The sequence below is a fragment of the Genypterus blacodes genome, unplaced genomic scaffold, assembly GCF_046128005.1.
Source record: "Genypterus blacodes isolate CSIRO-AG114 ecotype Tasmania unplaced genomic scaffold, CSIRO-AGI_Gbla_v1 ptg000044l_1, whole genome shotgun sequence".
In the NCBI taxonomy this organism is placed as follows: Eukaryota; Metazoa; Chordata; class Actinopteri; order Ophidiiformes; family Ophidiidae; genus Genypterus; species Genypterus blacodes.
In genome coordinates, this window is record NW_027466857.1 from 5,423,287 (window position 1) to 5,567,465 (window position 144,179).

Below are 144,179 nucleotides of genomic sequence, written 5' to 3' on the forward strand. Positions count from 1 at the left end.
ATATTGACAGAGGAAGTTTTTAGTACCATTTGCTGTTGCTGCAGCCAATCAGGACGACGCAAGAGGAAGTCAGGCTTTCTATTTATTTTTGCACATCACTCAATCTTTCACTCTGTCACATCACAGAATGTGTACAACTTCTGTTATAGGTGGTTAGTCTTGTTGCAGCCACCTCCTTGTCCATATGTTCCTTGGAAACATGACGAGTGACAGCAGAGAGAATGAGTGATTCAGGCGATACTACCATGTGCTGCTGTCGTGCTGATGTCAGCGCACTGAATGCATTTATGTGTCACCCTAAATGCATGTGACCCCACATTTTGAACCTTGTGTTTCTTTTTGTGTCCATCTCTTTATTTGTACTTCCAGATTCACCTGGGTCACTCTTAAACCTGTCTAAAACGAGGCCAGTAGGGCAAAGCAATGACCTAATATCTTGTCCCCATGGTAACAGTGGCCATTGACCCAACAAAAACAAACCCTGCTTTTTTTGTTTACAGGCTGTCCAGCTCATTGGGTTAACATATGGTGACCCCTCTGTGGCCTTCAGAGATGTGCCTATAAAGAGTCCAGCTTCTTCCTCTTTCTTAACGGTTCAATAATGTTACTTGGCAACAAAACCAACTCCGGCTCATGAACTACTTTTGGAGAGCATATCTTAGCAATGAAAGTTGTTGCCTGCACATAAAAAGATTGAATCAGCAGAATCTTAAAATACTGCAATTCCCTATCCCTGTGTTTCACAACCGTAGTTCATAGGATGCCTGCTGAACATTCAAGCAGATCCTTAAGCAGCAATCTATGAGACAAATATTAGTGCGTTTGCTTATTCAATTCAAATTGAAATTGTGTAGTCAGCAGTTTCGGCATTCCCTTTTGTTGCACAGGTGATTCCTATCGGTCAGTTCAGGGTGAGAGCTGGGGTTAACTTCCCATGTCTTATGCCCATCATTCATCCAGTTTGCTTCCAAACGTAGAAAATAAATATCTGTGATTTAAGAAGCACAAGGTCTCAGATCAGAATGAATAATAATAAATTTAGGCCCCTGAAGACAGACGCAAAGTATAAGTAGGAGGTTGAAGTATAAGGTCTAATGTATAAGAACTTCTTCCTTTAAAGATTTATTCTACACACATATCATCATTATTACCACTGAAATATATAGGACGTTGACAGCACACTTTTCCACTGCAACACGTGCCCACAACCTCAACTTCTTCAACAATACTGTTACGGCAAACACGTGCACGACTCTCCTTTTGGCACTGGGCCCTTTTTCTGTTTTCTGACCTATATGCTGGTAGACTTTCCTCCCCTGTGAACATTTATAGCTCCCTCTTAAACAACGTATGACTGGACCCTTTGCCAGGTTAAATCACTTTTCCCTACATATGCTGAAAACATAAAGAAAAACTAGGCCAGCGTAACACCTGTGAAGTTCTTTCAACACTACAGCGACCTGAGAAGCAAAACAACAAAAACACAAAACCTGTAATGAGGACATGGGCAGTAGATGGGTGATTTTGACTCTAGCGGGGATAACATGTGATAACCAAAGACATCCATGATATAAAAACTAAGTAATCTAAGTAATGATGCCTCTGGGGCATTATTTAAAAAAAAAAGCTACCCCTCGAAAAGTCATTAAATCCCTGCCTACCACTTCCAATCATAACAATGAGGTACTTCATCGATCTTCACAGTCCAACTTGTTTCTCAAGGGAGGGTCAAAGGTCAGATGTCACTCTTGAGAGGCAGCCGATAGGGATTCAGGTACTGTGTCCCAGTTCCATACCCCATGCACAATGTTCGAACTTTATCTTCCAATTTATAATGAGAAAACTTCCCAAACTTTCGTTTGTTGAAAAATAATGTCTTTGCCCTCTGAGCAATTACATGACTGCCCCACATTTTCCAGTACTGAGTAGCTGCTTTACTCCCGGTTTGCACTGCATTGTGGGACAAACATGTCCATCAGCATCAGTCAAGGCTCCATTATTGTTAGTAGTGCAGCTATTTTTACGTCTACATTTGTCAGTCTGTCATCGTGACACTGACGAAGGACAAACAGAGTGAAGATTACCACCCATATTAGCCATATTACCCATATTGATGACTGACAGTGAGGAAAATCTGTTAAATGATAAAACTACAAAATACACAAATACAGCAAAAATGATATTTAAAGTGATGTGGGGAAATAAACATGAAACTTTGGCCGATAGAACATTGGTCATCCCCTTGTGTTCTGCGTGGCCACACTGGCTGGGTTCCATAGAGTATACTTGCTGTCTATAACAACATGGCTTTAAATTCAATTCATGCATTAGGCTGCTGGTGTTTAATCCTGCGCCTCAGGTATGCAAATATTCATACTTTTCGTGAACAGAAAGCCAGCAACACTGAACCGGTCATGGAAACCACAAATTAAATCATGCTTCCCCTTCCCCTTGTCCTACTACCCCCAATAAAACGGAATACAATGCAGCTCTGTTAAGTGTGCAGGAGTTACGAGGTCTGATGAATTTATTTTTCCTTTGCAAATGTCAAAGATGGAATGGGCTGGGCTCAATAATCCAAACAATAAAGCTTGGCAAATGAGAGCTGCAGAAAGAGGGCAACTGGTTCGTGTGTGGGTGTTGTTGGGTTAGTGTTTTTGAGAGAAACGTGACCAGATGGAAATCATTAGATGGGGGCTGATTCAGCATGACGTTGTATTTGTGTGTTTGCACGTGAGTGTCTGGAGTGTTTTCTGCCACCACACCGCACCACACCCCTCACTCCACATAAATGCACCATCGAGAGGTTGGCTTGGAGACCCAAATACAATCAACACAGGAGCCAAAAGAAAATCGCAGCTGTTATACAGTAGAGGTTTCCAATATGGGTGGTGCTTACACTAAACACACTGTAAAATACTGCAGATAGACAGTGAGTCGTGTGTCTACATGCAGTCTAAACCCACAACTGTGACCCTTCATGTTTATTTTCATGAAGCGCTTTGCAGCATTTCCTGTTTTTAGAGGTGGAAACTGTGTGAGGAGAGATGACAATTAGAGCTCAAGTAACAAGGATGACATGTTTCTTTGATAACTGTTTGAATTGACTAATTATGCCATTACCACGGCAAAACCTTTAATATGAATATTTTGTGAGCCTTTTTACGCTTATGAGATTTAAACCATCGCACAAAAGTACCCCATACAGAGGAATTAAGATATTCCAGATTCCAGACACCCAAGCTCAATCAGGTGCTTGTATTTACCTTTACAAGATTCTTATCAATGCAAATCTGACAAAATGTCACTGTTGATATAGATTACATACCTCATGTAATCTTCCATTCTGCAAGGTGATTTTATTACGATATACCGAGAAAGAAATGCTGCCAAAAAGGTGTGAAATCTATCGATGTTGCAGGCTTGGGATTTTCAATTTATATGGGACTTTAAATTTCATGGGATGCAACATTGAAACCATGCTTTGTTGTGTTTTGAAGTTCAAGGTTCATTTCAAAAACAGCTGAGAACATGTCTGAGGGGTTATGACTGTGACAGGCAATGTGATGAATTTGATTTACACAAAAGGTAAAAAGCATCAGTGAGTTTGGATCTAGCAGAAAAGCTGATAGAGACACATCTACAGGATTCTTGAAAAACAATATATGTGTCATTTGTCATATTTGTGGGTTGTAGAACACAGTGATTTGACGCTATTTACCTAGGGACCCCTGGCTGTGCATCTTTATCGGCTGAACACATTAGTCTGTCAATGGGCTACTAATGAAGAGACTGAGGGGGTGTCTGTGGGGGAAACCACATTCAAAGGGCATGAGGGGGGCAGGGAAGTCACTGAGAAGCTAGTGATAGTGATAGTGAGTCTGAGACCAAGTTGAAGAGGGGAGTGGAGAAAGAAGAGGAAGGGGGAGAGTAAGGGTGGAGGAGGGAAAGAGGGAGAGGAGCAAGAGGGGTGAGACTCCTAGAAGGCATAAATAGGGCAAAAGAGGACTTGGAGCCTTGCAGTCACTCTTCCTGACAGCCACAGCCACTGAGCTTCTCTCTCCCTCTCCTCACCTCCAGCCCTCCTCTCCACTCTTCTGCAATCCTCCATTCATCTGGACTCCTGAGCAAAAGCAGTGAGTAGTTTGTCTTACACATGTTCATCCTCTGTCTACACTTAAGTACAAAGGCGCTTTTGGAATGACTCTGCATTAGCCAATCAATGCACAAATTAATGTAAATGACAAGTGTATATCAGGAGGCTGCAAAGCATGAACGTGTCATTGTATGCAAATGTGGATAGGATAAGAAAACAATGTTTGTATCAATGAAGTCAAAAGTTTGAGGCAAAGTGTAGTATTTACCATGGCAATATTACTTTGTCTGTGAATGAATTCCTAATCTATGAATGCATTTAACATATTATGATGTATCGGCGTTGATTAATTCATGCATAAAACATGCATTATACAGCTGGATGCATATCTAGCTACACACACAATGAACATATACATAAAGGCTGGCCCTATCCATGCATCATCATATTTATGGCACAGCAACAAAATATTCTTAATGCACATAAAAGTGGGCTGTAATTTTGTTGAATGTTTCAATAAAATATATGTTTAAAGGTAAAGGACTTATAACAGATACTGTGAGATGTAAGGACAGTCAGGAAAATCAGTTGGGATGAAGTTATTGTATTAAGAGTGGGGATTGAAATGGCCCGACTCTTGGCCATTCCAATTATTAAACCAAGTAATTAGTTACTGTTCAACTAAGTTTACAAGTTACACCTGAAAAACAATGCAAAATGTTTGACAGAAACTGTTTTCCTGTGACTCAGACACCCACTTGTTATATCCCAAACTGATGTTGTAGCCTGGCACTTTGCCCATTTCAAATTCTTCTTGTCATGACCATGTTCTGACAGGTAAACACTAAAATACTAAAAGACAGGTTAACCATAAATAAAGATATACGAGTTGATAATGTCACTGCAAAGCACAGCTTTTAAATGTTGGAGAGGAGAGGACTGAATGTCTAAAAATGGAAAGAGACTATGTATGGCCTGGTGTCAATCCACCTTATGAGCCACTGCAGAAGGTCAGACAGCAGATTGAAGAGTCTACTGTGCAGTGGTTGCACATTTGTTGAATGCTATGAAAGTTCATACAAACTTTTCTCTCTCCCTCCCCTTTTCTACTCTCCTCCTCCTCCATTCAGCCCTTAGAATCATGGCCACTACAAGGAACATCCTATCCATCTCTGAGGCACTCCACCATCTCATTGTCAGGGGTTTGGCACTGACCTTGAGCTTCTTGGGTGCCGTTCATTCGATGCCCGTTCCTACAGACGTCCCTATGTGCACAGCCTCCGAACCTGCACAGTACAGACTAACGTTTAGTGGCAAGTGGAGCCAGGCAGCTTTCCCTAAGCAATATCCTATCTACCGCCCCCCTGCTCAGTGGTCAAATCTTATTGGTAAGAGAGGTGAAGTTGGTGTGGAACAGTATTGTTATTGGTCCAAACACACAAAGCCAGTTTGAGTTGTTATTGATCAGAGTATTGCAATAGTATTGGAATAGGTGTTGTGATTGTTGTTGTTAATTGACAGAATATTAAGTCAAAAAATGTGTGTAGAAAAATGACCATGATTGAGAGTTTATGGGAACCTAATGACAATATTGATATCCCTCTACAATCTCAATTTCCATTTAAGTAAAGAGTGCAAATGTAGAGAGTGTATACTAAATGGTGTGTATACAGCAGGTGCCTCTGATTGCTTCAAGGCAAAGTACTGTACATGGTGAATCTTCTTTATAAACTTCCTATGTCCCATTTTTTTAGATCAAAATTGTAAAATCTAATTACACATGCCAATCCTAATTGCAAAAATGAACTCCTCTCCTTTTCAAGGGGTGACCCACAGCTCAGACTACCATATGTGGCATCGTAATGACTTTGCCAGCAACGGAGTGAGGGAGTTTGCAGAGAAAGGCGAGGCCTGGACACTCATGAAGGAAGTCGAGGAGGCCGGCGAACGCATCCAGAGCGTTTATGGGATCCTCTCCGCTCCCGCTGTTGTGGGAGGCACAGGCCAGATGAACGCAGAGTTTGAGGTTTTCGCCAGGCACTCCTATGTAAGTCACTTTAACACCTGGTTTTCTTGAGGCAGGGTCAGGATATGAAATACGTCTGAGAGATTCTTTTCATGGGTCAACAAAAATAGAACTAGGTTGGTGTGAAACTTTCCTTAACCTGGGCCAGAGGAATAAAGGATTTGTGTAAGAATCACATTTTAGGTCACCGAGTACACTTAAGCTCCAAAAGCTGCTATGCCAAGAATAAGTATTGTGTTAGTCTATGAATGAAAGAAGAACCATGGTGTTATTTTGATACTTTTGGCCATTCATTCCCACTATATCTATTATTTTCTATCTTAACATGTTATACAACCTCTTATTTAGAAAAAGGAAACAACGGTTCAAACTGTCTAGATAATACTTGAAAAAAACGTATTTTCTTTTGGATAAACTGGTTCAACTTTGACCTACTATACTGTACTTACTGTAGCTGAGCACACAATCACTTTTGCACAATGCAGTGGGAATGATCATGTCATTTCACTATAGCTGGTTTAGATAATTGGGCTAAACTGAATCTATTTAAAATGTGTGTAATACAAAGCAGGAGCCCGACTTCTTCATATTTGCTGAATTGGTTCATGGACAGCTGGATGCACGCTGAAGAAGATTGGCTAATTTTACTATAAAAACAGCTACAGGCTTTTTCTTCCATATGCTGCATCCTGAAGTGAGCCTCTGAAATGTAGTAAATCTAATTTATGTCTGGAGGAATAACATAAAACTCTGCAGGAGTTTGGCAACCCTGTATCCATGTCAGTCATGAAGATATAAGAGGATAAAATGAACACATAATAGTAAAGCAGAATACATGTCAACAGTAGGCTGCTTGTTTTAACATAACAATAAGGATTTTAGGATGTGCTCTATTTAAAGGGTTTAATCTCACTTTTATCCTCTTCTTATCCTCTTTTCCCTGTATATTTCTTCTCCGTACACTTTCCCTCTATCTCCATCTCTCACTCTGTCACACCCCATCTCCTCCCTCTTCCTTCCTCTCAATTGTCCCCCTCAATCTGCAGCTGTCGTTAATCGTGCGAATCGTTCCTAGCCCAGACTGGTTTGTGGGCGTGGATGGTTTTGATCTGTGCGAGGGTGACCAGTGGAAAGACAACGTATCGCTGGAGCTGTTCCCATACGATGCAGGAACTGACAGTGGTTTCACCTTCTCCTCTCCTAACTTTGAGACCGTCCCACAGGACGAAATCACACAGGTGAGGCCGATCTGCAACATCCATCAACCCCGAAAACTGATCAAAACTAATGTTCTCCCTCCCATCATTTAAAACCAAAAAAGTGGTTTCTGCTAATGTAAGGCAGAACTGTATCATGTTGCATGCAAGTTTCTTACATACTTGTTGTACCGCTGCTTCAACTCTTACTGAATTACAAGGAAAACGTTTAATTCTAATGCAGAACAGATGCAAGTTGAGAATCACTTTACAATAGTACCACTGTCTGCCCAATATTCACAGTTGTAGCCCAATTAATCATCGTTATCTATATTTGACATTACTTACACGGAAAAAGACTGGTATGATCCCATTAATGTCATAGACGCTTACATTATGAACATAAGTCACAAGTCAGAGACAAACATTAAGGGATTCCTTTGGCAGTAGCCATTAATTGTGTATTGTGATGCACACCATCTCTACAATCTCCATGTATTAACTGTTATTCCTTCATTTGCTTTTTCCATAGATTACCTCCTCCTTCCCCAGCCACCCTGCAAACTCCTTCTTCTACCCCCGGCTAAAGCACCTCCCGCCTATCGCCAAAGTAACGCTGAGCAGAGTAAAGAAGACCAATCAGATCATCAGTCTACTTCTGGAACCTACCCAGTCTAACCAACTGCCAACAGACAATGAGATTGAAGAGAACATCATAAGTAAGTCTAAGTAGTACATACATGTTCAGCTCATATAAATACAATGCAAGGAACTTATTTTACTAGTGTCTTATTTAAAAGTGCTTGGGAACTATTTAAGGCCACACACCAACTCAATTACTTCCAACCAGAAACCAGACATTGCAACTGAGTGTAGCATGTCAGAGAATGGCAGGGGCACATCTGGCATCGGGTTGGAACAGCCTCTAGATCGGTGACTGTAAAAGATCGTTTTAGGAAAACACAGTGGAAATGATGTACAGCAGGCACGTATGTTTTAACAAGACCTTCATCCTGAGGTGAAGCTGGATTTATTTAATGTTGATTCCCAGACTGTTAAATTTTAAGACTCCATATTGTGCAGAGTAGTGTTAACAGCATAAATGCGCGACTGCAAGGAGGGCTGCATGACAGAGAAATGTCATGGAAAAGTTTAGATTGAGAGTATGTCAATCTACAAGTGAAGTCAACATTGCCATGATCAAACAACCTGTCTGGGTGACTGATGCTCTTAAGGGAGCAACAAAATACCTTTAATGAAAACACAATCCTCCACAGAAAGTCTAAATCGATGAGCTGACAAGGAAAATGTTTGGAGGAAAAAAGAACAGATAGCGTGTCAACCGTATATTAAAGCTGACAGCGGTGTAATCAGATTCACTGCTCAGGGTAATGGTAGAGGTTCAACTCAGCATCACAGACTCAAAGTCTGTTCCCTTGACTACACAACAACAAACAACAGAAAGGCCAAAAAACTGGAGGGGTTTCCTGTCCTGCTTCCTATGCTCCAAACCCAAAACCACCACTCCATCTGTTTATCCTTCCCTCTCTTCATTAATCTCTCCATCTTTGCATGCCTCCTCTCTGTTGCTGGAAAGGTGATTTTCATTACAGATCAAAGAAGACCAGTTCAAACTGTAGCTATGAAACAATAAACATGAAAACTGGACAAATTCAATGACCTGGTGACTTATCGGCCAATATTGCTTCTAAGTCTTTCACTCTTTCTCTCATTCCTCCTGTCCTCTGTCCTCATTTGTAATTGACACATAAGGTGAAGGCAGAATCCAAATCGGCCTCGCCTTGACTTCCACGTTCAACTCCATCCGTTCATCTGTCCATCTAGCTTCCGCACCTCCTCTCATCCTTCTGCTTTTCTACTCTTAAACCCACCAACTAAGTCTGTGATACATATCAGCTGTTTGCAAGCTTACAACGGGGGTTGGCTGAAGGAGCTGGACACATAGACTGCCTTGGAAAAGGAGAGCTCCAACAGTTGTCTTATATTATTCAACAGAGTAACCGAATGAGATGCAGGAAAAAGGCATTCCAATTTCCATGTGGTAAATTTGAAGTGCTTTTGAGCAAGGTGCTTAATCCTCATCTTCTGCTTTAGCAGAGTCATTAAGCGGGAGTACAGCTCAATTCCTGCATTATGTATAAACTTGTATAATGACTGTGAAGCAGTGCAATGCTGAATCAGAGTGTGTATGTCAGCAAATATTCACGTGTATGGTCAGCAAATATTAATTCAACAAATGAAAGCTTAATAAGTAAGCAGATTTCCTTCAGCAGAGCCTGGGCCAAGAACTTATAACAAGATGCTATGGGTCCATAAACATCTGCACACACAGCATGTTGCTATTTATTTGAATCTCCTTTTATCTATTTATTCATGTCTTGGTGTCATTATTGTCACAAATTTGCCTGGTATAATGGGGGGAAGTTAGGGAGAAATCAATGTTTCTTTCCCATATTTTGTTCTTTCCTTTACACTCAGAGAAAGCCGACCTACAACAAAGTATTTAGATAAACCACATTTTAAGAACTTCTAGAGAGTAACACGTTTTGCCCTCTCTCTGTTCAGATACCCCGCTGGACTGTGAGGTGTCGGCCTGGTCCCCGTGGGGTTTGTGCAAAGGCAAGTGTGGTGACTCAGGTGTGCGGCACCGAACTCGCTACGTCCTCATGCACCCGTCAAACACTGGAACAGTCTGCCCCCCACTGGAGGAGGAGAGGAAGTGCTTCCCTGACAACTGCTTATGACTAGACCAGGAAAGGCGGGGGAAGAAAGAGAGGAAGGAGAGGAGAGAGAAAAAGGAGAGGAAAGCCAGGAGAGGAAGGAAAGGGCGAAGACTGAGGAATAACCATAAAAGGTCTGCAATGTATTCGCATGAGCCATAAAGAACTTGAATTGCACTCCAGGCTTTCCTCTCTGGCTATGACCTCTTCCGTTGTTGATAAGATTTTGTGGTGGGCTGTCAAACTGATCAAATAGGCAATCAGAGATGGACTCAAAAAAAGGATTGCCCTCAAATGCCACCTATAAACCCATCTCCTCCTCAGTTCCTATTTGTAGATCTGAAAGTATTACAAAGGTGTAGTTTGGCAAAGCAGCTAGTAGACACCAATATAGTTTTCTCAGGTTTTCCAGAAATGGCTGGGGATCATTTTACCTTGTGTCAAAAAATACAGGTTTAAACCCAAGCTATCGCTGAAAACACATTTTTACAAAGCAGTTGGATTTGGGTTGACAATTGTGACGATCACAGCCATCTGTTTACCCACAGCACAATACAGCTCTTAATGTCTCTTACGCCACATGACATGCAAAAACGTATTAACTCAATCTGGAATCCTGATTACTTCTTACTGCAGAAAATCCAAATAATATTGAACGAGGGACTTTGGGAATTGTGGATCACTAAACAGACATATGACATGACTATAATGTATTCTTCCTCCAAATTGTTCAGTAACTTAAATGTTGTGTTTACAGAGGCTTTGTAGTTGTTTTTCTGAAGGCAAAGGATATATTTATTGACAGGATTTTTACCTGTATTGTACAGTATATAAAATCTAACAGAAATATCCAATATTCCTTTATGCTATTGGGACATTAGTTTAATATGGGAAATTCATTTTTGTAACAAAAATCATTTTTGGTAAAAAAAAACAAAAAAACAAAAAAAACATAAAATTCCAAACTCAAAACTGAACAAAATAAGTACCTGATTGTATTGTTTGATGTGTGTATGTTCTCTATATGGTCAATAAAGTGTAAATACAAAGATATTGTGAGGTTGTGTGGAAGTTTTTCAGTTTTAAAAAGTAAGGTTAAAACATATGCAGTCTTGTTATGGAATTTGCATATTCTATATGTTATATTATCATAAAGCATATTTGTGTGAGGAAAACTGCATGCCCTTTATTCATATACTGTATAATATGATTATCTTTGATGACATCTATTTCCTCTAAATGGTGCAATGAATGGCCTTGAAACACAAACCACAGATTTGGGCTTATATTTAGATTCCTGAGATATTATGACTAATACTGTGGCTGCAAGCTCAGTCAGAGTGTAGAGTGAACCCTTTTAAACTGTATGACCTGTAATGAAACCCCAGTACTGGCAAAAACTCGGCCTGATTAAGTGTTGGTCATAACAAGGGTAAAGGTGTCCACCTGCTATTTATTCAAAGTGAATAAAATGGTCCAACAAGCCTTATATAAGATCTGGAAGACATTTCACAGAGCTCACACACAGGTTTCACATGCAGGCGACACTATGAGTCACAGAACCATCTGATGGTTTCAACAGACAGTAGATGGACAGTAAGTGATTTCATTCTCAGAAAAGCTTTTCTGGGCAGGATGATCTCAACACAGTTTCAAACAGGTTGAAAATTGGCTCTGTGCTTCGTCAACACTGAGAACGAATATATAATACAGATAAAATCACTTACTCCCTTACTCCCCACACAACATAGAGCCCATAATGTAAGCGACAGACTGAATAGCAATAAGAACCAAACATCTGGGTGTATTATGGACTTCCTTTAGTTTTGAACAAGTGAGGGGGAAACTACTGATTGAAATTGAGGAGAAACAGATGAGGACAGCTGATTTGTGGCTTTCCGGCTATCAGCTAAATCTGAGAGGCACTGCACTATGTTCTTCTCAAGGTCATATATTGTATACCGAATAACATGTAGCCTTTTTAATCCTCACAACTCCTCATAAACAGAATTCCTAATCATCTACTATGTAGAAGCTGAAGTGACACTGGAAGAAAAGCTGTATGACTTGAATGTATACAGGGCAGTAGGGTAGTAGTTTTTTTTTTTTTTCAAAGATACCACATGCAGATAATGTAGTACAATGTAGGATCCTAATTTGTAGCTGCCATGAAAGAGAAGTTGCAATAGGTAGCCTATATCGAGTCTACGTTTTGAAGGTTAGGTATGGTAAACACCAGCTTGGTGTTCACAAATTCCATAAAACCACACAAGTGTGGGAGGTGAAAGAGATCTGATTCTCTGCTTACTTTGAGGGATGACAACTTTTGCAGATGCTTGACACTAGAGGGGTTCATTCAAGTCAAGCGTGGGGGTTTGCTTTAGAAATGACCTCAGGTAAGGTAAGCATGTGGTAAGCATCTATTAGTTTGTGTTGAGTTTGCCACAAGAAACGTGAGAAACAGCTTGGCAGTACTGTTGAAGTGATTAATAGTTCAAGTTCATGTTTTATATGCAGGCACACAAAAACGTATCACTCAGAAACAAGAATTATTCAGCAGGCTGTTTTACTTTGTTGGTATTATATTGTAAGTGCTGAATTTGCCTTGTTTGTCTAATTTGAAGTAATATGAGACTACATAATATTATTACTAACATTCTTAATACATGACCAAACCCTCTTCTCATGACATACTAATTATTAGCCTATTTTGAGTGTAAAATTGTGTATACCAGCTATGTCACAATGCTGTACGTACCTTAATATTGGTGTAACTTACACATTATACGTTAGAGCACAGCGAGCATGTGTTGTATCACATGAAGTGGTTTGCTTCAGTTAATGTCTACCTTTATCACATTTCTATTGGCTCCCAGGTTAACCAGTCACAAAACCAGCAGAATGACTCGTCACTCAAAGTAGCACCTGGGAGTTTCTCACACCCAAACTTTGTCCCTAGCAGTCTTACACACAGGCTAATTGAGAATAGGACCCATGTATTTGGTCATGATCAGTGAAAAATAACCCAATTTTGAATTGGATTGAACAATCACAGGCTGAACAACAAGTGTTTTGTACTTTGACATGGTAGGCTGTCATCTCTAACAGAATCTTGAAGGAAGATTTAGTCATTTTCAAGACCACTCCACTGCATGGTGTTGATTTTAAAAGAATAATGGGTTTGCGAGGCATTAGCTGCCTCCTTCAGTGTTACCTGATGCTGGCAGCAGCCATGTATTTTGATCTTGGAGAGCAGGAGGAGAAATGTATCATTGAGGAGATTCCTGAAGACATGCTGGTGAACGGTGAGTCCTGGAGAGAGAATAAACTTTTAGTGTCATTAAACTTCTCAACAGCAATGTTATATATCATTATATATCATTTTGAGATACTGAATGGAGAACCAGTATATATCATATAATTGGACTATATGCTAGACTCCTGATTTGAGTGTGTGTATGCATGCACATGTATGTACTCACACATTGTCTTTTCCTCAGGCTATTTCTTGTTGGAGCCATGGGATAAGAAGGCAAGGACCAACTCCCCTCACCTTGGCGTCACTGTGCAAGTCAGAGACCCAAATCATGAGGTATCTGACACACAAGAGAGATTTATCACCAAGATAGAATTAATCAAATAAATGTCTGCAATGATACACTGAAACAAGACTGCAATGAATTGAAAAAACGTATTATTAAAGACTGGCATGTTACTCATCACTTTGTCACTGTGTTGCAGGTGGTAATGTCAAGCCTTTGAAATCATACTGTTATACCAAAAGTGAATAGACTCTGTAAAATTCGGCTGACTGTATCCATTTCTCTGTTAGAGGTCTAAAGTCAAATAATGGCATCATTTCCTCTTCCTCTCCTTATATGTGCTGTTAGTGTAGATGTGTATTTCCATCATAACGTGTCTTAAAATGTTGACGCAACAGTCCCTTGTTTTCTGCCCTGTAGATTTTGATGTCCAAGCGTTACGGTAAATTTGGTAAATTCACCTTCACCTCTCATGCCTCCGGTCAGCACTTCCTTTGCTTCCAAACCAACTCCACCAAGTTCTCCGTGTTTGCTGAGGAGAGGCTGGTGAGACCTGTGGATGCACACATGATCATTTCACTCTGATATACACATGTGATGTTGACTTCTGACCTGAGAGAGAAACTGGTTTCCCTTCATTTTGCTGTTACAGAAGCTACATTTAGATGTGCAGATGGGAGAGCACACAATCGATCACAACACTGGGAACACCAAAGACAACCTGCAAACTTTGGAGTACAGCCTGCGCCACCTTATAGACCAGATGGTGTACATCACCAGACAGCAGGACTACCAGAGGGTAAATAAGCTGTACTTTTATGGCACTGACTGCAAATGTGATGATCGATGTAGCAGAGAAATATTTCATATAATTTGATTTGGTTTGGTTTGAATCTAATGTAACATCAGTGATTTTGCCATTACAGTCATTCAAATCTGACAAAAATATACATTTGATGTCTATGATGGCGATCATTGGCTACCTCTGGAAAATCAAAGCCCTGCATCTTCTCTTCTCTTCTCTTCTGTCCACTGTGCTCACTCAGGAGAAAGAAGAGACATTTCGCCAGATTAGCGAGGGCGCCAACGACAAAGTGCTGTGGTGGGCTGTGGTGCAGACCTCCGTTCTGCTCTTTGTTGGTTTCTGGCAGATGAAACGACTGAAAGACTTCTTCATCGCCAAAAAACTTGTCTGATGATGACCTCTGACCTTTTCACACTGATGTCCTGCTCCAGCCTGTTCTAAATGTCCCACTGCATGTTCTGTAGGCTGCAATTAAGATGTTTTATGCCTAGATAAAGTTCCAGACATATCTTATTGTTAGTCTTTTGAGATGTAGAGGAAAAACAATGTTAACCTTATGATGTTCAACAGAAAAAGTTTAAAATACTTGACTGTGTATTACACTTACGTCATAATAGCAAAAATTGAAGGCACACTATTACGATGTAAAGTGTGCTAATAAAAATGTTGACTTGATGAATTCATTAAGCACAAATGTACACAATGTTTACCAAGCCTGAATACAGAATGAAAAACTACATCATTGTTGTTATATGATTATTCCCCCCTCTAAAGAATATTTTAGAGAAGATAAGGACACTTTCTGAATTAACATTTCAATATTTCACCATACAGCTTTGAAAGTGTTGAATTAAACCGTATAATTTACGAATAAACTGGAAATACACAGTCTAAGTACAAATGGCCGAAATACGCCGAGAAAGCCATTTTTACCTGTATGCTGGAAAAACAACCGTCGTCACATGATGCAGTCATTGCAAAACCTAAGAAAGTACTCATTTATAGCTCAGTATTAAACGTTTTAACTACCAGCTCGGTGTTACTTATGGCCATTAATATCCAACTAAATAAACAAATAGCTAAATAGCTGCGCAGTTTCCGGGTAAATGAGGAGAATTGTCAAACAGGTAACGTTACTACTTTACTATTCTTTCATAGCTAATTTAGGCCTTTTAGTATTTTAATTTCATAACTATGAAGTAATTTAAGGGAACCTTTGGTTACTTCAATTCACCTGTAACTGTAACACCTAATTTGAAAGAGAGAGCAGAGTTAACTACTTCACTTCACTACTTTAGCATGAATTTAGCTCGGATTAGCTGAGTCAACGAGCTAACTTCTGCTACTTTAAGCTAAACCTCGTGTTTCTGCAGGTCAACTGAACTCTTCTCTTCCACAAACATGTCGCACTGGATCTGCTGTAACTCTTGCTTCCACTCTCCCACTGCTGAACGCAAACTGGCAGTGACGAGCTGCGGCCATGTCATCTGTAACGTCTGCTATCAAAGAGGTACAAATGCTACTGTTAGGATTTGTTAAGGTTATTATAGTTAATATTGCTGTTAAAGTTATATTGACGCAAAATCCAAAGCAATGCAGCATTTTGTCTTCAGCAGCCCTGGTAGATGGAAGTATGGAGAGACAGGGACATCTTTTGGACTTTATGTGATACTGCAAATGACTTAAATCACTTTTACACACTCAAATAAACAAAGACTAGAACCTGCATTTAATACCTTTCTCAGTATTCTTATTATATTTTCAAAAGAGACAATAGAGAATTTACACCATTCCCCAGGGTCACAGGATCCCATTGTCATTATGTTTCTGAGACATAGGAGTATGATTAGTTTGCCTCTGGGCTGCAGGTTAGACTTGATTCGTTCTCTGTCATCCTTGTTTGTACTGTATATAATGACGACTTCTCTTTCAGGCAAGCAAGGGGCATGTTTGATTTGCAACTCCAAATGCCAAATATCTCCGCTCTCTGCCAATGTAAGCATCTTTTCTGTCTCATCTTCAGGGTTGTGTGTGTGAGAAGCGTGTTACAGCAATCACGTTAACCCTAACAATTACTAAAGTGACTCAAAAGTTGTTGTCCTACCATTGTTATACTGTGAGCTGTCTTTGTTTCAGAGCAGCTCAGAGGTGAAGGCCCTGTTCTCTGACGTCAGTGCCATGGCAACCAAACATTTCACAGAAATCAGCAAAGTAAGTCCATTTATCGCATTGTTAATGAGTTTTTGATGATGCATGATGGTTCATATCATTTTGTTAATGAAGTGAAGTGATATTGTAATTACTTCAATAACCAAAGTCAGATTTTGCCGTTATTTCTTAGAGATTTCACTGCAGTGTTTCCTTGTTGTCCTCAGGTTATAACATTTCAAAAAAGGCACCAAAGGAGGCTGTTGAGTCAATACCAACAGAAGGTTTGTGACTTACTGTATGCGATGTTTGTGGGTTGTGTATGTCTCTATTTCCTTCATTTTGAGCCATTTTTTTGATCATCAAAACCTTTAAAAAATGTAAAAGTACAGGATAAAATATTGTATATGTTCATCACCACTTACCATCAATCACAGAGTGAGAAACTAGAAGAAGTGTTAAAGAAGATGAAACAAGAAATGCAGCAGATGACAAAGTAAGTTGAACTCCAAAGTTTGTTATGGATTTTTAAACATGTTTATGTAAACTGGATTTTGACAAAAGACCCCTGGGTTAATTGATAGTGTTTTTCTTTATTAAAAGGAAAATGAATGAGCAGAGCGCTTACATCGCCAAGCTGGAAAATTCTCTTCAGCAGAGGTATGGTAGCTGGCAGATTGTGTGTGTGTGTGTGTGTGTGTGTGTGTGTGTGTGTGTGTGTGTGTGTGTGTGTGTGTGTGTGTGTGTGTGTGTGTGTGTGTGTGTGTTATTACCATCCACCAAGATTTAAGCAATTCTTAAACAAAAAAACTAATCAAAGTCAATGTGTTACCAGCTTGTGAATTCTGTGTTTGTGTACTTTCCAATTAAATAGTCCATCTTTCAGGCTTTCATTATTCTGAAAACCTAAAATGATGATAGATGTAACACAAAACATATTTATGTGGCTGTATGTAGGGGTGTTGAAGTTATTCACCACTAGATGGCTGCTGTACACCTCCGTGGTCACTAGGTGGCACTCCTGGCACATCTAATGACCGCTATTCACACTCAGGACTGAATGAGTTCGACTGCAATAAATGGAGAAAGTTTATTAGACTTATATTCACCAGTTTATCATAAACAAAAACATGTATTGAATAACACATTCACTCTACTGTCTCAAACTAACATTTACATCAGTTACAAGAACAATTCTCTTCATCTTCCATCTGTGCTGCATGAGTACTGCAGTCAATACTCACTAAATATTGCACAAGATACTGCTAATTGTAGAAATATTTCCCAAATGTTACATCTGTCACGTATTATGATTGATACAACTTATTTACCCCTGTTCTCATTTAGGACCAATGTTTCATCAGCGTCTCAGAGCAGCCACATCTCTAATATGTCAGGTAAACAACAATCCCATCAATAAATGTCATGAATCAATTAGAGCCTGTGCCACATTTTTATCAGCTGGTAAGTAATTTGCTTTTAAAGGTTTTTAGCCGTCAGAATCTGTTAGGTTTTAAAATGCAGTGATGAATGTGTGATTAGGAAGCACTTATCTTTATAGCAGACAATGGGGATCCAGGATGATGATGAATATTTAAGGATAATATAAAAGAATATAAATGCATCCATATAAGAGTATTGCACAATCTATAGATCACTAAGCTCATGACGTTATGTGTACAACTGTAACCTAGTGTCAGAATCTAGCTTTCTCTCCTGGTGGCACAGGTGAAACTAATATAACTAATTGCGGCTCAGTTCCATTTCGTGGAGGCACCAAGCCAGGTCAGTGTGCAGGCATGCATGGCCCTCATACTGGAATGCAGCCATCAAAATGTACACAGCGAGAAAGGTGGAGATCAAACTTAACAGGTTCATCTAACGCCAGAAATGGTTTGACAGTGGTCAAGTTTGGCCCACCGACTTGTTCGACAGTCGGCCAAAGTGTGTGCTGCCGCGTCACTGAAGTGTGTTCAACCTCTCTTCACCCCTTGTGTCTCTTTGTTATTGTTTCCTGTCCACTCACAGTCCTACAGATCCCGTACAACTCTCCAGTGCTGCTCTCACGGCACTCGTCCTCCTCTAATCTGTAAGTGCCGCTGTCTGTTTCTGTCATCATCGTCTGCCACCAGCGCTCGCTCTCTCTCTCTCTCTCCTTCCTGACTCCCAGCTCGGTCCGTCTCAACCTCTCACTTAGCCCTCAGACCTCCTTAGAGGGAGAGAGACACAGAGAAAGAGGCAGAGAGAGAGAGAATGTAGGAGGTATTTCACTGTGCAAACAAGCTATATCCTAGGTGCAGCCCCAATGTCTTATAATAGCTTTAGCTGCTTTAGCTTTGCCCTGCCCTGCGGCTAGGTATACACACAGACACACACACACACACACAAAAAACACACACACACCTGAATAAGCTCTGTATTATTTTAGCTTAGGTTCAGCCAGGAATCCCTACTGGGTTTCTTAGGAACATTTGACACAGGATTAATTGGACGCCTGGATTTATTAGTGCAAATGTTATTTTATCCAGAGATTCCACTGAGTGAAAACAGACAGATCCAGGCAGCAACACCTATATCACCAGCAGTGTTACTACCATTCAAATGGGATGGGGTTTGTGAAGTAAAAACTCAATCAAACTGTTGGCGTTTTGCAAAGGCGTCATCACTTTAAAATGAATCTCCTGAAATTAAAACTGTGATGGACGGAAGCAGACTTTTCTCTAGTCTAACCATTTAAAATATAAGCTTTTAAGACATCATATCTGTTAAATTTGACCTTTTTTTGCACTTGTGGATTGAGCTCAGGTGTAGTTTGAGATAAGGTAATCTATCTATCGTGCTTTATCTCTACCACAAATAGCCGCAAACCAATACTATACTGGACTCATACACAGAAATGAATAACTATAAATGAGTGTATCTTTCACAGTGGATGTATGAAATATTTGTTTAATAAATTCAGTTCTGAGGCGACTAACGAGCTTATCTCTCTCCCTGCAGTGGTGAAATCATGGATATGGATGAAAGAAGTCTGTTCAGGAAAGTGAGTCACTTCATCCAGCACATCCTGACTTTCACGTTACGACTTTGTCACTGGAATAATAAGCCCAATAAAAATCACCAAATCCTGACGTTGGTCTCTTGGTCTCCGCCTTTTAAGCCTGACACCGTCCCCAGACTGACACTAATCAGGCCTCAGCTGGACGGACGAGCAGGTATGCACTGTGCCGCTCCAGGTTTTATTTTTGGTACTATGACTTAACGCAGTGACCATAGACCTCGCAGCATTCTGCCTATAATAGATCAGCTTAGGCTGTGTGTGTGTGTGTGTGTGTGTGTGTGTGTGATGGCACGTCTGCACTAATCTTATCGACGTGAGTGATATGACTCCAACTAAATATGTATCTGAATTTGAACATTATATTATACTAACCGTATAGTGTGTGTGTGTGATGTCGTGTTAGGCGCCGTCACTCACAGGTCGGCCAGTCAGAAGACGACGGCCAGCCACTCCGCGTGCTCGGCCTCAGTCAGGTGAGCCAAGTTCATAACCCGAATCCATTCCGATGACCTCATTGTAACGTGTTAGGTTCTGTTAAGGTTTCAAGTAAAAGCAAAGAGGGCGATTCTGAATAGCGGTCATGAACTTTTGGATTTTTTTTGGGACGAGCAAAGGGGGGAATTACTGTAGTGTTGACAAAACAAAAACATACTCGTAGAGAAACAAGGATGAAAAGAAATGTGATATTCCGTCTGGCACTCGATGGATAATTTACATTCAGCTGCGGCGAATTGTGAGCTTCCCTACTTCTGTCTCTCAGTTGTATAAGATTCCTGGATCACTCTCTTCTCTGTGCCGTAACATTTTCCATTTCAGTTGATGGCTAAAACACACCTGCAACGTTTCAAACGTTAACACTGCTTTGTTTGGATGCCGACACGTTTATTCATAAATAATGTTTAATCTTCTTTTCCAGCCGTTTCCTAGGAGCTCCATTAACTCCGGATATTTCATTTGGCCAGAGTTCTGGGTTGGCGTCCCCCATCTTCAAACCTCTGTCTGCCTTCAGACACTCCTCTATGTCCTCCCTGGTCTTCCCCCCTCCTTAACACACACACACACACACACAGCCACACACGGACACACACAGCCTCATAAAGCCTACTGCAAATATAATGATGAGCCTGCCATAACTTTGGATTTGTATTTGAAAAGCCAAATACATTTATGTGCAAAATACCAAGATACTTTTATGAATAGTGTTGTGATTCTGTATTGTTGAAATTTAAGTTTGTCAAACCTGAATTAAATTGATATAACCACAGGCTTTGTTGCCTTTGAGTGATTCATGCTTTATAATCCTAAAGTCTTTGCAACTTTGTCTTTGCTATTTTGAGGTCTGAAATGTGGACGTAGGTGTGTGTAGCTCCTGTAACTGTCTCAGGTTCATCAGAGGATTTGAATTAGCAAACACAAATACAGACACAACAGAAGATGCACATTAAACTAGAGGTAGGAGGCAGGAAAAGGCTGAGACAGTGAGTGAAACACAAGCTGTAGATCCTCAGTAACTGCCTGATTCCTGCAGGAAGAACTGTCACCACATCAGAGCGCTCGCTTCCCGACCACAATTACTTTGGGAAAAATGTATTTTGCATGCCATTGTGAAAATAAACAAAGCAAGATGAAAAAATACCTTCCTCCTGTACTGCACAGATGTAAGGAAATAATAAAACACATTTTTTTAAAGCCTTAATAAGCCTTAAGTCATTAAATGAAACATTTGCTTTAGTATTGTATATTTGAAAATAATTCAACATATTTCCAATATTATATAATTGATTTATGATATATTTTATACAATTCATATTAATTATAATTGATTAATTAATATTGTTTTATTATATTATATTGACTACATTTTATGTTATTCAATGGCACAACTACCATCAGACAGAGATATAAGAGAGAACATAATTCCACGTATGCCAAATCGGCACCAATCAGGTTTGTATGGTGAACAGTAAAAACAAGTCAATCGTCCAGATATGAGTGACGTAGCAGCAATTATGAGATCAATGAGATCAAATCAAACCCTTCACCCTGCCAGCAAACAGCTTGACAGGGACAAACCGAGGGGACTGGATTCTGTCTGTGTGATCGGTATGCAGTCACAGGTATTTAGCAGAGTGAAAGTAAATGACTTCAGAGTAATCCTACAGAGGGAAGCCTGCAGGCCGTAACCATAGCACCTCACAAGCCTGCGGCACAATCGCACATGACATTCGCAATGCTACACCAGCACCTGTTCAATTTAACAAGCTAAAACTGGGATTATGCTCCCTAAAAGAAAATATACACCCACTGGTTGGAGAAGAGAGGCTTATGAAATGAGACCCACGCTGCGGTAAAATGAGGAAACGTAGGAAACTACATGCATCACTGGATGTAACTTCAGTGACATTAACCCCCGAAAATCTGCCCCAACAAAACTTCTGCAAGTGAAGGCAGCAATACGTGCGGCCATATAGAAACATGATATCACCCTGAAGTCATCGCGGTAAGGAGAGGTTGATGCAGAGAAGCGGGTGGCAAAGAGACGGCGCGGCGATGTGTTCAGACAGGCAGATTCTCCCTCTGTGGACCTGCGTGCTTCCCTCCATTGTCCCCGCTTGTCAGTGTGGTGAATGCCGTCTATTGAAGAGGGCTCAGGTGTGACTACCTGCTGTTTGTGTGACTGCGTGTTTGTGTATGAGTGGTCCGGGTGCTATGTTCAGGTATTAGTGGTTGCCAACGTGTATCTACAAATGTGTGTGTGTGTGTGTGTGTGTGTAGTGGAGTGGGGGGTCTTGTTCAGAGGCAGCAGGCCTGATCCTCCTCTGCGCTCCAGTGGGATTTGAGGTCGTTTCCTGTTTTTTAAGGTCCACTTAGACAGAAATGGTTCCCTGAGGCGGACTAAGCTGTCATTGTGTCACACTCTGACAGGGAGAAGACTAAATCAGAATAATCTGTCTCTCGTGCGTGCGCGCGCACACACGCACACACACACACACACACACACACACACACACACACACAGTAATCACTTCTGAGCAACACTCACGTACAGTTACAATAACACTCCTGTATGCTTTTTGTACTTTTCTTACACACATTCTGTCTAATCTACGCACACAGACACACACACACACACACACACACACACACACACACACACACACACACACACACACACAGCTCTGTATGGCTCGGGGCTGTACAAATGAGCTCTGCCACTTCAGAGAGCTAAAGAAAACTATTCTGATGTCAGTGGTGATTATTCAGCAGCGTGTTCCCACAGCTTGTCCACCCTTCTTTCAGCCGCTCCCTCTCTCTCTCTCTCTCTCTCTCTCTCTCTCTCTCTCTCTCTTTCTGCAAGAGAAGCTTCTGATTTAATCTGATCCAGATTTCACACTTTGTCACTCAGTATTTCAGTCTATCTTTGTTGCTTGCAAGTGTAATCCCCTCTGGGCAAGACACAACATGAGCTAAATGATTTCACACCGGAGCTATTCATCTTCCTGATCCGCACAAAAAGTTGTTCGCCGTGCTGCACCACAGAACACAATCTTTGACCTTTATGGCAACTTTCAGTCTTTACATTAAAGATATGATCATAAAATGACTGATAAAGACTTCCCTGGTTGACATGTACTAATTAAGTCGCTTGGCAGCCTTTCAGAATGTCTGTGTTTCTTCTTTTCCCACAACCGTCTCTTCTCCAATTTCTCAGCCATAATGAGATTGTTATCCTCTGCCCTTTATTAAATCATTCACAAATTCCTGCGGTTTACGTGTTATTTTTACTCTAAATTATTAACTTTGAAACCGTTTAATGCTCCGGCAAGGTAAACCAAATGTGCTTTGTGTAATTGAGTTCTTCTAATGGTGTGTGACACCCTGGGGATTCAATTAGAATCCGACGTTAACCATTTCTTCATCCCGTCTCTGTTGTTATCCTACACAGCAAAGTTCACCTCCAAAGGTCTTTGGCATTTATGAAACAAATTACAATGATTCAATGTTAAAGAAAATTTTCAAATTAATCTCATTTGTTCTATACATTATTAATTCATCTTAACTATCTTTAACATTAGTTCATTAATGTACCAAACATCAATCAATCATTTCTTTCATGTTATGGAGTCCCAGAGGTCTAATTTTCCCAAATCAAGTGAAATAATAGAATCCTTTATTTGTATATGTGAGTGCTCACATTAAAGCCTGAAGTCTGATTCTTTATTTCTCATTCATTACTGGTTTAAAGGGCAGGTGGAGTTTTGCTATAGAAATTCTTTTTAAACTTCACACAAGAACATTTTAATAGATTATACAATATTCTGCTTTTTGTCCAGTAAATATAACTTACTGACACAAAGTCCAGCAAAGTGATGTTGTTGTTTTACCCATTTTGTCTGACTGTGTGAAGGGAATAGGGAATTCAAGGTAATCAGTTGGAGTCGTCACACACGTACACGCACGCGCACGCACGCACGCACGCACGCACGCACGCACGCACACACGCACACACGCACGCACGCACGCACACTGACCCTTGACATTAAAGCCACAGACCTGTAGGGGGCACTATAGTCAATCATAGTCTTGTGTGTGTGTGTGCGTGTGTGTCATCACTGCCTATGCATTCCTCTGTAGTGTGTTGAGGCCTTTGGACCACAGCTGCCATTGATCCAAATCTACAGGATGAGGAAGAGACAGAGGACACACACACACACACACACACACAGACACACACACACACACACACACTGCTGTATTCATCTGCTGATTTTGAAGGGGATGAAAAGGATGAGATTGAGGAATTGTTACATATACACAAACCCACACACGCGCACACACACACAGAGAAACACACACATAATTGTGTGTTGCATTTTAGAGAAAGAGAGCTATATGTGTGTGGTTTATAAGCCAAAGTGGAACAGGTGAGGATGGTCAGTGGGACCTCTCGTGTTGCCTTTAATAGGCCTTCACACATGCTTGCGTGCACACCTACACACACACACACAGACACACACACATGTACCACATGTGAAGTCGGGCTTTTGCCTTTGAAGGCGCCTGGCCTTCTACAACTGTCCCATGCATGCTTGAGTGATGTCAGCGCGGCTGTGGAAAGATTCCTTTCCTGACATATACAGACACAGACACCACACACACACACACACACACACACACACACACACACAGCGTCTTTGTCACACACACAGGCAATCTCTTTTCACGGAAACACGTGTTGCGATTCACTTTGCCATTTTTATGACTTTCTCAAACAAATACAACACACCGACAAACACTTTTGCTTGCATAACACACACCAATTGTCTTAGCCTTTCTCCCAGTGTCTCTCTCTCATACACACACACTCACACACATGCACACACACTTGGCAGGATGTGAGGGGAGAAAAAGGGGCCGAAAGACAACACCGAGATTAGGAGGCTTTTGTCACGGCTCTGTGGCAGACTTTAAAGGCCTCTGCTCCCTTTCCCTCCGCCAGATTTCTTTCTTTTCTCACCCGTCCGTCCACATCCCTCTCTTTTCACAGGGGAAGGTAAACATTTGGTACAGAGCGGCGGAAAAAGGGAGGAAGGGAGGGAGGGATGGCAGAGGGATGGAAACCGCCTGTTGCCCCCTTTTAGCCTCTTTTTTGTGTTTTTGTTTTCCTAGTTTTAATGGCGGCTTTGTGGCCGTGTGAAGGATGAGTGGAGAGGGAGAGGTATGCAAACACAACAAGACTTCAATGCCAGCCAGGTGTCTGTGTGTTTTTCCCATCTGTGTGTATGTGTGTGTGTGTGTGTGTGTGGGTGGGTGTGTGTGAAATGCATGCATACATCTGTGCTTTTGTACCCATGTGTGCATTTGCATGGGTGTGCGGCCTTTATGTCTGGTTACATATGTACTTTAGGTGCAAAACTGTCAATCCCTTTGCTGGGTGAGTGTATCGATGTCTTTCTCAGGTGTCTGTGAGTATCTCTGTGCATGTCTTTTCCCAGGTGTGTGTGTGTGTGTGTGTATGTGTGTGTGTGTGTGTGTGCCCTTCATGGTCACTGACTCCATTCACCTGAGCGGTCCATTCACAGGGGGGAATGCGGTTGCCGGTAAAAAAGCTCTTTTGGACAGCTTCTCTTCATCACCAACCACAGCTGCTGTTGACTCAAGCGCCCAGGAATCTCCTCTATGGGTTCACACCCTTTTATTCAGCCGACCGCACACCAGAACCTCACCGAGCGAGCAAAAGGTCCTGCAAGACCGCAACGTCTAAAGGACTCGACTATAGCGTGCAAACACAACACGCAATGTCTCTGTGAACCAAAATAAGGTTATTCCCTCTTTTGTTTGGTTGGTCATTGTTCCTTCTTTTCTGATTGGAGAATCCTCTGTCTTAATTGTTGACATGTTTCTGTGTGAGGGATTCTGAAATTAAATTTTCGTTACCGACAGTGGGAGGATTTACCTTCAGACTGAACAGTTTAGGAATCTGGTTTGTGGATTCACACCCTTAAGCTGAGCCAGCAGTCAGATTAGAGCAACAGCCAGAGCAAAAGAGCTTATTAGGCCTGAAATACATTCAAGTAAAATAGAGAGTGTGTATATTAAATTTTGGTAGCGGAACCCTCTCAGGAAAGAGAAAAATACATCTTGTTCTTGTTCTTGTTTTCATTCAACCAAATGAGCTCAAATGTGCTTTTTTTGGGATGGCCTGCAGTGTGAGGTGAGACAGTTTGTGATGATTTGCTTTTATTCATATGATCTAGTTACAACAATAAAGGACATTAAGTGCATATTAAGCTGATTGTATTAAACTTACTTTATCCTTTATGAATTTAGTAATTCCTCATTGGTTTTTGAGTTTTCTCCCAACCTTCCAAAAAATCTTATTTTAAAAATTGTCACTGTACAGATACAGGTTGGGGTCCTTCACGATTTTATGATGAAGACACAACAAGCTTTTAATAAGTTGTATTTTTTTTATTTCATGTGATATTTAATTTCAGTATCCTGTAATCTCCTTATTTCATATTCTTTGTACTCCACTAATGTTGTATTTTTGAGCTCTTATGGTCAACTTCAGTTAATTGTGTCTTTTATTGGAAAATGATTTCATTCAAAATGATTAAAACAAGGTAAATTGAATCTAATTGTGATTTCTGATGCGTCAAAACGTTCTCCTTCACAATCCTAATCCTAAAGGCCAAAGTTTTATTACATTAAATCAATAATTTGTGGGAGAAGCTCAGCTGGTTCATTGTGTATTATCACCATGGAGATCTGTAACTTTCTGACCTCACACTGTGAACATTTTGATATCAGTAAAGCAAAAACACTGATAACTGACATTTGATGATTCACTGATTTCCACACAAACACAACTTGTTTCCTCGGTATTCACACTCCTTCTTGTCCTTTCCTTTCTCTTTCCTCACTTCCTCTCTCCTCTCACCACTGCGCTGCATGGTGAGATCAACACATCTGTCAGCAGCTTAGCTCTGTGTCATCCTCCTCCTCCTCCCAGCTCCTCTTCATCCTCTCCTCCCTTGTCTGTCTTTCATACCCCCCCCCCCCCCCCCCGACCCCCCAACCCCCAACTACTCAAGTCAGTCAAACTCACAGCAGAGATAAGGAGAAACACTAAAAGCAGGAAAAGGCTAATCTCCCAGATAAGAAAGGCACGAGAGGTGAATGTCAAGAACGAAAACAACGTGGAAGAGTTACGTTCATCTTGTACCAGCTCCATTTTGTCTACTTCCTCTTTCCTTGAAGCAAAGCTGATGAGGAGAAATTACATCCTGCACATTTAAAAAATGACATATGGTGGTAATAGGCAGCAGATGTATACATGTATGTTTTCATTGTTCCTTTTCTCAAGCGCTTTTCTTTTGCGCTTTACTTCCAATATTGCCTGCAACTATAACTTTTCTATTTTTTATACATGTGTCCAGTCTGTCCGTTTAACCCTTCAGGTGGCATTCAGATCAGATTTTATAAGATTGTGGAAAACAAGGAAGCCAGTATGAATGTTATTTTTAAGCTTTACATTATTTTACTGTGTTTTTGTGTCCTCATGTCACCGCCGCTCCCTTTTAGCGATGACCCATCTTTCCTTCAGGTTCTCTTTTATCGTCATCCTCTCCTACGTGAGTCAGAGGGAGACGCTGGGCCGCCACGCCCTGCGTTTGCATGCAAGGCTTGTCCATCTGTCATCTCGCCGGACAGACACACTGACAGATGGACGGCTGTGACTATGTAGAGAGGTGAGTTCACTTAAAGACAGTTCTGTGTTACTGTCGGGTTAAGAGGGAGAAAGAAAGAGAGAGACAGGGGGGAGAGAGAGAGAGAGAGTGAGAGAGAGACAGGGACAGGGAGAGAGAGAGAGAGAGAGAGAGAGAGAGAAATGGGGCACCAATTTTATCAAAATTCATTTGGATGTCAAACAACAAAGACATTACAACATTACTCAGGCTCGTCTCTTATTTTAATGGCACCAATAAAATGATTAAAATGAAACAAAACGCTTTGCTTCAAATATAGGAGAAAACAAAAAACATCAACCTAAAAGGACAAGACTGTACAGGATTGTCGATACAAAGATTATCGATAAATTTTTCGGATATTCTGGCAGCACGTATAAATACAGTATCTTACATAGACATGAACATGGTATCTGCTACATAGCTTACATTATGACTATAACACAAAAATACACTCATGCAGTATAATGCCCAATTATATGAAAACAATCATGTCAAAAGAAAATAAATTAGAAATGCACTTTATACCTTTTGGACTCTTGAGACAATTCCAAAAAAGGATTTGCAATTTTTTTTCTGTGAGCCCAAAGTGCCGACTAGCACGACAGTATGGTCCTAAGTCTCCTCACTAAACTACACAATTCTGGTGTAATTCTCACTGATTTCTTCCCGGGCACATGCTAAGTGGTAAGTGCACATTTACACAATGTGTTTATTTGGCAGTCCATTAGCTTTGACATAGAAAACACAACACGTGAGATAAGTAAAAAGCATTAACTCAGTCGGACAAAAAAAGGTGTTTTTCACAGAGAAATGTGGTGATGGAAGAGTCACAGTTTAACCCCGCCCCCACACCAGAAGGCCTCATGTGTGAAAGGACGCACTGCTGGTTACAGGAGACGGATAAACCTCGAGAGCTAATCCTTGGCTGAAGACGATGATCGCGGGGAGACGGTGGTGGAGGAGTGAGCTGCGCGGTGAAAGCTGCTGCGTGTGTGTGTGTGTGTGTCTTAACACAGCTGCACAGATTTAGACCATCTGCAAATGACACGCATACACACTTCTCTTAAAGTCAAATTAAGTCAAATATTGGAAAAAGGTCAGATTGGCCGCATGTATTGTTGTTGCTCGTTTTTGTGATAATAACAATACATGACATCATCTTTATGGTCAAAACTTTGATTGTAACAGTTTCCATTTCCTTTTTTAGGGTTAAAGTGAAGCCATTTTCCTTCACATGACATCATAAGCCAGCCGATCTCTCCATTGGCCCTTTGCTCTGTAACAATCTGTCAGTATCTACAGATCCCTCAGCTGGCTCCAGGTGACGTCACTGCCCTCTGCGCACACACACACCACAGCTGAGGATTAGATCTTGTAGTTTCCGCCTGAAATCGCGAAATTGAAGAAGAAATCCCCCGAAATCCGACGAAATCTGGTAAGAGATTAACAGGAATAGGTTACATATCCGATGATCCCGCTGCAATCCGCGAAATCTGGAAGCGATTCTAACAAGTGGCCGTTTTTACACAGGGGCGTTGTTGACGATCCCTTTACGTCGCTGGCTAACGAGGCTGAGCGTCTGACATGAGGAGATTTGATAGCCTTCATCCCTCTCGCTTCCCTCTCTTCCAAAGTCAGCACGCATCAAACGAGGCTGAGGAGGAGATGATGCGGCGCAGGAAACGCCACTCTGCAGGAAGTGCAGGGGATGGGTCGGTACATCTACTCATCACCGACTCACAACAGAGCTCAAGGTGACTTCTTCCAACCCCTTTTTTGTGTCAAACATGCAGATGGACAACAAAAGGATTTTCTGGAGGAGCTCCTTCGTTTGCAGCGTTTGTCCCTTTTGGTATCGGTCACACTGTACCTGCTTTAAAACAATCTCATGCATGAATTCATCTGGATCTGGTGCTTTGTACCTCAGTAACTCTCTTGTCTTTCACACAGTATGCAGGTAGCAGCTGGACAGTTATCAGCACATTTCCAAGGGTGTGGACACAGTGGAGCTTGGATGGGTTTGTGGTTCACATGTCAGAGATGTGCTCTGATGTGAAGCTATGGCGATACGTACATACAGGGTATATGATCCATTATTCAGGATGACATACTGAGCTAAATGCCATCATCATATTCCACTATATACATGAATATATTTGGAGCCTTGTGTGCTTGTCTGTTGTTGTTGTTGTGTTCAAAGTATTGAAAGGTCCAGAAAACCAAAGCCAAAGTTAAAGCTATAGGGTTTGTTGCTTCAAATAAGGCTTCAGGTGAAACATGAAGAGATTTATGGATCTATAAAATGATTTTCATGTTGTAAAAGGCTTGAGGAACACCTTTTGGTATTTCACCTGAGCGGGACATCGGTGGGTTGTCTCTCAGTTTGGCTATAATCAGGTTCTTTAAATTCACTTCCATCTTCTTCTTCTTTACATTCTTCATTGTTTCTATCCTGAATAAGTCCATATGTACACAACGACGTGTGTGTGTCTGCAGCAGAGTGAGGGAGAGTTGCTTGATCCCGTGTCCTCGTTGATGTCTTGTGTTGGGACTTTCCTTTTTTTGGAGCTGTCTGTCAACAGTTTGAGTGAATAGTTGTAACTGAGTGTGTATCCACAGTAACGTGTTCCTGTAAGAGTTGAGTATGAAACACTGACCCGTGTTAGCCTCGATGCTAACACTGGTAGTGAATGTGCTGGTGCTGGTGCACTTTCCCATCCACGTGCGAGTGTGTGTGCGTGTGAATGTCTGTGTAGATCTTTGGATAAACCTTGGGGGCCAATCCGTTGCCCCCCTGAGCTAGTAGTAGTTGCTGCTGATGGGCAACGTAGTCCTCATAAGAAAGACAATCTTTATCCCCATTGGTTGTTTGAGCGGGGAGATTAGCGCAGGTTCGTTCTCGGTTGGCTGCCGGCGGACGCTGCAGGGCGGGCAGAGCGGAAGGGGACGAGGAGGAGCTGGAGCAGTTGCGTTTCGATTGGCAGAACCAGAGGAGAGCCGTGCCTAAGACGAAGGCCACGCCCGCCGGGATTCCGATAATCACGGGCCAGGGGAGGCTGGACGACGTTCCTGTGGGGACAGGGGTGATGTGGGGCTTCAGATCTGAGGAGGAGTGAGAGATGGTGATGTTAAAAGGGGAGAAGAGAAAGAATGGAACGTAGATGCTGAGCGAAATCCGTTAACTTACATTTTGCTCACGTGTCAATAAAAGAACATCTAAGCTATTCAGTTGATTAGTCAGTTCATTTGAGGTTGATTTTTATTCACCTGTCTCACCTGGCAGCACAGTCAGGTAGGCACTCCTGAAGCTGTAGCCCATGGTGTTGGCCCCCAGACAGATGTACATGCCGGCGTCTTCCTCCTTGGCTCTGGTTATCAGCAGCTTGTTGAGGTACGACCCGTCTGGACGAGACCAAACCTCACCGGTGGGCAAAACCACAAAGCGATGGTCCCCGACCTTTGATAAAGATTTACACTTCCATTTATATCAACAGAGGGGAACAGAAATCGCAAGTGTGCCATGACTTGTCTGATATGTCTGCGTACCTCGATGGTGGAGTTGAATTTGTTCTCGTCCCCCTGTTCCACTCTCTTGAGCCACTGGATGACCGGCTTGACGTCACTGCGGACTTTACACTGGAAGGACGTGGTTCCTCCGTAGTCCACGGTGGTGTTGACCGGGTGTGTGCCGGTCAGGATGGGTTTGGAGTTGGTACGCTCTGCACACGGGCGAGAGAAGAGAGAGAGAGAAACAAAGCAGAGAGTTCAGTGTGAAATAGAGGAACTCGGATATATGAGATCGCAACAACTACGCATTTGATCATACTTTCTTATGAACCTGTATGAATGTTGTGAACCTAATGACACTTCAAACAGAGAGACATGCACACTGGAGGAACACAACATGCTTTGAAAGCACTATTCAAATGGTATTGGTTGTATTCAGCACCACATCCTCCCTCTCAGCTAAAGAAACACAACCACATGGGCTTACCTGCCTTTTCTCTCCCTCTCAGTTTATACAGCAAAACAAACACACCTGCCCCACAAATTCAATGGTCTCTTCTCTCTTTTTTTTACCTCCATCTCACGCGAACGTAATGAAAAAAAATCAGCCTCCTTTTTTTTTTTTTTTGACAATCAGCTGTTTCAGTCCCTTTCATCAGCACTGAACAAGCATCCTGAGCCTTTCATACGCTGCAGGGCTTTCTCATGCAGTCAGCAGCCTCTTAAACGTTTTGCCCCAGTATCTGGAAAGCTTCGAGTTGTGATGTGGAAAACTTGCTGGTTAAGGTTTTTACATTAACTGTTTAAGACTCTTAAAGCACTTTAACATCTTGCAGCAGCAGCAGCAGCAGCGCCGCCTTCCTTCCTGCTGAGCGCTGCTTTTCTTCCTCTTCATTATTATCAAAGAGGGAGACTGTGGGCAGGCAGGGCTACGGGCACAATATCAGATCATTTCACTTCACTATTGTTTTCAATGGTCAGAGCATGTCTCAAATGCGGCTGATAAACACTGATTTTCAAAATAAAATGCAAAGTGTACACACAACCTGGATATTGAAGGTTCTGACGGTGGGAACTACTCGTTGGAATTCTGCTCATGTATGCAAAGAAAAGTGAGCAAAACTAATTAAATCTTTGTTCCATTGAGACGATTAGATCATTCTCCAGAGGATTGACTCATGCAGAAGTGATGTGACTTTGACACAGGCTGAGTTCACCTCCAGGTTTGTACACTGGCATGATAACTGCTCACACAGCAGACATGACAAGATTAAAAACCAAACATCACACAAATTATGATATCAAACAGTCAAACAGTTCATCCTCACACGAAAACAACACGGCGGCCAATTTCACAGATTAGTCCACCCTCAATCAGAGAGGAGGAGGGGCTGGTTTTCGGTTTGGTTGGCCTGTTTTGCCTTTTATGAAAGCACTTTCAGCAGAGGTTGTAATAAATCGCGTGAGTGGAGTCGGTGCCTCGGAGCTCCTTTCTTTTGGCTAAACACGCCTGATTTAGGTCATCAAAGGCAACGCAGATATCTGATGAGGTCAGTCAGGTGTCGGTGGAGCAGGGAGAGGTATGTGTGTGTTTGTGTGCGTGTCAGGGGCAGGACTTAGAACCACTCAACCATAAATGGAGAAAGTTTGATATACACTTCAGTTTTTTCTACTTCTCTCTTTTTTTTTTTTTTTACATGGAATGACTGACGGCTCAGTGAATCTTTACTGATAGAGCAAATGTCACATTTGACGTAAGCAAGCGGCAGGTTTGATTTACTTCATTTCTTTCTTTCTGCATGTATGTGTGTGTGTGTCTTTGAGGAAAGGCTACAGCTGTAGATTAATGCAGAACAGATGTGGCGAGTAACAAGAGAGGAGCTGCGTTGCAATCACACACACACCCACACGCACACGCACACACACACACCTCGATGCCAACTCGCTATCAAACAGCTGAATATTAAATCATACAGCCTGAAAACATTTGCTGCTTTCCAGTAGAAGCTCGTATATCAACACTTCGAGGGTTTTCACTCGTTCTCCACTCAACAAAGCTCGACCTTTTTTAGGCAAAAACTTTGTCTTGCTCACATTCCCAAAAACCTGAACTTCACAGACAAAACTGGTGCTGGTTGATGAAGAAGAAGAAGAAAACGTCTGACATTTCTTCCAGAGTTTTCCGAGGCCTTTTTCGCTCCGCGTGATCTCATTAATGGCCGACGTAGGAAGGTTTGCGCTACGAGAGCGTTTAAGACCGCTGCTGAAAAAACGACGATCCTCTCCTTGAAGGTCAAATTTGCGAATCGAAAATGAAATTCCACCTGTTGCTGTAAACGGCCACTTTCAAAAGTACTTGTTCATACATAGACATGAAGAGAAATGCGAAACGGGGCGGAAATCATTGTTCAGCCGCCTCATAGCTGCTTTATTCCACGCGAGGAGTTTATATAGTTAAATATGGTGATCCATAGGGTAATGATATGTTTTTTAAAGGTTAAGCATAATTATTGTTTTGTACGTCAGACGTATTTAGTTAGACAAGCCTCTCACCCTAAACTATAATGTACACATACAATATAATCAGTAAGGCTCTAAAACTGAAGTCATACATCACAATGCTAAAAATACTTGTGGGCACTTTGTTGCTGTCTGCTTGGATATTTTGTGTTCTTTTGCTGCGGCCTTCAAAGGGAACTCAACTATAAAATAAGTGTGCAATAACTCGGGACTCACGTATGACTTCCAGTTTGTAGGTGGCGTTGATCTCTCCGGCTCTGTTGGAGACGTAGCAGGTGTACTTCCCGCTGTGCTCCGGCGATAGGTTCTTCAGACTCAACGTCCACTTCTTCTTCCGTCCCTCCGCTGCGACTCCTCCCGCTCCACCTTCCTCCCCCGCCAGCGGGCGATTGTCCTTTAGCCAGATGATGTCGGGGCGAGGGATGCCGTTCGCCATGCACTTCAGCCGCACCGAGCTGCCCACCGGGCGAGCGATGACTCTCTTCCTCATCTTCGCCGGTTGGGTAAATCGTGGACGCACTGGAAGTGGCGAATGGGAGAAGTGTTAGTGGAGAACTGGCTTTGGAAAATAAGTGATGTGGTGTTTTCCTATACTGGCCATCTTGGAATTTACATTTTTGATGAAGTTCCCACACACACACACACACACACACACACACACACAAAATGTCTTAGCCAGCTGGTTGAAACGCAGCCAGACTGCAGATGGGAAGAGAGGAAGGGTGGAAGAGGAAAGGGCAGAACAGAAGACGACATTAAGGAGAGATAAACGGTTTACTGAACAGCTTTATGTTTACAAGCGGTGTTCAGTTCTTCAGAGCGGCAAAAGGAAAACACATTAGGAAAGATTGCAGAGATTCTTATGTGACACTTTTATTAGAGGTGAGGAGCGATCAAAGCCAAGGAATCTGCAAAGGACTCTGCCAAGGTTTCTTCTTATTCCGTTCTTTAAGGACAGGGACATTTTTAATATCAGGGAAAAACACCATATTAAAACTGTGATATATTCTCAAACATTCTATACATTAATGTTGATATTTAACTGCCTAACTGCCTCTCTCCGAAGACGAACCACAGGCTACTTGAAGTATGTGAAATTGTAATATTCCATAATAGTGACATTGAATGGTGTAAATATCTTTCATTCATTTCCCGGGAAACCTGGGAACTAACTAACTAACAATCACAGGTTTGTAGTTGAAATCAGTTATGACAAAGACAAAACTACACTTATTTCCTCCTGTTATATCTTTAACTCAATCAGCAGAAGCAAATATAGTTCGAGCTCTGCCTTCTTTTTGCTGTTACCAAGGGAAATTCCATCTTTATTCTAACTCAACAGAATTTCTAGCCTGTGTGTGAGACGGGATGACTCGGTACGGTGGGCATTTTATTCTGGGCTGTGATTGGCAGACGGGGCTGAGGTCATCGCTGACGGCCGTGCCAAGAATTCCAGGTTGTGCCGTAACAACATATGGCAGCGTTCCTCTTGGTATATACAAAGTAATTTGCTGTAATAAACCTAATTGGTTTGTTTGAGGGGAAAAAAAAAAATGGAGTCACTTCCCGTTTCCCCTGACACATAATAGTTACTCACACGTTACTCACGCACAAACTCGCACACCAGATTCCCTGACTTTCCACTGATGCAGCACCTTTCACCCCAGGTATGTAAAGCCTTTCCTGCTTTTAAATAAAGGCACATTTAATATCGCCTTCCTGCATTCATTCACACACAAAGATCCCAATGTGCAACCCTAGGAACCTGCCAGACAACTACGTCACGCCACATTATGCATCTAATCGTGACTGCACACCTCTTCATACAGGTAATCAAAAGCCAGACGGTAACTTAGCATCCATTCATTCGTACAAATCCTCTATTAGAAAGCATCAAATGGCCACATCCCTTACTGTATTCTGCGGAAAAGGCAAACAATGATGCGACCAAACCCTAACCACCCATTCATAGATACGTATTCCTCCCCTTCAAATAAAGTATACAACCAGCCAGAGTCTAACCCAGAGTAACCCCGGGCATCTATTCATAGGTTCATATCCCTCTTTACAAAACATTTACAATTGGGGCGAAGCAGAGAGAAGAGATCAAAGAGGAAAGAAATTGTCAGTGAGGATGGAGGAGAGGAAGTCATTTCCTGGAGCGCCTGATTTTTTACTACCCTTGTGTTCTAAGCACAACAGATAGCCATCAGCCGGGGCCGTAAATCACCCCGACGCTACCGCAGTTGCGCCTCGTTCTTTTGGGGAAAAAATTTATTACTCAGGCTCTGGGTAAACAAACAGGAGGAGAGTTATGTGACGGGTGTGTGTGCAATCAAAATCTGGAGGTATTTTGTCTTAAGCAGGCATTGCTCGGCGGAATATAGCTCCTTGTTGACCGACCCCGAAGCTGGGCAGGGTGACAAAACAAACATACCCGAAAGGCTTTTAAGTCGTTGCGCTGGCACCCCCGCCCCCCCCCCCCCCCCCACCCCTGAGTCTGAGGAAAGCTACTGGACTGCAGCTGAACTGTGACCAGACAAAGTCAATAGATATAAGAGACGGTGAGGAAAGTAGAGCGAGAACGACAGAGATTCAGAAGAACGACTTTTCTTTATGTTTTGGCACAAATTGCTTTTTGGTGAGGACTGGGGTTGAATGAACTGAGATGATGGTGGGAAAGAGAGGGGGGTGGAGCAAGAGCAGAGTATGACCGAGCTACATTGGACTGAATTGGACGGAGATGAGAGGGAGAGAAAGAAACGGAGCAAAGTGCAACTGAAGTGAACCGATTCAGATTGGGCCGAGCGGCACCAAAATAAACAGAATGAACGATACCGAGAAGAAAGAGGGAAGCAGATGGAAAGATACAGAGCGGAAGGGTCACAGCGAGGTGAGCGCAAACGGTCTGACAGCCCGGGACAGAAAGTGAGAACAAGGTGAGAGAGAGAGATGGAGGTAAGCAAAAAAAAAAAAAACAGAGGTGAAGAATGAGGTGAAGTGAGAGAGAAAGAGAGAGAGAGAGAGAGAGAGAGAGAGAGAGACGGTGAGAGGGGGTCAGGCTTGTTCTGGGTCTCGGGGGCCACTTCGACGCCACACTTCACGGTGTAAAAATACTAGTGACCCTCTGGCTGACCGCCTTTGATCGAGCAAGCAAGAGAGAGGGAGGAGGGGAGAGAGAGAGGGAGGAGGGGAGAGCGAGGGAGGAGGGGAGAGGAGTATCTATATCCTTATCAAGCATGGATTTCAGGCCAGAGAAATGAGGACATTTTTACTCAGTGAGGTCACTTCGCTCCGGCTGATCTTCACTCCTCTAATACCCGTCTCAGATGGAACATGTGACGTGATGAAGTGAACCCGTGAACCCACAGCTGCCACAGGTTCACCTCCACTTGTTAGCCGTCACAAAATGAAGCCTGCAGCTGCACATAACATGTACATATCAATTTATACAAGTTTCACTTCTCTTGCCTGATCTCCAGTGTAGATTCTGGCTCTCATTCTTTCTTATACTAAAGCGGCTCTTCATTTGATCCTCAATATGCATGAGTCACTATATTTGTATTAAAGTTAGATGTAGTGGGGACAATGCTATACTATTTTAATATGAGAAATAAGGTTAAGAGTAAGGAGAGTAGAGAGAAAATTGAATTACAATTAGGGTGAAGGATGATGTAAGATCAAGTTGTTAAGGATTACATTTTTCAATTTCTGAATAATGTTAGAAACGCAAATTAAAGGATTTTCCTATCCACAGAAGTGAAACCCCCCACAAATAATGAGGGAGGGAGAGAGAGAGAGAGAGAGAGAGAGAGAGAGAGAAAACGAGAGAGAGAGAGAACAACAAGCGCAGAAAGCAGGGTTAGGTTACATGACAAGGATCCAGAGAGACTTTGGAGGGGGGAAAGGAAGGAATGTGTCCCACCAAATCACACCTCACACAAACAGACTGCTCTCCAGCCTGTCAGGGCCAATTATCTAAGCAAACAGCCACCCTGATATGTGTGTGTGTTTGGTGTGAGTGTAAGGGGCAGTAAACTCTCACCTTCACTCCTCTGACAAGGTGTGAGGTGTTTGTACAGGCACTCTGCAGTTCTTTCTATGTGGTTCTTACAGGTTTGGGCATTCTTAAGTCACTGCAGCAGAGACACTCCAGTTCTTACCCAGTTTTCCCGCCAGCTCTGGGGTATGATGATCGGAGTCTCCTGCGCCGGCTCCTGCTCCGTCTCGTCCCGAACTGGAGTCATCTGGTGAAAGACAGAAGGAGAGAAAGACAATGAGAAGAGGGATTAATGTACTCACAGGCTCTGAATGTTTGACGAAATTGTCCAGATTCAGGAACCTCCAACCATCAGGGTTTTACAACAAACCTCAAACAAAACACAATACAACATTGGAAGACAAACAAGAAAGTGGTGCCAGCACACGGCTGTGATAGAACCTCTGTTGCCCCATTTAGACTCAAATAAATGTTGATTGTATGGGAACCATACATACCCAACCAGTTAAGCTGGATCTCTAAAGGCCGATATCAGATTGGAGTCCTGCGAGTGCTGGAGGAACGATTACCTTGACTACGTTTCTACTGTGGCTGGAGACAAACTGCAACCCAGTGTGAACATTTCCAAAATGGATGGTGCTTGGTGTTTTAGCTGCCCAAAACCTGCTGGCGTCGAGCCGAGGAGCCGTGACGTCTGAGGCCACAAGGCAGGAGGTGGTGGTTGATGCTCACCTGAAGCGTCACTGTTAACAACCGGCAGTAATTATGAGCAACATCTCAGCGTGGTACAGTTTACTAACAATGGGATTCAGTGGAAGCTTTTGTTCTCAAGCCGGTAAAAGGCACCTGTAAGGATAGATTTCCGCCCCCGTGAGCTGGATCTCCCTCAGAGACGTGTTGCTCACGGGCTGTGCGGATTGATGATGATAAAAACTGTAAAATGAATGCTCCAGGTTTCATGGCTCCATCCTTAATCCCACCACAGTAGAACTTCCTGTGGCTTAAACATATGAAAAATGAATACGTTTCCCTTTCGAGACTTTCTCCCAGGGTAAAACGACACGGTACCGAGTGAAACTTCTTCCATGCATACATCTGTATTTGTCTACGTCAGTCTCTTTGACTCTCACACTGGCGTATCGGTTTCTCTCTCTCAGCGTGTCGTCCCGCAAACATTATGAAGACCATCAAAAAGATACAAACGTCTGTCTGAACCTTCACGCTGGGAACCGCTTCAAGATGGAACCAATGTATCCGAGGGGCCCTTTAACAGGGGGAACAGGGAGGGGGGGAGGGCTGATACAGACGCTACAGTATCAGGTCTGTCAAAATACATGACAGAGGGGGGTGGGGGTTAACTTGGCTTGAACTTGAACTTCAACCAAAACCTGATGGCAGTTGTGGAGGGAAAGAAAAAGGAACCAAACAGTCTTGAGACCACCTGCAAAAAGTGAGTGTGTACGTGTGTTTAAATGTAAATGGATATGTTTACGTATGTTTGTGCACATACGTAATGTGTGCGTGGGGGGACGGGGGGGGAAGACCACCTGAAGCCGAGTGTGTTTCATGCTGTGCCAAATGTTTTTCAATGCATCACTACTTAGACAATCGAATAAAACACACACATCTGAAATGCAAAAATGAGACACGTCCTGCATCCTGGGGGCTGGTATTAATAGCATGTTGGCAGGCCATGGGTTGCAGGCCCTGTGTGGGCATGTGTTTGTGTGTGTGTGTTTGTGCGTATGATATGAATTCCAGCGTGGGTGTGTCAGCGTTTTTGTGTGCGTGCGTGCGCTCTGGCGTTATTTGACTAAGTGGTAATTTGAGGTGCCAGTATTCCCCGCTGCACCTCACTCCTCCTTCCCTCCCCTCTGTCTCTCCCTCCCGTCATCCCTCCCTCCCTGTTGCATGCATGGCGTGTTCTGAGAAAGGGCGGCACGTTTGAAGCGAAGCGGCATGGGGGTCTGATCTGAAGGAAGAACACGGTTTAGCACTCTAACAGCTATCCAAACCTCCCTCTGAGCCTGTAAAACGGACTTGGCAGGCCTCACTACCTCACTCCCACTCACAGATGGGGGGGGGGGCCGGGCCTCCATACAGGCCCAACCATACATCCCATCATACTATCACAGACCCCCTCCAGCAAAACCTGAAGATGAGTTAGTCTGCAGATTGTAAATACTTTATGGCTCAGTGACAGAGATGTACATCAGCTTTAAAACATCTTCAAAATCCAGTTATTACTCTACGACGGCGTCAAGTGATGATATACGTGGTGTACCAAGAGGAGACTGGACCATAGAGATGAAACACTATACATCAAATAAATTGCAGAATGAGCATAACGGGCAAAGTGTGCAGACATAGCAACACCATATTCTGCAAGTCCACCTATGAGACGAAAACAAAAACACAGAAAAGTGAAATGATGAAGAGAAATGTGTTGTACTTTCTGGATTCGGATCACAGGAATGAAAGTTGACTTAAGCGTTCAAAAGCGCTTCTTCAAAGAACTGCAGAAGCATCCTAGCTTTCATGTTAGACACTCAAGCCATGAAGATGTTGGAAATGAACCTCATCTGCCACACGCAACGATAACAGAAGCAGTGGAAGGGGATTGAGGGGACGCTCCTGCGGTTTCAGTGAACATCTAAAACTTCCAACCAAACTATCGATGCCTTAATTGAACTTATTAACCTCCTGCGGCGAAAAGAGCGATGGTACACACATGACCAGATGACTTAGATCTCGCTTTCATCTGCAGCCATTCAAAGAGTCAAAGTGTGTGGTCCTGGTGGGAATAAAATGATTAACCCTAGTGTTATTAAAACCATACTGTTATACTGTTTGTGTGCGTAACTTCGCCACCCAAGACTCCTGTAGATGACACCGTAAACTACACTTTGAAGGTCATAAGTTCATATCTGGAAACTTAAAACTCTGTCATCATGCTCTATTATTTGAGTTTGAGAGCAAAATACACGGTTGGAGGAAGTTGCCTCCTATAATTTCATAGTAATCATACAATAATTCTAGAGCATTTTTAATGTTTGAGCGTGTCAGTGTGAAAGAGATTTTTTAGAAGCAGGCCGTGTGATATTATGTCCATTCATCCTCCCACTACAGGCTTCATTATTTCAAGGTTGGGAGTTTGAATCCCTTTCATTAATATACACTGTACGGGTTGATGTTGTACCGCCTGCAATATTTCCTCATATGGAAAACATACACGGATTTATTAATAAACATCGACATAATTATATATTTTGTCTCACATGACTAGTGCAAGATTGAAGAACAGCGATTCCATACAAAGAGGTTTGGGAGCGGATTCCTGATCCAAATGAGGCTGAAAGGAATGTGTGCAACTTTTTAACTGCAGTTAGGATTTAGCAAGTTGTCTCTCAGTCCGGACCTGACAAATCAACTTTATCAGCATGTTAGGAAGAGAAGACTTAGGTAATATTGCACTCAGATTGATTGATTATGATTTTCAAAGCAATTAAGTCCACAAAGGGTTTACACATGCAAAGACTTTCTGGAAGCGTTGAAGGGGAAGTTGGGAATCCGATCTTTAATGCAAGAATCGGCTGGTCACCTTAAGATTACTAGAGAACTGAGAAGAACTTCTGATATCCATTTGATAACCTGATCTGAAATTTGGTTGTACATTTGTTGGCTTTTAGTGTCGCTGCCTACAGTCGAGTTATACGAGTGCGATGCTGAGCGGTGAGTGATGTGTTGCTATTTGTGATACGTTTGAACACACACAGAGTTGAGAACATAGTCAGCTGTATTTAATGATGCTTCCTAACCCGCTCCATCTTTTAATGCTTAGCCAGATACTTTGCCTGGTACTTTAAACAAACACGCACACGATCACACATACAAACAAATGTACTGGTAATTATTGCAAATGTAAACGGAACACATTCACTCACTGCAGTGTGTAAAGCTTAAATGGCCTAAAGGTAGTTAGGTAAGTTAAGTAAGTTAGGTAAGTTAGGTAAGGTAAGTTAGTTAGTTAAAAAGTTGGTTATTTTTTCACAGATTTACTGTGCTTTCGTTTTTTTTACTCATTTGTAAGATTAATCAGTTTGTGTCCAACTCTATCTTAGCTTTCTCTGCTTATAATGTGTTTCTATTCTATTTCTAATTGAGTAGAAAGTCCCACACTTTCCTGAGCTTTCCGTGATTTTCTTCTCTCCTTCTCACACTCGTGCTTTCTGTTTCTCTCTTTATTTTACTTTCTGCCTGCTTACTTTTTTTTTTCACTTCTCTCTCTCTTTCAATCTACAGGGGGGAATAGCTCAACACTGTGCCATATTTCACACATCCACTGGCTGGACACCGCTGTAAGAGTGTGTGAGTGTGTGATTGTGTATTTGTATAACCCCTCCTTGTATTTACCTTCAGGTCTGTGGTGAGAAAGCGGCAATTGGACATGGGCACGCTCAGAAATATGAGTCCCAAAAGTCCAGTGTGTGTGTGTATGTGTGTGTGAGTGTGAGATGGAGTGTGTGTGAGTTTGTGTGTGTGTGTTTCGAGGGGGCCAGTGTTTTCGTAAAGGGTCATGTCCTTCTAGGTTTTAATATAGAGACACTGGATCTGTGGACAGAAGCTGTGTGTGTGTGTGTGTGTGTGTGTGTGTGTGTGTGTGTGTGTGTGTGTGTGTGTGTGTGTGTGTGTGTGTGTATGTGAGATGTTTCTATGTCAGCTGCTACTGACCGCTGGCTGTTGCAGCATCAGGGCCAAAGGCAGCAGTGCTGATGTCAGTCTGTGTATTTGACAAACCCCACAAGCCAGCGTTAGATCTCAGACTGACCGCCATCACAATCTCACCTTTATGGAGTCGCTGCTCGCCTCACACTTCACCCCCCTGCATGTTTCACTACATCATTCAGACGGGGACCACGGTAACATCTCATATAACACACCAGGAAGAGACATTGTTCAGTTCATCCCCGGACACCAGGAGGAATATATTTTGCAGCAAAGGACCAAAAACCAAACGGCAAAAACAAAAAGTATCCGCTTCCGCTACGCCTTTGCCGCACTGCTCATTCTGTGTGTCTGCCCAGGTGTGTGTCTTACATGTGGACGTAAACATGTTACACAAAGATGGACAGCAGGATTTAAACGAGAGAAAACAGCAACACAGCACAATAGATCCCCTTTAAACTCTAAATAAAGTCTGTCAGATTGCCAGCAGATATGTAGAGATTGTAATATTTCTTTAAAACGAAACATTCCTGCTGAGGGTGAAATTGGTTACAACATTACAAAGGGCCCTGGGTCAAGGGATAAGGATGATAAATGTTGCATTTATTCATGTTTGACTTTTTGAAACTTTTTGTCTGAAATTTAAAACCCCGCACTTTAATACTGTTCTGCTGCGCACCCCACATCTCACTGAACCCTCTTCTCACCCCCCAGAGAGGAGCAACTGGCAGAATAACACCCTTGTCCTTCGACAAGTTGGTTGGCCTGCCAGTGTGCCGGCCCCCCCTGCGAAACACACACACAGTCATTATAAGTCCATCAGCCAGACGATACGCTGGAAACAAGGGAACCACATGTTATGGTTTAATTGAAACCCATTATTGTCAGTGCTGGAATAAGGAGCAGAGATTATACAGTTCTGATAAAGGGCGGGTGGTTAGTCTGCGGTGAAAAGAGAGAGAGAGAGAGAGAGAGAGAGAGAGAGAGAGAGAGAGAGAGAGAGAGAGAGAGAGAGAGAGAGAGAGAGAGAGAGAGAGAGAGAGAGAGAGAGAGAGAGAGAGAGAGAGAGAGAGAGAGAGAGAGAGAGAGAGAGAGAGAGAGAGAGAGAGAGAGAGAGAGAGAGAGAGAGAGAGAGAGAGAGAGAGAGAGAGAGAGAGAGAGAGAGAGAGAATGAAGTACAACATCATAAAGGAAAGGTTGTGGGTGGTTGTATGATATTGTTATCACACACACACACACACAAACAGAGCATCACGCCACACTTGCTCTCCATTTTGACCCCCGTGTTCCGAGATTAATATTTTTCTCTCCGCCCGCAGTCATTTTTAGGAACATTTGCATGCATTTGTATTGCGCAAGGTTACCACAGTTACCACAATTATGATCTAATTGTATTAAGAAGTCGGATCTGCTCGGCTCCACACCAACATGGAATACTGTAGGATTATCCTCCTACCATTCTGTACAAGGCCTTTGTCTGTAGTGTTGGATTTGTTTCAAATGTATTTAGCAGCTCAAGCACAGTGACTGATTATTGTGATTGGAAGCAAATCAAAGCTCTGTAAACAGGCAGCAAAATATGGGGAACATGAATCAGCAGAATCACCAAAAGGCGCTTAGTAATGACAAAACATCAGTCTGATACACTCACATGGCTATAATGAATCAGCCGAGAGTTCAGAGACAGTTAAGAATAAGAAGGGTGACGTCTGTGCGAGATTTTACGACCTACCTCAGACACACACACCGACAAACCAGGTTATGTCCCTGGTAGTAGCACCTGTGGCTCGGTCGTGTGTCCTACAATCACGACCGCAGGAAGTGAGATACTGTCCTTATCGCCCACAATACCGACTCTTTGATGCCTGCGCAGAGAGGAGCCTCCCACCAGCTCCACCCCCCTGAAGACAGCGCTGAGCTCACACCGAGCGCTCGCCTGGCTCCACCCCTCTCCAGCCTGCGGTGGGGGCCGAGAACGACAAGGCCGTCGAGAGCATGGAGACGTCTCAAAGTACGGGAGCGAGAGGGGGGAGCGGGAAACAGCTTGAGACATTTTGAAAGTTTGGTGGTGGGGAAGCTCTTATGTTTGCGTTTAGATCACGGGTTGTACCTTTAAATGTAAAGCTGCCGTTATGCCATAGAAAGAGTGTGCGTCTGTGTGTGCATATACATGTGCACATATGTGCTGTGCTGCCCCCCCCACACACACACACACACAGGAACGTCACTTTGATTTACACTCTTGCCTGTGGAGAGGTTGTGTAGCCGTATGGAAATCATTATAACTTGTGCTGCTACACAGTTCTCCATTAACAGCCAGAGAGAGAGACAGAGAAAGGGAGTAAGACAGAGAAAGAGAGGGAACAAGTCGGGATCTGACTGACGCTTGGAGAGGGCGAGCGGCAGAAAAGAGAAAGAAGAAAGGAGAGTTTAGAGAGAAGAGAAGGAGAGCTGGAGAGGAAAGTCAATGCTTCACTGCTACACTGGCCTGTATCACGCATTAATAGCTTATGTGTGTGTGTGTGTTTGTGTGTGTGTGAGCCCTTCGTAGAGGGCAGTGATTACATCAGTGACGTATGGCTGAGCTGCTGACACTTTCCAAACCTTCCTAAATCACTGGATCACAAAAACATGCAGCCTATATACCCTCTTCACTGCACACACACACACAGAGACACACACACCTGCACAAACACACTTGCACAAGGAACCAGTTCCCAAAAGTCCACATCAGGTAAACATCTTTCCCTCTGAAATGTTTCTGGAACATTTAATCTCATTACCTTCTCATCATACCATCATACCATGCAGACACACACACACACACACACACACACACACACACGTAGAACACCTGACGGCATTTTCTGTTCCAAAAACGCGCCCCCTTGTCTCGGGGCCCCCCTGGACCGGGCCAAGACAACAACAAAGTTTTTTTACGAGTGCAACTTTACGATGCTATTTACAAATGTGATTACACGTCGTGCCATTCCGCGCTCCGACTCTCTGAAATATGATGAACACACGTCAACGGTCGGAGGGGAATTGCTTCCAGCTTTCTGACCTATTTGGTACGGACCTACGTGTGTGAACCCCCCCCCCCCCCCCAATCTCCCAATCACACACACGTACACCCTTGCACACAAACTATTTGGTTTTTCGTGCTCTGGGTTTGTGGTTGATTACCCAGTGTTCTTTGCTGTCTGGAATTTTTCTGTAGTAAAGGCAGGTTTTGTGTGTGTGTGCGTGTGTGTGTGTGTCAACTTACCTGAAAAACACACTGGAAACAACTTTTGATCTGTGTTTTGTTATGTCTCATAATCACTTTCATTGGAAAACTGTATCCAGATTGAAAGAAACTCTTTAGTGAGAGATGAATTATGGGTAATGAGCCTGATTGCGAGTGAATTTGACATTTCGTTATTTCAGGATTTTGTCATTGATCCATCATCAGATCATTTTTTCCCCCTGCACTTGTTTCCAACAGAGCCAAATGTGAGCGCGTTTGACTCACAATTGAGTTAGAGCGCTGTGTGAGCGACCGTGAGCCACGCTGTGGCTCAGACTGTGGTTCAGACAGAACACGCTCTGTTCCAAAGTTCTGCCAGAACAGAGGGGTGCTGTGCAGAGAGTTTGGCGTACGGGGCCAAAGTCAGACCTGCAGGTGATGTGGAGACGGTTGGAGCTCCAACTTTTTTTGGGGGCCGTACACATCATTAGGAAAGAAACGGCTGTAAAACTATGAGTAAAACTATCTGAGCATCACACGCGCTTTGTAGGAAGAAGCCACAAGAATCCATGGGGTGGACACTAATTAGGCTTTCTCAGGGTGAGTCATGTGGGCCAGACGTGAGCACATCACACACACACACACACACACACACACAACCCTGCACTTAAACCACCAGGTGACCGTTTGTTTGCTCACATCGGAACGTGTAAAACAAGCACATAGACATGGATGAAAGACGTACGAAGTGTGTCTCTACATCTATCTAACAAAGTGAACCCTTGTTTGATCTTGCAGGTTGTTGTCAGATCAACATCAGGCAGTACAAGAAATGGTATTAAAAGTTGGAATTGAGCCTCAAGAACTGTAGCAAGACATTCATCCAGTATGTCTGCAGAACATGGATCTATAGAGCAGAATACTGAACACCGGTGTCAACAATGTGGACAGAGAAATGTGCCCGGTCATCAGTGTGCGAGCTGACCATCCGTCCATTCCAGCCTTTCCTCTGGCACAGTTATTATTGCTTTTGTAACCTTGTGCCTGCCTGCCCGCCCGCCCGCCCGCCCGCCCTGGCTGTGACTGTTCTGCCTACCGCCGCAGCAAAACGCCAACTGTGTGTATTCCTTCGCTGGGTTTAAGAAGTCGAACACAGTGTGCTTATCTAACCCCGCTGTCCCCTGCTCTCCACCTACTCCGTCTGTGTTCTCTCCATGTAGAAGCAAACAGTGTGTGTGTGTGTGTGTGTGTGTGTGTGTGTGTGTTTCTATACGTTTCTGCAGTGAAGTCCAACAGAGCGTAGTTTCACACACAGACTAAACAAAAACAGTTTAGAGGAAATATTTTGTATGTCAGCACTATGTCGGATGAAAAAACAAGAGAAAGGAAGAGAAGAAAAGTAGAGAGGGGAAAAATGCAGCGTGGTGTGTTAAGGTGCATGCATCTTGGTGTAAATGTGATTCTAAATGTGTGTGTGTGTGTGTGTGCGCGCGTGTGTGTTATGTGTAACTCCAAGCAGAGCTCTTTATTTCCTGAAGCTGAGCGGACCACAGTTTGATCTTGTGCCATGAACGAGCTCAACATACTAATTACAGCCACCTGTGGTGTGTGTGTGTGTGTGTGTGTGTGTGTGTGTGTGTGTGTGTGTGTGTGTGTGTGTGTGTGTGTGCGTGTGTGTGTATGAGTGAATGAATGTGGGACGAAGGTGACTATGTGTTTAGTTTCCACTGCGGCTACACACACAGAAACACACACACAAGTAACAATAATGTGCCATTGGGGGAAGCAGAGGTGTTGTTTTTCCACCTTGAGTTTATAATACTGTAGATCTGTGAAGCTTCAAGTTTAAATCTCATTTGTCTTAATATAATGGAAGAACCATGATGCAACTATCATGTCTCCATCTGACATGCTGTGTATTTGACCAGAAAGCAGTAACCTACACACACACAGCCTCTTTGTAGCGCCTGTGCTGAAAGACCACGACACAATTGCTTCAGTTGAGCTTTTTGAATGTGGAATCTAAACAAATACGCCACTAAAAGCTCCAAATGTTCCCGGGTTCCTGCGGATAAAACTCTCCGTAAGCTAATGCTTCCAGGTAAGTGATTTAAGCCAGGGAGCCGAGGTTTGGCTAAACCTGCTTAGCAATAAAAGTCTGTTCCAGGATGTAAAACCTACCACCCCTGCAGGCTGAAAATAGTTCCAGACCCCTCAGTGTTGCAACTTTTTATAGCTCCACTGTGCAGCTGTATTGTATTCTGCAGCTCTTACTTTCCTCACCTAACTTCATTGACATTTCGTTTTGCGAGCGTTGGGCTCTCTCGTCCGACACCGTACGGCATTAAGAGTAGAATAAGCTCCCATCTGTAGGTAACATAATTACAGGCAAGGACCGCGAGGGTGTAAAATCAGAGCACCCTGATAAAAGGCCGTAGTTTCTTCCGGCTTGATTGCGTAACAGCGCTGCAACTGTATGGAAAGAGGTCGTGGATTCTGATCGCTTTGTTTACTGAAGCCAGACCAGATGCTCGCTGCAACTGCGTAAGAAAACAAGTTCTTTGCATGTCCCGCGATGAGAGATGCTATCAGAAAATCTGTGCAGCACATTAACAAGATTCCTGCAGCCAACAAATGGGAATAGCTTTGGAACTCCAATGTAGCGAAAAACCTCAAAGCAGGAGGAGAGTGCAGATTCCGCTCGTAGCTCGGGGGAAACGGGGCAACTTGGAATCCTGCAAAGTGAGCTCGATGCTCTCTTGGTTCTAAATTTGGTCTCAAGCTGAGCTAAATTGGAAGTAGATGGACTTAACCTGCAGAATATTTGGAATACTACATCACCAAACAACAAAATGCGGCAATGTATTTCAGGATTTCGGGGTTCTGACCTCAGTGGAAGGATGCAAAGTAAAAAGTTCTTCAGCGGACCAAATCCAGGATCAGGTTTTACAGCGACTCTGACCCTGAGAGTAATCGGATCGTCGCGTTGCAAACCGCTGCCTCCGTGCGGCGGAGAAGGAAGGAGGAGAAGGTTCACACTGTTCTTCTTCCAGCTGACTAAGCACAAAAGCGTACAATCTCCATCTGATATTCTCCAAATACACAAACTGTGATTTACGGGGCCACGTTTTAATGGGGGCATTAATAAGTCCAGAATGGTTTTCCAGCCGAGCTAATCTTATGTTTAACTCTGGTATATTTTCAGATAGCGAGGCCGTGCACGGGCCATTTAGCCCTGCGGTCGGGTTTGGGTTAACAGCAAGGTCTGGGTTTGGGTCTCACATGAAAAATGTTGAGAAAAGCAACTGAGAATATACATACAAGAGAACCCCCCCCAAACACACACACACACACACACACTTAGCATGGACCGTGTCAGAGCATAAAATATCAACAGAGCTCTGAAATAATATACAGGCATGAGGCACAAGTGGTTCCACACACTCGCTCATAAACGTCACATAGCGATGGGGTTTATGAGTTCTGAAAACATACAGTTCGGGATCAGGTTTTCCGCTTTCTGTGTGTGTATGTGTGTGTTTTAGTATATGTGTATGTGTTTATGAAACAAAAGGGTCTGGTTAAGTTCATTTTGCTATTTTGTGCCTCAGCAGAAAAATAAAGTATCCCCCCTGTCGTCCTGTTCACCTTCACTCACTCTTTCTTTCAAGCCAGCATCTGTGTGAATGTGTGTGTGTGTGTGTGTGTGTGTGTGTGTGTGTGTGTGTGTGTGTGTGTGTGTGTGTGTGTGTGTAAGAGCATGGAGAGTTTTGTGTAAGCGTGCGCTAATTCGTGGAGCTGTTTTACATCAATGTTCGCACTTCATCGTTGGAGCCGCGAGGTCGGGGCCTAGATCACCAGCTGAGGTTTGCCTTAAAAATGGAGGCGTGCGATTTTGGACAGCGTGCAGGAATCTGGTGAGCGCACAGACAGCGCCGAAGCCTTGACCGGTCCACCTGCCAGAGCAACACGATGGAGCCATCTTCTCAAGGACAGTTATGATTCACTGGAATTACTGGATTACTTCATGTCCGCCGCACATGAGGGGGTTGTAAGATCACAGGAGTGGAAACAGTTTGTGTGTGCTCCGTGTGTGTGTGTGTGTCTCTACATATATGCTTCACATACAGTCTGTGGAGTGCTGCTGACGGTCCTGTGTGGCCCAGAGGGAATGTAGATAACGTAATGAGGCTTTAAAGGAGCATTTCACTCAAACACAATATCAATAACAGCTTTTAGTGATAATGGGGTTTTAAGTTTTTTGTGATTTTCTGTTATTGTGGATTTTTTTGCCTTTATTATCTTTATCATCTGATCTATCAACCCTCATAAACATATTTACACCCAAAGAACCTTTGCTTTTTTCTCTATTTATACATTTTCATCATATTACAGTTGATGCTCCAGAAGATCAAGTAAGCAATGAGCAACAAACCATTCTGTATTCAACACTACAAACTGATCCTATACCACAGTGAAGGACTCTGACATGGGACGGCAACACTCCACACAGACGACAACAGGAAGCACCGTGTCGCACTCATGTCGCTCTTAAGCCACCATTTTCACAGCTGGCACGACACGTTCAGCGAGGAAGCAGAGCGGCGCTTTGTCTGCTCCAAATCCAGACATATTAAGCGATGTGAGTAAACAAGTCTAGCCTCAAACCATACATATGCATTACGCTCCCCCCGAAATAGACGACGCCCCAGACTACAAAACGCGGCCGTCGCACCCGCGCGGGAGGACTGCGGCGCACTAGCAGGCACGAAACACTCCTTTCCTTAGGGGCGGAGGATGATACACTTTATTCATCTTCTCTTGGCCCTTGTGTATTATTATTAAACTGTTCCGTTGCCTGAAGAAGCAAAGTTGTTTGGTCAAAAACGCAAAAGAAGAAAATCTTTTTATATTCAAGCGGCCCCGGGCTGTAAACGAGTGATTTATAGGAGACAGCTACAGTTGTGCCAATAATTATGTGTGTGTGTGTGTGTGTGTGTGTGTGTGTGTGTGTGTGTTTGATTGTGTGTGCCTGTGTCGATTGAAGTGTATATGTGAATGTATCTGCCCCATGTCTCCTTGTGTTATTAAATGCTAATGTGCCCATTGCATGTGTCTGTAGTTGCGTGTGTGTCTTTGTTGATGAGGGAAAGTGTGTGTATCATCTCTATTATCTGCCTGCATTTATGCGTGTCTGTGTCTGTATGCAAGTGCACGCGCAATTATAGATGTGTCCTTTGTGCATATGTGTGTGTGTGTGTGTGTGTGTGTGTGTGTGTGTGTGTGTGTGTGTGTGTGTGTGTGTGTGTGTGTGTGTGTGTACATACAGTATTTGCGAGTGGATGTTCGTCCAGCTGCTGCTTGTGTAACTCTAGTAAACATCAAGGCAACGCGGCACTTTGCTGATTTAACGAATCTCTCACATCCATCGCCACGCGCCGCCTTTGAAACACACACCACCGGCAGCGGCTCGCCCACTTTGAACTCTCAATCATTCTCTCCCCTCGCCCACCCGGCTCTCCCCTGTATCACATCATACTCTGATACAACTTCTACTCATTAGTACTTTCGCACTTTTCTCCCCATTTGACCTCTTACTTATCCTGCTTCCCTAAAAAGCGTGTGAGGTGTGTGTGATCACAGCTGCCCCGGCTGGAGAGAAACGACATCTCAGCAACTCCTAATCCATTAATGCACATGGACTATTCATCCTTTAGCTCCTCATTCTTGACGGAGTAAGACATAAAACTTTGTCTGCCAAATCTCTCCGGTTTCCTCTCGAGCTCGACCTTAACCAATCAAGGGATCAACCAATCATCCGCCACATTAAGAGCTAAATAAAAAAGCTTTTGTCGGTACAAGGGAAGACCAAATATCAATTTCAATTTTGCACAATGTGTAAATCGCAGCAAATGTGAAACTAATGTAAACTAGAAGACACATCATTATTGCACAAATCTCCGCCAAGCCTGAGCAACACAATAAAAAGAATGTTATGGGTTCTTCCTCACACACACACACACACACACACACCCCACTCTTTCACCAACTTTCTCCAATAACATGGTCATAACTTATTGCGTAATCCTGCTCACTCATCAAACAAAGTGACACGCAAATGTGATTCACTTAAGAGGAGCGAGTGAAGCAGATGAGGCGAGGTTCGTTCGTTGTAAAGATTGACACACAATGTACGTCTGATAAACACATCAGCCCTGGCAACAAGAGTGATGTTATGGGTTCTGTAATGCTGCTGATAAATGTACCCTTTAAGTATTTGAGGATGAAACTTATAAAGGATTAAACAGAAATCACTTATGTAAATGTCAATCCGTACAATTACTACATCAAATTAAATCAAAGTAAATTTCACAATATGCTGTGGAACTCCTGCACGTACATGCATCACACACACACACACACACACACACACACACACACACACACACACACACACACACACACACACACACACACACACACACACACACACACACACACACACACACACACACACACACACACACACACACACACACACACACACACACACACACACACACAGAGCACTGGAAGTGTATTTAATTGACGCTTCTATAAATGATGCTGATGCAGTAAACCGTGGTAACGTAGGAGACAAAAACCCTCAGAATTATTGGTGGCTTCTGTTCGTCAGGGGTCTGCTTAGCGCTGCGTTAGTGCTGCTGCGATCCTGCAAAAGTGTCACTGAGGCCTTAAAACACTTCAAAGCACCCACCCTTGTATATGGGAGTGTGTGTGTGTGTGTGTCTATGCGTGTGCTTGTTTGATTTGCGCCAGACTCTGCAAATGCCGGCGTGTTCACTCGTGGATACAACGTGTGTGTGTGTGTGTGTGTGTGTTTATAGAGCCGTCGTGTACGTCTGTAAATGCGTGTGTGTGTGTATGTGTTGATAGTATGCGTTTGTCCTGCTCGACTTCAAAGATGTTGGCATGCTCTGCTGTGTGAGGCTACACGCTGACAGGCAGTCTTTGATGAACAACTATTTACAACAATGTAAAACTAACCCGCTCATCACGATGCGCCGCTGGGCGAGGTTTAAACATGACTCACTCAGGCGCTGGCTTTGTTCTGCACTCGTTTGTATAACTTGGAAAGATGCTCTGTATTAATAATGTGATTTCTGTTTATACCTCCACATTAGGTGCAGAATACAAACCCCCTGGAGCCAGTGTGGTGGGGATGTAATGCTCTGCCCAAAGACACTTCAGCAGCGTAGGTGCACGGGAACATGAGCAACCTTGGGACTAGTAGGTGTGTAAGTGTCCACACACAAACGCAAAAACAAGCAACACGCAAAGCTGCTGTCAAAAGGGGATTTTGTCCTCGGAGGAAATTTCATCTCTTTGCGAACTTTGTCTCTGAAGCAGATTTGCGGTGACGTGTTGCGATGTCGCAGTGCCGAAGCCGTCGCTGCAGTAAGTAATGGAGATAACCACATGAATCTCACGGGCAGATAGAGCCACAAAACAGTAGTAGTGTAAGTAGGAGGAGGCGACGGGGCCTGTTTGGTCTGACGGGGGGGGGGGGGCTCAACTCTGCGGCTTGTTCTCGTCATTTAACAGCGTGTCTGACAGCATCTTCACAAACACCGCTCTGCCTCGCTTTCTTTCCTACTTCTGTTTCCACTTGTTGTGACAGCTTTGGTCTTCTGGCCAAGCGGAGAACAGCCGAGGATGGCGGAGGACACTCGGCTCTTCACGGTGACTTAAACACTGACACTGAGCTGCATGAAGTGCCCCGATCTCCCTCCCCATCAAAGCGCGCTAAAATTTGGCGAAATTATCATCCTTTAATGACAGCGTGGCAAATGTCAGAACAGCTTGAAACGTCTGGAGTTGAAAGGAATTTTTTAATCTGGTGTGGACGATCCCAAAATGGCTCCCGAAGGACTGAACTCAAGGTCGGACATTCTTGACCAGACAAGCGTATTCATTAAAAACAAAGCCGAGGAGGAGGAGGAGTCACAAACAGATGAGCCCAGATGTTACAATGTGGTCATATAGCACACACACATGCCCACACAGACACACACAGACACGTACAATACAGTCAGAACAAAGGAATGCAGAAAGATTAGGGGTTATTGCCATTGTGTGTGTGTGTGTGTGTGTGTGAGTGTGTGCCCGTGTGTGTATCAGTTTTCAGCATGCTGTCACAATAATCAAACTTCAAGCTGATAGCACAGGCGCCGCAAAACCATCACTGTGTTTGCCTAAGAACCAGAGGGAAAACTGCGCACACACACACACACTCTCACACACACTGACAAACACACGCACCCTAAACATATTGTACATGCATTTATGTGAAATATTATGCTGTGGAATGTTGCAACATTAATGCAAGTAAGTACATGTACACACACACACCTGATGGCTCAGAACAAAGGCAGCCTGTTAACACACATTTCTTGTTTAGCGCTAATTTTGACTGTCTGCTCGTCTGCATCAAGTTACATATAATTTCACTGTGATACCTTAGAGGAGCCATTTGCTCTAAACACAACTCTGTCTGCTTTTCTCCTCTCCTCGTCTTTGTTCAAAGGTGAAGATACAATTTTATCAAACTTCCTGTATGATTGTGGCGCTGAGATTCCGCACGGTGGCAGCTTTAAAAAACAAGTTTAGTCTACCCGCCTTTCATATCCAGACCGCATCACGGAAAAACAGCAATGCAGAGGTAACAATGCTGTATGGAATATAGATAACGTGCAGGCTTTGGGATGCGTATCGATACAAAAATTGATGCTAAGCGGATGGAGATTGTCCGTGCCTGCTCTCTGAATGTGAACTCGGGGCCTGCTTATTGTCAGCCGGGGCCGGATTGTAAGAGCCAGATGTAACCGATGGAATCTGAAGAGCGACAAAAGGAGAGTGAAGGGGAATCGCGGCGTATAATTCAGGCTCGGCGTTGTCATTAAGACTTCAAAGCCAGCTGCGGAGGATACAGGCCCTTTCAGCGCTGACGCAAATGCATTCTGCGAACAAATGACATGGGAAAAAGAAAGAAGAGAGAGAGGAGGGGCGGGGGGGCGGGGGGGGAGGAGGAGGAGGAGGAGGAGGGATGCTGCATGTTGCATGTTGAAGAACCAGTCTTGGTGCTTTGATGATGGCGCAAGAGTGAGGCAGCGAGAGCAGACAAAAGTTTCTAAAACTTCAAACGAAAACCTTTCTGTAGCGCAGGACTGCTCTCTCTTTCTTCCTCTGTCTCTCTTTTCTCCTTGATTCTTTCACTCGCTCCTCTCTTCAAACATGTCTTTGCTAATTGCCAGGCCCCTGTTCTGCCCTCCGTGCGCTCTCCACTCCTCTCGGGTCCTTTCAGCAGGTGGGTGGGGGGCGGGGGGGATGGGGTCGGTCCAGTGGGAAAGGCCTAATAACCGGCTCAGGGTGGAACAATGGAGCCTGCGGGGCCGGCGACAAAAACCTCGGCCCTAATGAGAAAAGACTCCTTCACCGAACAAGCAGGTCGGTCAATAGACAGGGGCTATTATGGACTTACAGGGTTGGGAGTGTGAGTGTGTGAGTGTGTGTGTGTGTGTGTGTGTGTGTGTGTGTGTGTGTGTGTGTGTGTGGTGGTATGTGTGTGTCTGGTGTGTGCGTAGGCGTCACTCCATGTATGTGGAAGAAATACAAAGATAGACCAGAAATTGGGGGGGAAGACAAAGAAAACGGCAGGAGAAAAAGTGTGTTTTTGTGCGCCTGTGTGTGCGCGTGTGTGCGCGTGCGTGCGTGCGTGCGTGCGTGTGTTCGTCCCTCATGCTGGTAACAATAGTGAACAGGACTAATCCTCTAGACCGTATAATGGCCACTAAGCTGTCTATTCAGGAGTAGATGGCTCCCCTACTAACTGCTCTGATCGGACACGAACACCTGATCGCCCTTTCACACCCCTTTGCTTCTCTCCTTTCTTGTTTAATTCTATTTTGTTTTTCAATTTCTCTTTTTCAATTTTTTTATCTTCCCCTCGCCTCCTTATTCTCGACTGTGTTCCATCTTATGTTGATGTGTCAGGTGTTTGATGAAGTTTCTGATTGCTTCCCTCCATCTGTCCTGCTCCCTCCCTGTCCCTCCTCTGTCATTATGCCTTTTCTTCTCTTTCCTTGCCTCCTCTTCTCTTTCCTTCCTCCCCCACCTTTCCTCCGACTCCCAATCTTGGGAGTGTGTGCGTGTGCGCGCCGTGTGTGCGTGTTGGTGAAGTTTTGTAGAGGTTCACCCCTCTGTCGTGAGAATACAGAGCCGCTGATGCACCCTAAGACTCGGAGCGAGACGGTGGAGGACCGTGAAGTACCTTGTTCCCCTTTCAGTTGTGGGTGGGGTGGGGTGGGGCTGTGCGGGTGCGCGACGCATCTCCCATGAGCGCCCACTCCAAGTGCGGCGAGTGTCTCCTTGAAGGGATTTGTCGCTGCCTCAGATGCCTTTCTGTGAGTTCGGTCCCTGAGCTACTCACATTGGATTAATGGATTGTTGGTTCGAAGTAAAAACTGATGTCAACAACTTCTGTTGTCTGTCAACAAGAGAATTCGACCCCGATTAAGTCGATTCACATGGGACGAATGTTATAAGACAACTTCTGTGTTTCCTAAAAACCAAACCCCGATGTCCCTGAGTAATATTTGAAAAACATATGGAGGCTTGAATATGAGACCATTGTATTTAGTCTCATCACATCAAAATAATTCTGCTTTGGCTTCATTACAAAGCTGACCTTGATTAGTTTCCCCCATTTGATGCAGTGTGACTATAGTCCACCTACTATTTGTGCCACTTGTGCATCTGGTGTCTGACGCACAGACTAGATGAATAAATAATCAAGTGCCTGGTTCAGTCAGTATATTGACTCCTCCCTCCTTCCCTTTCTCGCTGATTTTTCCAACTCATACCTCTACACCACTACATCTCTCCACTACAGCTAAGGACAAATACAGTGTGATAGAGTGTTTTCACATTTATACAAGTAATGTACCGGGATACTATTTCAGTCACTGTTGAACATGAAACATCTTCAAACGCTCTCAGTCACAGTCTTACTCATTAGAGCATGTGAGAGAGTGGCTCAACTCGCTCACATGCCCCATTACACATTAAGCTAATATTCAGGATATGAGCACCAGTGCAGATATTTAGTTTTAAACTGCTATACCGCTTTGTTTGCACAGCGCTTTGTGTTTAAGGACGTTATTGGAGTGCAGTACCAGTCGGAAGTGAGTATTAAAACAACATTTCCTTCATAAAAGGCACAGTGTGTGAAACAGTACACTGTGGAGGCTACGCATTTCATCAACTGAACAAATCAATGTGCTTTTCTAATGAATTCCCTCTGCAGTTAGTGTAACACTGCAGCAGCGGCAGTGCAGCCAGCGTGTAAAGGAAGACGATGCAATCCTGCCAACATCTGTAGTTAATACTGAAAATATACTTATTATATTTTATTCTAAATGGATGCGTGCTAAGCCAAAACACACACAGAAAAACTAAGGTTACACCTCGCATTAGCTATGGAAGAGTTGCCGTGGAAACCCAGAGTGAAAACACGTCTCACTTGGACTTTTTGAACAGCTGTCGGAGGAAATTAAAGGAAGATTCCACCCTAAAACTGAATTTGCAAAGAATACAGGGAGTAAAGAGAATGATGAGCAGCGTGAAGTTGGGAGTGAGAAGAATGTGGAGAAGAGTTGACGGGACCCCTCATGTCTACTTTGGACTGATCAACCGCATGAAGTGAAGAGTTCCCGAAAATCCTACATGGCATAACTGTGGAACGAGAGTGAGAAGAGAGGCGGGCGGTATGAGTAACGGGATCGGATTCATCCTGTCAAAAGTGAAATTTCAAGCTCCAGTGGGGACAAATCCAATTAAACTCTTGAAAGTCGATGTAAATATGTGAGTCACTTCTATTTTGGGGTGGATTTCTCCTTCGCCTAATGAGTCACGGCCTCGTGGAAATGGCCCGCTGACTGACAGATGGCATCTACAATGGAGAATTATCGTCAAAACTAGCCCAGAGTATTTAAGACCCATTAGGGGTCTATGAGAGCTTGACTTGGCGTACAATCACTGGACGTATCCCCATACTCACTTACTCACTCATGCACGGACGCACGGGCGCGCACACACACGCATGCATGGATGTAAATGGAGCATGAAGGCAAACAGGAGGGCAGAGAATGAGGAGCTGAAAGACACTGAGCTCAGGAGAAAGACGTCTCCTATCGACTGGCTGAACAAGAAGAATATAGCCAAAGGACAGGGGAATGGGGGGGGAGGAGGGGGGAGTGGAGGTGAAGTTGAGTTTTTGAGAGGAAGGAGAGAGGGGAAGAATGGAGTCTGGGCTTAGAAAAGGGGAGTGAGAACCTCAGAGAGAAAGAGAGCGAGGGAGAGACCTTCATCCCGACGGTGTTTTGAATTTCAGCTGAACACCTCGACTTGTTGGGGCAGGGATTTCCACCACTTCTCTTATTATTATTATTATTATTTTTTTGATCCCGGCACTCATCTTCAGACTAAAGCCAGGAACAAACGGGAGCTTTATTGTTTTTCTTCTTCTGCTCTCTGTTTCCGTCCTGTCCATCTCTGTCTGTCTCGTTGCCGGTGGTGCAACGAGGCAGAACGAGAGGATGTGGGACAGACAGCCGTGAAATGGGGGCCGGGGCCCCTGAGGAGTGTGTGAGTGTGTGTGTGTGTGGAAGAGTCTATCTCTGCGTGTGCATCTGTATGTTGTTGTCCGCATCTGTGTGTGATGTGTGGAAACTGACATATACAGTATTCCTCTCTGGACTTAATATGCCTACAAATGTGTGTTTGTCCCTCCTCGGATGACAACAATGACGACAACCAGACGGCAAAACAGCTTTTGAAACACGACCCTACAACTCTCCCACCCTCATAACACAAACACACATACACACACACCCTGACCAGCATGTTTACATCTCTGTTCTCTTTAGTGCCACCCTGATTTCCGGAGGCGCAGCTTTGTCTACCTCGCTGTAAGGGCATGTTTTTTTACTCCGCAAGACCAAAGTGAACCAAACACATCTGCAGACCCACACAGAATGAAAGGACGGAGCAATCACTTCCACTCGCACTCTCCTACATTTGATTTAAGGGACAATGCTGTTATTATGGCCTTCAAAAGGGAGATTTGCACGGTTTTGTTATTTGTCATCACCTTTCTCATGTGATATTGGACGTCTTTACCTGCATTCAACACTGAAATGTATTTATTTCTCCATCATAATCGAAACAACAATCTTTACCCTGAAAATGTATTAACTTTTGGGTAATGAAGGTCATAAAAGTCCTTTGAGAGCCTCATATCAGAGCTGGCCAATCAGAACAGAACTCTTCTGGAGGGGGCGTTAAAGACACAGTTTTTTTCATTCAGTGTGCACAGTGGTGCCTTAGCAGGAAGAGTAGAAGTGGTTCAACATGCTTTTTTGTATTCTTTATTTGCTTATTAATAAAGTATAATGTAGCAATTGTTTCAAAATAAACCCCGAAACAAAAACACATCATTCCAAATCATAATACACAATCTGTCTAACATTGCTCAGTTGTTCCAACAGGCCAGAGGCGGGACGTCAGACTCTTTGTAGACGTAGTTGCACAGAAACAGAGCAGATCGGCAGAAATGTCACCGCTTTGTTCCTACAAGAATAAATAACAATAATGTGAAGTTTCCTATGAAAAACCTTCCAAGTTTCCAAATTGTTGACAGATGTAAACCGGAGGCAACGCGCAGTAACATTTATGTCATTCTTTACACAGAGCCCTCCTCCTAGTGGGAGCTACATACAGAAGCCTTTGTAAATGTAAAAATACAACTGTCAGGGCTGGAACTCACAACTTTAAGAACTTTGTAGAACTTCAAACTTGCGTTTACTTTTTTCAATCCGACATTAGCAAAGGAGTGAGGGAGGAAACATGGGTAGAGAAAACTGATGAGATTTGATCCTGGGCAAGTAAAGGGAATACTGTGGTTGGGAAGGAGGGAGACTCGACTATTTCTGGGCACCATTTTAAAACAATATCTTTTTATTTTTGTTCTGTAAATCATGTTGAGACCCCCCAAAACTCCCCAGTGAGGCCTCAAACCCTCAGCTGAGCCCTGATGGTCGTGAACTGAGCGTTTCCTCCAAGCCAGTGAGCTGCAACGCTGCCTTCTCTGCATGCATTTTTCTGCCATTAGAGCCAAAACACTATGTGTAACCTGAGCACAGGAATCTGCCTGTAGAAATACAACACACACACACACACACACACACACACACACACACACACACACACACACACACACACACACACACACACACACACACACACACACACACACACACACACACACACACACACACACACACACACACACACACACACACACACACACACACACACACACACACACACACACACACCACTGCAAGACAGGCACAGCTGGGCTGGTGTGTTTGCATGTAAGGAGGCGCATGAGAATGTGTGTGCGAGTGCATGGGGCACACTTGTTATTTGATAGTGTTAAGTGACTCCACAATCACACACACACACAAGTTATGACTCATACTAATTAGGCTGCAAACCTTGGCCACCTCTACATCCTCTCCCTTCCACACAGACGAGGCACCAAATATCTCAATTAAAAAACGCTGACATTCGAGAAGCAGACAGACGCGCACACGCACACACACACATACATACATGTGCACACACAGGATTGGGAGGAATGAGGAACAGAGGGACAGAGAGATATTGGTCTGCAACATAATCTGTTGTCTTAGTTTCAGGCTGAACGACAGCTGCAGTCGCTCTCACACACACATCACAGTTTAATGCAGAAAGAATAAGCATGGATGGAGCTTGTGTGTGTGTGTGTGTGTGTGTGTGTGTGTGTGTGTGTGTGTGTGTGTGTGTGTGTGTGTGTGTGTGTGTGTGTGTGTGTGTGTGTGTGTGTGTGTGTGTGCACTTGTGGCACACAGAAATCTACTGTAGGTGTGAGTTGTAAAACAAGGATACATAAAAATAACAATTTAAACACGCTTCCACTGTGACTTATGATGTCAGAATTACTGTAAGTGATAAGTTACTGATTCATTATTGAGTTTAACTCTTAGTGGACTAATAGTCTTATTTGTACTCCCTTGACTCCTGTTTTACATTACTTTACATTTGCCATGTTTCATCTCCATCCCGCATCTGTCTTACTTCAACATTCATCACACATCTCAACACTTCAATGAGTCTGACGAACATAAATCATGTAAAGGCGCGTTTATTGAAACATACAGTAAGTCTAGACTTGATATCTTTTTCTGCTTCTTTTTCCTGTCTGTTCAGCAATTATGACCAGATGTCAGCTGTTATGGCTGAGCTCCTAAATCACCACAAATCATCACACCAGTCATTTATACATGGGTGTGCGTGTACACACACACAGGGAAAATACTGCATGTGCACGTTCACGACAAATGCACATCCGGAAATAAGCATGCTTAGAGTGTGTGCACGCACCAATACACACACATTGACGCTCGCACAACCATGAACACACACACACACACAAGCGTGCGCGCAATTCCAAACCGCTTCCTTCCTTCCTTCTTTATGCATGACCTCCAGACACGCTCCCATTGTCATCACATCTGTTTTAACTCTAAATGTTCTGTCATTCACTTTTTCGGAGGAGGGAAACAATTCCACAAAGTGAAACAAGCAAATAAGAAAAAGAGAGGACCGAGAGGAGAATAAGTGAGCGAGGAGGAGAGAATGAGGGACGTAAGTGAGTGAGACGTGAGAGAACGAGGAGGAGGAGGAGGAGGAAGGAGAGTGGGAGTAAGACACGAAAGCTCGCCTGGCGTTCAGCTCTTGAAGGACGTTGAGGTTTATAGAGCAGAAATAATATGTTTCTCAGTTTTCACTATACTGGTGGTCCCATAAATCTACACACCGACGCATACACACACACACACACACACACACACATACACATTACGTAAACACAAACCAGTGGATAAACAAGCATCCATGCATGCAGCAATTACACCTACCTATAAACTATGAAAGAGCACACACACTCCAACAAATCTTTTAATTTGCCCCGCCAACAAAAGACTGCCTTCACAAAACGCCTCTCGCTCACTTTGACGACTGGGCAGCGGTACAGTGGATGCTTTAGGGCAATCAAAGGCTATTATGCCGGGAAAAAGGGAAACTGTGAAAATATTGATACAAATTAAAAATGTGGTCGGGGAAAAACGAGCCGGCTGACTGAGGAAGGAGGAATGAGGGGAGATTGAGTGCTAATAGGAAAAAGGTGTTAAAAGATACTTTGGTTAGAAATGGAGAAGGAAGGACAATAAGACACAGGTGTGGGCTCATTACTGTGAAATGAAGCGGTCATAGGATAATTACCTCGGGACCACACAGGAGAGGAGATGAAAGCAAACAGGAACAGAGGGAGGCTGAGTGAGGAGCGACTGGAGAAGCACAACGCCAGCGCGCAGGTAATGAAAAAACGCAGCATCTTCATTTTGCGTGAGCTGATGATCGTTCTGAACCGAGGACCTGAGGAGACAACTGCGCCCAGGTGTTCGTCCATTCACCCCGTGTTCTGGACATCATTGCGCATGCAGATTGCTCCAGCTATGAAAACACAAGAGAGCGATGCTTGTCTGACACCAGCGGCACAGCTTTCCGCGCTAAGTGGCTCTCCAAGGAGATTCTGCTGCGTGATTTCTGGCTTGGATTGCAAAGAGGGGTCATCTTTGAAGGTTTACCCGGTGAAGTGCAAAGAACAATTTATGTGATTTCCATATGAAATGGTGGAGCCCCCTGTGCTTGTGTGGGAACTTTACTTTTTTACAACTCGTTACCTTTTGACAATTTTCCAGATGACAATTTGCATGGTATAAGTAGCGGTATAGGTTTTACTCAAGTGCATCACGTAGAAATCTGTGCTCTTATGTGTAATGGCCATCATTGCTTCAGACTATCTGTTCTTATTGTGCTTTGTAATTGCTATTCAAAAATGTTTGCTAAAGAGCTACAATGATTGTATCTGGTTATTCACTTAAGGATCATTCGTAGAGAGCGATTTGTAGTGAAATAAGGGTCAGGGTTCATCCTGGCCTCCATGGCTTTGTTGTGGCAGTCCCCTGCATGTTTGACTGTAAAGACATGCAATACAAGCGAACGTTCCTCTTCTGGCCAGCAGTCATTTTCCCCCGTGTCGTCATCATCATCATCGTCATCTTTTGGCTGCTCGGAGGGCAAAGCTTTCCAACTCCTCTGCCAGCTGCCAGTTGAAGGTGCCACCTTTGTTTTGAGTCTTCTTCTTGCACACGGGTTTACTCTGGTTTGTCAGGCACCTGGGTCTGGAAGATGACATCCACCAGGTATACTGTAGGTCCTTGCGTGGCTCATCAGAGCTATTGTATTTCTGCTAAATACATCCACTTATGTTGAATCTGAAATGAGCAATCAGACTGGGCCTGTAGTTATAAGTAGAACTTTCCATGACATCATCACATTGCCATCAGTTCTTGAGAAGTGTTGTCATTGATGTCATGTGACATCACAATCCAAAGCAACAGCTCAAAACACTATCGCAACCACACCATGCACCATAGCAACTGTCCAGAATACCATAGCAACCACCCAAGCCAGTGCCCAAAGCACCTAGCAACCGCCCTAACAACCACTCATCAGCATTAAGCAATAACGGCACATATGACCACTGGTAAGTAGTGCAGTGCAGTAGTGCCAGCAACATCTTAAGTTCAGGGATTTCAGAGATTTAAAGTGAAGGGGCGTCTGGACGGAAATTTCCAACCCGCATTTTACACCAAAATGTCTTATTTTCCATTTTGGATGAATCTGGCTGTATTTTTTGTAAATGCAGGCTACATGAGCCCACCGCCTGACCATATCCCTTAACCTGATAATGTATCAACTTGAAGGAAAAGTGAAGAAATGCCCTTTGTGATGCTCAAAGTGCCACCATGAATGTGTAGATCAATCGTAAGATAATCGCACCTGGAGAAATCTATGAGCCAAACAATAGTTCTTATTTTACATCTCTACACGATCACAAACACATCGCAGAAGCTAATGGTGATGATGAAGGATTGGTGTTCGTTAGTGAAGGATCTCACTATATTGAACATCTTAACAATGACACTGTCTACCTTTCTTATCCAATGTTGGTTTGAATGTGTGTGAGAGAGGGACAGTGAATGGGGAGAGTAAGGGGGAGGGAGGGAGGGAGGGAGCAGCTGTCTGCCTGGATGACCTCAGAGGCAGCTGTTGCCCCCCCCCCCCCACTTTTGCTCTCTGTATGCCAACCTGCCTTTGAAGTTCAGGTCGAGACCGATATACATTTGGTTCACATACCGATACTAATAACTGTAGAGTAAAACTACAAGCCTCACAACTGCCAATATGTCAGTTAAATCAAATTGCAACAAACATTTTTATTGTAATTCCTCTTACTTTAACTGCATCTCAATCCTGCTCCCTCAGCACCAAAACACTGCACATGTTCCATCTCTCCTCCCTCTGCCCACCCCTGACTCGGATCGATTGATTGATACAAGTTTCCTCCTATATTTTGGTTGGATAACACACCTGACTTAGCTGATCAGATGTGGGAGGAGCAGGTAGAGACGGAGAATATGCGGCGCAGTTGTAGTTGGGAAGCAGGCTTGAGAACCGCTGCTTTATGACATGACTGTTAAATCAGTTCCGTGAATGCTTGAAAGGGCTTAAGTTCTTTAATCAACCAAACCCTTCTTTGCCAGCAGAATTCAATGATTAGCTCCTCCTCCTTGCACTGATCATTCAAATGGGCCGTTGTGTTGTTTTTGCGTGGATGGGAAACCTGCAGCCTCTCTGCCCTCCACAGCACATGGTTGGCATGTGCTTGAAGATTTTTTATGTTGGCTCAAAACGTAAAAAAAACAACTTTCGAGGTGCAAATGAATTTTAATTAAAATCTAAGCTCGCCTCAAAGTAAACATTTCAAGTGCTTTTGAAATTGCAGCACATATTGGCTCGGAATATCGGTATTCCAGCGTTTGACTGATGCCTTTGAAGCACCGACGCTGGGCAGAGGGAGACAGTTTAGTCAGACTCTCTGGAACGCTGTACGGCCTTAATCTCACTATTGGCATCCACTCCACTGACTGAAACCTGACACACACACACACACACACACACACACACAAGCATGCAAACAGAAATACATACAAAGTGGCGCATTCACAAACACATGCAATAACGCGCACACGCACAGACTCACACACACTTGTGCACTGACACAATGTCATCTCCTCTGGTATTTTGTTTACATGGATGAGAGTTAAGTGAGGCGGCTTAAAATGAGAGAGAGAGACACACACACCTGAATTTGAGAGCAGTTAGGTTGTCTGGGTACACTAGAATGCCCTGAAACCACTGCAGATAGAATGTATGCTACAGTGACAGGAGAACACATAACCATACAATACATACACACAAACACACACACACACACACACACTCAGACACGCAGACATTCCATAGTACCCTAACATAATACCCTACACAAATAGAACTAGAGCAAAAACGCAGGCATCACCTTCAACAAATGTTCCATTCATAATCATACTGGTGTAACAATAGTTGCAAGTGTGGAGATACGCACATGCACAAACATGTGCACGCGTACACAGACATGGAGGAATGCAGAGCTTCATTGTCTGAAGAGTTATATGACTGAGACTCAAGACAGCCGAGCCAATAGACGAAAGGAAGGAAAAATTCAACTTAAGCATATTTTGTTCAGTGGTCCATGTCATTGTTGACTGTCAGTACAAAATTGTTTTGTATTTTGTTAATGTTTATCATTTAAAACACTTACCTATGACAATGAGCGTGTAGTTGATGTTCACGCTGCCGAAGCCGTTGGTAGCTTTGCAGATGTAGGTCCCGGCGTCTTCCGTCTCCACCTCTTTAATACGCAGTGCGTGCTGCAACACTCTGAAGCGTGTCCAGCCGCTGTGGATGTTGCGTCCATCTTTGGTCCACATGATGAGGGGCGGGGGGTCTCCCTCCACGGGACAGGGCAGCTTCATGGTACGGCCCAGGCGAATGCTCTGACGGTGGGCCACCCGCTCTGAGACCCTGGGTGGACCTTTGAGGGTAGAAAGAAGAGGGACTAGGTAAGACTACTGAAACAATCCTGCAGCACTTTAATGGAAACACACATACGTTTTTCCATACGGACATTGTATTGACACACAGTAACAGGGCAGGAAATCAAATTCTGCCCCCTCTACGGCACTGACTGTATGTGTTAATACTTCATGTGTCATTACAAATCTCACACATCCAGCAAAACAAGACAAAATCTCATCTTTCAAATTTTACAACATTTTATAGCGTATGACTTTTCACTTAATATTGGTATCAAGAACACTGGTGATGTCACTGGAACCGTTCTGAATGATATATAGGTCTAATCCCTAATTGGATCTAAAATGCATGTGCTGTTCCTTTTCCCCGGAAAAAAAGATCCCCTAGCAGACAGGCAGGGCAGAATATTCCAATATGCGCCGTTGATCTCTGGGAAGTGCCGTACAAAAACAGATCTTTGTCCTAACAGGTCAGCCTGACCCCTGTTGGCCTTCCTGCTTCCTGTGATACCTTCCTAAGAAGGATCTCATCATTCCACAAACCACAGTGTTGTTATTCAGACACAAGGCTCCATTTCAGGTATAATCTATTCAGGATGAGACAGTTTCATTGGAGCCAGACTGATATTGGATGTTTTAGGCCGATACATTTATTCATATTTGAGAGTAAAGAAAATAGATAATGATCAGATCAGATAAACGCATAATGATATATTGGTCCATATTCATTTTTCATGTATAACCAAGGTTTATTTTGCGCAAGTATACTTCAAATGTGATTAAAGAAGCTATTAAATATACATTTTTACATTTTAACAATGAGAAATTATGTTTAAAGAAGTCTTTGTTCTGAAACACTTTGTTCTGACCTCTCACTTTCACCACTTCTATCATCGAATCATTAATAGGATGACAAAGTCTTGGCTTAAACATTAAGACTTAAACATACACAACTATATCATCCACAGGGGCTCAAACACAAAGGCTAACAATGGGTTTAATATCAACCCAGGAGTCGGGTGTGTGAGAGCGTAAAATCAGGCGTGACCTTGACCGCTCAGTAGCCACTCTACTGTGAAACTGCACGTTAGGGAAAACAGAGTGGGTGGAAAACAGCTTGATTGAACTAGGAAGGTGGGAGGAAGTTAGAATGATGGCGAGAGACATAATCGGGATGAGAGGAGGAGGTACGGGGAGGAATGGAAGAAATGAAGGGAAAGAGGGAGGATGGAATTTTAGGGAGTGAGTCTGCGAGAGAAGGAATGAAATACGGTCGGACAGGAGAGAGGTACAAAGAAAGACAAACAGGGACGTAGAGGTGGACGGGCGGAGGAGCGGCTCTGTGCGTGCTCAACATCTGGGCTTGGGTTAAGACAATAAGCCCCTCAAATAGTACTAAAACACTTAAGAATGTAGAGTACACACTCCTGACAGGCCACGAAAGGGCAATAATGCCAAAATCCGTCAGATAGCAAACCCTGGAACCACTTTGGGGTCACGTCCTGCAGCTTGAGAAACATTTTCAAAAGGAAGGACAAAAGGTGGTTCGCATTAACAATGTAGCTGATACCGGCTTATCTTACTCAATTACATACAGCCTGATAAAGACTAGAAACGAGTGTAAACGCGGCCTTAAATGTAAATATTTGAGTGCGAGTTTAATTTATTGGCCCTTTTGTCTGAGATTTGCTTATCAGGGAGAAATACCACAGCCTGACCTCTAATTTGCCCTTGATAGAAGGGTAACAGAGTGGTGACAGAGGAGAAACACACACTTATTCTTATAACACATGAATGATTGTGTGTGAATGTTAGTAGTGACGTTAGAGAAAGAGCGAATAGCCAAAGTCCACGTAGAATCTTAAACGACAGGAAACGCTATTTGCCATATGTTCCGCTGTGAGGAGAGGAGGTGAGGAAGAGGAGAGGAGTTACAGTCAGAGCTGCCGCATGGGTATCTGCTGTCACAGCGACGGGCTGCTGTTTGTACAGCGGTGCAGGACGTGGACGGAGTGATGGATGGATGGCAGTGGAACGTGTGAAGAGAGACATTAGTCACAGGGACATTTTCTCCTCCTCTCTCCTCCCTCCATCCATATTCCAGCACGTGTGTGTGTGTTTCGGCTGCATGGCTTTCTCATCAGCTCCCTTTCCTCTCACTCTTATTTGTCACTGCCCTTTCCTCTACTTAATCCTTTTCTATATATACACTGTATAGCTCTCTCTCTCTCTGTTTTTATTCCTCTTCCACCCTTGCGCTCTTTTCCCCACTCATTTCATCATTCCAAGAGCTGTGTCATGACTTAGCCCTCGTCTTCTCTTTCTTCCATTTATTCCCTTAATGTCCCTCTATTTCATGATTTATTCCTCTCTACCTCTCCTCCTCCTCCCTTTCACAGATTGGAATCTCATTCTCCTAACCTCTCGCTACTCCCCTGCTACCTCTCTTTTCCCTCGCCCCTCTTCTGTCTTCTCCTCTCCGTCGCTCTTCCTCGCCTCGTTTCTCCTTCGCTCTCATGCTCCCTCTCTTCGCTCTTTCTTTCATCACACTCATTCACACCATCCTCTCCGTTCACTGCAGTATCTCTTCTTCTATTGTGAATGATTTACTGGGGCTATTGCCTTTGGTTAGAGACACGGCCTCACTCCGTATCAGCACACACACACACACACACACACTTCCCCCAGAGGATCACAGCAGTTGGACCTCTAACTGAACCCCTCAGCTTTCCACAGTTAACCTCTCCTACACTCACCCTCCTCCTCTTCCTCCTCTCCTCCCTCTATCCCTGATGAGGGAACACAGAGCTGCGGCCTCCACCCCTCCCTCTTTTCCTTCACCTCCTCCTCTTCGTCCTCCTCCTCCTCCTCCCTCTCCACGCTCCATGACCAAAGTTTAAGTATTTGTAAATCTGTCTCTGGAGAGGTGAAACTGAAGTGAGCAAATATCTTCTTTGTCAGGAATGGGTCTAAGTGTGTGTGTGTGTGTGTGTGTGTGTGTACGTGTGTGTGACATGCGGTTTATTTTGAATGATTGTTAGTTTATATAAGAAAAGTGCTCTACTTCTAGCAGGCGATTTTCACAGATTATGTGCTTGTTTCTCTGTTTTTCTGTGTCTGCCCGTGTTTGTATGGTAATGCAATGTGTGTGTTTGTGTGTGTTTGTATGTGTGTGTGTGTGTGTGAGGGAAAAGAGAGGAAAATTGCAAGCTTTTCAAACTCTGTCTGTTTAGTCCATTTGGGGCAGATGGTGTTCCCTGGCCTGCAATTGGCTCAACACATTCTAAAGCACCTTGAACATAGTTTGCCTGCCTCTAAACACACACACACACACGCGCACACACACACACACACACACACACACACACAGCGTGCCTGTCTTTATCTTTCCCCTTATACGGCAGGCAGCAGCGAGTGTCTATAGAGGCTAAACGTGGACGTCTGGTAATCTACAGCCTAATGACAGGAAAACACAGCCCACGTCAGACACACACACACTACTCCCACAGAGGCAGAGCCTTCCAAGTCAACGCCGTATATCCTCCGCATGGACGGTAGCTGAAAGAGAGAGAGAGTAACCAGCCAACTAAAACAAAGCAGACATTCTGCTGTGTACAACTGAACTCCCCAAACAACCCCAAATCAGGAACTGGGAATGAAAAATGTCTCTCTCCTTTTGACCCCGACGACGAGAAGAGCCTCTGCAGTGAACTGCTGGGTGGAACGGGAAATCATTCTTAGTACATAAAAGGCTCAATTTGAAGTGTACAGTTTAATTTTCCTTCAAATTCAGCAGTGTACGTGCGCATGGGAGGCGAACACACACACAGTTCTGCATGCAGGCTGCAACATCTGGATGTATGCATAAGCAAGCGCGTTACACACATCACACACTTGGAATGAAAACGATATCAAAAGGATCCCTTCAGGCTGTGTTCACATCTTTTGGCTCAGCTGTCTGAAATGTTTATGACCGTCAACTCAATAGGAAGTTGACTTCAGTGTGTGTTTTGCCATAGCAACCTTTAACAAATCGTAATTACCACACATTATAAAATGAATGACTGATTTACATTATGTTTACACTAGTTTGCTGGCAAACATGGTGGGGGTGTTGCAGCTTAGGGCACATGGCAAGGGGATACAACAAGATTAAACATTGTCAGTGTTTCCTTTGTGTTCCTGGGGGCCCGATACACTGATTGCCCAAGTTGCATTGCCCCTGTGATGTATGAAAAAGATTTGAATGTGGCATTCAGTTGTTCTTTGCCTGTACAAATTCATGTTTCAGATACATTTGTCTCGTCTTGAGTCGATTGTTCCATTTAGCTTTTCTAACTCTTCTTTTCAGTGCAGCCCGGTGCAGACAGGTCAGTACAGTCACAAGGAGGTGTTTGGAGTTCCTGCGGATGGCCGCTGACGTGAGGAGCAGTAGAGATTTACGTCACGTCTACCCTAGCGGCTCCGTCGGCACGGAAAGTATAATCTGGTTTTTACGTGCTGCAGCCAACTAATAATACTTCTCAGGGTATTATATGTTCATACACTAACATTAGCAGACGTCACAGAGCAGATTGAAGCATTTCTTGCCAGCAGAGACCGAAGTAAAGTGCCGATTATTCAGATCAAACTAGCCTTCCAAGAAATTAAAGGAAAGAATAATGAGACTAAAATACTGTACCTACTGTACATACGGGGTAATTCTGTTGTCCTATGTCTTCTGCCAATATGCGTCAGCTGGGACTCCCCTTTAAGTTTCATTTTAGTCTTTTAATGCTCTTAAAGTTCCACTGGTCTTACTGTCAGATTGGTCTGCAGAGTCCAACACGAAGTTGTTGTTGGCATGGAAGTGAGACTGAAGCAAGAGGGGAGAGCTGAGGAATGCTTTTGATGGAGAAAACTCAACAGCGGGACACAGAATTGATGAACTACAATAGGTAGAGGTGTGTGTGTATGGAAGTGTGCTTGTGTTTACCTATGTGTCCGTCAGTAATTTGATCAGGGATTAAATTAAAATGTACGTCTCCATTTCTGTCTCTCATTCAGCTCAGTTGTCTTGGAGTTTTGTCTTGAAATATGAACGATGTTTGGATTCAAAAAAACAAGTATTACACAAACGGAGTGTGATTGCGTAACTCACTCTCCCCTGTGCTCTTCAGTTACTTCAGGCACTGGGTTTACCCATACGTAATGTTTTTTCAAAGACATTAGTGTGTGTGTATCAAATCACCCAAATCTCCACAGTCCCACCCTGTTATGTTTTATGCCTGAATTCTCTTCACATATGAAGTCCACACACACAATCGACACTGATTATGACCAATCACAACCCTTAACCTGTGCTGACACTAACTTTTTCTACCTGCGATGCTGCTCACATACTTGCTTGCGTACTTTACAGCATAAACTGTTATACAGAACAATGTCAAACTCTCTCGTCCTCAAGTTCATTTTTGCAGCCACACTTAGCTGCTTGTCTTTGCCCTTAAGCAACAAGTAGACTGATGGGAGCGCATTAAACTGACACACACACACACACACACACACACACACACACACACACACTCTAATGGACACGATAATAAACACAGACACTTTCTCGTCCTGTCACAGTCACTTCCACCCCATCAATAGGTCAACTGCTGCTTGTTACTCTGTCCTGACAGTTAACACTGGGCCTGAGGCAGGGGAGGATACAATACAACACACACACACATTCACACACAAAGTAAGGGCTTATGACACACACATACAAAAGAAAAGTACATAGCAGCGAGAAACTCTTTGCAGACTCTGCTGAGTGGTTGAGTGGTTCGTACTGCAACCTGATCTTTACAGACATACACATCCTCGTCTTTCTGAGACACACACACGCGCACACACACACATAAACAATTGCTTTCTCACATTTTAACTAAATTAACAATTTCATATTTCAGATGACTACGTCTCTCTCTCTCTCTCTCTCCTCCGATTCTTCCTCTCTCTCTATCATTACCTTACTTCACTCCTCTGCGTCTCTTTGTCTCTCTTCCTTTTAGCACAGCTCGCCTAATAAGTGGTTATATTGTTCCACCTGCCCTTTCTTCTACACGCTGCACCTGTCTGCTTACTTTGGAGAGAAACGTTTAAGTCAGGATAAAGAATCGCAGTTGAACGGGTTAGAAAAATAGGCTGTGGAAGAAAAAAAATCCATCATTCAGTAAGCCATTAGCGATGTTTAAACTTTATATCAATGTTTTCTGAAAAGCGTGGCTGAGGTGAGAAGGAGGCTGTTTTCTCGATGGGTTCGTGCTTAGCGAGAGCCATACATTTGCTCAATTTAGGTGGCGAGGAAGCTATGAATCATGTTTAATGACGTGGCCTCCTTAAATGAACCTCAGCCCCGAGACAGATTTATGAAAACAATTAGTTCAACAGAGGAACACATTATGATGAAAATATGCAGACACTTGGATATGGGCTCATTTTATATAGCTGAGGGGGAAACGTCTACATCGGCTGTCAACAATCTACTAAAAGCTCCAGCTACTCATTACTGCAAGCTATAAGCAGAAACTGTTAAAAAGTCATTTAGAAAAGCTGTTCAATATTTATATTCATTCAGGAAATAATTCATAATGTTAAGCTGTAAACATAACATAAAGCGTGATTATTTTAGATTTATAACTACACTTACAAATCATTATGAGTTAACAAGGCATGAACTAATTCGGTGTTCTTACAAAAAACTAGGTGTTGCTTTGCATAAAAATGCCGATAAAAAATGAATTGCGATGCCGTAAATATATTTAATCTTATAAATCCGTTAGATTTGTTCTAGGTATTATGTCTTCACCCGTAAAACAGATGAAACAGACGCCGTAACACAAGCTGTGAAATCGGTGAGACGCACCCGCAGGCTCCTCTGAGAAACTGATTTTCTCTTCGTCTAACATGTCCGTGCCGCTCGACTTCAGGATCTACATGAAACTACAGACATTTTCTAGTCCGAATCAAATGTCAAATTGATGTCAAACGTCAAGGCAACCAGTGAAAACAGCAAGTACACAATCCAACACAGCTACAAGGTCTTCAAGTCAGAAGGTAAAGACGGCGGACGCAAGAACATGCAAACCTGTGGAGGAAACGGAGGACATGGAGTTCTACAAACCACCAAGAACACCGAGAACATTCTTTCAAAGCTTACGAGGGGCTTAACAGAAACCACATCATGCACAGTGTGCATCTGTGTGTGTGTGTGTGCGCGCGTGTTTGTGTGTGCGGTAACAAAGCCACAGGAAAACAAGGAGCAAGACAGTAAAAAGAGAGAACTAGAATAAAGAGAGCAGTGAAAGTAAGATGACAGAAGGAAAGTAATCCGGACAAATAAGTACCTGCTAATGTTTGAGGATTTAATTAACAGAAAGCTTCAGATTGAACATGCAAAGGACAATTTAATAAGCACCTTGAATCTAAACCGTGACAAAGTCTACTTTCCCTCCACAACCTTGCAATGTTTGCATAGCGTGATTCTATGACATTAAAAGCCCATTTGACTGGCAGAGCTGGAGACTTCCTCAACGGTCCGTTACAAAATAGTAATCATCACCTGAAACACGACCTGATGTTCACTCGTGAAAACATGAAATGATTTTTTTTCTCCACCGTTGCTTCTGACTTTCATTGACGGAGAAGCGAGGGGGAAATTTGAGTTCCCGTCATCTGACAGAGGACATGTTAAAACGCAGCACCTGCTTCCTGTGATGAGTGCCTGCAAAACATCCATGTGTGGTTCACCTCGCACATAACATCTGAACTCTCTGAAGCCTTCGTCTCTACATGATGATGGATTCATTAATTCGTTTGACAAATATCAAGGATGAGACAGAAGATAGTGAAAAGGCGAGAAAGATTGAGAAAAAAGGGGGCAGCTAAGTCTCAAAGTAGGTCAAAGGCCACTAAGTAGTACTCCATTTCTGTGTTTGTGTGTGTGTGCGTGTGTGTGTGTGTGTGTGTGTGTGGTGGGTAAGGTAAAGGGTAAGACACTGTCTGCTTGGCCTGGTGTGTGGAGACAAGTGACTGAGTTACATTTTAGGATAGAGTAAGAATGGAGACGGACAAGAAGCAGACACGGTCAAGAGCCGGGCCTCTCGCTTTACTTTTACATGCCAACGTGGATGTAGACTTTTACTACAACAACCTTGGTTGTGTACCAGTGTTATAATAAAGTTTTTTGTGTTACTCAGTACAAAATCCAGTTATTTATGAATTGTGTCTTCCTTCTGGGAACACAATATGTCAGGTGTACCCTCACACTTTAATAGATATTACATCAAATGTGAAGAACTACAAAAATCAATTCTAAACGCAGAGAGAGAGAGAGAGAGAAATAGACGTTTCACCCTGTCTAACCTTCACCAGTGACCTCACACTTGTTAGGCTGCAAATTCCCTCCCCAAAACTGCAGCGGTGGCAGGTGTTGCTTGCATACGGGTGGAATTCAAGGTCGGGGTCTGTTTACTTTTCAGTCACTGTCAGGTTACGAGCAACAGCAGCGCACAACACTGGGAGGCACACTGTACATTTGTGTGTGTGTGTCTGTGTGTGTAAGGACAAAGGACTGAAGTCAACAGCTCTAACTTGTGTGTACGTGTTTTCATTGGTGTGTCCCACTACAGAGAGCCTCGTGCCTTACAGATAAAGCAAGACATAGCTGGCATTGGATAAGATACCGTTGGCAGTCCTGAGGGTGTGTGTGCGCGCCTGTGTGTGTCACTGTTTGTGTGTCACCGTGTGTGTGAAGCAAACCAGCGTCCTCGACCTGACTTTTATCAGCATTCTGGAGGCAGACACTGTTACTCATTAACAACACTGATAAATACACACACCCTCCAACACACACACACATACACACCACCTGCCGCTGTCCACTTTAGCAATAAAGAGGTGAATATTGCTCTGAAGGGGCCTTTCATATTGACATAACACATAGAACGATGGAGACAGACGGAAGGTTTACATGTATTTGTCCTCACTGTGATTACAGGCAAAACCGAATCAAGTCTGTGTTATTGCTGGAGTGACTGATTGATTTCCAAGGATTGAAACAGTTTGATTATTCGTTGAACAAGTCACAGAAACGTTGTTGTGGTTGTTTGTTTCTGTGTATTTATGAACTCAAATGTTTCTGTTATACAGTATCACATTTTTATTCTTTTTATTTTTCTTCCTCCTCCTCCTCCTCCTCCTGTGTGTTTTCTGATTCATCGGGTGGAGAGTCAGACATTCAAAGCATGCACGTACCACAAACACACACACATACACACGCCCTCCCACATTCCACACCAATGGTCGGCCGTGACTTAGTCCATTTGTTAAACTTGGGTAACTGTCCCATCTAAGTCTAGTGTGTGTGTGTGTGTGTGTGTGTGTGTGTGTCTCAGCACATATCTGCCATGACGCAGAGGGTGAGCCAGGAACAGAGCCTGGGAAGCGTTGATTGATAATGGACACTCCACCACACACACACACACACACACACACACACACACACACACACACACACACACACACACACACACACACACACACACACACACACACACACACACACACACACACACACACACACACACACACACACACACACACACACACACACACACCTCAGAACACCTTCTGAAATTAATCATTCATCATGTCACTTGTGCATGTCAGTGTGGGCTAATCTCTCTCCGTCTTTCTCGTCTCTTACGCTTTCTTCACCTCTTGTTCCCTTTTGTCTCTCGCTCTCTCTCGTCATCCTGCAAACACGCCAGAGTGTGTGTGTGTGTGTGTGTGTGTGTGTGTGTGTGTGTGTGTGTGTGTGTGTGTGTGTGTGTGTCCCAACAACAGGGGGGTTAACAGAAAAAACAGCATTTTATGACTTGTTCTCTCCCTCTGCTGCACTGTGCTCGTATTTCAAACCAGAAATCTGGCACGGTAACAATGCAACTCCAACACCCAAACCTCCACTCCAACCTCGCTTTCCTGTCTCCTCCCGTCTCTATTTGCGACCACTTCATCCCGCTGGCCTAACGCCCCCGACAGCACAGGCTTTAAATCCACAAAAAGCAGTCCCTGTGTGCCTTTGTTAATTACACGTGGAAGAATGGGCCCGTTGTGTCCCGGTGTGATAATGGTGCCGGGACAACAGAGGGATTAGCCCAGATAATGCTCTGAGCCGAGCGGTGTGATGGAGGGCCATGTAGTGGGGAATAATTAACACGGCTAACTAGTCCACCAGCTTTTCAGGCTGGACGTCAGCGCTGCATGTTACTGGCAGGGGATTAATGTCCTGTGCTGTTTAACTGAGAGTGTAACGAATCGGAGACAGGGACATTTTGTGTTGAGTTTAAATTTGTTTTACAGACTAGGTCAATGTTTTTTGTTACTTTAAGAAAGAACCTGAAGTACCTGAATGTGTCAATCTCTAGGCTGGGATGTTTCTGTACGTTGAATTAAAAGCCCAGTATGTAAAATTACCGTTTTCACTCAGTGTGCAAGGGAGTGTAGGAGTGAATCTGTGTGGTTTTTAGCATATTGCAGATTCCAAAGCCAGATTTTTATTATTATCATTATTTTCCCATCCTGATGATTAGAACTAGAGGAAGATGATGATACTGCCTGTTGACAAGACAGTTGTGAGTGAGTTCAAGCTGCTGCGGAATGAAGAATGATCCAGCATTTATATCATAGCATATGATGGTGTTCCAGTTTTACAGGTGAAATTTTTAAAATCTGTAAAAAACTGAAAATTCAAACCCATTTGTTTCGCCACACAAACCACACACAGTCACCAATGTGTGTCTGTCCCCACCAGAGTCCCCCTCTTTCTGAACCCACCCCCACACCTCTCACACTCCTCTCACATTCCCTCTGCAGTATGGATTCCACACCGACAGCTGGCACAGGGGAGACAGACCAGTGTGTCTCTGTGTGCATGTGTGAGTGTGAGCGTGTGTGTCCCCTCATGAATGTTGATATTTAACTCCTGCTTTAGCTTTATTTTTCAGGCTTTGAAAGAAACACCACAACAAGGAAAATCAGTCCAGAACAGCTTTCACTTGCTCCCCAAAATAAAATTCAAGAAATGAATGAAACACGACGATGTGAAATCAATACGACCTCAGCAGAATAATCACAATATGAGGGCACGGCAACAACTTCAAAAAGGGTTTGCCGCAGCAGTTTGCCACAACATCCTGTCATTGACGGGCTTCCACTTCCTGCGGTCAAAGGTCACCTGTATGGCTAATAAATAACCAAGGAGTGAGAGTGTAGGTGACTGTCCTTAACACGTCAATCACATCTGACAGTGAGGTCATTGCAGTGGCATTTCGGGGTTGTGTTTTTCCTTCCTTCCCATCAAACCCTGTCTCTCTCCATCCTATACACACACACACACACACACACACACACACACACACACACACACACACACACACACACACACACACACACACACACACACACACACACACACACACACACACACACACACACACACACACACACACACACACACACACACACACACACACACACACACACACACACACACACACACACCTGGCCTGAATGCGGTATCACTCCCGCGATCCCCAAACTGACAAGCTGAAACCCAAAGAAAACAAGGGTCTGTGTCTCCTGTCCCAGCGATCGCCTTTCAACATCTCATTTGTAACACCATCAGGAGTAACAGCTGGACCCCGCGTGTGTTTGTGTGTGTGTATGTGTGTGTGTGTGCTGGGGGGTTAAAATGGGTTGGATAGGGGAGAGAGCGAGAAATCAGCAGAGCATAAAAACTGGCAGAGAGCACAGAAAGTAAAATATCAGACAGAGATGGAAAATGAGCGAGAGTAATCAATCAGACGCCGCCGTTCTCTGATCATAACGTTACGCAAGTGAGAGCTCATTGAGGAGTTGAGGCGTGCTACAATTAAGACATTATCATCACCGTTCACATAATTAAGCCACATTAGGGTTTTTAGATGATGGAGATTGGATTTATTGTCTTGCTTGCCGTATAATGGAAGGTTTAAGCTCATGTGAAGGCACTTATGGATTCATTCTCAAGTCTGGCCAAATTTCAGCCCAAGTTAGCTATTGTTTGCATTCTAGTTGACAAGGGCAACAATCTATACAGAGCGGTCGGATGGATTTCTCACATGTCACAGATTTTGGCCAGTTCGTCTCGTAGGATGATGTCATTTGGCTGCAGGCGGCTTTCCCAGAGTTCACGCAAACGAACCGGATGACATAATTAGCACAAGAGTTACTGGCGATCTCACTTGATGAAATAATCTTACAGATGCTTTTGCAGAAGATATGCGCTTCACATCTACGCAGCGTTTGAATGGAATTGCTGTGAGAGGGCCAATAAGCTATCAGTCCAGTAAGTGTGTGAGAGCGACGGAGACAAGCGGGAGTGAAAGCCAGTGTGAGTGTGTGTGCTGTCCTGTGGGGTTCCTGCTCTGTTATTACAGTGTCCTCTGGTGCAGGCATGTGCTTTCTCTGACCCCGTCTTACACACACACACACACACACACACACACACACACACACACACACACACACACACACACACACACACACACACACACACACACACACACACACACACACACACACACGTCATGACCCCTCCCTCATCTACCCGCTGCCCTTTGACCTGCAGCGGCTGTAGCGTTGACCAAACATACTCCAACCCCACTGAGACCACAATACAACACTGTGGCGCCACAACCCACCCAATACTGCACTATGGAGGGAGGGGTAAGGTGGGGGGGGTGGTTGATGAAGAACAACGCTCAGAGAAAGAGACAGAAAGAGAGAATGCAGAGAGAAAGTCTGAAACTTCACACAGAGGGGTCAAAAACGCAGTCATCCATATGGAGCTACCTGCCCTCTCTCCCTCTCTCCCTCTCTAAAATGTCCTCTCTCTCCCTCCCTCCCTCTCTCACTCTCTTTCTATTGCATATATCCTCCCTCTCTCCTTCCTTTTTCTACTTCAATACATTTTCCGCACAACTTTTTTGCAATCTTACTTTCCCTATTTGCGCTCTCTCTGCAGCCCCCCCCCCCACACACAAACAAACACACTCACTCACACTACACATCTTCACATAGGTGCGACATACCATCACCCCCCCACACCCCCCTCAGAAGAATGGCCAGACAGCCCCATTACTACCCCACCATTAGCAACGTCAAAGCAAACATTGACTTTATCTAAATGTGGGCTAATAGCCTTTAACATTAACAGGCCCTGTAAAACCCAGAGCAGGGGAGCAGGGGGTGCAGGGAGAGACGGGATAAGGTCTCTGGTCACTGCTGTTTCATTTTGGGCACACAGAATAAACACAGTGAAGGCACTGACTGCAATGACTGAACTATACAAGATTTGAACTTAAGAATTCCATAGAATACACAGAGAAATAGATGATATACGTTTATTTTCCAATCAAAAATTGTAAGCATGAGCTGCTGGATGTCAGTAGATGTAGCTGGCTGTGTCCGTAGAGCTGCGCTGTATAAAGGACTCTATTGAAAGCTGTATTGGACCTAACAGCAGGGCAACATTTGGCCCTGACATTAGGATTTAACAAGGCCAGCTTAGAGAGTCGTTTGCCCTTTTTGAAGCCTCCCTTTGTCTGCTAATTACCATATAATCACACACACACACCATTACTGTGTCTACTTTCTCTCATTCGAAATAAGACGATAAATCAAATGAACCGATCACCAGCATTAACGCTGACTGGGCTCTAGCTGGTCACTGTGAGCGCTGCCGTTGCAAACATGGAAGCTGGCTGGCAGATGCTCACATTGAAGACGTGTAACGCTTATCAGCATGTCAAATGGTATTTACGACCGCGAGCTGTGACTTAAGGCGCGTTGCATGCGTCTTAAGGAGCAGGGTGGAGGGGATGTATGTGTGCGTGTGTTTACAATGAGTTAAAGTTGTGTGTTTGAAGCATCTGCCTGTGGAATGCAGCTGTTTGCTCTTCAGGGAATCAGGATGCTCTCCTCCTCCTCCTCCTCCTCTCTGCATTCTTCACGTGAAGAGGCAGGCAGCTCTTTACCACAATCGCCGCAATGTTTCTTCTATGACAATATGTAATAGTATGTTTACTTGCTTTCATTTAGGACACAGTGTGTAGGCAGAGAACGCACAGGGTAAATATAGAATTGTGGTGATTCATCATAGAATCGACCCATTTGGATTGATTTTCATTCTGTCAAGTTTATGAGTTCAATTCCCAAACTCCTGATCAACTAGTGTCAACATTTTCTTTAGATAAGTTCAGGTAAGGGTGTTTATCAGGCAATTTATTAAAATTCATAATGGCTCAAGACTTCATTCATTATCAGTTTTAAATCACATTTTTACACGCACACTATACTGCGATTAAGGCAATAATAATACAAGTCTGAAAAGGTTAGATTTGATGATGTAATGCTAATTTGGAGTATGAGGAGAGATTGTTAAGTGAGGAAAGTAATTATCGTGTAATCTAGGTTTAAAATACAGAGGGAACATATGTCCACTGATTTCTATCTAATTGTAGTGTTTACATAAGCGTGGAGGGGATGTATGCGTGCGCATGTTTACAATGGATTAAAGTTGTGCGTTTGAGGCATCTGCCTGTGGAACGCAGCTGTTTTGAGTTTTGACATGCATGTAAACGTACAGACCGTGTGCATTGATAAGCGTGTCCTCGTGATTGGATAATGGGGACCCGCATGATGTCGGTTATCAGCCTAATCAAGTTAACTAACCACTTTACTGCCGCTACCATCTCTTCTTCCTGTCTAACTTGGATCCGTTTGTTCTCCTTGTTGGCTGCCCGCTGCTTATGCTGGAACACGCTGCAGTATAGAAGACACAACTCAACTACCGGTTAGTCTTGTCACGTAGCCGTCCTTTACAACTCCATCAAACTCTTACGGTGCTAGTTAGCCGCCTCCACAAAGCTTTGCCAGTTTGCAATTTCGTGCCTCCTCCTCCTCCTCCTCCTCCTCTTAACCAAACTGCAATTCTCTCCCACCTATCCCTGTTAGTGTTAACACGCTAATTACATTCCTCACTAATGAGTATGTGGGACAGGAGGTCGTTAAGCGGATGGTTGGGTGTGTGCACGTATGCGTGTGTGTGTGGGTGTGCGCGCCTACATGTGTAAAGTCATATTTATGGCTGGGATCTTCTAGTTGTGTACGCTTTCAGCATCCGTTTGTGTCGTAGTTTACACTCTTAGATTCTCTCTCTCTCTCTCTCTGCCTCTCTCTCTCCCCGTCTGCTGCTGCTCACCATGTGTCTCCTTTTGGCAGCCTCCGCACACTTCCAAGACTTTTAATGTGTTTGTGACTCTTTTGCATTTAGTGAACTCTCCATCACTTCCTCTGGGACGATGGGTGGTCTGTACGGCACGATCGTAAACCTTAGAAAACATTTAGTTGAGAGAAAATGCGCACCAGGAAACCATGAACACGAAACCACACTCATTATCTGTAATTTCTGGGTAGATCCTGGCTTTTCCTCTCTTTTTCGGAGACGTACAGCGTTTCCTTCTAGCGCTCACAGGGATGGATGCGATGGGATGATGAGGATGATCACTTTAACACAACACCACAAGCATGCTTTGGAGGAGTGCGCAGGGGAAATGTTAACTTCCTGCACGACTGGTTATCATATTCTTATCAACTGCTCCAGTTGTTCGACCGTGAAGCATGGAACAGTTGGCTTACGTTAATACCATATGACACGCTGATAACCATCTGACACGCATGTGACATTTTACGTCATGTGCACAAATAACGTATGCAGGCGTGCATTTGTGGAGGCGGGCGGAAGCGTAGGCATGAGTTTAGGAACTGGTAGACAAAGAATGGGCACGTTCAACTCAGGAATTTACACAAGTGCAGCCAGAGTGTAATGTAATCACTGCCGTCTGTCTGTCTGTCTGTCTGTCTGTCTGTCTGTCTGTCTGTCTGTCTGTCTGTCTGTCTGACAAAATTGTTTGTCCGATTTGGATCCAGTTGATAGACCTTCGTTCTCACTTTTTTTTGGTTCACCATGATCGTGGCTCTGAAATAAACACTTTGACGTTGAACTTTTATAACATTGTAGAAGTCATAGAATGCTTTTCCATAGTTTGCAATCCGAAAACTGATTTCACATACAAAATTTGACATGCAGAATGTCTGGGCCACACTGGATAAAAGTTATGTCCTTGCTTTTTGATATTTCTTACCACTGAGCCACAAATTGCAGCAGAAATTTAGGCTTGGCTCATTCTACAAAAGAACGCAGGTATGATGATGAAGATGATGATGATGATGAAACTAACAAAACACATAGTTGATTGTTAAAATACTGGTAGATCGATAATAAGTCAAACAACACAGCATGGAACCAAACGGGCTCAGGAGTGGAACTTGCATAAGAAAAAGCTGTTATTGCATATTTTTGACGGGGGCTTAACATAACTCTATCCACAGGTAGCCCACATCGCCCAGAATGTCCTGACCTCCATACTGGAGCTCGCTGCCTTTCAACTAAAGAGGGGAGAATGTTAATCTCTCAGCTGCTCGGTCTCATGCTTCACTACAAACGCTCGCACACGGAAGCCCGAACGATGGAGCGACCGGGCCGTGCGGTTGTGTAAGCCTGGTTAAGTGCAGCTCTTGCTCCTTTGGTATCTGCAGCGATAAAGTCCAATACTCCCCACGCTGACTCAGAAGAAGTCTGACTTGGTTCCAACTTGGACAATCAGAAACTAGTTTTTTAAGCTATGTATGGCCGGTATGAATGCTGTATCGCATTACAAGGTTAAACTACAAAATACATATTTGAGAGCGGAGCCGTAGAAATGCGATTCTCTCTCCCCGTACATGTCGATGATGTCATGTGCGGAAAGAGAAGAAGCAGCTCTAGGGAGACCGATTCCTGCTAATGTTAACTCTAACTGTTTGGCCTTTGTGTCCATTAGTAGCCATGTCAACACAGAGTCCTCTTCAATGTTTTTATTACTAAGCCATTGTGTTTTCATTGTTTAGCTCATGTTCAAGAGTTAAATGGTAGAAGCCATCATGAAGATCCTGTTAGCATCAATGCACCTTCCATTTACTGTAACTGTGTGTGTGTGTGTGTGTGTGTGTGTGTGTGTGTGTGTGTGTGTGTGTGTGTGTGTGTGTGTGTGTGTGTGTGTGTGTGTGTGTGTGTGTGTGTGTGTAAAAGGGGACTCCCAAGACAGATCAGGCCATACTATAATAAGACTATATCTTTTTACAACCCTAATGTGTCTTGTGTCTTCTTGTTCATTGTTTGTACAGTAGCCTCAGCAGCCCTCACGTCTGGTGTGCATATTTCTCTGGCATTACTCAGAAGTCGCGTGTCATTCAGCCTGACAGACGCAAACAGAGAGTTATAGAATGACATTTTGTCGTTTAAGGACGGAAATTGTCGTAATTATCTGTAAAATGCGGCTTTCGTGACGCTTTCTCTGACTAAAGCCTAAAGCTCCAGTCTTGAGGGCAGAACATGATCTTATCAGCCTCAGTTACACTACATTAAAGTAGCTAAGTTCCATTTTTTTGTAAGGTCCCCCTCGGTCCACACTGTGCTGAGGGACTGGGACAGCTGTCCGGCCTGTCCTGTAGGAGGCGGATTTGTGAGAGACTGATGTGAAAATAGTTTGGGACACACACGCATGCTTTCATCACGCATTTTTAGCTCAGACTTCTGTTGTAAAATTGGTGTTTTTGCCGCCATGAATTTCTATTTATCTGCAACAAATGGACATGACAGTAAAAACAATATGCAAAATGCCAACAAGACCCAGCATCCCTCTACATACACACACATGTGGTTACTTCCTGACAACAGACAGACATGGAGATAAAAACTTTACTGTCCCCCAACATTGGCATCTTTTATCCCTTTACCATTAGATTCTTTGAATTTTGCCGACCGAGTACAATTCAATATACTACCAAAAGGTCACATCTTTGGATTCTAATAGGTACATAATGGCATCTTGTTCATGATCTCCTGCTCTCTCTCTCACACACACCGTTATAATCTATTCCCTGCTCTTATCCATTTTCCCCACTGTCCCTTAATCTCACTCATTCCTCTCTTCCTCCTCCATTCCCTGCAATCTTCCCCCCCTTTCCCCCTGTACTCCCGCTTTCCTTTCCTTCTTGTTCTGTACTTCCACGTCTCTCTTCCGCCGTTACCGCTCGCTGCTTTCTGTCCCTTCCTGCTGCCTGCCCTGGTTTAATTGACAGACTGCAGGCGGAGAGGGAGAGGAAACGCTGTGGCATTGCACAGCAAACATCCCTAATAGGCTAATCTAATCTCATCTCATTGCGGTCTATGGCCCCGTGTTTACTTTCAGCCTCGTGTCTGCATGCTGGCTTGGCCTCGGCTCGCTGAATGTGGCTTTGTTCCCGCTGAAAACTCATCACCAGTGTGATCTCAGCAGCAACAGGCGCCAGCACCGCCAGCATCTGCCCATAATGCCTGCAGCCCGTCTTATCTACATGTCTGTTACTGTTGTTTGGTTTCTTTGATATAGTGTCATGTGAGGAAGCCGGCGCGCTTTAATGCTGAGCGTGCTGCTGTGTTACCGCTATGTGACCGCCTGTGGAGTGGCTACATTTGGATTTCCCAGATTAAACTTGCTCAAGATGGAGTCTGTAACTTCTGAGAAAGCGCAAACAAGTTGGTAAAAGGTAACAGTCATGGAATAATCAATAAAAGCCAAGGTCCAGTAAGAGAAAAAGCTGATCTGTGTGGAAAAAATGTCACTTAAGGCCGAGTTAAAATTTCCACCAGCAAAGAAAGCAGCACAGGATAACCGAGGGGTTCTCAAGTTAGTTATTCAAGACGTATAATAACAGAAACGTTTTAAGAAAGGACGACGGCTCCAAATCAGAGCAGAGTGGAGGAGGTGAACTACTGCTGCTGCCCTCACATCCATCATGATTTCAGATTCTGTCTCTGGAACCACAGACGGTCACGGCAATCGTACCCACCATGTTTCCTAACCGCAGACCTTTCCAAATAAATCCTCCGGGGGTTTGGAGCAACACTGTAGTAAGGATTCAAAACCGGGGAATTTCACTACAATAAACTTGTTCCACACCAGAGAAACTGAAACCTGCAGTTACTGTTCTCCTCCCCGTGACCATTCTGACAATAGTGGAGGCGGTAATACTGCCATCATACCGTCTTACGGCTGGGATTCATGACTGCATGCTGTTGTGAATTCATGAGCGTGTCTGTCACTCACCTCTGGCAGCGTCGGACATCAGGACCGTCTCCAACACCAGCAGACAAACCCAGAAAAGCTCCATTTTAGTATACGAGGAAGATGAGTGATGCCTCAAACTAAACCTGAGAAAAGGAGATTAACCGTCACCGTGAAGTTTAACATTACATTAATGCATGTATATGAAACAATTAACAATAAAATGTGCAGCCAAAACAAGGCTCCTTTCCACTGTGTCATGTGAAATGAAAATAACATTCCTCCTCCGTGTGTAACACAATTACAGTGAGCACTAATGTAAAAGCTGGTTGGCATTTAAGAATAGAAGAAAGCAAGAATGACTAATAAACTAATACTTCCTCTTCAATCTAAGCTGAGGAGGTAACCAGGGATTTGAATACAAGATGGGCTCGAACAAAAAACAAAGACCTGACACAGATCACCATCGTTCCAATCTCTGGAGACTTACTATCACTGTAATTATTGCAGGAAAAGTTAATTTCTAGCAAACGGAATTCACGACTAAGATCACTATTATGAATTTTAAGTTGCACTGCATTTGTGTGACTCTGAGATGTTTCAGACTCAGAAGTATACTGCCATCAAAAGTGCTAAGCAGTGACTGGACAATGCTATAAATCTGTCCAAACACTCAGAAGACAAACTGATCCTCCTCACATACATATTCCGTTCCACCTGTCCATATGTCTCTCCTTACGCCTCTGTGAATCTTTCCGCCCAATACATTTCTACCCGGAATCATGCGAGATCTCATTTCAGTGCTTCACATATTCTAACATCTTTGATCAGCGCCCGTCAACATCAGCTTCTCCCTTCACCTGAAGCAGACTCACATATTTGAGAGGTAAAGTGAGCAGTGATTTGAAGATGTGTAACCGTTTCAAAAGAGATTTATCAGCCTGCCTTTAAACCATCAAAAGTTGGTTAACTGGTCTTATAGGATCATAATAATCTATTATAAAGTGAATTTCAAATATGTATCATACAATGCAACAGAAAGCAGCTGTAATTTTATTTTATTAGCGGGATCAAAGCCTGCAATCTGTGATCATTTGCCTAGAGATGATACAACTTACAACATCCGTGATTTAATGAGCAGTAAATAAGGATTGATGAAGAATTCGGGGTTTAATCATTAAGGCACCTTTGCTTTGTATCAATATGCCTCTTTGCTGTATTAAAACTGTACTGTGACGGTGAAGTGAGTTGAAATGAATCAGATGAACCTCACAAGTGTTGAACAGGTTGCAACATACTTAAATTCACTAATCGGGCGTTTCTGAAGAACAATGCTTAATTAATTCAAATAAAGGATTTACGGATAATGTGACTTAATGTTAAAATCAGATCAGATCACACGATAACGGGACCAAACGCATTGCCCCCCACAGTCTAATCAACCGTAAGTAAACATAAAGGTTAAGAAACAAGATTTAAATGAAGGTTAACGTTACAGACAACATAATCCTTAAGACATAAAGGGCATTTTGCATGATTATAACAGTGATTCTGTCACTTTTGTGAATAAAATCTTACTTACTGTGTGATTTCCAGCAGCGAAGTTAATAGTCCCACTTTGTTAGATCTGCACATGTAGCATTCTTCGATCCTCGTAAGATAATAAAAGTTCTTCACCGGCTTTCCAACTATTCTGTCTCTCCACAAACACGCGAATTATATCACAAAAACAAATCACAGCCCGAAATAGACGCGACTGTCACAGCACCAAACTGCAGCCTGCGGTGAATGAAAGCGACCGTGACATGCACACAGTGTAGCTTAGATCCGAACCGGATAACAATGAAAGGTGACAACTAATGTAGAAAACCGTAAATATGTAAAAACGTATGAAGGCAAAACACGTGAGCGCTCGTGCAGCACTTAAGTGAATGACAGTCCCGCGTGGAAAGCGCAAAAGAGACCACGAACCGAACCGGGAAAGGAAGGAAACACAGAGACTAAAGAGCTGTAACTACAATAAACACACAATTCAGCTAATTATCTACGACATAGAAAGAGCTGAGTTGTGTTTCCACATTGCCTCCAGCAGCGCTTCACCGTCCAAATCTGAGCCGCAGGCGAGCAAACAAACCGAGCTGACCGTCTGTCCCCGCACGGAACTTTCAGCCAATCACAGACGAGGCCAATCAGAGAGCAGACCAATCAGAGAGCAAGATGGAGCTGGACAAATTTGGAGGGGTTTGGGGGTGAGCGTGCGCGCGTTGGGTGCGCGCGCGCGTGTGTGTGTGACGGGGGTGCGGGATATCAACCCATTAACATAATTAATTTAAAAAAATCATTAATATTATTAGTAAGCGATGGCTTTAGAAGTACATTCTTACAATTTAGTAACTCAACTCATTTTACGTTATTTATTATCATCAACCTATTATTCCTGTATATATTCAAGCTAACCTACACCAACATGGGGATTGTTATTATGGTCTTAATAATTGTAAAGCTATTTTCTAGGATATACATGTTTTTGTTTGTTTATTTGAAAGGTTATTTTATTCTATTCTATTCTATTCTTTTCTATGTTGCACCATCTCTGTACAAACAGAATGTTATTATACTTGCTATTTGTACAATGACAATAAAGATATTCTATTGTATCCCATTCTATTCAGGTAACAGAGTGCATCTTCTGTGTCCGTACTGTGCTCTGACTGGACTGTGGTTGCAGCTACTTGCACTATTGTGGAACAACACTGCCACTACATGGCAGTTACACGCTACTACATCCACAGTGCCTAAACGTTTCTTAGGAGTCTAAATATTCACGTCAATGAGGTACCCATGGCAACTACAAGAATTGAATAATGAGGAATGGAGGAGAAAAATGATTGAAACACTTGAATAATTGTCATATACTATGACGATAAACAATAATACTCTGAATGTTCCTGAGTAAATGCATTCTATTATTTAAACTGACCAATCATATTAGTATTACAGTTGGAAAAGATGAGGATATAATATACATAAAGACATAATGTGCTGTACATATATGGACTTGATAGTGCCATTATATAACATTCGACACAGGCCAATGGTCATCATGGGTAAACCTTGGCCTTCCTTTTCCATTTAAATCAACACAGAAGAGTAGGAAGAAAAAACAACAGGCTGTTGGATAATTGTCTGAACTAATGAAAAAGACCAAAGTCTTAATGAGCTTTTACACATAATGATGCAATAAGACATTCTTGAAAGATAACCGTTTGCGGTCTCACAAGTTCAATATCCAGTTCCCCTTTGTCGTCAGGGCGAGAATAACCTCATGTCATTTATATTATAAATCATTATTATATGCCATCAACTAACAGTGATGTTTTCTTTAGCTGTGAACATAGCAGAGTATTATCTGTGGCTCTGCTCCAGTTTCATGGCTTAACGTTGTTTAACGTGTTGTATTTCAGTATCTGAACCAGACTGCAGGGCCCAAACTGAGCACTGACAAATAGCATATGTAGATTTCTGAAGGCAACTTTGGAAAACTTGTAATACCACCTTGAGCTGAATGAATGCTCATTCAAACCCCAGGGAAAAGAAGTAAAGTTGCCCAAAACTTACAGTGTGAACATACATTGAAAATACTTTCTGTATTAAAAAACGATATCCAAAATGTCCCATCACTGTATGCTCACTGTCATGTCCAATACTTTCTTCAATACAAAACAAAAAGTACTTTGATGAAAACCCTGTGGAGAAAATGGGCAGGTGTAATTTTTGGAGGACAAAATTGTGAGACTGATCCAACTGAAACACTTTGTTGAAATTCAACAGGGGGCGCTACAGGGAGGCTTCAACTTTCATTACTTTAAGTACAATGCCTGAGAACATAAATGAAATAACATCAATTCAGTATCTTTACTTTTACAATGCACCATTAGAAAAAACAAAAAACAAAACAACAACTAACAAACATTATGCTGAAAGTTACAATATAACATAAACAATACAATTTTAAAATACAAGACAAATTTACCACCAGCGATCACGTTTAGTTTTTTGTTTCTGTTTTGTTCCACTAGATGGGAGCAGAGGGCTTTATAAGGCGCAAACAACGACATCTACAGTCTGGAATTGTCTGGAACAATGTGTGTGTGTGTGTGTGTGTGTCTGTGTGTGTGTGTGTGAGTGTGTGTGTGTGTGTGTGTGTGTGTGTGTGTGTGTGTGTGTGTGTGTGTGTGTATTCCAGAGTTGTGCACAGCTCCTCCAAACTGTATCTTCACCATATATCTCAACATAATTACTCTACAATAAGTGTAATTTTGCTGACCTCTTTCTCAACAGTTGCCTGTCATATATTCCATTTTGCCAGGGCAGCTCTGTTCTTCTCTCTTGTTATGACATTATTGGTCTGTTATATCCCTCTCCATCCCAAAGAAACCGCTCACCAAAAGCCAAAATATTGTTTGTTTTGTGTGCCCAGAGTGACAGAGATGAGAAATGCTCCAGCAGTGACGGTGGTTTGTCTAACATAAGATCACCATCATAACTGTTATTGCTCCCTGTCAGCAGTGAATTTCATAAGCATATCCTGTGCTGGAGCTGGGAATCTATCATTTTGTGGAATTTCATACACCAATTTATTCTCAAAATCAAACAATAACCTTATTTCTTCATACCTGGTTACCAGTGTAATTTCACTGTGCTCTAGCTGTTATTAAATGTGGAGACTCCTGTACGGCTGTTAGGTCAAGCAATGTTACAGGTTTTAATCTTCAAATTCATGTTTATTTATTGGTAATTACACATTTGAGCTCTGCTGGCGTACAGCCTGCTGTTACCTCATGCACAATGAAAGAAACATGGACAAATTGTTTTGGAAAACTTTGTGAAGCTCATTAAAGGGAACATATTATGCTTTTTGTAATTTTCTCTAATTGATGATGTGATGCTGTAATGATTCTATGTGATGTTGAAAGCCTAGAGGATATTGCACAATGTACTCCTTTAATGGTACATAAGCCCTGTATTAGAATGACGTATATATCTTAGTACAACCAGCATTATATATTCATAATCAAACTATAAACAGCAAATTAATTGATTGATCATTGATGTCCCTGCTATAAACTCTCTCCACAGTCAAAGAATGAGCTTCTAACTGACCAAACAGGAAGTGATATTTTTGTCTGGCAGGTAAGTGAGCAGAAACCTGTGGATCCCAGCCCTCTGCTTCACTTAAAGCTCTGGTAAAGTTTGTTTTCTTTATTAGGTTTTACTGGGCTTCAACCAGTGAAAGAGGGCGTTTATATTCTGCAGAGGCAGCAAAACGTCGCATTCAATCTGTTCACATTGTTTTCAAAAGGTCATAATTAGCTTGCAGTTTTGAAACAATTATGGCCAAAGTGCACCAATTTCCCTCTGAAGCAAAACATCAAATTACTGGTGGGGAGTGAAGCTGGATGTCTTGTATGTGTGAAAGAGTTGTGGTCTGGTGTTGCTCCATTCGTTATTTCTTAGTTCAGTATCAAATGTTTTGTCTCCATTACATGCAGCAAAATCCATTTTATATATCATTTCAAGCTTATCAGAGATGAGAGGAAATTAATGCAATCATCAGTCCCCCCAAGATTTCTCGGTTTCTCTCCATTAATCACAACTTTTACACCTATTACATCAAACAAACTCAACAATATGCATCAAACTACTTTTATTTTGTGATATTACAATTTTTGACACATTATCAACATTCTAATCCCACTAACTAGTTTAGATGTTGATTCACACATCATTACAAGGTCACGGTGGCCGAGAGGTTAAGGCGTTGGACTCGAAATCCAATGGGGTCTCCCCGCATAGGTTCGAATCCTGTTCGTGACGAATAAGTTTTGTGGTGAAGACAGCGGAGCGCATCATTGGCTCCAGCCACCCCCTGTGCAAGCCATTAGGAAAGCACAGAAAATCAGTTTACCCTTCTGCCATCTGGTAGAAACTCACAAATAGTTTCATCCCCCAGGCCATCAGGCTCCTTAACCAGTAACTTTGCACTCTACTTATCAACAGCACTCATGGCACTTTATATTTATTTATTTGAGTATATAGTTTATATTTTCAATCTACTGTTTTTCAGTTTGGTCTGCACTTTCACTACATTTTCTGCTAAGTACTTTGCACAAATTTCAACCCATTTCTAACCCATGTCACAAGGAACTTCATTGTATAGAATGACCCTGTGTTTTACTGTGCAAATGAGAAATAAACTTGAACTTGAACTGGAACTATAATTACATCTATGGTGAGGAAATGTTTACAAAAGCCAGCTGGATTTTGCCACTACAGTCAATAAAGCTAACACAACTGGGAGGAAGCCCCCCTGCAATCCCACTGTGTGCGGCCCTGTTGCTCTGTTGCTGGTACGTAACATGAAAAAAATGAAAAAAAATCCTTTAACTTATTTCATATTCAATGTTTGTACAAATGTTCATGTTGCCAACTTTTAAATGAAGCGAAATGAAACTAACTACTACTGCGTTTTTTTTTTACTACGTTTGTGGCCTTGATGGACGTTAAGCTGGAGAAGTTTTCACAGTAAGCACACACACACACACACACACACACACACACACACACGGACACACACACACACACACACCCTCTAATGTGCTTAATTCTAAGGGAAAACAATGCGGGAGCCTGCTGCATTTGGCCAAAAACACATTTTTGACAACACACAATAAAACACAAGATAACAGTGAGTAAACTGTCTCCTAAATAGCAATAGTAAATCTGAGATCCTTCATTGTTTCACAATCAGCAGACCTTTCCCTAGAGAGTTAATAAATATATTGATCAAAGATACTTACGACTTATCATTACTGCGGTTCACTGTTTCGAAACTTGCGCAATGCATAAAAAAGCAGCCGGCAAGGAAAGGATGGAGAGAGAGACTGAGTGTAGCAGATTGGAGTTCAGTTTGATTCAGCAAAAGATAAATTAAGCTTGTTCTCCAAAAATAAAACAAATGCAGCCATTTTTCACTCTGACACTCTGATGAAGAATAAACAGACTGACCGACTTTGCGGTGGAGCAAAAAAACAGAGAGAAGCAGTGCTGAATTGGTAAACACTGGGCCAAATATATTGTGTGTTTGTGTGTGTGTGCCTGCATTAGCTCAGACAGAAACAGGAAAACCACATGAAAAGCTGATTTCCAAAGTATTTTTTGGAAAACAAAATGATGAGCTGATACATTTCATAGACTATATCTGAAACATAGAGGGTCCGGTTTGTAAAAGGTCGAGTTGGTTGAGTTGCTTCGGCTCTTCCAGAAAGTAACACTGAGCATGAAGTCCCTGATAGTGTGGTCAACTCGTTTCAGAGGTTAAACCCCAAAAATAACACAGCAGAGCAAGTTCATTTTGAAAAATGAACTTGAAAACCCGAAATGTTTCAGTTTGACTTTGCGGTCATAAACAGGTCAGGGTGCTCTGCCCGGTTGCTCTGCAGCAACCTCAGTTGATCAGTTGATGTAGGAGACGGCTTCAGCTGAGGAAGGGAAGGAAAGAGGCCGACATGACCAGCAGCTACGGCACACTTGTGTGTGTGTCTGTATGTGATTGTGTCCTTAGTTAGTATATGTATGCATGCATAGTATGTGTTAAAACCCTTAAGAGTATTCACATATACCTCTAACTACGTATATATTTGTGTGTGCATGTGTGTGTGTGTGTATGTGTGTGTGTGTGTGTGTGTGTGTGTGTGTGTGTGTGTGCATGTGTGTATTTGTAGTATTGCAGTCTCACCTCAAGCCTGAACCCTGGGTAGCCGCGGGGAGAGCTGTGCATTTATGAAGGAATTCTGTAATTTTCAAAACTGTGGTTTGAGTTTCACTCTTTTTTTTTTTAACAAGCTGGTTTGGGCACTGATAATGGAAAACGGCTGCAGATGGAGAGAGAGAGAGAGAGAGAGAGAGAGAGAGAGAGACCTTTGACAGTCCATGGATTCACTTCCCATTTCCCCAAATATTCATTTCTTGACATTATCATTATAGCGTCTGTGTTTTTCACACAATAAGCAGCAGCAGCATCATTGTTAAAATGTTGTATATATATCAGTATTACTACAAAGACAATGAACCTGTCTGTCCCTCGTCACTGCTGCATCATTTACCATTAATTTGTGTTGCCGTCCGACCAACTGTCACTTCAAGCAGGATTTAAAGGGGTGATCATGAGTCCCCTGAAGACTGTCCAGAGTTAAAGTTACGTGTTTACATATGGGCGCTGTGAAAAGGTCAGTGTGGCATTTTGGACATTTTAATATTGTTATGTCTCACAAACCCAATGCCTCCCTGAGTCAGTGGAGCTCTACAAAGTAATGAGGAAAACCAGAAGGGCTCATTAAAGTGCAGAGCTTCTCCCAAACCAAAGTCCAGACTAACTAAGTCTTATTATATGCTGACCTATAACAAAAAATATATATTTTAAAATAAAAAATAAATGAAAATGAATGAATTAAAATTAAATGATAAATTAAAATAATAATTAAAATAATAATAATAATAATAATAATAATAATAATTGTAAAAAAAAAAATGGTAAAATGAATAATAATAATAATAATAATAATAATAATAATAATGATGATAATAATAATAAAAATATATATATCTGTATTCTGGCCATGGTCACTGATGCTACTAGTAATCCATCATCTCTTATGTATTTCTTTCCATAACACAACACAATACAATACGATAATACTAGCATTGTTCCACTGTTACTACTATGTTGATAGTAATCATGGTGTAATTATACCAGTTTGCCTCAAGTACACATGGTTTAGGAAACAATAGCTATTGTTATAGCTGTGTTTCATTCAACTCTGTGTTCCACATCTGGATGCCAGGTAGCCCGACCCCCCTCTGCACCTTTATCCATGCAGATCGCCACACACACACATACACATACACACTTCCAACAGACCACGGGGGCCTGTTAAGCTAATGAGAGATATTTAGCCTCCAGACTGGGGAAATAAAAGTGTGTAATGTAATGGAGCCGGCTGTAAAAGAGCTGAATTATACGGAATTGAATCCAACTCAGCAACCCGGCGTATCAATCCCTGACAGGACTGATTCAGGGCCGCGGCTGCGTGACAAAAGTGATGTGGTTAAACCAGATAAAGACTGAATACACACAACGGTCTCCTCATAAAAACACAAGCTTATTTAATCACACAACACAGTAAAATGTATAAATGTAAAAGTATAAAAGGTTGACTGCCATATTATCCATTGTTCCAAAGAACACAATGCTATAAAATAATGATGATTATGATATTATACAGTAGTTTAGCGAGGTGGAAAATAGACTGAATTCAAAGTTCTCAACATTTTAATAAATAATCATTGAAAGACATGCAAAGGTCTTAACAATGCTCCTTTGATTTGTGAAGTAGGAGCTGATCCAGGCACTTAACTGCACACACGCACACACACACACACACTCACACAGGTGTTTTGAGTTATTGACTGATCAGGTTGCGAAAGCCCAAGCAGGTGCAAGAAAACAATCAAACCAAACAATTGAAAACACTCAGCGGGGCTTAATGATCGTTTGTCCCCGTGCGATTGAAACACATATTTTTCATCATTTGTCCAGCGGCTCGACTCCTCGCTGATTCTGCACCGACATGTCCCGTTCATTACAAAATTACAGCACAGTAGAAGCCAGCAGCGTGAGGAAAGACTCCCAGCATGCATTTAGTATGAAACACCTTTTAACAGCTTTCAAAAGTGATTTTGTCACATTTATGAATGTTTAGAGACTGCAGAATGCAAAATGAGCAGAGGGAGCTGAAAGTCTGACTGCATAGACAGTATTTAGATTCCAGTTGTGCCTGTGTGGGCTATATTGGCACTGTAGTCAGTCGTATTTAGTCTTTTAGTACTGCTGTAAATAGTCTGTGTTTGCTTTTGTGTTTGTGTGTGTGTGAACCGATGAGTTTCAATGTGTTTTTCCCCTCCCCTCGGCTTGCACAATGTTTCGTTAAAGCTCATCAGAAATGAAAGTCGAAGCTAAACTATTAAGTTCATTTCTTGCTCCCACACACTCTGAGGTAATGCAGAGCAAAGAGGCTTTTTATGAGCACTTAACGCTGATGTTACACTAATGCTGCAGCCATGAGCTCATGCTTGACCCTCCCAAAACATTCAGCACAGGTACAGTATGTCTCACCTTCTCTCTCTCTCTCTCTCTCTCTCTCTCTCTCTCTCTCGCTCTCTAAATCAATGCTTTTGGGCTTATTTATTGATACAATTTCCTGTAACCTCTCAATGCCAGAAATGGGTTTAAAACTATTTCACTTATTGCAAAATTACTAATATGTTCTGTTCATTTATTTATCTTCCTTCCTCTTCCATCCTTTCTCTCTCCCTCTCACTCTCGTTAAGTCTTCCTGTGCTGTACGTCATCCCTGCCTCTCTTCCTCTTCCATCTCACACACACTTTCTAAACATTCTGCCCACTGCCGCACATTTTGCGATCCGTAAATTCACCACATTCCTCTCTTTCGTCCTCATAAAGACAGCATTTTATTACTCTGAAATGACCAGCTTCCTTCTTTCTTTCTTTTTTATCATAAAATAAACGTTTTATGCTGGATAGCTGGATTACATCAGCGCTCATAATGATTGTAAAGGTCACACTGGGCACGTAAAAACAAAAGAAAAAGCATCTTGCTCATTAATTCTGAAGTCTTGCCAAAATGCCTGAAACCATTACAAATGTCTTTTAAATGTTTACAGTAAATAAACTCTGTGACGGCGAGTTTTGCTACTGGAGAGAATAGTAAAATAAGAGCAGAAACATAACAGAAATCGAAGCGTAAAAAAGGAAAAGTCTTGTAAATGCATTGTTTAGTCTAATGTAAGTCATCATCATCATTACAGTGTCTCTGCAGGCTGTAACCAGATGTTGATGTATATCATCAGTTGAACATTCTCAAGCTTTGTCTTGTAATATTTAACTCACTTGACGGGGGTTAATACAAACAGAGACCCCAAGCAGGTCTCTTTTTTTGACAAATTCTCCTCTGAGGTCATTCGGCCAAATGTTACTGTGACCGCACGACCGGAATTTCAGGTTGAAGATGTTTCCTCTCTCCTTCTCTCTCTCTTCTTCCTCCTCCATCTAACTCTCCTTAACTCCATCTCAGAGTGTACAGATTGATTGTTGATAGATACATTTATTTTATCGCTGCCTGACATTCAGTTGCATGCACACACACACACACACACGCACACAGACACACACAGGCTCGGAGTTACCTTCTGTTTGTCCACCTGTAAATCATGAACCCTGCGACGAACTTATCAACCTGGCTTAACAGGCTGTATTTATTGGCTGTGAGTGCCGCTATAGGTCCACAGGAATTCCACCGTATTACTACACGTATGACTTATTGCCTATTACTCTGCACACACACACACTCGCAGGTATATATGATTGTGAATGTGGTCACAGACATGAGCGCATGCAGAGAACCATTACTTTTTTACACTGTTTAGCATTCCTGCAAAGGCCTAATCGGTTGATTTAGAGGCTCTCTCAGACTATATGTAATTCAGCGAGCTCCTTTTATATTGGACTCAGGTTTCTGTTACGTCTCGCTTTGTTTTTATGGGGCAATTTCGAGCCACTGAGCCACTCCTGTTAATGCCTCCACATGCATTGTACCTCAGGTCCAAACTAATAAACATTTTTCTCTCTATTCTGATGACATAAGAATGACTTGACAACTGCTGCTGCTGTTTGAGACGCTGTTTAAGGTTAACAACTGAATGATACAAGCTAAGAGTTAACTGAAGAATGAATGAATCAACCAACCAACCAATGAATGAATGTTTCCTAAAGCTGAACATATGTACAGTATCCCAATTCACAGCAAATAATTTCCCTGCCAATATAGATTTCTCTGAGTTGTTGGCATATTTATCTTCACTTTAAAATCAAAAGATGTTGTTCCATTACCAAACAGGGATGACCCCATCAAACTGTATAATGTTCTGCACCAGTGTTGCCCTCTAGTGGCGAATGTATGTTTTCCCTCAGATTGATGGAAGTAAACAGCCAATCATGTGCTTTTTGTGCACTGTGAGCTGGGAACAAACACAAAGCTTTCACAAAGCTTTGTTCGCTTTTCAAGGTTATTTTTCATATAGGAATTTTTGTAACTACAAATTAGAAATGAACGCTACAAATTTTGTTTTTCAGAAATTTTACAATGGGAACCCAAATTATGCTGCAAGCCAGGAGGAACCAAACTATTTCAAACTCAGTTTCAAACGCAGCTCTGATCTCCGCTATGTTTTTAACTGTGAAAAATACACAATCTATCAGAATTACTAATGAATACTGCTATTTTAACACAATTTTTCATTTTAAAAATTTTACAGTGTAGGACACACGCACACACACACACACACACACACACACACATACACACACGCCATACACCTAGGAGAGCATTGGATCTGTTTGTCTGTTTGCTTACTTCTTATCTGTATGAAAGCCCCTTTTGTACTGCTGACGCAAAAAACAACAGGAAATGATAAGGTGTGTGTAGGTGTGCGGGAGAAAGACACAATGAATGTGTGTGAGTGTGTTGACTATTTGGCCCCTTGCTGACACTGCGCAGCCCTGATCCCGCTCTACACCTTTGCTCTCCATCTTTGCAAACAATCTTGCACACAAACAATGCCTCTCTCTTTCTTTCGCACACACTTTCTCCCATCTGACTTCCACACACACACACACACAGGCCCTGATCTGTGTTCCGATGAACATCTCTTGTCTGATTTCCTTATTTTGTCGGAGATCAGCTTCCTTAACGCTACACCTCTCACAATACAACTCCTGTTTGAGCCCGTTACAGGCCATTGCTAGACTGATAGTTTCCAAGCAACAGAAGGGAAAAACATCCCTTTACTGATTCTGAAGTGTAGATATGTAACATATATGTACACAAACAAATGCATTTTAAATACATCAAAAAAGAGCTGTCACATATAATTACAGTTACATGAAACTATATATGTGGTCAAAATCACATGGAAAACATTTGTGACAATTTAAGTGCAATAAAAGAGAAGTTGGGAGAAAAAGGGGAGACAATTTGCGGAAAAATATATTTTTTGAATATTCTGAGTAAAATAGAATGTGGTTTTGTTCAGAGAAAACATAACAAAAAAGGGTGATTAAGCCTATTAGATGTTTCTATATTAATATTATAGAGCAATGTCTTGGCTAAAGTTTACTGCACACAGCTAAAAATGTGCTAATTTATTCCAAAGTTATGAATTATACATTTGTTTGTGCATTGGATTTATATTCCCCATTAACTACTTTGTAAAGCAAAACAGCAGGGGGCGACCTGATAACAAACAGAGCCAACAGGGTGTTATTTAGGCACCAGGCAACCTAACAATACACACACCCACCCACCCACACACACACACACACACACACACACACACACACACACACACACACACACACACACACACACACACACACACACACACACACTAAGACAGACATTGTAACATGCATAAATGCAACAAACAGAGACAAACAGATGCAGACAAAACACGCACAGGTGCTAATAACCCACATGTGAACGCACCACAAGTACACACTGAACACACACCTTCATGTGTTTGTTTCTTGTTTCCATGGCTGCTGCTCTTTGATCCTGATTCCAGCATCGTTTTCCAGACCTCCATTGTGTTTACTGTAGCTCCAGCACCGAGGATTATTAGATCAGGGTGACGTTGTCCCTGGTGCCATAATCCTCACTGTCTATTGTTATTGAGCTGCGTGTTCTCATGATGCTTCACATGTTCTGTCCTCCAAAATATCCTGATAACCACTAAAGATGATCCCATTTAGCGATAAATGAATTACATTAAATACAATGAAGCCTTAAAAGTACAGTATCTCTCTGTGATGGAGTAAAAGTAGAAAATCTCTCAAAATTGTAATATTTAGGTTAAGTTCCAAGATCCCAAAATGACTTACTTAGTTACTTTTCAACTGGGCTTCTTTAGATTCAGGGTTGATTTGTCATCATAAGCTAAAAAAATACTGCAGCACTTTGGAATGATTCATATTGTTTGTGACTGGGGGTTTACCAGGATCTCTAAAAAGCTCATTGGTCAGTCTGAGTTTCCACACATTTACCTTCGAAATGTAAATAGGTGAAGATATGAAGATATTTCGGAGAAGTATTTACCTATTAAACACAAGAAATTTGGTTATTTATTTATTCCCGTTAAAAAAAAGTTGTACTTTCAAAACCTCTTCACCTCTTTCACAGTTGACTCTCAATATATATGGCTGCAGTTCATGTATTTTTTTGCATACATATTTATTATACGGGGCCAGTTTAGCTGCAGTTAAATCGCTTTCATCCGCTGTGTTTTCAATTTTATAATAAGATCATTTATTTTCTTTCACCAAGTTGTTTAATCCTGCTGTTCCATCTACTCTGGTTTGGTTTGGTTGCTGGTGTTGTGGCGGTTGTGGCAGCGATGTAATCTAACTAGTTCAGAATGTGAATTGTAATGGAGGGTTACTTCATAAACCATTTGTTTCTATTACCTCAGCTTTGACAAAGCATGAGCAAGGTCTGCACGATCTCCTCAAGGTAATTAGACTAAATGTTACCCGCAGGGAAAAACTATGACATACTTTTGGATAAATTCTATTTGTGTTTCCCTAATTGGGAGTAAATCTGGTCAGAATCTGTTAACGTGTTTCCACCCTGCCTCTTGAACTCTGAGGGCTTACATCAGGGTGTAATCTGTTATTCTTTCTTTGATGGCAGTAATCAGCGAAAAGCAAAGAAAATAAAACAGGGAGAAAGAGTGCGAGAGAGAGAGAGAGAGAGAGAGAGAGAGAGAGAGAGAGAGGGAGAGAGAGAGTTGAAGTTTGTGTATGTACATACCTGTGCTTCCCTTTTGTTACTATCTATCTAACTAAACTATTGCTACATGTATTTGTCATATAGAAACATACATGATACTGTACATGACTTGTGCAGTATGAAAACATATCAAAGTCAAATTATTTACAGTACCGGCAACTTAAATGAAACACAGAGAAAGAGAGGAAGACAAGTCCTTATATACCAAGGGAAATATGAAAATATGATTCCTTCCTTGATGGCTGCAGTCATTCACTGCTAATCCAAACAGACAGAAAGAAGTGAACAGAGCAGGGAAAGAGAGGAAATATCTTGTAAGGAATTCCTCAATGTTAATGTCATTTAAATATGTAATATCTGGAGCAGGAATGTGTTTTGTATTTGATGCACCTGCAGCTCACCATGTGTTCATTCAATTAATCTTTCAAATGTTTCATATTTAACACAGGCACAATTTGACCTAAATACATACTCAAAACAACCTCTGTTGTTCAGGGAAGGCACCTCTCTCTCTCTCTCTCTCTCTCCAAACTGTCCACTTTTTTGTCCTTTAGAAAGACAAGTGAGCAGCACAGCCTTGATGTGCTTTTTTTGTTGTATGGAGTCTCTCATCTAGGGGGTTTTAGAGTTGAGTCCAGTTTTATTTCCAGCCAGATCTCCATATTCCATGATGGTGTTTTGGGATTCATCCTGCCTCCAATCCAACCATCCCACATGACAAACCTGTGACAAAACGTGCCTATTTACAGATCGAGTGCAGAGAGAGTAAATGTGGCCTCTATGGTTGCTGTTGGAGCTATTTTATATCTGATTTGGTCCATCAAAAAATTCCTGTAGGTCTCCTGTGTGCTTTTGGAGTCATTTGGCCTACATCATTTCATGCTTGGCAGGGTCAGCTACAGTCAGCTTTTATGGGCTTGTGTTATGTGTGTTTGATTGGATGGGCTGCTGAGGGCCATGGGGACTCCATCATATGGACTGATCAAACAAAACAAGCTGAGAGCTGTTGGAAATTACACAGATTGGTGGACTGTGTGTTGATTCTCAGTGGGATCATCAGCATTAGCAGCCAAATGATAATTCAGCTGGCAATTTGAGTCAGTGTTAATAAAAAAAATGTTGTTTAATAAAGCACAGCAACAGCAATTCCTCTTCTCTATGTATAATTTGCTCCTATTCAGTTGACAACCATTTCAACAACAGTTTCCAAATCTTTAAAGATCTAAATAAAATAGAATTCACCAGAGAAGAGATCAATCTCAGTTTTCTGGAGGCCAGAAGTCACCCAGCATTTCTATAATATGCAGATAAAATAGAGAGACCTGCGTACACCCCGGCATGGCACACAAATAGAAATCCTCTGTTGCTTTGGTTACTTAGTGGAGGTAACTTCAGCCAGGCACTTTGTGATTAAGCCAGATGAGCTTTAACAACCTGAACCAAAAATACAGCTGAGCCGACCTTGTGTTCACGTAACATAGAGAGTCTGTTTACTTTGCGCTGACAGAGCATGAATACACACGAGAAATGAGACCAACTTTGAGAAATAAGACCAGATTCAAGCAATGAGATCACAGCCTCGGCAAACAAACCCCATGGATGGCAAAACAACGCCTGCGTTTCGTCAGTGTGTTTTCGCAAATATGAGAGGCGAAGGAAGAGAGACAAACGTGCTCCCTGACGGCAACGAGCACCACACACTCTCACAGGTGTTTTCGGTTACTCTGGCTGATGAGCCTCTTTTCAGGTTGAACGTGGGCGGAGCCATGCAGGGAGTCTGCTGAGATCAGGCGTGAAGTTACTGGAAAAACGGAGGTCAACATGTTCTCAACCACCGGATTCAGAAGGGGGCGATGAAGTCAGGGCAGCTGGAACTTCTCTAGATGGTTCTAGATGTGTCAAGAATATGATCAGTCCTTTGATAGTGCCAGATACGTGCAAGGAAGCTGGTGTAAACTGACCTCTTGTAACCCAGAGTGACGATAAACTCATTGGCTGGGTGGTCAGGAAACTCCCTGAAGGAGATATCAGATATTTGATAAGTAGAGGAGGAATCTTGATGTGTTGCTGTTTATTTCATCTGGCCACCCCCTTCTTGAAATTATAGCATTTAATTAAATGGTGTCACTCTCTCTCATCTCCTTCTCCTCTCCAGGTCTGTCTTCTTCCCTCTGTTTCTCCTTTTAGATGTGTCTCAGTTTATGTGGTTCTGGCCTGTTTTCCAGTTCAAATTAACTGAGAAGGGATTTGCAGATCCAAGTTCCCGTATCGATGTGAGATTATGGCTCAAACGTGGGAACATGTGCGAAATTTAGGTTTAATCAGACAAATTAATGTATTGTTTCGTAATCGTTTGACTTTGGGATTAACTGTGATTACAAACTAAACAAATATATCTGACTCATGAACTGATCATTTGCAGTTTAAGAGAGACACAGCAGCCCTCCGGCACAATGACATCACAAATCTTTCTGTCAAATAACGAAATCTCACGCAGATCAGCATCTGCACGCAAAATAATTTCCTGCTCATTGGAACATAATGACGCTGACACAACGAATGCTGAAAACATGTTTTCGTGCTCACTTTCACGTAAGATGTGCAATAAATCAAAAGAACTTTGAAAGTGAACATGCTGCTCCGATCTAATTATAAGACCTCCTGATGGGACTTTGGTTTCGAGGCCTCACGTGTTGCTCGCCTCCTCTGAACCCTTTTGCTTTCTGTACATGTTCACAGATAAAATGTGTCGCAACGATCCGATTAATCATCAAAACTATCAGTTGTACATCTTTTGTGGCGTTAAGTGAAGCAATCCAGCACTCTCCTGGCAGGCTCACACACCATATACTGTACAGTTTCATTTTATTCTGCCTGGTGTTTTACAAATATTTGTGGCTACAGCGTCATTGAGACGGTCTTCCTGCATGAAGAAAACACACAATGGATGACGTCCAGTCTTCAAAGCCGTAAAGTCTGTATCCTCCCCAACAGAATCGGGATGGAAAGTGATACCAATCATTTTCACTAGGTCTTTAATCATTTGATTTTGTAGGAGCGATCCAGTAGACATTCTTGAGTAAGCTCAGTTTAAGTTTGTCGGGGCCTTCGGATGCCTTTGCTCAGATGCTGCAAGAATTAACCTCAATTCCTGCAGAAGGAGTAGACCCGGTGACCCCATTACAGGGACCTGACTGCTAGACTGGCTTGATCTAAATTAGGAACTATTTTGCTATCTGCAGTAGAATCTACATGGTTCCTTGCTGTTGTCCTCAATGTGCACTGTGAAGATTATGCAGCTCATGCAATACTCACTGCTTTCAATGAACAGCCTTGTTTCTCATCAAACCTTTGTCCCGTTTCCCTTGTGGCATCCCTCAGGGTTCAATTCTGGGTCCGCATCATTTCTTTTATCAATGTATATAGTTTCTCTGGGTCCCATCATTAAAAGGCACAGTCTAATTTAATTTTCATTTGATTGATATGTTGAAAGTAAACAGCTTTACATTCCATTCAAATCAAGTTGCCTGGGCTCCATCGAGCCTCCGTCAGACAGTTGATGATGTAAAGCACCTGCGAACTTCAGAGAGAAAGTTTGCTGATGCCAGAAACAGAAACGCTGAAAGGTAAAGAAGTATAAAAGCACAAAAAGTGTGTGTTTGTGTGGTTTCCCCCAATAAGGAGTTTGCTCTTGGTTGTTGCTAGCTAATAAGCAAACAGTTATGTCTACCTATCCATCTTCTTTTGCAGTCACTGTCCTGCTGTGTACAAAAAATAGTGATTGCTGGCTGATGGTCAGTCTTACAAGCTCCAACACAGCTGCTAAAAATCTGTAGATACCAGAATGTCCCCTGGTTCCTTGATGTAGTAACTGTTATCTAACGTCCCTTAAGTTTCGTAGATCATCACGCAGGCAACAATGCTTCTATAGAAGATTCTATAGAAGCAAAATGCACTTTTCAACTGTTTTTTTAGTGACCTTTTCTTGGATCAATGTTACACAGTTACATAATCACTGATGCTTGCAACAATGACAGTTGACAAATAGATTAAACTGATACAAATTGATAAAAAGACAGAGAGTCTCTATAGGGATGTATAGAGAGAGAGAGGGAGGGGGGGGGGGGGTTTTAGCAGGTGGTGTGTGTGGGCTTTCATATAACGGTTTGACTTTTCATGATTTCAAACGGATGTAAAGCAGAAACATTCCCTTCCTATGTGGTCTGTATCACTCAACACAGGGAGAATTAGGCAAACCTTCACGTCTACACACTCCGAGCATGTGAGCGAGCGTGTTGGACGACGAACTGCGTGTGTACAATGTGAACGTGCCTCAATGTATTTTCGGAGGTTAAGGACTTGAGAGTTGGTGTGCTTGTGCGTGAGTGAATTCCTCCCTGGTGGACGTTTGCAGAGATACAGCGTGCTGATAAAGCTCCTGACTCAGAGCCAAACACAGGGAAAAAAGCTGCACTATTTAAAAATTATTTCAGCTAGGATGGAAATGCCATTAGTTATCCAGACATCGGCGCACATTAAATCTTGCTCGGGGAGAGGAAGAGGGCAAAGGAGCCATCGCTCCTCCAAACATTTTCACGTACAAATGTTATGACAGCCCTGTCATTTCTCTCACATACTTCCAATACCACAAAAAGTCTTAAATATTCCGTCTCAAGGAAGATAATCTGTTGGTCCTTACTGCATTTTTTGACAAAGTGCCAACATTAAAAACAGCTCTGCCCTTTCACTCTGCAGTTCTCTCTCTTTTCCTCCTCTCTCCTTCCTCTTAGCATCTCTCTCTTCTCCTTGATCGCTCGACTCTTGCTTGCATGCCTGATCATTCTTTGCTCTCCTTTTTCCATCATCCACTTTTAGCTTTACCTTTTTCTGCATCTGGTTCCCCTCTCTTTTTCTTCTTCTTCCTTTCCTCCTTCGTCCACCTCCTCGCCCTTTCCTGTCTTTCATTTAATCCTTCCGCCCGCCACCGTTTCTCCCCTTCCTCTCCATCTTCCTCCAATTTTTTAATTTTCCTAAACTTTTCTAACTCCACTTTCTCCTCCTGAAACTTCAGACAGGGTAAATATGGAGAGAGATGGAAGAGGATAAGAGGAAGAAAATGTTCAAATAAAGCTGAAAAAAATAGAGCATTATCTAAAGACAGGAATAGACTCTGAGTGACAAAAGATGAACCAGCTGATTACGCCAGTGAGAGCTGGTTAAGTGTCTAGATGGGGGAAATTTCCATAATAGACTCTGATTATTCCTGAAAAATAGGGCAGAGATTTCATTTTTCACATCTGAGGGAATGACAGAGAACTCTAAAGAAAGATCAAAAGCTCAGAACAAAAGAAACTGAGGGGGAAAAAGAGAGAAAGCAAAGACAGAAACAAAGAAAAAATGAAATCCCCATTTTGATCTTTCCCAGGCTGTGGCAGCCCCTTGGTAATCTGAGGACTTGATTGAAATCACTTGTTGTGATTGGTGTAACATTAGCCCCTGTGACCTCCCTAAGCACTTAACGAGGAAATGACCGCCACACTCTGGGTAATTTGTGCCAATTAGTTACCATGGCAACAACTGATGTCGGAGTATCGGCTGTCCTTTAATCAGACTACAGGCATCAGCTCAGGTAACGCTTAGAAACGTGAGAATTTACACACACATTCACACACACACACACACACACACACACATACACACACACACACAGTTACAGCAGACATTCCCATGATGCATTTGACCTCGCAAAAGCAAAAGAAGAATGAATTATTTCTATAGCACATCCACACATTGTACACATGTTTGTGCAGGCGATACAATTAATATCATCATTAAGCAGTTACAGAATATGTGTGTATGTCAATTGAAATAAGTCATTACATTAATTTTGTGGCATTGCAATCAGCAACAGTCCTCTGATGTTGCTTTTTTGGACAATATACAGTAAATCCAGACTTTTGTTATCATCATCTGTATCAATATTTTCCCTGAACTGATTTGTGAATATCTACACATTCTTCATCAAAATCTGTTCCTTTATGTGAGTGCGGAACAAAAGGTACAGTATTCTGCCTGTTAGATGGATTTTCCAGAAAATCGAGCTGGACTTCCTGTCTGTCCAAAGAGAGTTTGCTGCAATAAAACAGAAACAACTTCTATTATATGAATTGGCCAATTTAAACATCTTGGAAATCATATCTGCTGTTATCAAGCCGCTGTAACTGGCTGTAATTTTGTCTTTTTTCACTCTTCAAAATAAACGGTGTGAAGCCACAGGAAGCCGCAATGTTTACAGAAAACGTGGTCCTAATTTAGAAACCACAAAATGTTACAAGTTGCACTTTTTATACTTTGTGTGAGCACCAAGTTGACACTGTTGTTCAGAGCTTGTAAACGCTTCCCTTGTGGTTTTGTACCTGGGAGAACGCCGGCCCCCAATCTCTCGCTGGCGTACGGAAACAATGAGTAATGCTGACCCATCTCTCAACAGCGCAATATTGAGATTCTCTTGAGCAAGGCAGTTAAGCCCGGCAGCTGCATTGGAGTCAGATAGTTGGCAGGAATACAGCCGCACTCGGTTCTTGCAGTGTTTTGAGTGATAAAGTTGAGAGCAGAATGCACGTTCAGCAAGCTTTCCCTCCATAAATAAAAGTTAAAAACAAAGCCAGCACCCCGGATGCTGCCACCCTCGGCGCTGACTCGTCTCCTTCGCGCTCAGTCATCCCTGTCAACTCGTCAGCGTCTGCTGGTATTAAGGGAAGGCAGCTGGGTGACACTTAAGCATTTTTGGCTGCCGCGTCTCTTTTCTCCTGCTCCTGATCCCTCCACATGGTTCTCATTTTCTGTGCAAGCCGCAGCGTCAAACATCGCTACATCTTAGGAAATAGATGATCACAAAAGTTTTTTTTCTCATTTGTATTTCAGATGCTTTTCCTCCCATCTAACACTGACAGATTGTAAAAGAGACAGATGGAGGAGGAGAGGGGGGAATGAGAGAATGGTTATCTTCTCTCGTCTTTTGTCCATTCTGGAGGACGGGAAGTGGTTTCTCTAGTGTGTGAGCCCTACAAATACCAGAGATCTATAGATATCATACTGTCAGATTGGGGAGATCCTATACTTGTGTCGACTCTCTCTCTCTCTCCCTCGCACGCTCTCTCTCACTCTCTCTTTGTGTGTCCGTGTATGTATGCAATTTCACTAATCTGTTTCTGTAGAAATGCAACAATATGTCCAGATTTTGTCTAAAAAGAAAATTTCTACCCCCCATCCAACTGCACTCTAAAACCCCTTTAACCATTATTTGTGGTTCTCTTAGCCCCACCCCTTATTGTTGCTCCACACATATTCTTCTAGCTAAATCCAAACGGCCTTTCCTGTGAAACGCTGAACCACACTCTTACCGAGCGGGGGATGTGAGCCGTTCCTCAGATGAAATCAAGCCCAAGATGGCTAACATGAGATTTTCTAAGGCTCTCGAAAAATTCTGTGACTTTTTTTTCCCATTTTATGTCACTTTCAGCAGACACCTTCAGGGATCATCCTGTAAACTCGTGTAGCCCTTTTGGGGACAATTAAGGCTGTGACGTAACTGTCATGACATTACCATTGTGTCTGTGTGTGTGTGTGTGTGTGCGTGTCGAGGTATGTTAAAATCCAGACAATGTTATATTAAACTCATTCATTCCTCATTATTCACCTCAGGGACAGTAGCACTCTTCATGTTGGAGGGGTGGTGACTGTTTGACGTTTCGTGTGGAGGGATGATGATTCATGCTGTCTTCCTTTGGCAGCAACTGTTGAAGTGCCCTTAAGCTAAGGACGTTATGGATACAAGGTGGAGAAGAATGTGTCAAAGTGAACTGCATAAAAATGTGCAGAAATGTATAATCTCAGGTATTGATCCAAAGACCAGATGTTGCCATGGAGATGATGTAGAGTTTAACAAAGGTATTCTTATTTAGTTATGAAAAAAGGAACTACATTTCCAGTAACCTGCCTTCATTTCATTTCATTTTATGTATGATTTTTAATTTTAAGCAATCTTGAAGAAATAAACTTTGATCAAGGTTTATTTGAGTGCACTTATGAATGATTATGTAAAATTGTGACCTTAATAAGGCTCTAAGTGGCCTATTGTAAGGTTTACAGAGGAGGAAACATCTTATGCATACCCTCGTCTACTGTGAAATGTGAAAAATTACTCTACTTGCCTGATGCACAACAAAAAAACAAAAATCAAATCCCACATCTTAAATCATGTCTATTTGTTATTCACTGTTCGTTTCTGGTTTAACAAACTATGATCCAGTATGTCACAACAACACTTCGGGCGGGCCCCTGAAAAACAAAAGCGGTCATGTTATTGTTAGCCTGGCTAGTACGGTCAGTGGCTTTTCTTACTCAGGTCCTGGAATGAAAAAGTCTCCAAAGCCCTGATCTCAGCCTTCATTTGTGTATCTTACTCCCCAGAAACGCTGTTTGTCTGCCAAGCAGCACTTGCTCATGAGGTTTTAACCCAGCGAGCCCCTAAACAATGGCCTCCTGTCAGCCTGATCAAACACAACCAGGAAAATGCGGAGTGGATGTTTTCAGGGCTCGCAGGCAGGGATTAGATCCAGTACGGACGGTGGCCAGTACACACTCACACACACACACACACACACACACACACACAAACACACGTGGAGTTACCTACACAAACACATATTGATCACAAATACAAACGCTAAAAACAGATATGCATCCAGTCCAGGCATGCGCAGGGAAACATGCACATCCGCTCTCACACGGATACTTTAGATGCTCTCACATAGACGATCACAAACCATAACACACTTGCCCTCGACCTCGGTCACACACACGCAGAGACCCCAGCAGTAGCCCCTCTTGCTGTTTTGCCCTGCGCTCTTTATATTGGCTCCACAGCTCTGCCGGACTCCTGATCCAGGGGCACCGGGCTGTTTAGGCTCGGCGGCAGATCCACGCCAGGCCAGAGTCATAGATCACGTTAAGGTTAGGAAAATCTGTCTCACAGGACAAACAAAAAGCTGAGAATTACTGGCCCAATGACAGGTTTCTGGCTTGAGGATGATACATTTTGAGGAAAAGGGAACAGATCCCCCACAGGCATATATTTTTTTCACACTTGTAACATTTTGGGTCATTTGCGTGCTTAAGAATGGATACAGGCCAGGCTTGGAACGACTTCACTTTTTCTCACTCCATTGAAAAAGTTGATTTTCTCGGGAATGAGCAATTCATCATATCCAACGAAAGGAGAAACAGTAGAATTAAAACTGGCATTATATTTATAGTACATTTTGTGTTCGTGGCGTATGATATTTATTCCATAGCAACACACGCTTATCGTGATTCCTTACACACACTGTTCCAGGACAGCAGTGGCAAAGGGAGAAATGAGACACTTAGACATTCCAAAACAATTTGGATTGAAAACCAGTTTCGCAAAGTAGTGATGGGAAGCCGTATCAGCGTAGACCAGCTTCCTGAAAGTGCTTTGTCAGTCTCCCAGTTTGCTTTGCACGACAGTTAGAGCTAGACGGACCCATAAATCACGCTGCTGTGGTGTTATGTCAGGATCAGAGTATGACGGCTTAGCATTGCCAGCTTCTATACTGTGTATAATATTTCATCAGTTTAGCAAGTTGAAGAGATTAACTTGTTAGTCAGTTGGCATCTGTGTCCAGCTGACATTTCCCTCCTACTGCTCTTCATCCCGTTGGTTGAGCAGAATGTGTGTCTGACATTGATGCTGTGATCTCTGTTGTTCGGTGGCGGCCAACAATTTGAGCAAAAAATCAACTAAATCATCCGACTGTCTGAATTAATGTTGCGTAAACTTTCAATCTCTCTAAGCGTGGTAGTGAAATTTGGCTCGTCTGCGAAAACATCCTCAGCGGGGTGTTGTGGTTCACAAGCGGATGGCTAAAGTGTGGACGGTTAACACATGACTTAACACGGTGTTATCCATTACATTAGACAGCAGTATCCACACAGCACAGCCACAGTTACCTCAGCTAGGCACACCAACAGATGCTGTACCCACATCGTGCTAGAGGTCTTCATTACAGTGTCCCATTACCACTGAGTTATCTGCAGCCATGTAGCAGGCAGCAGCCAATCATAATGAACATCTTAATGAGGTAATGCATATTTCAGACCATGAAAGGATGGCGACATAAACAGCGGAAGTGAACAATCGCCAAAGAAAGCCCACAGAGAGCTCATAGTTGAAAGAGAGGAGGTAGTTGGGGAATAAGAACTAAAAAAAGATGCAGTTTACAGTACAGCGAGAAAAAATTATGATTTGAGCGATGAACGTGTCAATGCGGCCTCGGCCCTTGACTGCCAAATGCGGCGGCAAGATGAGAGACCAAGTGTAGCATGCGGGTATGCTTTCATGAAATGCTCACGGGACATGCAAATAAGCGAAATGAGTGTTAAGAGGCCGACCAGCTGCACAAAAAAACAGAAAAGCAAACAGTTGAATGAGAATGAGAACGAGAATGAGACAGCATTAGTGTGACAGCCTTTAACCTCCTGAGACCCAGCGTCCTCACATGTGGACATTACATTTTTCCTTCCCTACACCTTATACATAATTGCTCTAAACTTAAACCTGTTATCCTCATGTCTGGACCTTTTTCGCTGCTCCCTGGCTCCACTTTGGGTCACTAGAAAAGACATACAGGAAGCAATGTGTTGTACTCTTTGAATTCATATGTAAACAAGTACGTAAGTAAACATATGATCACACTCTTCACTTTTTGTTTGATACTTACATCCCACTAAACGTCCTCTGAGAGAAGTGAGGATGACATGTGACTAAACTCTCTCCGCACAGATGAAATGACGAACCCGGTTGCTGTATCAGATTAGCCATCCTGTTGTGCATTATCATCTGTGGTTAGGAGGCCTTTGCCCAACTCATGAGCTATGTGTAGCTCTGGTGCAGCTTATCTTGTGTATTTATCCAGCGCTGATCCGCTGTAGCTCTGCCTGGAAGCTGTAGCCCGGTCAGGAATTCAGAGTTGTGACAAGGTTTACGTTGGCCGAGCCGTCTGAAACTGGAGCTGAGCGCCGCAACGCAGTCAAATAAATCATCTAAAGAGCGGGATGGCGCAAAGAAAGACAAACAAATAGCTTTTTACAAAACAATGTTTTCCAGTGATGGGTTTTCTGGCAAGAGGGAGCGAGAGAGGGAGAGAGAGGGTGAGAGAGAGAAGGGCCGAGAGGGGCACTGACACAGATGGGGAGAAAGAGATGTGGTCCACAAATGGCAAACTCATGTCAGGTAATCTTTAAGTAAATTTATAGCAAATGTGGTTGGTGGTTTCATTCATACCCCCTGGCTGCACAACAACATCCAGTAAGACAGTCAATCCTCCGCCGTGTTTACACAACGGCTGATTTTCTAGGCAACATCTACCAACACGCTAACAAGTAGGGCAGAAATAGATTAACTGACGTGCAAAGAGAGAAAAGTAATTGGAAAGAGAGATGAAACGAGAGGGAAAATGAAGAGAAACCAGTGGAGGAGAGACAGATGGAGACACTGCGGGGCTCCACCGGCCTCACTGAGCACCGTATGAGTACATCAGAGAGAAAGAGGGGCGGGGGGGAGAAGCTGACGTAAGGTCCAGAGCTGGAGGACGGCTGATGCGAAAAGACAACGAGAGACAAAGCAAGGTACAGAGAGGTGCAAAGAGGGAGAATGTGAAGAATTGTGAACGACAGAGCAGAACCCAGGAGGCTTTTGTAACAACACCAGGTCTGATTGGAGCAAATTACTCCTCTCTGTTCCAATCAGTTTCAACATGAACGAATGTGTTTCCCTCTGGCCTCGGGCCATTAAAGGCTCAATCCAGAATTTAGAAACGCTCTCCCTTCACTCCACTGCTGTCAAAGTGTTGATGTGCCCCTGAGCAATACACTCAACCTGTGATTGTTCCAGTGAAGGTGCTAAACGACAACGTGTGAGGCTGTGGCTGTATTACACATGTTTTTACGCTTGAATGTGTGAATGTAGCTGTTGTAATAAAGTGAGGCGGCCAATAAAAAAGAAGAAGATGAAGATGAAGACAAGAGCATTTTAAAAAAATGTACTTACTGCTATGCACTTACATGAATAGATTTGTGTGTGTGTGAGATGTTGTGAGCCAGCGTATTCCCAATGAGCATCTGTGTAGCAGCGTCTTCCCCTGTAGAGGTAATACGAGTAATATTAGCTCTCTTGCTAACTGGCAGTTATGCAAAGTACACATACCATTATACATATGATAGATTTGACACGCTTAGAAATATGTGTGTGTGTGAGTGTGCCAGACAAAACAATATATGAAGCTGGAGCGGTTATTCCCAGCATTCATAGTTTGAGACGCCATTTCAACCAGGGTTTTTTTTCATTGTTTGGTTTGAGTATTTTTACGAGCCTAAATACATAAATATATTTAGTTTTGTACAAGAAAAAGTTACAATTAAGATAATATGTGTGTCAGAAACGTCTCGTCTTCTTTTCTTGTTGTATTCTGTATTTACTTTGGCTGGAAAGTGTGGGAAATGTGCTGGAAGTTTACATACGGTAGCTTTATAGTCCCACTGTTAGTTTCGGGATTTGGGTGTACATCCCATGAATACCTATAGCACAATTGTTAAACTGGATTATTGACATGTTGTGATGCCAGAACATGTTTTCCCCTTTCAGTCATCACGCAACCACTCACCTGTTCACCCTGTATATTTCTGTTGAATTATTGATCACCATTTTGACACATCTGTCCTTAAGGTTGATTAATTTGGTTGAGCTCAGATTCATATTAGTTTCCTCTGTAAGTGGTGGAGACTCACTGTCAGGGTCAGTGTGAGGAGCAGAGAGATGAGAACAAAGTGTGCTCCAGTGCACTAATGTTCATGATGATCAGTGATTTGTCATAGTTTGAACAAAGAAAGTACTATTTATTGTCTTAATATCCCTTTATTTCTGGCCCTGGGCTGTATGACACCATACAGACAGAGCAGCCAGTCCTTCCCACTGTGTTTAATTAAACAAACGCTCATTTTCTAGGAAACATTGACGAGGGTCCAGAGAGACCAAACCTGCACCGTTGCACACCCACGACCAACTCCGGATCAGGCCAGTTATTGATACAATCCAGCCACAACGCACATCGACCCGTCTGAAATATAAACAAGAGCCGGAAAAGGTAATGAGGTCAAATAATGAAATTAATACAGCCAAGGGAAACACTGAGCAGGTGTTTTCTAGCCGAAGTGACGTGATCTCATAAAATGTGATCTATCCGCTCATATCTCAAAATCCTTAATTTGCAAACGCCAAGAATCTGTTGATGTACTTCACACAAAACCGGGCTGGAGCTTTGAAGATGTGTATTTAAGGTCGAGTGTGAGGGATTCCTTTTCTGTCCAGGTGGTATCTACGGTTACAAACTCAATGTAAATGCACTTCATTTAGAGACTAAACATGCGCGCGCTTTGGCTAATGTGGATGTATGAGTGTTATGGTTGAGACCAATTTCACAATTACTCGCAGAGAGAGCGAGGGAGAGAGAGAGGGAGAGAACGAGAGAGAAAGAGGGAGAGGGAAAATGAAAGAGGGAGATGTAAAGAGAGAGAGAGGGAGAGACAGAGGGAGAGAGGGGGAAGAGAGAGAGAAAAAGGAGAGATGGTGATAGAGAGAGGAGAGGGAGAGAGAGAGAGGGAGAGAGAGAAAGAGAGGGAGAGGGGGAAGAGAGGAGAGAGAGGGAGAGAGAGGGAGAGAGAGGGAGAGAGAGAGAGGGAGAGAGAGAGAGAGAGAGGTTTACTTGTACGTTACTTCCCCTCTCTGTCTCTGTTGTTCATGACTCCTCATTCATCATTTCTTTCACTTTAACAGACCTCTTTCCCCTTTGTGTCCCTCTCTCCTCTCCTCTGCTTATTTTTCTTCTTGGTTTCTCCGTGAAGTGATTTTGCAAAAGTGCATGATTTTTCGGTTATTTACGTATGAACTAGGTCACTGACTTTTGTCTTTTGTGAGTGGCAGGATTGTGGATCTGTTGGGTCTGTATGTCTTTTGAACGGGGCCCCTATGGATCCCTGTGTTTTTACTTTCACAGAGCAAAGAGAGCCACAATAAAAGCTTCACATACTGTATCTTCTGGATTCCCCAATAGAACTGTTATGCTATAATGACAAAAACGCCTTGTAAAATCAATTTTCTCCGGGTACTATTTTTCCTTACATCTGCGTGTATGTGTATCTCCGCAACATTCTCTCTACTCCTTCAAGTTTACTATACAGATGTTTCAGGGTAAAATGTCTTAAGAAAAGATGTTCTGAGGTATTTAAATTGAACTAAACATAGAACTTTATGTGAAGCAGCTTTGAAAGGCATTTCAACAAAATATCTACAGAATGTTCCGATGTATAAATCTGTCATGATGGACATAACTGGGCCTAAAAACTACTACCACTGTTGATTGATCAGTTGATGAGTCAATTATTTAGTCATCTGGATTTGTGATAATAAGCCAGACAGGAAATTCATCTGAACGACATTCTCTATAGATTAAATTGCCTCCTGGGGACACTCAACACACTCTGTTTCTAGTTTGTACCCCTGACTTGACTTGACTCAGCGGTCACATTGGCGTTATCCTGTGACCTCTCGATTATTTGTGTCTTCCTCTATTATCCAACTGAAAGATAAAGAGCAGAGGTCAACTCACCTCTAATCTCTTATTGGCTCATTTTGTGACCTCTTTGACCTGTAGGGATCGGTGTTAGAGGCCAAGATGAAGATTGTTTTTCCTTCTTGCTTCAACCAACAATGAATATTAGCAGACAAATAAATAATAGTATGTACACGTCTGGAATGATGAATATTTTTACGCTTAAACAAATAGCATTTTGCTGTTTGCTTACTGATCGTACATAGTTTATTCTTAATAGGCTGCTGTTGTTTCAAGGAGGTTAAGTGAAACATCTTATCTTGTTTCGCACATTTTATTGCAGAATGTATTTTCACGTGTTGAGCATTTATTAATACAGTCGTGCGGATTTATACGTCCTCTAAATGTCTGTTTAAACTCTATTGGGTTATAAGTTAAGTAATGATAAAGTTGGAAAAATAAGAAAACATTTGTAAACTTGAGTAAGAATCCCTTACTGTGCGTGTGTGTGTGTGTGTGTGTGTGTGTGTGTGTGTGTGTGCTGTTTCACATCCATTCATTCTTTACAGATTGCTTCCAGTTTGCCATGGGCAGGAAATCTAAAAGATCTTAAAAAATAACCTTCAACTTCACACATTCAAGGACAATGCAATGCTGTTGCACGTGTGGTAACCAATAAAAGTTAATAGAGTGTATTTAGCTTTTTAAACTGATTCTGACTGTGCACCACAGCAAACTGACTGCAAGGCCAATTTTGTTAAAATATGAGCAGCAACTACAGACACAACATCCAAGGATTTGGAGAAGCTGAGCTCTCACACACACACACACACACAGATTGATTGTCCATTCATCAAACAAACGACTTTTGTCTGGATCGCAGTTTGTCTCGGTCCTTGCTTGACAAAATAATCACACTTTTACTGACTGGCATCTTTAGAAGTGGATTCAATTCTTTAAGATCTATTGCGTATAATTCAACACTGAAACAGCTCTTTGGAGATGAACTCTGCAGTGACCAAAATTTATGACACACATTGATGATCTTCTCAGCTTCCTCCCTTTACTGCCTCAAAACGTCATATCGTTAATACTGATTTCGATTTACTAGCTGAGCCAGTGCTTTAGATTGTCACTACTCTGCGCATATGGTACATTGTTTTTGGACGACTGAACGCTGCACCGACAATGACAAGAACCATATTGGCCTATATGCTTCCACTGATGTCAAAATAAGTTAACCAAAGTTCAAATCAGTGAAGAAAAAAAATCACTTTGTTCCACAAGTGTTGCATTAAATTCAGTGTGTAAGCCGAGGTGGAAATGAGCCTTGCAAGAGCACTCAGCCTGCACTGTTGCAGGAGACAGACGTGGAGCCAGAGTGCATTTAATGTTTCTTTTTCTTTTCTTTTCTTAGCTTTCTTTTCACGCCATTTCTCCTCCTAACTCGAACCATTCGGCGTTGGCTGCCGGCTACCAGAGAACAGAGGTCGTTAATTGTGCTCTCGATTGTAGGAACTCGCTACACTCGCACACACGCACGTGCACAGACGGAGGAAGAACGAGCGCTCGCACACACACATACATGCGGCACGGTGATAGTAATTGAAACATTGAAAAGTTTTGGATATCCAGGAGTGAAAGCAGGAAGAAAGTCTTAAACATCCATTCTCCTGAGCATCCTAAAACGCTTTTATTGACTTTTTAATGTGTTTGTGTGTGTGTGTGTGTGTGTGTGTGTGTGTGTGTGTGTGTGTGTGTATAAAAGCATGCATGTATTTTTTATTTTTTCCTGTGCAATGTGTTCTGGCATTGTTGCACGCCTATGACACCATTTGGTTGTAAAATATGTACCAGAAGGGGTTGGTATTGTTCAAGTGGTAAAGAGAATGTTTCCCCAAGGATCATGGGATTGACTGAGGAGGCTGGCAGAGCAGCTAAATTACAGAGAACACTACGCAGACCTTGTCCCAGGGTGCAAAATGAGTCTGAAAACAAATGATGTAGCAACATTTTGCATTTTATGAACCCACAGGCTTATGGCAACAGCCTTGAGGCCGTGGCCTAGAGTTCATTTATTAGAATATGAAGAATGTTTTTCCTGCGTGATGCCATGTCTTTCCATTTTCCACTAAGAAAATAACAGCTATTTAGCTCCCCAAAACACAAGGAGCCCATAAAGATCATCCAACACATTTCCTAGCAGTAATCTGTGGTTATATCACATAATCTATGATACATTTGCACAAATTCAAACAAAACACATGCACGTAATAAATAATTTCACAGATTAACAGTTTAACACTCGCAATCCACGCAGGCTAGAATATCTCCACCAATCACGTCGGCTGGGTTTTTACCTCTCACAGGGGAGCCAGCCAATTAGAGAAGCCGGTAATGCAGCCCATATGAGCAGGGGCTTCTGGGTAGTCCCAGCAGGTGTTGCGTTGATTATGATCTGACACTCTTGTTGGCTGCTAACTAGAAACATACCTGACATAGAGCTGTGAGTTTAACGGCACTCTGTGGATGCGGTACAGTTAGGAATACAGTTACAGCTGACGTTTAATGCTATTTTTGAAATGTGATGCGAAATATTTTACGTCATGAGACCTCAAAATGCACTTCCAACTACTTGTAACATTCAAAGGACATCTTAGCTTTATTTTGTGTAATTTAAAAGAGTTTCCAACAATTTTACACACATTGAGCAATATTTAACATGGAAACAAGTGTAATATGGCTTGTTGAGGGCGCTGTGCAAACCTCTATGACATCACTAGGATGTCGAAAACGCTCTTAGAAGTTGGCTACATTTTCATTTTCAAAGTCGCGCCAGAAGCACCAGGAGGAAGAAACCCTTGTGATATCATAGAGGTCAGTCTCCCAGTCTTTGCACATCTCCCTCTAAAGCAACAAAAGCCTTTCATGTGATGTTTTTCATGCTAAGTGGCACTCTACGTAGCCAAGAAATTTGAATTTGATGTGGAAAACATGTTGAAGTACCCTTTTAAAATGGAGTTGTGCCTGTTGAGATCTGATCACGAAGACACGTCTACGCTGTTGTGACATCTCACTTGGTCTCCCGTTGCTGTGTGTAATTAAACGTGCCACCGCATTACTTCCGCCACACGCTATCTGGCTGTTTGCATTCTGCTTCCTGCATGATGCCTGTAAACATTGCACTCTCATATGAGGGAGAAAACAAACGTGTGATATCACTGCCATGCAGCTGGGCGATAACGCATTTCTCTGTTGTTCATTTATGACAATGAATAAACAAATTTTGTTGTTTTTTCTTCCTCCACATGCTTTTCTTCGCGCTTCCTCCATGATTCAAAAGGCAAAAATAATATGATCCCAGCTGGTGGTTTGACAACACATGGAAGCAGAAAATAATGAGTTTTTGTGCAGATAGTGATTTTTCCATCCTTTCTCACAGCATTGGGAGTAAAAGAGGATTTTTACCTGATATGTCCTTATTTCCATAGATATAATCTGAATTTTATTTAAATATATTTACACATCCTGAACACACATAGAGAAATGACAAACATATTCAACTCATGTTTATTTTCACATGTTCTTAACTGTTGTGTGAAGACGAATGAATGAAAGCATAAAAACAATATTAATTCAAAGGAAGGTGCAGAAATGAAAACATGTTTTGTCCTTTGAACTTGGTGGATAAGCGTCAGTGGTTGTTTTTTTTGCTTTGATGGATTAGAATGATTTGTCTATGTATGAACCATGCAAGCGAGGTAGGGATATGACCCCTGTACGCATTATCATATATCCATATCTTTCTGTCACATGCAGGCAGGCGTCTTTAACATGCATGCAACTCTTCCCCTCTCTTTCTCTCATGTACGTGTGGAGATGGAAATGCAATCAGGTTCACTCGGCTCCTGCAAAAATATCAACAGAGAAGAAGTCATGGTCTCGCCGCCCGCTTAAAGGTAAAGATAACAACACAATAACCTGCTCCATAGTGAAGTCATAAACGGACTGCTCTAGACTTTTCTATAACAAGGACCATATGATGCCAAGCGTATGTGAATGTGCTATGTGTGTGTGTGTGTGTGAGTGTGTGTGTGTGTGTGTGTGTGTGTGTGTGTGAGACTTGGTGGTGTTGTAGTACGTCATCTGTTAAAGATGTAAAACAGTTTTCATTAAGCGGTCTCAACGTTTGGGCACTTTCTCTTTCCAACATATAAAATCGCTGTTTATGAGTAATTTATAGTGGTTTTCAAGGTGTGTGTGTGTGTGTGTGTTTTGCACCACGTCAGGTGTGTGTCATCTACGACATCACGTCACATCACATCACATCACATCACACATCATCACTGTAATGCTTTGTGGCCATGCAAAATTTCAACTCAAGCGGAGAAAAAAACAAAAGAAACCCCCAAAACTACAGTTCCATGTTTTTTCCTTTAAGATCCATCTATAGACAACTTCAACATACATTTAAAATCCCCCGGTTCTCTCTAACCAGGGCCATATGATGCCACAGAGGGAGGTCAGCTTCTCCTGCCTGCTAGATTCATCTGAGGGAAGTTTGTTAAAGTCATCTATCCATGACATGACAGAGTCCGACCTCTAGCTGCGGTCGAAATCAAACACCCCCATCTTATCTCCCCTTAAAGACCCCCCTCCCCTTAGCTCGTCGCTTTGATCCTGTTTGATCTAAAGGGAAAGTAAAGGGGGAAGTTGAGGTGAACAGTAGGATGAGAGGAGTGTGTTCTGCGTTAGAGGACATGAGAGAGGAAACGTGCGGATGCTGAAGGATGCGGCATGTTTGTTTACAGAAATACCTACCAAACATGGTGACATGCCCGTGTGTCCTTGAGCAACGCACTAATAAGCCTAATATCAGCTGTTCATTTGCAATCACAGTTGTAAAGGTTAACGTCTTGGGCTAAATATGTACAGAATGGCATTTAGTTTTTCATTTGCTCATTATGAAGGTGTAATAATGCTGAGTTGCTGCAGGCTGAGGACTCAGATAGATTAATAGCCTGTTTTCACTGAGAACCCTTAAAGGAAAACTTCACCTTAAAACATTTTAACATTGTTATAAACAGCTAGAAGCTATGTTTCTTGCATTCAAGTGCTCGTTTTGTTTGCTGTTCCAAGGTGTGTTTCTCTTATTTATATGCAAATTCGAAAAAAGGACAAGGATTTAAACGCGTCCTGTCTTTTCCGTCTTTGTTAGTGGCTGAAATATAAACACACTCTGAGGTACCCTGAAATGAGAATCGACTCGGGACTCCACTCACAATAACATAACACACATTACTGTGCGTTATCGCTTATCCAGATGCAGCTGCAAATGAGCTCGGTAGCTGAAAATTGTCATCTAATACATCCGAATTAATGTCAGATTTAGATGTCAGATTGGATAAAGGGCGCAGCTGCAAACTCACACACACCCGCGTCTTCAATAAGTAGGTAGTTGGTCTACAAGCTGTATTTGCATGCCAATATGGCAGCTTTTGATTGAAAAGAATAATTCATAGAAGGGTCACTGAAAGGCATTCTGGGAAATGCTGAAATCACTGATTATCGTCCAAAATAAAAGAGGCAGGTGGGTGTGATACGTTGAAGAAATTGAGGATTTTTACCAGCAAAGAAGTGAGCAAAGAATCTGGGAGTGTGCAAGCATGAAATGGACATTAAATGACTCCAGCGGCCCTAAATAGATAGTAATATATAGCTGCACAGCATAGTGGACTATCTGATTTAACAAGCCGGGAGATAATACTGAAATAAAACTATTCTTCATTTTATTGGAGAACCACAGGGTTTCCTCCATGGACGCCTGATGGATCCCCAGGGTCCACTTTCAGAATCTCTATCCGTCCAGCAGATATGAGAAGAATTCATTACGCAGTGACTTTTATTAATGCAGATGAATCTAATACCAAGTCTTCAAAGGGGAATTGTATTACCACGACTCTCTCATGTCTCTGAGACGTGTCCAAACTCCGTAGTACAATGCGCTCAAGTAGCAATAGTGAATGTCCCGATTGCAGCTAACAGTGTAATTCACCTTGTATCTCCCATTCTGCAGATTTTTTTTTAGTTTTGATTGAAGTGAGATAGGAACTTTGAGATCTTGGAGACCGTTTTCACCAAATATGGAGAGTAAATTGCGATATGATTCACCTCAGGGTGAAGGGAGGATGTGGGATTTCATGCACTGTTGCACTCCTTCAAATTCTCAGAGCTCTTACTATCTAAAGTGCACAGTACCACTGATCGATAACATGGATGAGATACAGGGTTTTTATCTGACAACAGGACTAATCTATACATCTATTACATTTTACACTTACCATAAAGTGCCACCGCCTCAACTGAAGTGCAGTCTGGGTATATGTGGCATCTTGGTTCATTGGGACACAGGTAAGACTTCACATACACACACAGAGAGAAGAAGTCACATTCAAATACACACTATTGACAAAACAAGGACATTTATGTAGTCAGTACAGAGTGAGATGGCAAGTACACATACACACACACACACACACACACACACACACACACACACAAACTCCTACCTTTGCTTTCACCCCACATCTGAAAGTAATTGTCGGTCTATGAATGTGTGTGTGTGTGTGTGGCGGGAGGCCTGCCGGATTCCAGGGCGACCCCCCACCCCCACCCCCACCCCCTGACCAAAGTGGCGGAGGGGGAGTGAGGAGGGAGAGTGAGGAGGGAGAGCGAGCAGAGAGCGGCGTGTTGGTGGCGGGGAGCGAGAGGGGAGGAGGGAGGGAGGGAGGGGGGTTTGGGACGGAGGTAGGTAAGCGTTTTGGGAAACGTGGAGGGAACGGCAATTAAAATCCCCTTTTCTCCGTCCTTTTGATGGAATTCCCGGCGGAGTCGACTCAAAGCGGGATTAATCACCAGCCCTCATCCCCCTGAAACCTCCATCCCTCACTCCCTCATTCCCTCTCTCTCTTTTCTCCTTCTTCCCTCTCTTTCTTTCATTCTTTCTTTCCTTACAAGTATGTGTCATTTCCTCATTAATATCCTGGGAAAGGAAATCGAGGACCCGGGCAAAGCAATGTAAACTTCTACTTTTTTTTCCTCCCTCTCTCCTCTGAGCTCAAATAATGTCAAATGTTTAGTTGAACCTGTAAAAGTCTCGAGCTCGCTGTCCTTGTTTCTATAAACTAATCCAAAGATTATCACCGAGTCTGGCTTTAATAGACCTTCGTGGCAAAGTTTACAGGGTCGTTTTAAACTTGACAATGATTTGTGTGTGTGTGTATGGGTGTGTGTATATGTGATAATGACTTGTGTGCTGGCTCATGGGCATGGGCCAAGCCTCTGGCTCTTTCGCTTGTAGCAGAATGGCCTTGTTATCAATGTAAGCCATGCATTGTATTACAACCCGTAATTTAGTTTACATTGTGCTTGGGAAGGCAGTAAATTACATGGGTTTCTGCTCTGAATGAATAGCCGGCCGCTCCACGTTTGAGACAAATGTCTTTACTTTTGCTACTCCAGGCAGAATTTTTTGCTAACAGTGCTCTGAAACGTATAATTTTGTCCCAAACGCCTGGCTTTTAAAAGCAAAGTACAGTGAAATCTAATAAGCCACTTTCAAAGGAGGTTTTATCCCTCTGTCAAATGAATGAAAGTTATTTTGCCCCCCCTCACTTTTGGATAATATTTCGAGGTTTTTGCTTTTCTCTCTCTCTCTCTCTCTCTCTCTCTCTCTCTCTCTCTCTCTCTCTCTCTCTCTCTCTCTCTCTGTCTCTCCACTTGAGCAAACACTCTCTGCACCGTCTGGATGTGCATTTCATCACTTCCATTAATTGACTGTGTGACTCAAAGACGTCTATTGATGTTTAATGGTATCAGTCATCCACTTTTGGCTCCAGAAAAGAGATTTCATTATTACACGGCTTTAGCCCTTAATAACTCGCACATTTCGGAATTCCGTTTTTATTCCGGGAAAATCTGATCTTGTTTTACGATCATTTCCACCAAATGTTTATTCTGTCTCAAACGAGTAGATTTTCTAAATGGCCCATGTCATGATATCAGCCAAGTTATTAGTGTACAAGTAAATACTAATTATACGAAGTACTATACTATTGTGTATAAGTATTACATAATAGTTTTTCAAATTTGTTGCCAACAGTGTTTGCTTTTTCCAGTAGTTGGTGAATCATTTTGGGATTTAACGGATTATCTTCTGGGAAGTGAACAAAAATAAATATTTCTTTCTTTCTCCCTATTAAAAGAGAATTATATAAATGTGTTTCTGTGTATGTGTGTGTGTGTGTGTGTGTGTGTGTGTGTGTGTGTGTGTGTGTGTGTGTGTGGTCATATGTGCCCATCTTTCTGGTCATAATAAGGGAGTCGGGAATACTGCTGAGTCAAAGAGGACACACTGTGACATCTCCCTCTATAATCAAAGCCATCAATGAACACACAAAAACAATATTATTCATTTGTTCACAGTGTTTTAAAGTCTGCTTTGTACTCTCACACATCTCTCACTCATCCCTGTATTTTGAACAATCCCACTGTATCCTAAATATCTGCCCAAGGACAAGTTTGCCCAAACACGTCTACAATACAAAATTGAGACAGACAAACATTCTCTCATCTGCTTGACAGTTTGAGCTCAGCCTCCTCCAGTGTTGCCAACTCATTAAGTGATTAAATTAAAAAACACAAACTATGGGAAGGAATATTGCAAATGTGTGACTAATGAGTTATACAGGAGTGACAGACACGTGCTGTGTGTAGCATTTAATCGAACCTGCTGTGATAATTGGGCGTAATTATCGTGAAACAAATGACTATTCACACAGTCAAGAAATATGATTTTCAAATGAAGACCACATTCATCCCTAAATGTATTGGTTTCTGTTACAAAGCTGTTAATATTTCTTGTGGAGATCCCCAGAGGTTGTCCAACCATTTTGGTCATTGCATCCCTTCGTACCAACACCTTAGAGGATGAACTAGACAACAAACTCTCCTTTTTATATGGAAAATGTTGCATCATGTAACAGACTCATCGAGGTGTCTTTGCTTTCTGTATTGTGCTGCTGGAGTAAACCATCCAGTTCTGTCATATCGTAGTGTGTGTGTGTGTATGTGTGTGTGTGTGTGTGTGTGTGTGTGTGTGTGTGTGTGTGTGTGTGTGTGTGTGTGTGTGTGTGTGTGTGTGTGTGTGTGTGTGTGTAGAACCACCTCTTTGTTTGGAGCAAAATCCAACCTGTCATCACACAAAGTAAGAGTTGAATGAGAACATGCTGCCAATGTTTTATGGTACTTTACAGGTTTATGCTGTCTGCCATTTACTTTTCTTGTATGTATCCGCTATGAACGAGGGAATACTACCGGAATGCAGCTCTATCCACACACCTTCACATTGAAACCGTTTCTAAACCCCTCAAATCTCCAGTCAGGAGCACTGAAATCTCCCTCCCCGACCGGCCTCAATCGCCCCCTTGTTTACGTTCTCATCTGCGCTCTATCCTTCTTATCCTCCCATCCATCCCTGTTTTCAATATTTTCATCCTTCCTTCACTTTATCTGATCACAGTTATCCCTCTGTCAGGCTCCTTTATCCCCTCTTCCCCAGTCTCTCCATCCATCCCTCCAATCCTACCTCAGCCTTCCTCTGTCATTCATTCATTCCACCTCATCTCCTTGTTGTATCCTCTGTGAGTCCCCCTCTGGACTTCCTGTGCCCTGATTATCCTCCCATCCATCATGCTGTCTCCGTCAGGTCAAGCCTAATCTACTTTATTTGTAAAGCTTTACTAACAAAAACCTCTGTGTATAAATAGATTTACGGATGAAGAGTGGATGTACACACACTCACAGCCCGGTCGTACTTCTCCTCTACTTTCCCTCCATTTCTCCATCTATCTTTCCATTCACACATCCACTGACCCATTCTTCCATCTATCTGTCCATCCGTCCGTTCATTCATGCATCCACGTCTCCTCATTGTTTCACACTAAATATTTCCCCGCTTCATCGACTGCAGGTGCTTTCCATTATATTCACACACACATACACACATACACGCACACACGCTCATGCACACACATGCAAACGCACAAACTTTTGAAGTACAGGGGTTCATCAGATCTAAACCCCGGGAAGGGAGATGGCGGATCAGAGATAAGCTAACAGTGCAGAGCGGCGCACAATTGTGTGTGTGCATGTGTGTGTGTCTCCTGCCATGGGAGCTTGACTCCTGGTGGGTTGGTGTTGCCTGTTACCAGCAGGCTGGTGGCTTTGATGTTCTGACTCCAGCTCGCTGTGGTAAAAACAGTAGAGAATATGCTACAGCTTGATTTATTTCATTAGAGCTCAGTCAGTTTCATGTATTCAAACAGAAACTATAAAGCAGAATGTTAGACGGGGAAATAACCTTGATGTAATGCAAACCCTCTGCTGTTGGATGCATGTTTCCAATGACTGCTGCACCAGTACAAATGGAGACACATGCTGGAAACTCACAACAATATTTAAAAATCTTTATATGAATCACACATAAGATTGTTGCCTCTCATGACACTGGATCAGTCACATCACCTGTATGTGGTTTAGTCCAGCTCAATTCCCCCCTTGGTACGATTGCTTTGGTCTAAAACGACCAAATTACGAACTTTTAAGCAAATTGGTCTTAAACTGGACACAAAACTACATAGCTATTTATTAGTGATGAGAACAGGAAGCAGCCACAGCCTGCAGTTTTAAATTGAACAGCTCCTATATTGTTGAACTAACTGGCAATAGGTGTGTATTTTACCACCTTAACAAATCAAACACGTGCTGTGAAAAGCAAACCATAGCATCTAATAAGGGCTAAACAAGCACTCCATTCTCCTGTTCAGACCCCTAAAGGCAGCATGAATTCTTCTTTGCACAATGTGAAGCAATATGCAGTTTCCTAGAAGTGCATCTAATTCCAGCATTCTGTTGGTATGGAAGTGCTTTTGCCCAAATGATGGTTAGAGCTAGCAGCATCTGCCAACTCTGTTTTTTATATTGTTATTGTTCACTGTGGTCAAGATTTAATCTGCAATCACCTACACAATCAGAAACTGTTTACTGACAAGCAAATCTAACCAAACCCTCCAATTCTGGATTTACTGTCAGATTGTTGGAATGGAAAACTCTGGTGTAGGCCGGCCTGATAAATGTCTGGTGTAGCAACAACAAACCCTGGTGGTGCCCCATTCTCCTTTACTGCATGGTCTAGAGAGAGAGAGAGCTGCAAGGGAGCAGAGGTCATGTACACACACACAGACGCACACACAGAACCACACACTCGGGAGCTGCCCAGTTCAACTGTAATCTTGTAGCACTGACCATGAGACAGCTCCTCTGGACCAGCTGGGGCTTCAGTGTTTTGCTTGGGGGCAATGTGTTTTTGTTGAGGGGGGAAAGAAGGGCAACACTTTTTTGATGAGGAAGAGGAGAGCTCGTCTTCTTCATTTTCTTTGCCTGGATCTTTCCACCTCTCCTCACTTCATCTTCCTGTAGTTTGGCATGCAGTTGGGAAACTTTATGTTTTTGCTTTTATTTCCCTCTCAAGTTATTCAGCACCATTCTCTCTTCTTCTTTCTGGTGTACTTCTTCTTCTTACCAACATTGTTTCCAGTCTGATTCAGAATGTTTTCATGCTGAAACTTTGATTATCGTCCAGTCAAGACAATAAGATCATTTTTGAAATGGCACGTCAACGCCACAATCAGGTCCTAATTGATGCCATTGATATGCTTCTTCTGACAATATCTTCAATCACACAGGGGGTTCACATGAGTTTGTACCTACATGATGATTGAACTTACTTTTGCGTGCACACCATCTTGCTCCCTTTATCTCTCTGGGTCAATCTCTGGTTTTCTTGCTCTGCTGCACACTCTGGATTAGAGAACCACCGCTAACAGGAATTAGGTTACGAGGAAAGATATCCTACGGTTCACTACCCCTGGAAACAGACACACACACATGCATACATCTTCATGCACATATACACATGCATTGAGGTATGAAAGCCCCACATCAGACTGGAAAGCAGCGAGTCTGTAATCATATCTTTATAAATGGAGCAGATAGCATCACCAGCAGAGAACTGGGGGTGGAAATGAGATGCTGATAGGGTAATAGCATTACTGTGGATCCTATAACACACACACACATGCACACACACACACCTGCAATGGTATTCCCTTGGTGGATCAGGTAGCATGCTGTAAATTAGCCGGCGATTCATGCTGGCAGTTAAACAGAGCAAAGTCGACTCAGATTTGCGTCTGAAGTTTTAACAAGCGCTGAGATTTTATTGGAGATTTCTTGGAACCAAAACTATTTCCACTAATATAAAACAATCATGACACTGATTAAAAACAGTGTGACTGCTCTGCACTGAATAAAATCACATGTTACTGTACACATACAATCTGCTTTACCTGCGAGTGTTTACTTTCCATTATGGAATCTGAAACGTATCAAATTGTTTTGTTATTAAATTAGTAAGTAAATCTTAAAGTCGCTGCGATAAGAATCCGACATTTTGGATTGGATGAGAAATGTATCAAATACCACATATCTGTGTAAATCAATATGAAAATAATATTTGTGTATTACCAAAACCTTTATTTAGCTTTTGCTGTTTAATCAAATTCAGATAAAAGTATAGAGTTTTTTTATTGCAACCCTCAAATGCAGATGTGTATTGTGCAAACGTGAACTACACACACACACACACACACACACACACACACACACACACACACACACACACACTCACTCAAACACACACACACACACACACACACACACACACACACACACACACACACACACACACACACACACACACACACACACACACACAATCCTTTGCTTTGGCATGGCTTTTATATCCGGCCACGATTTACGTCTGTTTTGATTGGCCTTCAGAAGAGAGTCAGTCTGGTTTGGAGGTGGCGAAGAGGAATGTGTCCACAATTCACACACACACACACACACACACACACACACACACAGACACACACATTGACACATAGCAGGCAGGAATGTGTTGTTGTTATGGTGGAGCCGCCTCGAGTGCTCAGCACCTCCACACTGATAAGACTGCAGCTATCAGATAGGAAGGAATGTAGACGGACGGAGAGGAAAGTGGAAAGATGGAGGGAGGGAGGACTGATGCAGAGAAAGTGGAGGAGGAGAGGAGAAAAGGACAGAGATGGAGGGGGAGAGAGATTAAGTAAAAGGACAGGACAGAAAATCAAGAGACAAGAAAAGAGAGAAACGATTACCGAGATTTGACACAATGAAATCAGTCATTTCCTTATAACAAAGCACAAAGGTCATTTCATAAACTCTTTCCAATCAATATACTTGGATCATTTTGCCTGTGTGTATGCCAGATTACCTTTGCTGATACACACAGTTTTGACCCCAGGGCAGATCAGCAGACCCCAGTTTTCTGTGAAGCATGTTTATGTAACAATGCGTTGGAAAAGTAAAGTTTCTTAGTGGTAAATACAGGATTCAGGTTTTGTTTTGAGCCAATCAGCCTCACTGGTCCTTTGTCAGACCCTGACCTGGTTATTTATAGACCTTATTAGACATCTGGCTTCCAATCAGTCTCGAGTCAAGTTTACCCTCCTTCCCTGCCTCCAATTCCTCCTTTCATCCCCCCTTCCTCTCCTCCCTCCATTTGTATCATCACCTCTGACCTTTCCTTGTTAGGGAGGAAAAGGAAGAGGTTAACCTCTGCACTGAATGTACACACACACACACAGTCACACACATGCATACAATTTGAGCATCCCGCAGCCTTTTCCTCGGCTCCCCATGGAGAGCCAGTCTCCAAAAATCAATATAATTGTTATATTACACTGTAAATTAACCAAAGGAGACAGTGATTTACACAAATGTCTCTCTCCCTGATGAACTGTGTCATTGGGGTTAATTAAGGGATACAGACAGGGACACCAAATTATTTTTAAAAACAAATTAGATGACAGATATGTAATGGTTCAGCCATGAACAGATCTGTTGTTATTACAGGCACAACTCCTGTGTGATTGTTCCTCGTTATCAGCACATGAAACATGCATGAGAACTATCAGCTAATGCTTAGAATTTAGCATTTATATTGGTAGAACGCTGACACACACACACACACACTCACGCACACAGACACACACACAAGCGCTGTTGTTGTATGTATAAACTCTATTATAATAATATAATTATGTCCTGTATTTTTCTCTTCATTTAGATCACAAAGCTCATGTCAGTCAAGGGACCGTAAACACATGGTCAGGAACTGCGTGTGTGTGTATGAGTGTATTTGACTTGGGCATCTGCCATTCAGGACAACCCACACACATCCCTCTGTCTCTCTGTGTGTCTTTGTCTCATTAAACAAATAAAGAATTCAGTAAATGACACACACACACACACACACACACATACACACGCTCACACACACAGAGAGACCTGTTTCCTGTCTTACTGAGTGCGCTGTCAGATAAAGGCTGTTGTGTGTGTGAGTAAATAGCTTTGAGCTGTAGTATAACACAAGAGTTGAAACACATATGTAAGGGGCAGCAGTGCAGATGTGCCTCTGCTTAATCAGTAGTTTAATCACAGAGGTTAGAGTTTAATGAGTTATTATTACTGAACCCTACATTACGCACACACACACACATGCTCAGCTGCACAGCTATGGTCGATCTCTCAGCCAGTCGCGAGGTCAGACATAGAGCAGCTAGCTGGCGGGCTAATGTGATTTTGTTTATGTGTGTGTGTGTGTGTGTGTGTGTGTGTGTGTGTGTGTGTGTGTGTGTGTGTGTGCGTGTGTGAGTGTGTGTGTGTGTGTGTTTGAAGAGATGGACAAAGGCGAACTGTTGAGTCAGAAATACTTGTTATATTGTTGTTATATTTATATCATACTGAGTAATTGACAGGTTTTCTGTTTATTCAAATAAATAAACCACTGTTAGAGCGAGATCTGCCTGGGCAAAAAAAACTGCTTACTGGTTGTGTGTGTGTGTGTGTGTGTGTGTGTTCGTGTGTGTGTTTGTGTGTGTGTGTGTGTGTGTGTGTGTGTGTGTGTGTGTGTTCTTGTGTGTGCGTGTGTGTATGTATGAGAGAGTGTGATACTCTCGTAAATTAGACCATCAATCAAACATGGGAAAGAGAAAGAAAAAAAAAATCCTCTCAGTGAAACAAAGGAGCTGAGGCGACATATGGCATTATTTAACTCCCCATTCAGAAACGCATGTGTGTGTGTGTGTGTGTGTGTGTGTGTGTGTGTGTGTGTGTGTGAAACGTGCTGTGAATGATTTTACTCTGAGTGGAGGACTTTCTGGGGACAGTGGTTTGTGGAAGAGACAAGATTAGATCAGCTTGTCCTTTCTTTAGCTACGTTTACATGAACACAGTAGCCTGGCTAAGGTCAACCGTCCATTTAAGACACAAGACTGAACCGAGCTGCGTACATGAGATGAGTTCACAAGTTGTGTGTTTATAATCACATTTACATGTAGAATACTGATCCTCACCCTTTCCTTGTGCATGTAGGTAGCCTGGGATGCTAATATCCTTTGGCCTTCTTTACAAAACTATTTTGAAAGCTTTTGTTTGCGGCCAAATAAGTAATTCAGGGTATCTTTAGCGGGAGGCTTATTTTTCTTAAATTTACACATTTACTAGTTCAGCTTTGGCTAAATGCTATCTACCTCACTATTTAGCTGAAAGTAACAATACCAACAAAAGTCATGTGTGAGCGACTTAAACCAGGACTAGACTTGGACTCAATATACTACAGTGAGGGCTGAGGTCAGGAATACAGTCAGACACAGGTAGTGGTAGTGTGTTCACTGCAAATAAAGGATTCACAATGGAACAATTTAGCTGACGTGTTCCTCCTTTTGCATTATCCTGGTGTGTGTCAGCTTTCCTGCTGCATCAGGGGCACAGAGCAGGTTTGCCTCACTCTGTCTGTACTAGTTTGCCAGTTTGTCTCTGCATCCCTCCTTAGACTAGCTGTTTAAAGTCAGGACTACCGTTAAACTGGACTAGAACTGGGCTTGAATGACTCTAGTCCGAGTAGAATTGGATTAGCCGTTAGCTGTGAGTCTTCGTGATTGTGTGTGTCCGGGTTCATCCTGCCTCTTGACCAATGAATGATGGGAGTGAATAATGGGATATAGACCATTTTATACTTAGTTCTTATACTTGGATATTTAAGGACAACATTTCTGAATTGTGGAAAGTCTCAGTAAGAATTATAGCTTGACTAGTTGGATGCGACTGAGGGATAAATAAGGGATATGCCCTTTATATTTTTACCCATTCTAGCCAAGAAAATGCTCACATGTGGTCTGCTGTCCGTGCACATTACACCTAATAATTATGTCAGCGCGAGTGTGTTCAAAGATACATGAGGATGTTATGATAACCCCCCTTCATGGTTGTCTCTCTTTGCTCGCTCTGTCTCTATGTCTCTCTCCAATACACACACACAGATGCGCACACGCGCTCAGAGGAAGTGTACACACACAGTGTATGGGGAGATAATAGCTTTGCAGGGGCCACAGTGGAGCTTAGCCAAGGATCTGTCTGGCTAAAGGATACGTTCAAACACACACACGCAGACACACACAGTCAAAATTTTCACACGAAAGAAACAAAATTAGGCGCACAGACACCTACACTAATACCCATATATCTACGTATATGCCCACATGTGAACACACACACCAACACTGCATTCATGTGTTGGATGTTTTAATGGATGAGGTTCTATTTGAAAGGAAGTCCAGACTTTCCACTAATTATATTGTAATCTGTCCATTGCTGGGGAGGAGGCAGAGATAATGAGATAATAATAATGAGGAGAGGATTGGAGGAAGAAGAGGATGAATGGCAGACATGATACAAGGGAGATGGAGGGGAAGAAAGGAAGAAGAGAAGGGAGGAAGTAGAGGAAGAGAAGAATTGCGGCAACTCAAAATGTTTGCTGCTGTGTGTTTGTTGCGTTTGTGTAAGTGGGTTGGATGTGGTCAGTGTGACAGCATTTCATCAATGCGTGCCTTCTTACCTGTGTGTGTGTGTGTGTGTGTGAGAGAGAGAGAGAGAGAGAGAGAGAGAGAGAGAGAGAGAGAGAGAGAGTGTAGTGAATCATTACCCTGCTACACTCCCTGGCCCAGTTCTGTACCACAGAAAGATGCTAATTACTAACACACTGTCTCTCAGCTTGTAAAAACAGAGTCGGGGGCGAGTATAATAGAGTGAATGAGAGGCGAAGAGCTAGAGATTAAATGGACAAAGGTTGGAAAAGAAGAGGAAGAGGCTACTAATGTTTCAACAGGACAACAATGATAGCTGATTGGTTTAGAAAGAAACGGAAACCGAGAGAATATGATGGGTTGAAAAGGCCGCAAGGGGACGACAAGAAAGAGAGAGAAGGAAGGAAAGAGTGGCAGAGAGACGGGAGTTATGTGGTGTGAGAAATTCAGCAGCCGCAAACTCTGTTCTCTTATTTTTTCAAAGGTTCCTCAGCAAGATTTCAAACCCTAAACCCCAAAACTTAATGACATGGATCTTCTGCCAACGAGGCCAAACAATGGCGACACAGAGCGGTTTCACACACACACACACACACACACACACACACACACACACACACACACATAAGCGGCGGTTTGTGTCAGGCAAAAGGATGTTCGCTCCTTTATTTTGAGTACTTCAGTGTGTTGTTTTTTATGGTCTAATTTTATTTAAATAATTTGTTTGGCCAAAGCTTCTTTGTTTGCAGAAAGGGGACTTTCCCCCTAAACCTGCCTCGTCTGAGCTCATGGGAGCAGGATTAAGTCACTGCTTAATTGTCTCCACTTTATCCAATTCACAAATCTCCTTTGCTATAATGTCAATCACACAAAAATGTAAAATGAAATAGCATTGGTGCAGTCATAAGTGATTCAGAAACTTTCCCACCAATCGAAGACGACATGAATCAGAATGTGAAGAGAAGTCGAAGTAAAGGCTGCAGATCTGCCCATCGTTTGTATATTTGCTCCCTTAAACGGCAGCGAATCATTTCATGAAAACACCAGCGGTTTACTGACTGTGACTGACAGAAGAGATGATAAGAGAAGTTTGGGATTGAAGGAGCAGCCAATAAAAGAGAAGATGTTTTGGTTGCTTCTTACTGCTGTAACACAACATTTTACCCACACTGATCTGATAACTGAAATTACTGTTCATCAATAAATCAATACATACATCATGCCAAAATATTGCAAATCAACCGCATCTGAAATAAGAGGCTTTTACAAAAGTCTTTCCATGTGTGTGTGGGGAATTAAAAATATTGGATTGTGGTTGGATTACTGAAAAGCAGTTTATGAATTAACTGAATTCTCTGTTTTGTCTTTGGCACATTCAGGGATTTTACAGTAATACAATAAAAAACCCCAGCTTGAATGAGTTCATGTCAGCATGTTTCTCTTGGAAGTGATTTCATGTTCAACTGCCATCAAAACTTAAAACAAGTTTGACTCAAAGTCAATACATCAGCACAGAGTCTTACCTTGTCTATTTCACATTAATACCACAGCTGTGATACTGGATTCTGATTGGCTGGCAGCTGATTGTTGTTTTTTCATCTGCACAGTTTAACCTGTTCTCTAAATCTAGCTTCAGGTAACCATAGCAACGACACTGAAGCTCCACACTATGTCCAGACATTCTACACTCTGTAAACTAAAGAAACTGACCCAAAAACACAGTGGAAGTATGGTGGAGTACTTAAACCATCACACAAACAAACTCCACTACTGGCAATATGTGTGAGAACATCATAGTGTGTAACATTTGACTTAATTCTATCATACTCATATTAGTATTATTATAAATAAATGGCTATTGTAATTAAACTATTTCCTTAACCTTTTAGCATACCAATTGTTTTATCACCATTTTCTTTCGTACAGATGAAGATTTTAACTTCTTTGTTGTCTCTGTGAGGATCTGTTGTCCTCTTGCTCAGAGGCTTGCTGATGGTGGTTTCCTCTGTCCGAATATATTCACTATTGAATCCAGCTTTTATAATCTAGTTCTCATGTGTGATTGATGAACCAAAATATCCATCTGGGTGTTAGATCGATGGGGAGGTCCAGTATAAGTCATCTGATATCATATACAGTTATATTTATAAGTGATAAACAGAGAATATCCTCAGCACCAGCTACAGCTGCATCCCCGCTGGCTATTTATCATCAGTGTATCAACTGTGACAGCTTTTACTTTCAGTTTATTACTGAACTGTTTTTAGAAGAAAACCAAAGAGAAACATGTTTTCTGACACTTGAAAAGGTTTTAAGTTTGAACTTTGGCCAAAGCCGAGCTGCAAACCCAAAGTCTGTACGTATGTATCTTTTATTGTCTTTATTGTCATAATGCAGAACAAATAAGTGAAAAGTCTGTGAAAAAGCAACAATGTGCCTCTCAAAGAATGTTGGTGTTTTGCATCTGTCACTATAATAGCATGCAAACCTGCAGCAGGAAGCAAAACACCAAAGACACAGAGCCGCAATGGGAGGAGGAGGAGGAGAAACAAGAGGAGAGGAAGGAGACGTTTGAATTTCACATTCCGGAACTTAAATGACAAATCACATGTTTGTATTACCTGTTGCTCCACCAATAAAAAACAAAGAAGGGGCGGAGCAGCAACGTGACCTTCCTTGCAGTGAAACAGAAAGTGAGTCTAACAGAGAAGAGTGGACCGCCAGTGGACCAGACGTTTGTCCACAGCAAAGCAGCGTCTCAGCCAAACTGTGGGGAGTACAGACAGAATATTGACTGTGTTTAACAAGCAGCACGGAGAAGAATGCTGAGCTGCTCTCACACGTTCCACTCCACTCCATCACTCATAAAGGCCTCGCTCATATTCTAGCGGTCACACATTGATATTTGCGGCCACACGAGTGCCGTCGAAAAGATCGGCCTTTTCCCTCACCACGTTTTCTCCGCCAGAGTGGGGAAAGCGCAACAGGAAGTGACCACGTGCAGCTTTGTCAGTACCTGAAACTGAAGATGAAGCCTTTTCATTTAGAGAATCAATAACCTTTACAAGAACTTAATTTGATGATGATTCTTGAGATCAGGGCAACCAGCTGCCAAACCAGGAGAAGTTCAGTGTGATGACCACATCCTACATTTGTCATTGCTTCTTACTACTGTAGCACAACGATCTACCCACACTGATCTCATCTAATAACTGAAAATGTTGTTCATCATGAATCAATACATACATACAAAATACATCAGATGAACCTCAGCAGAAATAAAAACGCTTTTACAAAAGTCTTTCTGTGAGTTTAGTGAATTAAAATGGTTTTATCGTCTGATCATTGCAAATATAACTAGAAATGCATTTTCTGAAGACGGGGTGAGTAGAGACCTGCCGCAGCTCGCTCACGGCAGCTCTACCTGTCCAATTCTGCGCCATTTACCGGAGTGCATTCTGGGACTTGTAGTATCAGTGGTGTGTGCGCTGTTTTCCGGCAGCCGGAAGACACTATCTCTCGGGCCGGATACGATTGTACCGCGGGCCGGCTGTGGTCCGCTGTTTTACGTCATCGTTGTATGAAACAGCCGATTAATCTTAATATTAATAAATAAATAAATTAATTAATTTATCAAAACATGTGTGTGAAAAAACTTGGATGTGCTGTGTGAGTTGATTATAAATCACGTGTCTATGTGTGTAGACGAAACCAAACTCGAAACCAAACACATTTACACACAATCATAAACCTTGCCCCCATAGATAAACATATTCATATGTGCATATAGATAACATATACATATATTTATATGTGTATATTATAGTATTTCACATGTTGTTTGTACCTTTTGAAAGACACAAAACCTCTTTGAAATTACAAATGTCCCCCCGCCCTCAATCAGTAATGGTTCAACCCGCATCTATAAAGTTCACCTGGAACTCTTTGCTCTTCTTTCCCTCTGCAAGATGACAGCAACAGGTAGGAACAAACGCTGCTAATGTGCCAATGTGCTGGTAGTTTGTTGGTTTTAAAGTGCGTCTTGTTGCACGCTTACACATGCTCACATTCTGCTGTGTGTGTGGAACATGTAGCTGGGGTTGTTGTTTTTCAATACTGTTTTCCATAGAGATGTGTGCGTTTTTTGGTGCGAAGGCTGCTGAGTCTTTGTTCTTTCAAAGGTTCAATACTGTTTTGTTATAGCTTGGTGTCCATGTGTAATGGCCGCCGTGCATGCTCCTGAATAACTGCACTCAAACACTGGCACTTCAGATTCAACTTGGTTGGTCTCATTGTCTGGGATCAATCCCTGGACAAATTTTACTGCAATTTTGTACAATTTCAACCAGTATTTCTGAAGGCAAGAGGGTCAGTTTTCATCCAAGTTGTCTTAAGCATTGATTCATGTATTTGTCTTGTCTTCAACTTTGTGCCCATTTTGAGTTCAGCTTAGTGCAGCCTGCCATGCCTCCACTGCAGGGCACTATAGTAACCTCACAAACTCCTGTGGTGTAATGGTAACACATCCATCCGCCACAATGGAAAAACCGGGTTCGATTCCTGGCGGGAGTGTTTGATTTTTGCTACATCGTCCTGCAACGTTTCTGACCTCCATAGGCTGTACACTCAGTATACATCAGATATTCCCTAAATCCCAAACAATGTGTCAGGGAATCTTACTGGCTGTTTATAATCTGCTCATCTTGGCCTTTAAGGCTGCATGAGTCCTACAGAAATAAATAGGGTTTCAATTTCACAAATGCATTTTAAAAGAAAACCTTCTGTTCCCTTTCATTTATTGGAAAGCTCCATTTGCTTTCGACATCACTGGTTTCCTTTGTGGAGTTTTAAAACGATTCTGGCGACTGAGGAAAACCAGTTCACAAATGTCTCCAGCTGCTCCGACCAATCAGCGGAAACATTACTACCCTTATGGGAAAGAAGACTTCCTCTCTAGCCACGGTTTCAGGTGATTTCCTCATGGTACACAATGACAGCTAAAGACGGTGCATTCAAAGACTCAGATGGAGAGTAACTCCATGTTTGTTTACCAAATACAATGATGAAAAAGGTTTAAATGAACATTCATGGCAATAATATCCTGAATATTCTGAACAGTTTGATTTTTTGAATGTTGGCTGTATGTTGAAGGATGCAGAACTATTTGAGGGGCCAAAATAACCTGGAAGAACAATCCTGTGATGTGTTGCTGTGATTGCTGGTTTGTTGTTTGGTCATTGTTCATTACTTTATGAATAGTAAGTAGTAGTAGTAGTAGTAGAAAGTAGTAGAATAAACTGGTAAATTGACACCCAAAGAGAGAAGTCAACATTGTTTGGTAAATTTGAGTTGGATGATTTCATGCCAACGTTCTTAGCAGGCAAATGGACAAACAAACCATTGTTTCCAAGACTCTTTCAACTTTCCCATGAGTTAGGACCACTTGAAATTACCCCCGTCATGTCTGGGAAATTGGGATTGTAGCTGGTACATAAACTGAATGAAATTAGATTGCAGATGCTTTAGCCAGCACGGATGACGACATGTTTTTGAATAGTAGTTTATATAACTGTCCGATGTAATAGCTTCAAGTAAAAAACTGGCCAATTCAGTCTAGTTTTGAGAATAAGTATGAAGGGAATGATGTAAACTGTGTGGTGTGAAGGGTTACCGGGTGAAAGAGTTTACGTTTCTATGTAAAACACTTACGATAATGTTCAGATTTTTGCTTCTGTTATATAAAGCTGCATTGTATTGAAAGGTGTTTGTTTTATTTTGTCTAGCCCAATCACATACTGTATATGAGGGGAGCAGAATACTGGAACACTGCCTCTGTGCTCGCTCTGCTGCCTGGCTGAATGTTGGATGTGTTCAGGTAGTTCAGCTTTGAGCTTCAGGAAAAGCCTAGTACCAAAAATCGGTGGTAGAACTTCCCCTTGAAATTAATAAGACAAGAAAAAGACCCATTTGTTGTGTTGTCCGTCTGATCTGTTCCGTCTCCTTCACAAGTCTCTTCTACGTATAGTATATTCTCTTTTCTTTTACTGTTGCCTCCCTCTCTATCTTTATGTCTCACAACTGCTTCTTTCTTATATGCAACATATGGAGACAAAACAACGCCAGATGTTTCCCTAATACATGACTTTTTTCTGTCTTAGTGCAGCTTCTTTGTAGTTATCCACTGCTTGTGCTCATTTATGAACCTTAAGATGGATCCTGATTGGTTGTCTCACACCAGGTCATGACCTTTCACTCTTATACTTGTATACTCTTATAATTATTCCTGCCTTGCTCTGTCAGTTTGCTAATGTCCCTCTTTTTTTACTATAATTACACTTTATATTTAACATGTTATTAAATTCTGAGACTTTCCTTTTAATGACCGAGTCAGTGTTGTTCACCTTTGACTCTCCTTTCAACTAAATCAGGAGATCTTGCAGAAGAGTGAAGAATAAAGGTAAACTACCAAGAAGACAAAACCAAAAGCTTTATTTTATCATGCAGTCTGCTGGAAGAGCTTGAACTGTTACTACCTAATGATTTTAATCCTAGGTAATGTGGATTTGTGGGATTGAGAAAATGCAACGCAAAATCTGAAATACTGTTTTGTTTAGTTAAAAAGTTCTTTGGCGTGCATTTGAAGAGCTTAACTGGCTTCACCAACAGCTGTGGAAACATAACAGAAAGAGAGAGAGAGAGAGAACAAAAAGCTTTATAAGAAAATATTCTATTAGAACAGACACTTTTTGCTTGTTTGGCCTTGGCGGAGGTATGAGCCGGACTGCGCGCTTCCCTCTAATTACTACTGCAATGACGGATACGGGTTGGTTGTTTTATGCAGCAGCTGTAGCAATATTTGCGTGTGGTTGAAGGAAACCCAGCCCATACAGCAAAGCTTTTGATTCGCTGGCTGATCTTCGACCTGACCCCTCATCTGCGGTTGTAATCTGGAGCACCACAGCGGAGGAAGTGGAGGTATCAGCTAACCAGAGTTGAGAGGATGAGCAAGACCGACTTTGCTATTTTTACAGGAACGCTGACATTAGAAATGTGTAGGGATTTGGTTTGTTGAGATTTATTTCTGTGAAGAGAACAAGACGCTGTCCTAGGCAGAGGTTTAGCATAGTAATACTGGTGAATGAGGAGTTATGCCAAAATGCTAAAGCAACCAATTTTAATCTAGAAATGTGTTCAGCTGAGTCATGCGTGACAGACGTGCAAAATGCAGATATATGCCCGTGCGTCGGCCTCATAAATCCTCACTGTGCCCCTGTCTGTGACCTCTGGGTAGTGATAGAAAAATAGATCCTGGCGTAAAGCAGCTGAAACGTTTATTCTCCACGGGGATGCCGAACTCACTCTTTCTGACAGGCTGCCTCCCCCTTGAGTCTAATGTGGAGACCCCCCCCTTGCAAACCCAGGACACGCTGGAGGGATTTGATCTGCCAGCATGCCACAGGGCAGCAGGGGATCCCCTCAGGAGGAGCTGGGAGGAAGTTTCTGGGGAAAGACGGTGCAGCTGTATTTCCCCTGCGGCTCACACAGATACACAGGAAAATGAATGAATGGTAGAAAATAAGCTTCAAAGGAGCATAATTCCTTTCCCTTTTATTACAAAGAAGACTGAGTGAGGCAGTTTCTAAATCGGCCTTGTCTCTGATCTATTAGAAAAGAATAGAATAGTATATTTACTCTTTGTACTATGTGAGTCAGTCTCCACATAATCTCTCTACCTTCTCACGCTCAATGAAACCTCCTCTGGACAAGACAGAGTCTGAGAGTAACTCCATGTTTGTTTTCCTTTTGATAAATCCAGAGCAGACTGAGTAACGAGCGTCATCATCTGTCACTGTCATCAAAATGAACACAAATGGTGGCTGATGGTCGATTATGAGCAAGGCACCATTAGACACAAACTGAGCTGCACACACAGCCAGGGAAACACACCGCTCATGCTGGACGGCTGTTGGCTGTGTAAGCTCCAGCAAACTTACTGAAATACAAGCACTTTTTGAAACTTTGGGGAATTTATCATTAATATTACAATGATTTGTTTACCAGAGCGTTTCCTCCACAACAAAACAAAACAAATAATAAAGTGGGCACAAGTCCATCTCTGGTGGGCTTCAAAATGACAGCAAAACTGATGTTTTAATTAGCTCAAGTCCCAAAATGAGACCAGGAACTCAATTTGGGTTCGGGCTACTATAATATTTATGAACTTTCCACTGTTCATTACAGGCAAAGACATTTTAGGGAAAACCTTTCAATTTTTTTGACATTTGGAGGAAAATTCCCCAAATGAATCAGTTTAATTAAGAGGAAATGGGAAGTGAGATTATTTTATTACTGCACAAGTGAATTGATGAGTCTCTGCTCCTGCTGATGCTTTTATTATTCACCAATAGAGGGCAGCAGTATGACTGCAACCACTCATTCTGCTGCACTGCTGGTCCCTACAGGAGGGGGAGTGAAAACGATGCAGACTGAGCAGGATCACCGTGATGACTCGACACAGAGATGAATACATGAATTCAACACCACCTTCAGTCAAACATGACATCATAGTTATGTGAGCTCATCAATCATCCCACATATGTACTTTTATTAGAAGAAAGGTAATAGCAAAGGGGCTTGATCAAAGTTTTTGAAGCTGGGTTTCCTTATTGAAGCTTCTGGTGCCTCACAATGGAAAATGAATTATATTTTATTTGGCAAAAACAGTGTTTGTTAAAGCATTAATCAGTGGCGTTGACACCAAGAGGCTATATGAGGACACGGTGCATCTGGAGAGGTGACTGAAGAGTAACACATGATGACACAGGGGTTATATACGACTCAAATGGGGGGAAGAGAAAAGAACACACAAGTTTGAATCGTTGAATTGTCTGTGTGAGGAAAGTTGCCTTGTTTATACACCAGTGTGCGAGTGTGTTTCTGTAGAGGAGATAAGGGAAGAGTGAAAGTTTGTTGAGCTCTTTTTTTGGTGAAGGAGAGAGAGGGAGAGAGAGAGTTTTGGGGGGAGAGACCGAGTTTTGGGGGGAGAGACCAAAGTACAGATCTGTCCGCTGCCTCATTCTCACAACCTCCAGGCGCACCAGTCTGTTGCGAGTCCGCTCTCTGTCTCTGTCTCACTCTCTCTCACACACACTCTCTCCCACTCTCTCTCTCTCACTCTCTCTCAACTTTTCTGATTACGAACTGTGCGGCTCTCACTTTTGATTCACTGGCAGTGGAGGGATGTGCTGCGGAAGGAGGTCTACACCCCAGCTGAACACTTTCACCTCGGAAAAGTTTCGGGAGTCCGGTTGATAACTTTCTTCTCGGCAGACTTTTTTGAATGGGGACTTATAACAACTTTTTTTTTTTAGCGGATCGAGCTGAATGACGCGCGGTTAAATTGTAGCGAGAAATCAAATCAAAATCGTATTTTCCTTCACTCTTATCCACTCTCTTCAATGGCAAGGGAGCGTTTAAAGTAGACCCCCCAACTTACTGAATCACCAGAGAGAAACTTTGAGTGAACTTCATTAGATCCCCCATCACTTCGTTTACGCTTTACCACACAGCTGAACGACATCTTCTAAATTTTTGAGTTTTCGGGATCATTTCTTCACTTCCACCTCACGGATTTTCATTGAGCTTTTGTCTTCGGCTGGGGATTTGTTTCAGTGGATATCATGCCTCCGACCGGAGCGGGGAAGCGAGCGGCGCTCTGCCGGGTTTGGCTTCTGATTTTGGCGTCGGTGCTGTGCGCTGCCTCGGTGGATGGATGCCCACACAAGTGCAGCTGCTCCGGCTCGCATGTGGACTGTCAGGGTCTGGGATTGAAGACGGTTCCCAAAGGAATACCAAGGAATGCCGAGCGCCTGTAAGTTTGAGTGACTTTCATTAACAAATTGACTTCATTTGTCATTATCTCAAACATGCCGTTTGAGTTTTGTCTTTGCGCGCCTTTGGGTGCTTCAATGAAAGATACCGACCTTAGCTAACTCGCGTTTAACAGAGATTAACTTTGTTTTCCGTCACCTGTACGTTCAAAACAGTCAATACTTGCAATTCAATCGTTTATTGTTTTGCTTAACCTGTTGGCTACCAGCTGGTTGCAGTCTGCTCATTGGTAAATTATTTCACCTTTGACCTGTTGCAGTCAGTGATCATTACAATACAAACAGCGGCGATTTTAAACAAAATTATGTTTTGGTTTGCATCTTCTTCTGTTGTTGGCTAATGTAGTCTGTAAAGATTTAGTTAAAAGCGCTTATAAAGCTGAGAGAAGTGACTTGAAGTTCACTCTTTACATGGTGACAGTGACGCTGCCCCAACTTCTAATGGCACTTAACCCGATTAGTGGTAATAATATAGCATGAATAAACCTATTACCTGTGCAAAACAAGGTGCACGGAAAGTAACCCTATGCCTGGTGACGTATTGTAGCTTCTCAAATTGGATTATGCAAGTGTTTAATTTATGGTATACGTGAAAGTGTCCCTGAACGCACCAGTCCTGCTTTGAAACTTTTATTGTTTTAGTGTATTACAGAAAGACAACAGAAAAGCTATCATATATTTAGGAAGTGTGGGGTTTTGTTGGTGATTGGTTTAAAAGCAGTAACAGTGACTGGACTCTGACATTTTTTAAAATACTTTAGGAACCTGGTTTGCAGTATAATGGCATTTATTCCTGAGGCACACACAGACTCGAAAAGACATTGCCTCCTCTAGCCTGATCTTGACACCTAAAGATGCCTGCAACCACACACACTCTCGCATACAAACACACACACACACACACACACACATCCGCACACCTATACTGTTAAGGTATGGAAGTGATTATGCGTGATAACGGGGCCAGCCAAAAGCCCTGCGGGGGATCAACAACAGACCTAACCCTGAGACAACAAACACAATCAGTAAGCTGCAGATGGAAGGAGGGCCAGTGTGTGTGTGTCTGTGTGTGCGTGTGTGTGGGGTGGGGGACCACCAGTGGATGTGAGCAAGTGATTTGCATGTGTGGATGCATGCGTATTTTAGCCCATGTGTGTGTTTGTGTCTGTATTTGTATATGTTTCATTCTTCTTGTGTTTCCAAGTTCATGCCGGGCACTGATTGTGTTTCTTGGTGAATGTGTGTGTGTGAACCCCCTCCCCTTCATCCCACTGGGCTGTTGTGACCTCCCAGGACCTGTTGGCTTTTACACAGCAATCCCCGCAAGACATTTACACCCTGGAAAAATAAATAATTAGAGCAGACTGTGATGGGGAGGTGGGATAAGGGGCTCTGCTGCCTCTTGCAGGGGTCCCCGGGGTGGAATATTGGGGTAGCAGCGCTCCCTCCCACCCCTTCACTCCAGAAACTATGTGTTTATGTTTCCTTGATTTATCCAGGTCAGTGTTTCAGCTGTGACTTTGGCCAAGAGTTGTTCTCCCTCCTGTCCCCCTCTTTGCATGTCTTCATCTCTCGCTCTCTCTCTCTCTCTCTCTCTCTCTCTCTCTCTCTCTCTCTCTCTCTCTCTCTCTCTCTCTCTCTCTCTCTCCCTCCCTCCCCCCCTCTCTCTGTAGCTATAATTCAGGGAGTCAGAGATGGGAAACATTAAAATGGATGAGATTACAGTTTTAAAGGTTACAGCAGATGGGAAACTTTTTAGGCATGAGAGATGAGCATTATTGCCTTGAGTAGGAAATTGGGTTTGACAACCGATAAAATCCATGTGGGGAACAGATTTTAACAATAAAAGTGCAATGTTTGCGAAGGTATTAGTACAAAATGATTATTCGCAACTGCAGCAAATACAGTAAAGTGTCCAAATTCTCTTATTGTCTTGATATTTTCAGAACCACTTAATAGACCTGAACATCTGATCTGTAAAGGGTTTGTCTGTCTTTTAGACTAATAATATTTTATCAAAGCCTTCAGCTGAGCCACATATCGGCATCTGCTCACTGTGTGAAAACTGTGGCATGTTGTTGTCTGAAGGCAGAAAATATGTCATCAATTCCCAATTTTATTCATTCATATATCATATCAGTTTGAGTCGCAATCTCTCATCATCTGGCATTTGTTAAGCTGGTGCCTGTG

The 144,179-nt window shown here is 42.7% G+C and overlaps 5 protein-coding genes and 1 non-coding gene across 8 annotated transcripts in view; 5 read left to right on the top strand and 1 right to left on the bottom strand.

Annotated features, from left to right (window-relative positions):
* The first annotated feature begins 5,237 nt into the window (after positions 1 to 5,237).
* spon2b (spondin 2b, extracellular matrix protein) lies at positions 5,238 to 10,083 on the top strand. Its single transcript, XM_076149174.1, has 5 exons — positions 5,238 to 5,484; positions 5,920 to 6,143; positions 7,169 to 7,360; positions 7,851 to 8,037; positions 9,905 to 10,083. Exons 1-5 carry the CDS (start codon positions 5,238 to 5,240, stop codon positions 10,081 to 10,083), a joined length of 1,029 nt encoding a protein of 342 aa, XP_076005289.1.
* Positions 10,084 to 13,234: 3,151 nt separating this feature from the next.
* LOC142999576 (transmembrane emp24 domain-containing protein 11) lies at positions 13,235 to 14,816 on the top strand. The gene is made up of 5 exons (XM_076149180.1): positions 13,235 to 13,364; positions 13,560 to 13,651; positions 14,022 to 14,147; positions 14,254 to 14,400; positions 14,648 to 14,816. The coding sequence occupies exons 1-5, from the start codon at positions 13,235 to 13,237 to the stop codon at positions 14,795 to 14,797; spliced, it is 645 nt and encodes a 214-aa protein (XP_076005295.1). The 3' UTR covers positions 14,798 to 14,816.
* Positions 14,817 to 15,782: 966 nt separating this feature from the next.
* Positions 15,783 to 20,734, top strand: rnf212 (ring finger protein 212). The gene is made up of 12 exons (XM_076149151.1): positions 15,783 to 15,916; positions 16,340 to 16,401; positions 16,543 to 16,617; positions 16,782 to 16,838; positions 16,992 to 17,050; positions 17,158 to 17,214; positions 17,902 to 17,951; positions 18,583 to 18,643; positions 19,555 to 19,597; positions 19,715 to 19,769; positions 20,019 to 20,088; positions 20,532 to 20,734. Exons 1-12 carry the CDS (start codon positions 15,808 to 15,810, stop codon positions 20,662 to 20,664), a joined length of 831 nt encoding a protein of 276 aa, XP_076005266.1. The 5' UTR covers positions 15,783 to 15,807; the 3' UTR covers positions 20,665 to 20,734.
* Positions 20,735 to 28,079: 7,345 nt separating this feature from the next.
* Positions 28,080 to 87,446, bottom strand: fgfrl1a (fibroblast growth factor receptor like 1a). Of its 2 annotated transcripts, none has more exons than XM_076149008.1 (8): positions 86,921 to 87,446; positions 85,381 to 85,484; positions 65,785 to 66,057; positions 38,061 to 38,144; positions 34,114 to 34,416; positions 31,417 to 31,589; positions 31,147 to 31,327; positions 28,080 to 30,972 (listed from the first exon to the last, which is right to left on the bottom strand). In XM_076149008.1, exons 1-8 carry the CDS (start codon positions 86,971 to 86,973, stop codon positions 30,545 to 30,547), a joined length of 1,599 nt encoding a protein of 532 aa, XP_076005123.1. In that variant the 5' UTR covers positions 86,974 to 87,446; the 3' UTR covers positions 28,080 to 30,544. The 2 variants fall into 2 exon arrangements, with proteins under 2 accessions (XP_076005123.1, XP_076005122.1); XM_076149007.1 differs by having other exon boundaries at positions 31,138 to 31,327.
* A 3,687-nt stretch (positions 87,447 to 91,133) lies between these two features.
* Positions 91,134 to 91,215, top strand: trnas-cga (transfer RNA serine (anticodon CGA)). The gene has a single exon. It is a non-coding gene; the product is annotated as a tRNA-Ser (tRNA).
* A 49,979-nt stretch (positions 91,216 to 141,194) lies between these two features.
* slit3 (slit homolog 3 (Drosophila)) overlaps positions 141,195 to 144,179 on the top strand; it is a 198,108-nt gene continuing 195,123 nt past the window's right edge. For both annotated transcript variants that reach the window (XM_076149098.1, XM_076149099.1), the window contains exon 1: positions 141,195 to 141,970. In XM_076149098.1, coding sequence (XP_076005213.1) covers positions 141,780 to 141,970 — 191 coding nt within the window. In that variant the 5' untranslated portion in view covers positions 141,195 to 141,779. The remainder of the gene's footprint in view (positions 141,971 to 144,179) is intronic.

What these genes read in the sequence shown, in the direction of transcription:
- rnf212 (XM_076149151.1), top strand. Translation starts at nt 15,808, where the DNA reads ATGTCGCACTGGATCTGCTGTAACTCTTGCTTCCACTCTCCCACTGCT. An exon ending in TGAGTCAATACCAACAGAAG is followed by an intron (nt 16,839 to 16,991) that starts GTTTGTGACTTA and finishes CATCAATCACAG; the next exon opens with AGTGAGAAACTAGAAGAAGT. An exon ending in GAAAATTCTCTTCAGCAGAG is followed by an intron (nt 17,215 to 17,901) that starts GTATGGTAGCTG and finishes GTTCTCATTTAG; the next exon opens with GACCAATGTTTCATCAGCGT.
- LOC142999576 (XM_076149180.1), top strand. Translation starts at nt 13,235, where the DNA reads ATGGGTTTGCGAGGCATTAGCTGCCTCCTTCAGTGTTACCTGATGCTG. An exon ending in TGTTTGCTGAGGAGAGGCTG is followed by an intron (nt 14,148 to 14,253) that starts GTGAGACCTGTG and finishes TTGCTGTTACAG; the next exon opens with AAGCTACATTTAGATGTGCA. An exon ending in GACAGCAGGACTACCAGAGG is followed by an intron (nt 14,401 to 14,647) that starts GTAAATAAGCTG and finishes GTGCTCACTCAG; the next exon opens with GAGAAAGAAGAGACATTTCG.
- fgfrl1a (XM_076149007.1), bottom strand. Translation starts at nt 86,973, where the DNA reads ATGTGCAGATCTAACAAAGTGGGACTATTAACTTCGCTGCTGGAAATC. An exon ending in TCGCTGCTGGAAATCACACA is followed by an intron (nt 85,485 to 86,920) that starts GTAAGTAAGATT and finishes TCCTTTTCTCAG; the next exon opens with GTTTAGTTTGAGGCATCACT. An exon ending in CTACAAACTGGAAGTCATAC is followed by an intron (nt 31,590 to 34,113) that starts GTGAGTCCCGAG and finishes GCCCGTGTGCAG; the next exon opens with AGCGTACCAACTCCAAACCC.
- spon2b (XM_076149174.1), top strand. Translation starts at nt 5,238, where the DNA reads ATGGCCACTACAAGGAACATCCTATCCATCTCTGAGGCACTCCACCAT. An exon ending in TTTTCGCCAGGCACTCCTAT is followed by an intron (nt 6,144 to 7,168) that starts GTAAGTCACTTT and finishes CTCAATCTGCAG; the next exon opens with CTGTCGTTAATCGTGCGAAT. An exon ending in GATTGAAGAGAACATCATAA is followed by an intron (nt 8,038 to 9,904) that starts GTAAGTCTAAGT and finishes CTCTCTGTTCAG; the next exon opens with ATACCCCGCTGGACTGTGAG.